This window comes from Centropristis striata, chromosome 2, assembly GCF_030273125.1.
Source record: "Centropristis striata isolate RG_2023a ecotype Rhode Island chromosome 2, C.striata_1.0, whole genome shotgun sequence".
Lineage (NCBI taxonomy): Eukaryota > Metazoa > Chordata > Actinopteri > Perciformes > Serranidae > Centropristis > Centropristis striata.
In genome coordinates, this window is record NC_081518.1 from 28,828,239 (window position 1) to 28,972,417 (window position 144,179).

At 39.0% G+C, this 144,179-nt stretch overlaps 3 protein-coding genes across 4 annotated transcripts in view; all 3 read right to left on the reverse strand.

Annotated features, from left to right (window-relative positions):
• Positions 1 to 12,159, reverse strand: part of LOC131983400 (ankyrin repeat and BTB/POZ domain-containing protein 2-like) — a 22,318-nt gene extending 10,159 nt beyond the window's left edge. The window contains exon 1 of the mRNA XM_059348123.1: positions 11,061 to 12,159. Coding sequence (XP_059204106.1) covers positions 11,061 to 11,943 — 883 coding nt within the window. The 5' untranslated portion in view covers positions 11,944 to 12,159. The remainder of the gene's footprint in view (positions 1 to 11,060) is intronic.
• A 10,326-nt stretch (positions 12,160 to 22,485) lies between these two features.
• On the reverse strand, positions 22,486 to 54,288 carry LOC131983443 (USP6 N-terminal-like protein). The gene is made up of 14 exons (XM_059348154.1): positions 53,922 to 54,288; positions 46,551 to 46,624; positions 39,726 to 39,811; positions 39,603 to 39,642; positions 39,407 to 39,487; positions 37,456 to 37,563; positions 35,986 to 36,095; positions 32,906 to 32,954; positions 29,791 to 29,911; positions 29,524 to 29,618; positions 29,312 to 29,377; positions 27,165 to 27,264; positions 25,410 to 25,562; positions 22,486 to 24,832 (listed from the first exon to the last, which is right to left on the reverse strand). The coding sequence occupies exons 2-14, from the start codon at positions 46,614 to 46,616 to the stop codon at positions 24,177 to 24,179; spliced, it is 1,731 nt and encodes a 576-aa protein (XP_059204137.1). The 5' UTR covers positions 46,617 to 46,624; positions 53,922 to 54,288; the 3' UTR covers positions 22,486 to 24,176.
• Positions 54,289 to 55,090: 802 nt separating this feature from the next.
• On the reverse strand, positions 55,091 to 94,660 carry si:ch211-71n6.4 (para-nitrobenzyl esterase). Of its 2 annotated transcripts, none has more exons than XM_059348138.1 (10): positions 94,565 to 94,660; positions 86,678 to 86,948; positions 84,349 to 84,766; positions 80,860 to 80,967; positions 71,337 to 71,533; positions 69,780 to 69,979; positions 62,289 to 62,347; positions 59,357 to 59,524; positions 57,329 to 57,556; positions 55,091 to 57,236 (listed from the first exon to the last, which is right to left on the reverse strand). In XM_059348138.1, exons 2-10 carry the CDS (start codon positions 86,939 to 86,941, stop codon positions 57,094 to 57,096), a joined length of 1,785 nt encoding a protein of 594 aa, XP_059204121.1. In that variant the 5' UTR covers positions 86,942 to 86,948; positions 94,565 to 94,660; the 3' UTR covers positions 55,091 to 57,093. The 2 variants fall into 2 exon arrangements, with proteins under 2 accessions (XP_059204121.1, XP_059204127.1); XM_059348144.1 differs by lacking the exon at positions 94,565 to 94,660 and adding an exon at positions 90,328 to 90,346.
• Positions 94,661 to 144,179: the final 49,519 nt, after the last annotated feature.

The window sequence follows — 144,179 nt, forward strand, 5'->3', positions numbered from 1 at the left end:
CTAAAGTAAATCATTGAAAAGATAAAAAAAAAATGTGTAAATATACAGTTTTCAATTAAGTTTAAGTCACAAAAATTAGAAAATGACCTGTTTTATTTATATTTTGTGCAATATCTAAACTTTTTGGTAACAGGGTCGTACACAGCTTTCATCTGTCATCAGTGCAGATAGTTCTTGGTTTGTATTTGGTAATATTGATCAAACGACAGCTGTGTATTCAGCCTCACTTTCTGAAACACACTGAGTATAAAGAGGCACAATAGAGAACATTTTTAAGCGGTTTAAAACATTCTATGGATGTTTCAGTATTTTATTTCTGTTGTAAAACTGTCCACTGGAATTTAATTTGTGAATCTGAGAGAACAAAAACAGACCCAGCTGTATCTCAGTGAACTCAGAGGACTCTTCCTCACACAACGAACCACATCACAGAGACTTTCTCCGTATTTTCTGCATGATGAACTTCAGCCTCTGCTCCGTGTGACGTGAAGCCCGCCCTCCAAACCACAGAGCTGGGTTTTAAACCGCACACACACATGAGATCCCGTCCTTTGTGTCCTGCTGAGTCGGGGATTTGCTGACTCCAGATCTTCCACACAATGGAAACAGCTTCAGTGAGGACAAACTGCCAAAAACTGCAGCAGCCGACACTCATCCAGCTGGACCTCAAACAGCCACAGTAATTATGTGAGGAGAAACACTATGATCATCTTCATCATGATGAGGGAGCAGCTGGAGACAACATGCTCTGATCCTCACAGGGACAAACTCACTGTCAGCTCACTTCATCAAGATAAAACTGAGAGAAGGAAGAGGGAAAGCTGCTTTCTGTGGACATTTTAACCACCAGATAAGGAAAATTTTCCTGATAAAACCGTCAAATTTGTAGTGACTCAAACTTAACTTAAAAAAACATTTCTAGCCATGGAAATTTAAACTAAATATATGACTCAAAGTGAGAGAAAACATCAGGGTCCGACAACAAAGAATCAAGATTTTGATCCAGAATCCCAACAACTGCTAACCAAATTAATAAGACATTTTTTCCTGGATAATGGTCATTATAATAATAATAATAATAATTTTCCTGTTTATAACGACTTCCCTAACCTTTCAACTTGTGTCACCTTGAAGCTAAAATGTCAACTTTCCACAGAACATGAACCTGATCTTTCTTCTTGCACTTTCATCAGGACAAACTTTACATTTTGTTGAGTGAACGGGTTACTTGGAGGAGAAAGTGGAAGATTGAAACAGATATAATAGTTAAGGCAGTATATTCATTTTAAGGACATATATTTCACCCGTTAGTGACATTGGTATGGGTGTCCACATATCCAGTGATTTTGAGATTTCTTGCGTCAATGGTTCATAGTTACTATCAATCTATAATATGTTTAAGTTGAAGCAATCCACAGTTTTAAATTGAGTGGCTATTTGTACTTTCTAATTGATTTAGGAACATTTTTGATGAGTTTTAATACTTCTGGAATGGAGATTTCCATCTTTTTTAGAGAGATTATTATGTAATCCGCAAAGAGGCAGACAGTGCTCCTGTTGTCCAACTAATATACCTGTTATGTTTTTGTGAGTTCTTATAGCTATTGCCAATGGTTCTATAGCCATAATAAACAGCAAAGAGGATACGGGATCTCCTTTCCAACATCCTCTTTGTATATTTAATAGTATTATATATTTTAAACTTTACATTTCACTACGTAAGTAGTCGTAGCAGTAGGTCATGGACCTAGATACCGAGCCAAGTCGGGTTGATGTAGAGCATGTGAGTATACACTGCAAAAAAGCGGTTTCTAAAAACAAGATAAAAACACTAAGTCTGAGGGAAATTATCTTGCTGCATGGACAGATAATTTCACTTGACAAAATTTCTTAAATTAAGATCGTTAAATCTAGAAATAAGCATGTTGGACGCTTAAAATTAGAAATTAACTCTTAAAACAAGATAAATTATGTAACACTTCTAAATCTAAAGTTTTTTTTTAATTTTGGTAAGAAACAAAATCATTTGCAGTGCACTCTGCTCGGGCCAGTTCATCGCTGCTTGCAGCTTTAATTTATCTTGTTTTAAGAGTTCATTTCTTATTTTAAGAGTACAACATGCTCATATCTAGATTTAATAATCTTAATTTAAGAAATCTTGTAAAGTGAAGTTATCTGTCCATGCAGTAAGATCATTTCCCTCAGATTTAGTGTTTTTAGACACACCTTTTTTGCAGTGTACTGCTGTTGCTAAAGAGAATTGGGACACAGCATGCCATAGTTGCATTGAAAAAATATATATTGCATCTAGGAAAATATCAGATTACGTCTAATCATTGTAAAATATTTGATTTGATCATGATTAAGCCCAAAGTCCCTCAATTTTCACATTGTCATGTTCAGTTCAGAAATGTGATGCTCTTATTCAAAGAAACAAAATCAGAAGGGCGCCCCGGTGGCACACCTGGTAGAGCGCGTACCATAGAGGCACCGTCCTCGTGAGCGGGCGGCCCGGGTTTGAATCCGACTCGGAGCCCTTTCCCTCTGTCTCCCCCTTTCACTCTGTTCCTCACTATCAATAGAGCCTTGAAAATGGCCAAAAAAATATCTTAAAAGAAACAAAATCAGATCACATAAACAAGCAACAAGGAGGAAACTTTTGCACCAAACTCCAACTGTCTGGAACGAATTTATTTCTAATAGACAACGGACTTTTTCAAAGGCTTCATTCTTTGTATAACATGCAGGACACAAGGTTGCATCACTAGAGAGTAAAGTTGCTCTCCTGCACAAATCCAGCTCCATAAAGACATTATTTTCCTCCTGACCTCCGCCCCTTCAACACCTCTGGGATGAGGTGAAGGCAAACAGTGTTTAACAGCAAAGTGAATACTGATTGAACAGATTCATCACCCTGACCTGGAAAACACACCACAGCTTTGTAAAAGTCGGCTCTTGTTTGGGAGAAAGAGGTGAGTGTGTGTGTGTGTGTGTGTGTGTGTGTGTGGTGGATAATTGTAGCTGATTGGCTGCTGTGTTTACAGACACACAGAGTGGACAGAAGTCTATTCATGGGAGCACAACAGGAGACCAGTCTGACTGGGACAAAGCACAAACCACTGTTTTCTAATCCTTACCTGTGTAGTCCTGACCCCCAACACACACACACACACACACACACACACACACACACACACACCTCTGTCCCTGTGTCCAACACTGCCTGCTTACATACAGAATCATGAGTGATTAAGTCATTTCCCTCTACTCTCTCTGTGTGTACGTGTGGCTGAATAAAAACAGAAGTCTGCAACCGCATCCTCACAGAAAGAGTGTGTGTCCTGTAGGTCTGTGTGTGTGTGTGTGTGTGTATGTGTGTGTGTGTGTGTGTGTGTCCAATGGAAACAGAGGCACAGTCACCGCTCCTGAAAACAACAGAGCTCTTTTCTGCTGCGTGATATAATGCTGCAAGTGTTTGACTTGGACAACAGAAGCACAGAGGGGAGAAGGTGTGTGTGTGTGTGTGTGTGTAAGCTGAGTACAAGAAGCAAACAGAAACTGGATCAAAATCAAAACTGTCATCTTGTGCATGAACGGAGCTCTACAGGATGGTGAAGCTGAAGCTCAACATCCAATTAAAAAGGTTTGATTGTTGGTGGTTTATTAAGTCAAGTTGATCTCTAGAACACATTTTAAATTAAGAAAAGATGGAGGATACATTCTAGGACAAAATAAGTAGAAATGCAGAAGCAACCACTAAACTGGCTGCAGAAGGAGTACCTTTTAAAACCGCTATATAAATCAGATTTATTATTATTATTATTAAAGATAACAAGTTCCTCGAAAGATTCTTGCTCCCTGGAGAAAGTTCCTGCAATCACTAAGGGGCTTTAGTTCTACATTTATCTAGAAGCATCCAGGTAAAATAGCAACACTAAATTGGGGACAAAAACAGAAACAAGCACAGAGGAGAACTCATGCTTCTGACTGAAACTGAAGTAGACAAGACAGATTACCACATGTCAGTCTCTGAAATCATCAGTTCTTTCATTCTTTCACAGTCCAATTCTTAACTTCAAAACCAGACTTTTTGTAGGTGTTTCAGGTCCAAGAAACATCAAATAATCCCTATAAACATATCAGCATCAGTGCAAATAAATTAATAAAAATGGTCATGCAAATAGTTGTCAACATCAGCCACTGGATTCCAAGACTGCATTTATTTTATTCTAATTTAATTTGCATTTTTTAGCTTTATGAGACAGTGACAGGGGACCTCGGGCCAGACTTGAACCCGCGAGTCTGCTGCAGCAAGGACTCAACCTTAGTGGTCCATGATCTACCAGTGATCCACCAAGACTGCATTTCTGATGCACTCAGGCTTTAAATGAACACCGGAACACTTCTGATAACAAATCCTGTCCTGTTACCTGCAGATTGTACATGCAAATATCTGTTTATAGAGATTAATCACAGGCTACAGAGTGATGATGAGGATAGTTAACTTTAACAAAAGCAAAGCCTACTCTGCAAAACAAAGAACAGTTAACATGAATATCTTCAGGCTGACTGGATGAAGTGACCACATGTAATCTATGCAAAACATGCCCAAAACACTAGGGGTGGGCGATATCGCCCTAAGATATTTCAGGGTATTTTTGCGATAAAGATATTCTTGATGATATTACAAAATACTGAAAAATATATAGAAAATATGATTTGTCCGTATTAAATAAATAAAAAACATTCAACAAAATAAAAATCACTCATAAATCTAAAATGTAGTGTGAAGTGCAAATCTCAACAGTTCACATCACATCACAACACAAAATACTTTTTACTTTTGAATATTAGCGAATAATTAAAAAATAACCATGTAGAGGGAATTTTTTTATATATTTTTAAGTACAATGCATAAATCTCATCCACTTTGAGAGCTAAATGTGAGCAAACACCTCACATAACATTTTTCACAGTCAACAGGGCTTTCCACTAGGACATGGAGCAACCAGACAGTGTTGAAAAATAGCTGGCTAGGGGGTCCAGGGGCATGGAGATCTTTTTTTTCCACGCAAAATAACTTTAGATTATGAATAGTGTATATATACTTTCAGTAGCTTGAAATATGATTATGTTAGCGCAGCACATGAGACTCTGTCGGGCCGCCACAGTCTAGGTAAATAATGGGAATGGTGACTTATGTCACTACGTTAAGAAGTAGGAATGTTGCCAATATCATGATATGCATTTTTTTTACCCATAAAAAAAATATACCGGCATAATCATGAGCTCACACAGTCGTGCCGGAGTAAACAAACTGACAGCGGTCATGTCAAACACGCAGGCAGAATTGGCGGGAAGACGTTGTTTTGCTTGTGTAATCTGGTTTGTCTGGAGCCGGCGTGTTGGAGCGCTGCAGCTCGCGCTCTCACACGGTTGACACAAGGATTTACAGACGTGAACACAGAGCTGGGAGTCAGCAGCCATGAGCCAGATTATGTCTCGTTAAAGCACCCTGAACAGGCCTCTGAGAGACTCCGGTCCCTGCTGGTCATTAGAGCAGCTCACCACAGAGGCATCAACCTGAGATTCACCATTAGTCCTGATTGTTTCATCATCAGACGCTGCTGTCGGTTCTGTCCTTCAGGAGAACAACAGAGGAAGAACTCTGGTTGTATTAGCAGGGGGAGAAACTGTAGCCAGACCAGGAAACCACTTCTTCCTTCTGTTTTACAGTTTAACATGAAGCCAGATGGAGATAACATTAAGAGACGTTTGGTTGCTCGGTGAGTGTTGGATTACTCCCCGCGCTCTGTAATCTGACTCAATATCAGACAGTTTCTCCAGCTGTCTGTCTCCACTTCCTGTTCAATCTGAGCTGCAGCAGCCTGAAGAATCAAACTAACAACCACAGACACTGTACACAGGACAGTTACCTCCTGATTCCACATTAAAGTTACTGCAGAAGACAATTTGTCCCTCTGAAGGGCAAAAAAACACCCACAAACAGTATGAAACATCACCATCAGTGTGCCAGAAAAGCAGCAATTTTATAATAAAAACACCATAATGCAGAATAATTTTACTCCTCATTTCCAAGCAGGCCCTCAGAAGTCTATTAATCAGTTACTCAGTTAAAAGAAACTTAATCAGCATCACTCCTGATACTTGATGGTCAGAACTGACATTGATGCTTTGCAGTTCTCCTCTTTTTATATTGTTGTCACTCTAATGTCTCTGTGTGTTTTGAACTGTCGGCTGCAGAAATCAAACAATCTGAAGACGTCAAATTGTGGCTCTAAGAAATATCCATGAGCATACTCACTATTTAACATTTTATAGACAAAACTATACGTCTGTCGCAAATAGTTTGGAGCTTCATTCATAATGTTGATATTCAATTTCAACTCCTTTTGTGTATTTGTTTCAAACTCAATTTGATCTAAACATTTGCAATAACTGTAAAGCGTTGAAATGTTAAAAAATGAAAAAAGCATTGAAAAAAAGATGGATGTAATCATTCCCACACGGTCACAGCATGTTTTTATCTCAGGAATATTCTGCATCAATTGATATTTGTTGACGTTTAGGCTCCTAGAACATTTTTACTGCTGACAAAAATTGTGTTTGATCTACTGCTTGTTGTATTAACGAGGCAGTCTGCAGCAATCTGAGAAAAATGGCCAGTTATTAGTTGATTTATTAAATAAAAATGACACCTTTTTAATCAGATGAATCACTTATTCAAATTGAGTGGATTTATTATTATTGTTGGGTGATGACATAAAATATCATGACAGATATTTGAAGCTTCATTCAAAAACCTCAATAAAAGCTTTAAATGAGAAAAAAACCCGACTCAGTGCAGCCCACAAGACAATTTATGGATTATTCACAAAATATTCAGCATATTAAATCAATAAATCATGTATGTAATACACTTTATATGTTTAATGTGACGGAACAGAAACTGACTGAATGTGCAGACCGTAAAGAAGCAGGAATAATAATAAAATGAAGGTCAGTGACGAGTTCAGAGTGAATCTGATGATGATAATACAAGCTGCAGCTTCTCTCATTTCACTGCTGGATTTATTTTATCATCAGATCAGGCAGCAAGTCGGCTGTTTGGTCCTGAAACAATGTCTGTATTAAACGAGGTACCAGAGAGAGAGAAAGAGAGAGAGAGAGTGTGTGTGTGTGTGTGTGTGTGTGTGTGTGTGTGTGTGTGTGTGTGTGTGTGTGTGTGTGTGTGTGTGTGTGTGTTTGTTTAGCCCAGCAGACGGCCCTGGGAGCGGTGCACCTCGTGGCCCTGCAGCCTGAGCGGGAGAGAGAGCTCCTTTGTGTCGTCTGTGAGGGTCAGAGGCTAACAACACTCACTCGTTTACGCTCCCCGCTCCTTCCTGCTTGCTCTCATGGGACAGGTTTCAAATCTGTATCCCAGCATGCACTGGGCTGCAGGCAGAGGAACAAGGTGCCTTCATTGGGCGGTCGACTTTAACATGTTCCCAGTGTCAGAATAAAGACAGGAGAATAGTTTCACATCCCAGAGGCAGGTATTAATGAGTGTTAACTTACTTTAACTTACTTACTTTATATGTTTTCAAATGCCAATTAAATCTCATGCATTTATTGGTTTATTTTGCTGTGTTTTGGCCTCCAGTTGTTTAACAATTCATCATCATCATCATCATCATCTCTCAAAGTGTTTAAAGGAGCAATATCGCAGGTTCTTGATACCTGCAGCAGTCACACTCTACAACCAAACTCACCAAAACTGACAATAACTGCATTGTAATCTGTAATCTGTCATTTCGCACTATGCAATATTTATTCAGGTGAATTTTAACGTAAATGTGCAATACTTCTCAATGAGTGCAACGGTCTGTCTATATACTGTTCTGAATTTTTTGGTTAAAATTCTTACTACTTTTTTTTAAAAATTCTTCTGGTTTATGTTGCTTTTTTACTATATATTGTTTATTGATGCTTCTTCCAGTGTTATAGTCAAGACCACCTAAACCGACACCAAATCAGTACCAAGACAACAGTGTATCGAGACCAAGACAAGACCAAGACTTTGAGGGGTCGAGATCCAGACAAAACCAAGACCAGTCCCAGCCATCTCTGTTAGCGTTGCTTTGCAGAATTTACATGTTGCGCTGTGTTTTATTTTTTTGGAGTTGTGCACACAGGGCCGGTTCTAGCCCATTGGCTGCCCTAGGCGATATTGAGATTTTGCGCCCCCCGAACCACATCCATTCCATGTATTCATTCTGATATAGGTACACTATGTTATATGTATTATGCTGTACACTAATATTTGATACATGAACTACAAGCAAGGTAATGGTCTCAGAACATTTTTATTTTTAGAAACTTTGGAACTTTACCAACAACAACTGAATTGAAAATACGAATAAATAAGTGACGACACCCATGCACGTATCATATTTTATATAATATAATATTACATTTTCATTCGAAACATGGGTTGGGGCATGTTCATTTAATTCAATGAGGGTTTTATTGCCCATGCTTTTAAAAAAATGTTTCGTTAATCAATGTTGTTAAAACAAAGATGTATGCTTAAGGGCGCCCCCTTGTGGCGCCCCCTGCCAATTTGGCGCCCTAGGCAGCCGCCTTGGTGGCCTGTAGGAATAACCGGCCCTGTGTGCACAAAAAATCTTTGTGGTTCAGGTCACCAAATTTTATTACAGACGAGTTGGCTGACATCTTCCCACGGTCTCTTCTCCTGTCACTCACATGACTTTTTGTGGGGGGCGTGTGAAAAAAGGCATGAGGGGTGACAGCCGTTAACGGTGACAACAATTTCAAATGATACGAGTCATGTTATTGGTTGTACTCGAAGCAATACGATTTATGCAAAATAACACTAATGATATCAACAAGTTAATCTAAAAATGCACAGTTGTGGTCTTGACTGGTCTTGAAATAGAGTCCGTTTTGTCCGAGACCGAGACAAGACCGAGTAGAAATGCAGTCGATTCCGAGACGAGACAGAGACCTTAAAAAAGTGGTCTTGAAACCGGTCTTGAGTACTACAACACTGGCTTCTTCTACTTGCTGCTGTAATGTGGGACTCATAAAGGAATATCGTATGTTATCTTTTGACTGTCTTATTAGTTTTTCAGTCACATGAACTATGAAGCTTTTTTAACTGACAGGTGGTGATGATGAAGATGATGCAGCGTCTGTCCTGCTGCACAGTTTTGATATTTGCAGATCTCTCAGTATTGAGCCTCTGGGGCTAAAGGACAATATTAACGGGGTAACCAGCAGATATCTGGGCCATTGATTCCTCTTTTATGTGCTGGTGATCATTTACAGTCTGATTATCAAGTTGAGACGTGAGAATGGAGTTTGAGAGACGACATCTATGACCCGTTTGTTTTTCTGCATATGAATGCAGATAAATATTTTGTTAAAAAAGCTAAATTGTCTTCAGACGATAGCTGAGGTGTTCTGAAATTACATTTCAGCCAACATGTTCCACCTCATTCGCTCTTAGAAACAGAAACCAGAACACTTTCACCACCAAAATCTTGTCCCAACTTCTAAAAATGTTGTATTCATGTGCACATATCTGTTTATAGAGATCAGTTATTTTCTGACTCAGTGAAGAGGAACAAGAGATTGAGTGATTTCTCTGTGGATGGAGATCTTCATGAAAGCTAACATGCATGAACAGTGTAATCAGATTCCTCTTGCTCAGAGCAGACAGTCTGGAACTCTCCATCTCTACAAGTGAGCCATCAACGGACTGAAATCTCGTGTTCGAGACGTTTATCAGAGACAATCTCCCTCTTCCATATCCGTTATTACCCAAAATGCCTGTTTCCTGTCTGAGGGGGTTTTCCCATCAGTCTCCACGCTGCTGCTAGACTTCTTAAACTGCCGGAAATTATCTATTATTTCTATCTAAACTTTCCTCTGAGTAATTCTGTGCCACCTTTGACTCTTCTGCTCTGTGATACCACCCAGCTCTAACATGCTGCAGTGGTAAGCAGAACGGGGTCAGCTCAGTCTGTAAACACACTATAATAATAGAGCTAGTTGTTGTTTGAGGACAAGTTATGTAATTATTCTTTCTTTGCTTAAAAGCAACGTGTTCATGTTTTGTTGTCCTGTATAGCAGCAGTGAGTCATTTCTCTTAGTTTCATGTTTCACTGATGAAAGGAACATATCTGTTTTTATTGCATCATCTTTTCTCATGAACATAAGTTATTTTCTGGCAGGATAATAGAGAAACAAGACATCAGAGGGACAATAGCACCCAGAGGCCTCTCCTGTTGATCCTGATCAAGTCACATGTGAAAACAGACGTGTGAATTCAAAACACACGTGCTTTCTGAGCAATGGAGCATAACTGTTTTCATTGGTGAACATGTGACACTTCATATTCTGTCATATCTGCCCTGAAGAAGTTTTTTTTTTTCAATCAAATGTGATATTTCGCCATTGGAGTCAAAATCATGTCATATAAGCGAAGAGAGAAAAAGATTGCGCGTTAAAGAAATTGTCATGTGCAAGTTTACATTTTCACAACTGAAATCAAACTTTAAAACCAACAGGTGTCTGAAATGTTGGAAATACATGACACTCTTTCACATATTCCTCCAAACCTGTCAATCTATAAAATGTCCTAAAAGCAGGAAAATACCCTTTACAACCCAGAAGTAAAGTCTGCTGGCTATAAACAGATGTGAGCAAATAGTCACACCATCAATAGCATTTAAGATGTTTCTGATAAATTACTTCAAAATTGATCAGCAGAATCATGTCCCATCAGTTTCACAAGCATATACAGTCATGGAAAAAAATATTAGACCATTGTTTTCTTCAATTTCTTGTTCATTGTAATGCCTGGTACAACTAAAGGTACATTCGTTTGGACAAATATAATGATAAACATAAAAAATAGCTGATTAGAGTTTAATTTAAGAGCTGATATCTAGACATTTTCCATGGTTTTCTTGATAATAACCAAAATCATTATCAAGAAAAGTGTCATGTTTCATGAGGTACTTAAACTCACCATTGGCATTTTTGCCGCAGATGAGATGCTCGTAGACCTGCAGCAGTCCCCACAGCTCAGAGTCGTTGTTCACGGCTCCCTCCAGCAGCTCGGCGGTCACCGGGCTGCAGCTGACCCCTCCGCCCCGCTCCTCCTCCTCCTCTGCGGGCAGCCTTGCAGCCAGCAGCGCCCGTCCCACCACCTCCTCCATCAAACTCTCCATGCAGGCTGTCAGGCAGACGGCGGCGTACTCGTGCACGCGCACCGACACACGTGTCTCCACCATCCACCTGAAGAAGCGGCCCACGGGGAGTGTCAACCCGCCGCGCGCGGACTTGCCCCGCTGACGCGCGGTGTCCCCGGAGCTCATGCAGTGTATGGACACGGCCTTCACCGCGGAGGAGATGCACCTCTCGGCCAGACCCCAGCTCAGCACCAGCCTCACCGCGCTCTGCACCTCCAGGCGTGTGCACCGCCTGTGGAGCTCACTCAGCCGCTGCGCCTCCCGGGAGATCCGCACCAGAGCCCTCCGGAGCAGGACGGACAGCCGGTGGACTGCGTCTCTGGTCAGCGCCGCATCCGAACCGGCGACATTACGCACGACTTCCCGCAGCTCCTGCTCTGTCCAGGGGTACTCCTCCAGCTCGGGCAGGCAGGGGCACTTGACCAGGATGTCCGCGGCGTCCTCCGGCAGCGTGCTCACCGTGTCCCAGCTGCCGTTCCTGCTGTACAGAGAGCCGGTGCGCTGCCACCAGGCACCCCGGTGAGGAGTGCTGGTGTGCGGCTGAGACTGCCTCGACCTGCCGGAGGAGGACAGGCTGAGGGACGGGCAGGGGTCCCCGGTGACATAGCCCGGATCCAGGCTCAGGTCCTCCAGGGTTTTCACCAAATGACTGCTGGACATGATGCAAAGTAGGGTTCAGATTTAGTAAATGTTCACTTTACGCAGAGTGCAGAACAGACCAAAAGTTTTCCATGAAGTCCAAGTTTCAGTCCCAGTTTGAAAAAGTTCAACCTCCCAGTACAGACAGCTGCACGAGACTGTCCTGCTGAGCCACAACGAACCAAAACATGAAGGGGCTGAAGCGTTTTACTCATAACCACTTGGACCAATCAAACTGCAACTGAACTCATAACTCAGGTGTGTTTACCACTAATCTACAGCGCCTCCCTGTGGCCACAGTAAAGATTACAACCACAGAACTGCAGCTGAGCAGCAACAACAGAAACATTCATAAAGTCGACACCATAGAAATGGGAAAAAGTTTGTATTACTAATTTGCAGGGACAAACCAGATATAGAGTTATGATATCACAAGATAAAACGACAATATATTGGTTTATTTAGATGCTTTCCCAGTTTTTCAGTAAAGCAGATGTCCAGGATATTTCCAAATATTCTCATCTAACCAAAGCCTGTTTTACTCTGTGAAGGAAATTTGGTGTTTCCTGCATGGTGGGACAGTTCCCACATGGTGGGAAGTAGGCGGCGACCTACTTGATATTCAAGACACAAGGCATTGTGGGAACTGACTCTGTGAACTTAACAATTCTAACACCATGACTGAGGGGAACGTGTTGACGAGTGGGCTCTGTCCTGATGTGCTGTTTAGGACAGGAAGATAGGGCCGCATTGAGTCTTGATGAAGGATCAATGTTGGGAAATACAACATATATAAGTCAAGTGGTGTATGGGACTTTGTTGTACTGTAAAAGAGTAATTTGGAATTGTGTGGTGTATGGAATACGAATGTGCTAATAAAACCTGCTGAACAGAGTATTGAGTGCTCTGTGTTTGGCCAGATCACCCATTAACTTAGTGCAGTTGTCAATAGTGATGTTCGATACCACCAATTTCCTTTCCGATCCGCTACTGAGTGAGATTCAGGCTGGTATCGGCAATACCGATCCGATACCGATACTTTGTGCAAAAACACCTAATGTGCCTGGTTAATCTAAAAAAAGGAGTGTGTTTCAAATAGTTTAAGAATACAAGACATCAGAGTCACTTATTTAGCTATTTATTTTAAACTCAGAAGTATACTGAGGTAGCAGCCTCATTCACAATATATATAAGGGGAATAAGGGGATACAAACACTTGCTTTTTTATAATCCCGGGTCACTCAAAAAGTGCCAGTAAAATATTTAATTAAATAGATGCCACAATGTTTGCACAAGTTGGTAAATACCAACATTTTAAAATATTTATTTAACAGTTAAACCAAATTAGACTCATTGTAAATAATAATATATTACATTGATAAAATGTTATTTTTTTATCCATCTTTTCCAGTAGGCTATATATTTTATTAAGTTCACCATGGCTGTTTTATCACAATTGCTCTGTATAATTTAATGACACCTAGTCTATATAATCCACTTTAAATGATCGATATTTTAGGAAACCTTACCTGAATAAATCTAGGCTTTCGATGTGAGATTATCTCAGTGATACACATATTAGGCTATTACTCCAAACTGAACTCATGCAACTATTTGTTGAAACATGTATTCATTTTTGTTACTTGTCTCATAATCCTATAACAACGCAAACAGCAACAGGGCTTCGCGGCGCTGAAAGCCCCGCATTTTCTCTCTCTTTACCTGGGTAATGTCTGGCTGCAGCACCGAAGGACTCCGCCAGAGAAGTCTGCCTTGCCCTAACATCTGTCATAACCGGTCATAACCTGCGGCTGCTCTTCTGTCCGCCTCTGCGCAAATGCCTCATATTCAGTGTTGTGGTTTGTTCTTAAGTGTTTAACCAGGTTTGTTGTGTTACCACAACTCTTAACACTTTTCCAACAGATGTCATACACTGCATCCTGGCTGTTTGTGGAGCTAAAATAGCTCCACACACAACTTCTTTTCCGCTCCGCCATTCATTTACACACACACGGAGAGAGAGAAGAGTGAGCAGCAGCGTGCCACAGTGCCACTGCGCTTACGTATTAGGCACTTACCCAGGCGGAAGAAAAAGTAGTTCCTACCAGCAGCGTGTCATTTAGACAAGATCTGAATAGTTTAGTTACTTTCCACCGTATTCCTGTTAATAATATACATTACCACAAATGACTGAAGTATCAAAAGTATCGATATTTTCATTTGAGAATCGATTTTAGAGCATACAGATCTGGTATCGGAAGTATCGATATTTAAGTATCGATCCGCACATCACTAGTTGTCAAAACTGCTACGACAGTTTGGGGGCTCGTCCGGGATCACCACTTGAGTTGGACCAGGATAATTCTGCAGGTGAGGAACTGACCCTGAAACTCATTTACCTCCCCCCAGGGAAAAGCTTTTGGACGCAGAAGGGGGCGAGACGCATGAGCCTGCTGGATGACCTGGAACTACTCAATGCGTGATTGGACTGAAGGGTGAGCCAATACTCTATTCAACTAAAGCAATTTGATATATGTATAGTTGGGAATTATGCATCTAAGAAGCTGTTGTTTCTATCAAGCCGCCGCAAATGACTCATAAAATATTGAAGTTGTGCTGACTTAGTGCATGGGAAAAACCCCAGGGCGTTTAGTTGTGTTCCTTTTGTTGTTTATTTGGCTTTCATAGTTTATCTATTTATTTTTTCATAATTCATGGTAGAGGGCTGGAGTGGAACTCATGATTAAGTTAAATACTCATGATTAAGTTAAAATTAGCCACAATTGAATAAACTGTGACTCAATCATTGTCACTTTATACAATAGAACGAGGTGAAGCAGACTGAAAGGGAGGTGTCAACAGTTCACAATTGTTCTCAATCTTAGATGTGAAAGCTATTGCCATTGATCCTGTGTTCTCACCATTCCTTTTATTAGTGATCCTTTGTTATTTCCTTTCCTTTAAGTTAACATTTATCCTTTTTTAGTGAGTTTTAACTTAATACTTTATAAACATGGGTTGTGCTTTGGCAAAAAAGACAACCCCATCACTTCCACTCACAAGACCGGTACAAATCATGATTGAAAAAAATGGTGAGCGGTCTTGTAAGTAGATTAACCTGTGGGAATATTTAGGATTTCCAACTGAAGGTAGTTTCAGTACCAATCAGCTGGCAATTCTAAAATTCCGACTACAAAAATATGAAAGGAAACATAAAAGGGCTATAATTGACTGGGAGGCTTTTGAGTTGTGGGAAAATGAAGCAGAGATGAGGGATGAACAGAAAAAGAAAGAGAGAACATCTAATGTTGTCCAAGCTGTTACAGCTGTTCCAGTGACGACGAGCCTGGAGACAGACCTAGACCGTCTCCCGAGCAGTCGTACAGCTGCAACCCCTGACCCAGAAGGCCCGCCACCATACAACAGCCAGGCTGACCAGAAGGATACAACCTCACCAAAATCTGTCCTAATGCGTGACCTCAACACACCTCCACCGACTGCACCAGCCCACAGCACCCGCAGCCACACACAAAAGGATTTATTTGCAACTCCCCCCACATCTACTCTTTGCTGTGAACCACTGCTGCCACAGGCACAAAACACAACCCTTGATGGATGCACTTCATGCGAGCAGCCTAACGACGACATGGGAATTACAGTACAAGCACCCATGATACAGGTGCTGAACCATGAAGGCCAACCGGCATATGTGTTCAGACCATGGAGTCCGGAAGAACGGCATGGAATTATTGCAGACCTCCCTGATCCAGCCAGAGAGGGGGGGCAAAAGTTTTCAAAAGCCCTGCTCCAACTGGTTGAACAATACCGGCCCAATACCCAAGAATTAGAAAACATAATTCGAGGGAAACTGCACCTGAAATGGGGGATGATCAGGGGTGACTGGAGAGGTAACAAAGTGGAATACAACTGGACTGTTGGTCACCCCTACAGGATTGCCATCACTGAGCTGACAGATCGCATCTCTACCCATTTCCAAAAGAAAATGGATACACGACAGCAACCAGATGAGAGTACACATTACATTCAGTATTCCCATACCTTATTGATGAATTTCATTGTGTTATTTAGAAGTTTTTTTTTTCTTTAATGCACTTTTGAGATTTTCTTATGTACACTGTTTTTTGAATTTTATATTCTATGTTTTTGAAAATGTAACATTGTCGCACAGTTTCCACTCAGTCATGTTGTAACCAGGTTAACAATCAGTGATATAGTACTCCCTTGGCCTGCAACCAAATTTTTAGTTTTTGAAATTGACTATGTTAGTCAAAAGGAGGGAAGTGTGAAGGAAATTTGATGTTTCCTGCATGGTGCGACAGTTCCCACATGGTGGGAAGTAGGCTGCGACCTACTTGGTATTCAAGACACAAGGCATTGTCGGAACAATTCTAACACCATGACTGAGGGGAACGTGTTGACGAGTGGGCTCTGTCCCGATGTGATGTTTAGGGCAGGAAGATGGGGCTGCATTGAGTCTTGATGAAGAATCAATGTTGGGAAATACAACAGATATAAGTCAAGCGGTGTACGGGACTTTGTTGTACTGTAAAAGAGTCATTCGGAATTGCGTGGTATATGGAATACGAATGTGCTAATAAAACCTGCTGAACAAGAGTATTGAGTGCCTTGTGTTTGGCCAGCTCTCCCATTAACTTAGTGCAGTTGTCAAAACTGCCACGACAACTCAAAGCAACTACAAGGGACTCAGTTTTAATACTGGTGCAGGACTGTTGACTGCACATGTACAATCAGGGATGTACTGGGACAAAAAACAGCCCTGACTTTTTTACCCTGACCGGCCCACTACAACCATCCCAGTGCTCCCCTGTACCAGGGCGTTCCTCTCAGACACGGAGCAGCCAGCTCGGGGGTCTGGGGGCCAGTGCTGTGCTGCTACAGCTGCAGAGAAAGATCAACATGTCATTCAGTCTATGTTTCTTCTGATTTCTTATTTTCTGTCTGTAGCATGACTGATTGATTGATTGATTGGCATTGTGCTAAGCCAACGACAATTATGTTTTTTTAATTTATTTTTTAAAAAAAATATAAAAAAAATAGTCCAGCACTGTGTACAATACACATTAAGGGCTGCTATAATTCTTTAATGAAAACATGAATGAAGGTGGTAGTTTACATCGATCAGTGATATTAGAGAAGTAATGCACACTAATACTTCTAACAACTGTTTGCGAATCCTTGCTATTTGAGTAGCCAGAAAAAAATATTAATTTCATTCAGCATTTTTCATAATGAAAGATGAATTACTTCATGTTAGGAATATACAGGTGCATCCCAGTAAATTAGGATATGATGGAAAAGTCCATTTCCAGTAGTTCAAGTCAACCAAGTATTGAGTCATAAAGTCGCCAACATTTCCATATTAAACATTCTTTTTAAATTGGTCTTTTGTAATACTAAACATTTTTTGAGACTCTGAATTTTAGGTCTTCATTAAATGTAAGCCATAATCATTATAGTTAGAAGGAATTAAATAAATTAAGACATGAAATGTTTCATTCTGTGTGTAATGGATCTATAAAATGTGTTATTTCCACTTTTTAAATTGAATTACTGACATAACTAAACTTTTCTATGATATTCTAATTAATTGAGATGCATGATGTATTGTATTTAAATCCACTCTGTGGCCCGTACCACTACACTTGCTGTCTTTGGAGTGTCTGCCCCCTTCCTTCTTTCACATAATGGTATGATCCCAGTCAGTCCATTTGTGTAAACAAACTCTAAGCATTTCTGTTTCATGTTTCTGTTGACTGTAACTGAGATAAAACAGGCTACAGACTCATCAGTCAGGACACTATACAGTATATATGTGTATCTATCTGAATCACAGTTTAACAGTAATATTACATGTACTTATTCTATATTCGTGATATATAGATATTGGAATGTTTTGCTCCCTTTACAGCTTCACCTCTATGACCTGATCATTATTTATCACTTTGACTCACTAGATAAACATTTAACCTTCCTCTTGTGTTAGGGTCGCCACAATCCGTTTTAGGTTTTAAATGCTTTTGCTTATCTTTAGGCTTTTTGACTCTGTCAGGAACCTCTATTTAAATAAAATGAAATAAAAAATAAATTTCACTAAATTACGAAATTCCCTGGCAAAATTTATAACGTTTATGTTGTTTCAGTTAGAATATAAGATTATAAAACAATATTTAGTGAAATATATCCAGGTCAAAATTGACCCATAATACCATATATGTTACTATAGTTAATATTAAAATAAAACATTAATTTGAGTTGTCTTCTAATCCCCTCAGTAATAGTCAAATTACATAACAACCTTTAATTTTATATAATTCTCTTGAGGTTCATTTTATGATTTTTTAAAAAAAAATTGAAAACGAGGGGTATGCTGTCAAAAAGGCCCACAAAAATATAAAACTAATCTTTTAATGTATAAGGAAGCCTGTCAAGGTCACCAAGAGGTAAGAAACGAATTGGATGATAAATAATTGTTTTAAAGGAATTTTATGGATCATTTAAGAGTCAAAACCGACCCATTAACAATAAGAGATAGTAACAGAAAGCTAACAGAAGAGGAAGGTTAAAACACAAAAAAAACATAAAAATCATTTTTTTTAAACTTTCAGTGAAGAATTATAAATGTTGGTTCCAAATCCAATGAGGAGAACATTTATTTTATTCTAAATATATTTGACTCTGTTGATACATATTAGAGCATAATAATACGTCAAAATTGACACACCCAGGATGCTGTGTGACTCCTTATTGGCTACACTGTGATTTACTGCATGTACCAAATAATGAGATTCTGCATATGACTTCTCTGTTGTGTCATCACATGAAAGCAACATTGAAATAAATCTGTGAAGCATTCAGAAAATAATGTTTTATCCCTCTGATTCACCACTTTGTTCTCACTAAAGGTTCCTCTCCTCATTCACTGTCTACCTCTACCTCTTCTGTGTGTTCAGACACCAGAGGGGAACCCTCCTTCAGAGGAGCCCTGCCACATCAGCTTTCTAAATATAATATTTCATCTGAAATATAGTCATTATTGTTATTTTAGCCTCAATTTAAATCAAGTGTGCTACAGAAATGAAAGGGTTACTGTCCTGAAACCTGTTATCCAATCAGATGTTTTTGCTGTTGTCTCTAGGCAGTTTGCCACTGGTTATGCATATTAGAGCATAGTTTGTCCAGAAATGACAGAAAAACACCATATTATGGGATGTCCAAAAAATTTGACAGAAAAAAATTCATATATGCCAAAAATGGTCATATTTTAAAATGCCTAAGAATTCTTCAGATGGGTCAATTATAGTATGTTGATACATATAAGAGGATAATATGGCCAGAAATTACAGAAAAACACCATATTATGGGATGTCCAATAACTGAAAAATGTCGATTTTTGTCAAAAATGGTCATATTTTAAAATGCCCAAAAATGTTAGAAATTAGTCTTTTATACTCTGTTGATACATGTGGTAGTATAGTTTGTCTAAAAATTGCAAAGAAACCCCACACATTATTATGGGATGTCCAAAAACTGAAAAATGTCGATTTTTGTCAAAAACGGTCTAATTTTAAAATGCCTAAAAATGCTAGAAATTACTTTATTATAGTCTACTGATACATATTAGAGCATAATATGACCAGCAATGACAGAAAAACACAATATTATAGGATGTCCAAAAATGCCCCCCAATAATATAGCATGTTGATTTTAGTCAAAAAATGTATCTATATAGAGTATAATCTATTATACTCTTTTGATATATGTAGTAGTTTAGTTCGTCCAAAATAGTGGAAAAAAAACATATTATGGGATGTAAAAAAAAGTACCCCTAAAAAAAGTCATACATCACATGTCGATTTTTGTCAAAAATTGTCAAATTTTAAAATGCCTAAAAATGCTAGAAATGGGTCAATTATACTTTGTTGATACATATTAGAGCATATGTCCAGAAAAGACAGAAACACACCATATTATGGGATGTCCAAAAACAAAAAAAGTCATACTATATAGTATGTTGATTTTTGTCAAAGATTGTCAAATTTTAAAATGCCTAAAAATACTCAAAATGGGTCCATGATAGTCTTAATACATATTAGAGCATAATATGTCCAGAAATAACAGAAAAACACCACATTATTGGTTTTTCAAAAATGAGCCCCTCAAAAATAAAGTCATGTTATAGTATTTTGTATTATTTTTTGTCAAAAATGGTCAAATGTTTTCTCAAAACTCTGACAGACAAAGACAAGAAACAGAAAATCAAGGAAGATAAACGTTTTATTGTCTCAGCTCCAGGGTTTAATTAAGTTCTTCAAACAAAAAGGTGCTGTAAGTTTCAATGTACAACAAATCTGTAGCCAAGAATGAATGAAAACACTCCACAATCTGACGTGCTCCACAATGTCAAACTACTATAACTTCATCTCCTTGAGGAAAGAGTAAAACTACCTGCAAATTGGTTCAACTGTGGCTACTTTGATGCACAATTATTCAAAAACATGTTTACAGTAGCTGGAGTTTACAGTCAAATGTCATTACAAATCAGAATATATTCACATCATTCAAATAATGGCATTAAATTGCAAGACTTCTAATCTGATTTGTTGTCGTTTGGATGAATTCTAAATTCAAAACTACATTTCTACTCCTCTGGGCTAAATCTAGAGAGTCATGCTTAACCTAAAGCAACCACAAGATGTCAGCCTTTCAATATTTCTAAGCACAGAGCTGGAGAAATGGGTTTCTACCCCTTAGATGGGAAACTGGTTCTAACTTTTCTTACCTACTGGTTCTACAATACTGTACAAACACATTGCTATTAAAGTCTGACACAAAGTCTAACTCCAGATCCTCCTCTGCAGGATTAAAAAAAAGGAAAAAAAGCTATTTCAACCGTTCAAGGAGCTCAGTGGAAATGCAGCAAATATTCCAGTTCTTGAAGAAAAAGTGAGCACGAGAGCGGAGAAATGACCTGGATGCCTTTCTAAGAAGATAAAACAATAAATTACTGAGCTAGAAAACCACTTATTTAAAATGAGCTCAATAGGTTTCAATGTGTACAATCAATAACAGTGAGCCAGCTCACCATGTCAGAGGTTTCATGTTCAAGTCCAACTCCTGGAAGTTGCTTTTATTTTGTGTCCTCATGTTGAGTCGAATGACCTCACTTCCTCTGTTGTTCAACATCAACAACGTCCACAGAAGAACTGAAGCTGATCCAAATAAGGCATCAAGACATTGGTACAAAAAATAAAACTGTAACTCTGCTAGCAAACATTTTACAAAGGCCGACTGAGCAACATTTGTTCTCTGACGAAACGTTACAAAACTACAAAAAAGTTCATTTTGCTGTAAAGGGTGATGCCTCGGAGACCTCTGTACGCTTTCTGGTTCCTTCTCTCTGCAGGAAAACTCCCATCAAAGTGACTTTCCAGATGATTTTTCAGCCAAACAGGAAACAGTGGATGTGATATTGAATGCTCCAGAGTCCTGTAAGGTGTCCTGACAGCCAGTCAGTGTGGCTGCGTCTCCTCATCATCCTACAGCTCCGGTGAGAGCCAACAGCTCGCTCACATTCTGGGAAATGAGCAGTTTCTCAAAATGCAAATAACATGCGGTGTGCACACAGAGTGGAGAGGAGAGTGACTTTAACAGGGTTCAGTCATGAAGTATTTGTGATGTGAGGTACATTTGTTCTGCACAAATTAGTTTCACCTGCTGTTAAAGTAATTAGATAATAAATCATTTTAATTGGATCCAAAACCAATATTTGAAATGTGTTTGAACTGTGGATTATTCCACCTTCAAGCTGGGGGACAAATTAAAGGATTCTGTTGGATTTATTATTGTAAGTGGTTTTATGGGCTGCTTCTCCAGTCAGAAGATTAACAATGTGCTGCTGTAGACAGGGGCAGCAGATAAATGTACTTTAGGGTCAAATTTTAAAATGCCTAAAAGTGCAAATGGGTCAATTGTAGTCTGTTGATACATATTAGAGTATAATATGGTCAGAAATAACAGAAAAACAAAATATTATGGGACGTCCAAAAATGACCCCCTCAAAAGAAGTCATACTATAGTATGTCGATTTTTGTGGGGGACAAATTCAAGGATTCAGTTCTGATTTATTGTTCTAAGTGTGGTCGTATGAGGTTCTTACAGTCAGAAGCTTAACAATGTGCTGCTGTGGACGGGGGCAGCAGTTAAATGTACTTTAGACACCTAAAAAAGATCATTATCAGTTTAGTTGTACGCTATATTTAGAATAATCTCACGGTTTATCTATGCTCTCACCAGACTCCATTGACAAAAACAGTAATTTAACCTCACAGAACACAGGAGCTGCTGGTCTACTGCTGCCTCGATTGGTTAGTTTGTTTGTGTTATTGTGTGACTCTGGTGAATCTGAACAAAACCTTTGAAACATCAGAGTCACACAATAACACAAACAAACTAACCGATGGAGGCAGCAGTGAACCAGCAGCTCCTGTGTTCTGTGAGGTTAAATTACTGTTTTTGTCAATGGAGTCTGGTGGTTTTGAAGAGAGTAAGGTAACAGATTCAGTTTCAAGTCATAAACTGACTCTGGTGAAGAACATCATACAACCACACTTCAAAACATCTGGACTGTCCTTTCCCGAATGGCTACATTTCAGTCCCTAGTATGAGTCAAGTTTCAAAATCACTTGTTTCTTGTTCCTACACTTCCCTGGAAAACACCCACATTGTTTACACACCAAACCCACAACTGGTAACTCAGAAGTTCCACTAAAGATCTTTAGTCTCCAAACCCAATTTGAGACATTTGTGATGACATAAGCATGACGTCATCAGTGTTTTTTAGACCTGACAAAGCTGCAGAGCAACTGCAGTCAAACAGGGTCTGTATTTATTGAGAGTCTCAGAGTAAATAAATCCATGGAAGTATCTCAAAATAATGAGAGGCTTTTACTCAAAACATTAACTAAGAACGTTCTGAGAAGTTTCTCATTATTTTGGGATATTAAGTCATACTTTCAAGAAAGTTTTTTCATCATAATGACTCACAGGATCAATTTTTCATCAAGTTTTTATCCTTTTTTCTTTTTTTACTGGCAGAAAAGGCGTCCATAGATATCCGTCTTAATTGGCCAAGGTGTAAAAGCCTTTTATCATATTTTTTAAAGTAAGGAAATTCCCCCCATCCTGTCGGGAGCTGAGGGAGACGACATTCAGACAGAGACGTCCTGTGTGAGGAGAGATTATCTGCCAACAGTTCATTAAAAGATAACACTTTGTTAGAACGGATTCATTTTGATGCAGAACTGATGAAAGAACACATGCTGTCCTGCCAGAAACCTGTGTGGCTTTGCAACATTATTACATATTATTTACTTACAGTCTAATATGCAAATGGCCTATTGGTTAATTATATTATTAAGCAATGAATATCTGCAGTTTTGGCTCCCTATTTTGCACACAGGACCTTACAAATAAATCCTACTCAGAGGGATCTCTGGTTTTAGACCCAATTTAACTTCCAGGAGTGATTCTTAATAAGATGCTCAATAAATACAGACCAAACAGTGAGTCCATTTGATTTCTGCAACTGATAATGTGATGACCTGGACCTCACATAAAAACATGTTTAAATACTTAAAATGCTAGAAATGGGGCAACATCTGTTGATACATGTGGTAGTATAGTTTGTCCAAAAATAGTGAAAAAACACCATATTATGGGATGTCCAAAAACTGAAAAAAGTCATACAAAAGGCATGTTGATTTTTGTCAAAAATGGTCAAATTTAAAATGCCTAAACATACTTAAAATGGGTCAATTATAGTCTGACCAGAAATTAACTGAAAAACACTATATTATGGGATGTCCAAAAATGACCCCCTTCAAAAAAAGTAATTCTATAGTATAGCAGTATAGTATAGTATTGATTTTTTCTTAAAGGGGCAAATTTGCTTCTTTAAAACTTTTTTTTAGAAAGTTAGTTACTTTGTCGCTCAAAATTGGACAAATCAAACCAAAACTAATATTGTTTCTCAAACTGCTGAACACATTTTTAAGCAATTATTGCTTGACATTGATAATCTGACTGATTATTAACAGTGACCTTGTCCACCAAACTGTCCAAACTTGACCTGTACAGAACATTTTTATGTACCAAACAGGTGAGACACTAAATGAACGGAGAGAGGGAACATGATCCATAAACTGGTGCTCATTTCAGGACGTGTCCGGAGCCTGTGTGTCCTCTGGCGAGTCCTGATTCAGGTTCCTGTTGGTGGGCAGAGCGGCGGCCTGCTCCAGCAGCTGGACCAGGTAACTGTCCTCATCTCTCCCTGCTGCAGAGAGACTCTCAGACTGAGACAGACTTGCAGCCGGTGAGGCCAGCAGGGCTACGGGAGCCGAGAGAGTCCGCGGGACCCTGCAGGAGGCCTGCTCGGTGCTGACGGCAGAGCGAGGGGCCACAGAGGAGTCATCTGTGGAGACCGGCGAGGGTGGATCCGCGATCTGTGGTGCCGTTTCATCTCGGCCCTGATCCGGCGGTGAGGGGAGACCTGCTGGGATTTCGCTCCCCGGCGGCTGGTAAGGCGGAGGCCCCGTCAGCGGGGAGCCGTCAGGGGTGAGCGGGGCCCGGCTGTGGATGATGATGGGGTCTGGGGAAGGCAGCGGGGCCTCCTCCTCGTCCACGGCGTCCAGATCCCTGGGATCCTTGGAGGGGCTCTGGTCCGGGGAGATGGAGTCGGGCTGGTGGGAGATGATGTGAAGGCTCAGGCCGGCTCGGGCTGAGGACGGCTTCCCTCTGGAGGGCTGGACCGGACTCAGCAGCACCGGCAGCTCCTGGCCCAGAGGCTTACGAGGCAACTCATCTGGCTTCCCTGAGGACATAAATTCAAATCGTCATGACTTTTCTACGGTGGCCCTGAGAGCTCATAGCACTGCAACTTAAAAAAACAAAATTCACAAAACACAAGCAAATTGAGAAAACATCTTCATCAATTTGACAACACAAGCGCAGCTTTTAGAAAACACGCTGCAAAGACCACAACACAACAGAAGTGTTTCCAGAGGACACTTAAAAGTGATGCACACGTCCGGACACGCTTGTGATATTATCATGTTATTTCAAGATAATGATATTTTCATGTCATAACGTGATATATAGCGATAGCCCGCTAACCTGTATCAATCACATTGCAGTTAAACAAGTCAAATAAATAAATGATACACGTTTTAGTTGGTCTCTCTCAACAGCACCAAGTTGGTCTTGGTCTTGCTAGCACGCTATCGATCACCGGCTAACGTTATAATGTGAAATTATCATTATCTTTGTGTATTTGCATGTGTTTTCTTAAGTTGCAGTTGCTGTGAACTCTCAGGGCCACCATACTTTTCCGAGTGCGTATTGAGATTCTCTGTACTCTAAGCTGAGGTGGTCTCAGTGCAGCGGTGTACCTGGAGGAGGGAGGTCCAGCTTCATCTTCCTCAGCTCAGTCATGGAGGCCTGAAGCTGCTCGATGATCACGTCGTCGCTGTAGTAGAAAGTGTGAACGATCCGCTCCTGCAGGAACTCTCTGAGATCCTCCAGAGACATCTTCAGCATACGCTCTGCACACACACACACACACACACACACACACACACACACACACTTATATGCTAAAGCCATATATTTCTAATTTCTCTCCTCCTTTCTGTAAAGAAGACTTTTATCTCCTTATACTGTTAAGGCTTGTTCTGTCCTGGGAGTGGAACTGGAGTCTGTTGTGGAAGTGTCAGAGAGGAAACTGCTCAACATCATGGACAACACCTCTCACCCTCTGCACCCTCTGCTATTTTTCTATTGTTATATTTATAGTCATAGTTATATTATATATTGTTATTGTTACCTATTTTGTTCATTGTTTTTCTTATATTATCCTATATTGTGGTTGTTTTTGTGATTGTTTTTGTAACTTGGAGCAATCTGGAACAAGAATTTCCTGTTGTTCAATAAAGTCAATATCTTATCTTATCTTTAGTACAAACTGAAATGTGTCAGGGTGTGTTTCTCTGTGATTTATCTGTGTGGATGGATCAAAAAGATGCTGAAATAACTACAACATGATGCCGATGTGTATAAAATCTGATTCATGCTTTGTCAGGTCTGTCTGCAGGATGACAGACAAACAACCCTTAAAATGCCTGTTTCCTTTTTTTGACACTGATGGCATGGAGGCTAATTCTTATGCAGTGGAAGTCAGTAAAACCACCCTCATTTAAACACTGGGTTAAGGAGGTGCTTTCTATGATTCCATTAAAGAAGCTGAAATATAGTCGTGGTGGCAGAAAGGACAGATTTGTTCAAACCTGGACTCCCTTCATAGAATTCATTGAGAACGCATCTCTTCCTTAACTACCTACTTACTTAACACCATCTTAGTACACTAACCTGATGCGATCAGCTGGACCTGTGCGTGTGATATAGGAAGTCCCTGTCATACCTTTATATAAGAGTATAAGTGCTTGTGTGTTTGTGTGTCTGTACATAAAAGTATAAATTGTTTTTTTTATTTTTTATTTATTAAATACATTTTATTATTTCATATTCATTTTATTTTACTTATTTTATTAATTATTTATTTCGGCCTTGTGAGGGGTGGGTGGGTGGGATTGATTTGTCGTTTAATGTTACTGTTCCGTAACTTGAAAAATGAATAAATAATGTGCTTAAAAAAAAAAAGCCTGTTTTCTGAATGTAGTTCAGAGCTTTACTGTGCAGAAGATTCTCAGTGTCTGGTGGAGATTTGCACTCTACTGAGTGACCTTTTTCTAGTTTTTCACACTTTTTAATCAGGCAATTTGTGATTTAAATCTAAATTTTGACTGTAATTAATAAAATGTTTTTTTTCTGGCTTGGTTTCTTGTGATAGACAGCAATTATCATTTGAGAACTTTGGCTTGTTTTTGATTAAAAAAGTGAAATCTCTGGGTTAAAAAGTGCATGGTTCAGTGAAATACTATTGATATAAAAACATGAGGTTGTGTAGTCCAGCTCAAACCTGTGAAAAGCTAAATTTTGATTTCTGAAAATGTTGAATATCACTTTAAAAGAAAACAACTGGAAATCATCAAAACCACTTAATTTCAATAGTTATTAACAGACTGAAATAGACCTTGTGTTTGGTGATTCAGCTCATGTAGAGAAGTATCTGTCAGTGTTTTTCTTACTCTTGTGAATCTTCAGGATGGTGTAGGACATGGCGGTGAGGAGTCTCTCTCCCTCCAGGATGAAGATGTCCCACAGGCGGAGGGTCAGCGTGAACGGCGTCTGCAGGGACACGAACACAACAACCGGTCAACACGTCACATCCGGGACTGACTAAACGTGTTGTTTGTGTGGGACTTTCACATCTCTCAGCTCTGAATCCTCCTGGCCAGAGTCAGGAGGTTTGTTTGGGTGCCTCCCAGACCTCAGAGGCCCGCAGGCCCCTCGGAGCTGAGCGACTCAGCGGGACAGAGAAGTGCTGACAGCGGACGGATCCTGCCAGACCACCACCACAGGATTGTGGGCAAGCACGGAGGAGACTAATAGCAGTTTAGCTTAACAGCTCTTAATGCTCCCTTATAATGCAACGTCCCCGAGCTCAAATATCACCCCGAGGATTTATGCTGAAATCATGTAAAATTACCTTTAAAAGGGCAATCTGACACATTCTTTTTAGTGATTATTGGTAATAACTCTGACAGCACCGCTAATGTTAACTACCGACACAGCTCTTCTGTTATTCAAACTATTTGAAAACTGAAACTGATTCTTTTTAAGGAAATCTGTTTCAGAGTTTTCATGAGCAGCAACCTCCTGAGGGTTGGTCTTAGGAGTGAAGTAAATGCAGAAGTGTCTTAAAACTGCATTCTTTCTAACGTCCAGCAGGGGGAGACTCCAACAGCTGCAAGAAGTCTGATAGTATAGAAGTCTATGAGAAAATGAGCCAACTTCTGACTTCAGTAAACATTCTCATAATTAGGTTATGGTCTCAATCGTTAGTTTCAAGTCTTCTTCAACACAGAATGATGTTTATTTAGGGGAGGGGAGCATTTATGGCAGGACTATACTGTGATGGACAAGTTGCTTCTAAGACAACCTGTCAATCAGGATAGAGGTAAAGTATAATAACCAAAATCATTATCATGAAAACCATGGAAAATGGCTATATATCAGCAAATGTACCTTTAGTTGTACCAGGCATTAAAATGAACAAGACATTCAGTCATTTTTCCATGACTGTATGTATGCACCTTGATAAAAAAACTAGCTATCTCTAGTGTTGGCAGGTAACTTAGCATTTAGTGTCCACTAAGTGTCCAAATATAGGCAGTTCTGGCTCCAAAAATAAATAATAGTTTGATGTATCCAGACAAATCTGTGAGCTCGTGTTTTATTTGCTACGGTTGCTGAGCCTGGCATCACTCTTGTGCAGACACATTTCCAGCCGTCCTGACCCTGAACGGGCCAATCACAACTGTTTATCTGATATGGGGCGGGTTTAATACGATGCAATCTAAAGTCTAAAGTAAACTACAGGCAGCACTCATCGAATATAAATCAAGATTCTGACACTGTGTCCGCTTTTTCTCTTCTCAAATGTTTAAAACTTTAGTGACTGTTTAGCTGCAATTTGAGAAAGTTTGTGACCCCACTGCAATCTTTTTCTGCTTTAAAACGGACTAAGCACCGCCCCAAATTGCATGTGTCCCTCAGAGCCATGTCACAAGTTTCATTACTCTTATTGGTTGTAGGTCTTTACAGAGGCATTTCTGCACTCAGTCTGCACTCGTTGAAAGTTAGCGCAAATACCTTAATTAAGATCCTATTACTGATTGCAAATTCTCAGCACTGCCTGTTTGAAAAGCTTTGATGCATTTAAAGCATTTTTGCATCATTTTTTCATCATGCCCCTGGTGTGTAAATACTTCTTAGTCGGTCTAAATAAGGTGATTCATGATACACATGGAACAAAGTTAACCTGTGATCTTAGCCCAATTTATACAAGCACATTCCCATGCAAACATTGCTATAGTTATTGGATTCCCCTGGAAAAGAGTGATCCGGATAATAATGTTAAACTCACAGAAAACCCTTCAACCTGGCAGACAGAGAAGCAGTCTTGTAGCTCTCACTATAGAAGTAATGTGTTTATAAGTAAAGAATTGTTATCTGCACATCATGAAGAAGATGAAAGCCTGACAGGCTGCTCTGGGCTTCTGTCCAGTCGTTACATTAAATGTGATGTCAGTGTTATAAACTGGAGGTGAGACGGAGAGTGAGGGATGGGAAGAGGATGAAGAGGAAACAATCAGTCAGTCAGGTTCCTCACCCTGTCAATGAAGCACTGCAGGAACCATTTAGTGCAGTAAATCCCTGCAGACATCTGCTCCCTGTCCTACAGAGGCACACAGAGACAGAGACAATCAGTCAGTAAACATCTAAAACTGCAAGAAAATCACATTTAATGTCACAGAACATGTGAATTCTTGCAACAGGGTTACTTCTTCCTCTTCATTCTGTGTTGTGTAACTGTGATCTCACCAGATGTTTCTTCAGTTTGGGGATGAGTTTGGAAATAATCTGATCATGATGTGCCTGGAATCTCTGAAGTTTGGGGAACCCAGGAACAAAAAATCCTGCAGAAGAGAAAAAGGAAAAGAGCAGAGAGGCCCATTTTAATCCCACTTAATACGAGCCTGTAATCAGTTACAGCCCCCCGAGAGGAAAATCACTTCAACATTTATTTCCTTTTCTTATAGCACTTCCTGAGAACATGTTTTCATGTTTCAGTCTGCCGTGACGTCTCACCGTGCATGCCGTGCTTCTGGTCGGTCAGCAGCTGCGACAGCGCCCAGAAGGCGTCCTCCTCGTTCATGTACATGAGTAGCAGGGCGGCAATCTGACTCATCCCCTGGCAGTAGCTCACCTCCTGCAGGAAGCAGAACAAAATGAAAGCTAATCACATTTCAGCTTCCACACTGCTGCAGAGCATTTTTTCTCCTGAGTGGACCGGCTGTGGTTTGGCACTGAACGGGAAAAGGATCAGGATCCTTTAGTTATCTCATGGAAATAAAATGTACAGAGTGGACATCCCCATTCACTGCAAAGCTCAGACTCTCTCTGTCCTCCACAAAAGAGTTTAATGCACACTGTGCAGGTCCTGAACCAGCATGCACCTAGCATAAAGTGATGGGCTTCTGAATTTTATAAAATTTGGAAGATATTTCTGGAAGTGTTGAGGTTGTAGATATGGAGGATGCAGTGGGAGAATAAGAAAATTAAAAATGTCCGATTTGTTGTTGGGAATGTACACTGTAACCTACGCTAAGATTATTATTTTATTATTAATTATATTTTATTTTATGATTTTATGATTTTTCAAATTGTATTTATTTATTTGTCTTGTTTTTTTTTTACTATCTACATTTATTTAGTCATTCATTTATTTTGATTCTGTCAGTATTATCAATATTTTAAATATTATTTCCATTACTGCCATATGTTCTTGATGTTTTAAGTGTTGGATGTATTAAGAAAAACAAAAAACAATAAATATATGTTTAAAAAATAAAAATAAAGTGATGCTAATGTTTGCTGCAGGCAGGAAGTATTGTTTTGTGTCATTAGGTTTAAATATACTAACATTTTAAATTGTTTAACGCCTTTAAATAAAACGATCGTGTCACCTTTGTGGACAAAAATGTAAAAATAAAAATGTATTTTAAAAAATGGCATAAAATGATAAAATAATATTATTTTTCCATTTAATTTTTTTAATCTTTTTAACAACATCAGTCTAAATACTAAATATTCAATCTTTCCTTTTCTTTTTTCTTTTTTTTTTTTTACAAAAATAAAGCTTTGAATATCAATTTGTTAACTTAATGCCACTGTTGTTGTTGTTTATTGAGAAAAATAGACAAAATGTAATTACAGTATGAGATATGTCAGTGATTAGAAAACAACATATATTCTGCTGCATGTCATAAAACCTTGCAAAGCTCCAAAAACAGCAGCAATAACTCAGAAGAAATGCATGTACTCACTCCAAAGTGCAAACATGAGAAACATGAGGCTAAATCTGGTGGAAAATATTAAAAATAGTTTGAAAAACAGGGCTCTAAATTAAAAATAGAATACATGTTTTATGGTGTAATGGCTGTGAGATGAAAAAAATGAGGTTTCAATGGGACATTTTCATCCTTAAAGTCTCCCTCCAGAATCAAGTATGTAAAACTACTCTGCTGATGATTAATATTTTAGAAAAAGAAAAGAAAAAAACTTTCCAAATGGGCTGGAAGCACTTCTACTCTTCCTTCCTCACTGAGAAATTCTGTATCTGGCCCAAAGATGTTCTCGTCAGTCAACATCTGTTGACTGACGGAGAGCAGGAGCTCTGTGCAGTTCAGGCAGTTCAGGTTTCTTTTAACTGCTTTTGATTGGCTTTAGAAGTTGTGATGTAACTAATGTAGCTTACTTAATTTTTGGTATATGCAGAGACATCTCCCTTTCAGTAGAGGAATGTGAAAACACCTCTCAAGTGACAATCTTTACACAGATACACGTCAGTAAAGTCAAGGTCAGATAATTTAGGGGACATAAACATAAAAAAGCAACACTTTTTTGTGGTTTGAGTGGAGGGGGTCTTTAAGTGTATATTACTGGTTTTAACAGACGGCAGCACATTACTCTGATTTTAGTTTCTCTTCACTGGCTCCATGTTCGTTTAAGAAATATTTTAAGATTTCACTGATCACTTTTAAAGCGCGTCATGGGGCTGGCTCCAAGTTACATTTCAGAGTTATTGACACCTTATGAGCCAGCCTTAGGTCCTCGGGCGGGTCCCTTCTGGCTGTTCCAGAGTCCAGGCTCAAAACTAAAGGCGTTTGCCATCAGGGCCCCTCGACTCTGGAACGCCCTGCCTGAGGACCCAAGGCTCGCTGAATCAGTGAATTCTTTTAAGTCACTTCTCAGAACACATTTTTTCAGACTTGCATTCACGTGATGTTGGTCTTTTTAACTTGTGTGGTATATTTTCTTCTTTATTGTTGGTTTCTTATTTTTGCATGAGATTTATTCATGCTTGTTCTGTCAAAGCACTTTGTGAACGCTGTTTTTAAAGGTGCTATATAAATAAAGGTATTATATTATTTTGGACATGCATCTGATTAAAGACTTAGTATAGGAGCTTTATAGGAGGTTACACTTCCAGATCACACCCTCCAAAATGTATGCAATGTGCATTAACACAGCCAAAGTAATCAAGAAAAACAAGTTAAAAAACAATACAAAAGTAAGTACATATCTTGTTTTCCCTGCAATTGTTTTTTTTTTAGCCAAGAAACACAAGCAACATTAACATTCAGGGAAAACAGCAGAGATGCAACAAAAGCTAAACATTTCTAATATGTGTGGTTTTGTTGAGGCTGTCATAAACTAACTATTGATCCCAGGATGAGATCTGTGACTCACAGCCTCTGCTGCTCAGTCTGTCTTTTTATCTTCTGTAGCTGCATTTCAGGCTGAAAAACTGACTCAAAGTAGAAGTTTTTATAAACCACTTAACCCTCAGCCTGAGCCACACCTTGAACCAATATTACTGATGATGCATGATGGTATAACTTTGTGGTTTTCAGCTAAAAACTTGAAAAGAATGAGACTTAAACCTCACAACATGTTCTTAATATCCTCTGTGTTACAGAGAAACTCTACACTTTGATTCTGTTTGTTTCCACCAGCTGTGGATATAAAAGTGGCGTGATAATAAAGTCCAGACATATAATCAGATACATGAGAGCGACTGTAGGAGCAGCATGCAGCACTGTGGAAAACAAGCCTCTGCTCTGCTCGGGGAAACGGAAACGAGAGAGATTTCTATCTGTTAAATCAAGTTTAACTGGTGTTTTAAAAAACAGCCACTTACTGTGTTGTACGCTGAATATGCAGAGAGAACATGGAAGAGAGACTGCTGCCTACAGAGAGAGAGAGAGAGGGAGAGAGGGAGGAAGGGAGGGAGAGAGAGAGAGAGAGAGAGAGAGAGAGAGAGAGAGAGAGAGACAAAACAAGATGGAAAATTAAGGATAAGTTATATAACTCATGTGACTTAATTTCTGATTGATGTGACCCTGATTTGTGTCCTAAAAATGTTTATTTTCTCTGCTTTCTATGGAAAGTGTCTCAAGATAATGATTAAACATCCTGTAATAAAAAAAAAATGGTTAATGGCTTAATGGTCTTGAATGTTAAATTACAATGAATTCTGTGTAAACATTTTTTTAAAACATACACATCATATGGATGAATGTAAAATTAAAGCAACTTTGTTTTCTTACAGTAAAAATTTTGATTCACTGTAAAAAATGAAAATAAACAAAAAAACTGTAAAAAGTCTGTTATCCATATTTTAAAGAAGTTATCTGGAAAATAACTCACGGTTGTTTGCCTTTGGCAGACTTTTTTAATGTTTTTTAAAATATTTTTTTGACGAAGCACAGTGTATATAATGGATTTTATAGTTGGACTTTAACCCAGTGCAAAGTAAAAAAAAGTCATGCAAAATGGTCACAAGGAGCTTACAACTATTATGTAATGCGAAATAGTCAGAAAATGTGATTCTCTGTTTAGTGAATGTTAAGAAGTGAAGTTAAAGTGAACAGTTTGACACACAAGCAGAGTTGAGATTGTGCTGACGTCTACAGGAGGTCTCACTCTGTTCTGTTTAAACCAGACTGAGTTACAGACAAACTCTCTGAAGAACAGAGAGTCTGAGAGTCCTCACAGAGGAGATGAGACAACAGGACACAGAACAAAACATGGAGAACAAGAAAACACAGAAACACAGAACAAAGTGGAACACTATTGTAGAAAAGGAAAGAACACTAAATAAAATCATCTTTTACAGCTGGTTAAAGATAGCTATGTGCCTTAATTCTGAGCTGAATGGATCTCTGTGTGAAAGGAACATCTGGCATGGTGGGAATACAATTTCACACGGATATTTTTTTTTTAAAATCACACAGTGAGCCAGCGTTTTTGGTTCATTGTAAAAATAAAAAAAAAAGTTAGCTCTAACTAAAGAACAAATATACAGCTGCACAACTAATAAGCATTTTAGCAAAATCACAATATGGAGGAAGGCTCAATATCTGTATAAGGCAAAATTAATGAGTGTTGTGGTGCTGCAGAGATGTCCCGACCTTCAGATTGTTTTCCACAGAACTAAGAAGAAATCTTTGTGGTACAGATCTTTGCAATAAAATTAAATCATGATCATTTTAACCACTTGAACCCAAAAACCCAGAGGCAGGTTTGAACCCCTTCGTTTAAAAGTTGTACTATTAAGCACAGCCAGAATCTGTAAAAACAGAAATCATCATCATCATATTTTCAATTTCCCGACAGTTCTTGAATGAATCATGTAACAAATGCTTTGGTCTCACAGATTTTTTTCAGGGCGGCTGAACTCTAAACTGTTGAATATTGAATCATTTTGCTGCTTCAGACTTTTCCACTGCCGCTCCTGAACGGGCCTGCGGTCTATTAAACTGTCGGTGACATCACTCTGACAGGATCAGGTTCCACTCAGACCGCCTCGCTCAGCCAGGTCGCTCTGAGGTCACAATCAGGCTACGGTAAAGATGTGGAGCGGTTTGTTTGTCTCCAGGTTGCAGAGTTCATCAGTTTAAAATTAAAACACGAAGCAGCAACATGCACCGTGTGGACAAAAGTATGCGGACATGATTCTTATTACAAGCAGCTTAATGCATGTAGTTTTCTGCCACTAGGGGGTTCCTCGATCAAAACAATAACAAGAGAGGGTTTTCTGTCATTGTGAAGCAGCGTGGGCTCATGGGATTAGTGGCGTCATTACAGTGAGTTTCTCCCTGTTATGATTCTTTCAGCGTTCTTCATTCAGCAGCAGAATCCTCCTCAGAGGTCTCCTCCTTTCCAAAACACACAGACCTGCTGACTCAAACCTGTAAAAACACTGATTTAAGCAGTTTTAGGTTAAAAATCTGTGTTTTTTTCAATGCAGTTTGGTGCACACAGGATGTCCTGGAGCTGCTGCTAACATATGCTCAGCTCGTTTCTCTGATAACTTCAGATTCAGACATCCAATGACTCAAATCCTTCAAATAGAGTTAAAAACTACAGGATCTTGAAGTGCATTTAAAAAATGTGGATTAAAACTAGATAAAATGTCAGTTTATGGAGCTTCTGTCTATGACGGCATATTAGGGCCATGTATGAAAAATATATATATACATATGAATCTGTGGGAGGGTGGTAATATTTCTAGAAAAAAATGGCAAATCTATGATACAAAAATCGCAGATTTACAAGATTTAAAGTGGCAAATGTGGAATAAAAAAAGTCGCAGATTTATGATATTTAAAGTGGCAAATGTACGATAAAAAAGTTGCAGATTAACGAGATTTAAAGTGGCAAATCAATTAGAAAAAAAGTCGCAGATTTACAAGATTTAAAGTGGCAAATCTATGAGGAAAAAAAGTTGCAGATTTATGAAATTTAAAGTGGCAAATTTTCGAGTAAAAGTTGCAGACTTATGAGGAAAAAATGTGGCAAATCTACCACAAATTTGCCACTTTAAATCTTGTAAAAGTGCAACTTTTTTTTCTTGTAGATTTGCCACTTAAATCTCGTAAACTTTTTCCTCCAAATATTACCCCCTCCACCGGGTCCATATTATTCTAGTTTTTTTCATACTTGTCCCTAATATGCCGTCGTATCTGTCAGACAAACACAAAAGGCGACCAAATGAAACACATTGTTACCTTCATTAAAATGACACATTTTGCTGGTTTGAACTTTGTTGGAAACATTTGGGTAAGACGATAACTCAACAACATATACAAAATAGAAGTTGTCTAGTAATTTCTTGAAATTTCAGTGTGTAAAAGTTACATTAGAGGAAACATGTTTTCAGTGAGAACTTTGATGAAAATCAGCTTCAGATGGAATCAGTTCTGGATGTGAACTCACTTGACTCCGAAGCGATCCAGAAACATGATGTGGTTTCGAAACGTCCTGTTGATGTCCAGGTCGATCTGTTTGATCTCTGCCGAGTACAGCTGGGCCTGCTCTTTCATCCTCTGTGCGGGAAAAACAAAGAGATCAGTCAATAAGGCTCACAACAGGCAGCTCTGACTGAGTGAAGAGGAGAAAATGAAAGAAAACTGATCCAAATTTAATAACAATCTTGAGCTAAAGAGTTTTCAAATGGAGGCAAGACCCCAGAGAAGTGAAAAGTGATACAGTGAAGGTTGATACATCAGAAGAAACTTTTTTTTTTCATGCATATCTGAGATCAGTTTCCAGTAATGTATTGATGTTTTGTTTCACAATCTGCATCTTTAAGCTTGATATGACTTCAAGTAATTTCATTATTTAGTGATACTGGGTAGTAAACTGATTTCACTCTGGAGATTTTAAATAAAAACAGAGGAATTAATGTGCTTAAATATGTATGAAATGCAGTTATTTAATAATTTCCAAATCTCCATTAGATCCATCTGCCTGTTTTGCTCTCACTCCTTTAATACACTGTGATAAAAAGCTGTAGTCAATTCTAGAGTGTGTGTGTGTGTGTGTGTGATGTTCTATTTCATTCTTACTGACCGCCAGAGGCGATGCTTTAAGCACTGGATATTCCATCTTGTAAGCGTAGGTCGAGTAGTTATACCGACAAAGTCACCTGTGACCCCTGGATGACCCGGGAACATCTATAAGTTCCGGTGTCACCAGAGGATCTGTTCCTTCTATCTTCTCGCGATTGCAGATTGTATGATTACAGGTCATACACATATTCTAATAATCTATAATCGGCTCATCACTGGTAGCTTCGTAACCCAAGGGTTGGTGCTTCGGACGTTATCCGTCCACCAGAGGCTGCACATATACATATTATCATTTTATGTCTTTTTCGGACATTTTGTGTTTGTTTGTGTTTTTTGTATTTTTTTCAGGGTTTTTTGTACAATATTTCAGGACACTTGTGGGCACTTGGAAAAGTGTTTATATATAAATCAATTTTATTCCAATTTTTAAAGCAACTTGCATTATTTCTTTTTTCTGATTTCTGTCATTCTAACTATGTTATTCTGTGCAAAGACATGTTTCAATTGTTCTGATTGTGCTGAATCCACAGAGCTGCAGGACTTATAGATTTATAGAGATTTCATATATTACAATGAAATACAAGGACACAGAGAGCAAAAAACACCCTGAAACGGCTTGTTGAGTTCAGAGGGTTAATGCAGAAGTATAAGTTAGTTTGGCTGTTTCGTAGCACATTCCACATTTATTCACAGACTCTTAATGCTTCAAATGAAAAGTTAAAAAGCGGGTTACAGTGTGCCTCATTGCAGCACAGATTTTTATGCATGATCTGTATGTTTCCCTCCTCTCACAGCCTCCCTGCAGGCTGGATGACGTGCCTGTGAGCACACACACCTCATACTTGCCCTCGTTCTCCTTCTTGGCCCTCTCCACGTCCAGCATGAGCGCCCAGGCGCGGCCCCGCAGCTGCAGGGGGATGCCCTTGTACACCCGTTTCACCATCTGACAGCAGCGGAGCAGAGCGGGAGGAAACATAAACATAAACTGGGTGAATAAAAAGCCAGGAGGTTTAAGAGAGCTGATGCTGTGTGAGTGTGAGTCAGTGGAAAGTTGAATCCGCCTACGGTTCGCTTCGCCTACGACAACATTCACAGGAACAAAGAGAAAACTTTCTCACATTTGAAACAGATTCAGTGAGCATACAGAGGAGCAGGTTAGTGTGTGTGTGTGTGTGTGTGTGTGTGTGTGTGTGTGTGTGTGTGTGTGTGTGTGTGTGTGTGTGTGTATATGTGTGTGTGTAACATGGATTGAGTAACTGCTCAGAATAATAACAGTTATTTGGTTTTAAACTCCCAAATGTAACATTAACATTTTGGCTGCTGCTTCTGGCAGCCAGGGTGGAAATGTTCAACTTAAATACTCAGAAAATACCCAAATTAGAACTTTTATTGGGTGCTGTTAGTCGCTCTTTCCACCCAAACATCTCAGGACAGAGAAGCAGATTTTATGTTTTCTTTTTGTATCTTTCTTAAAGCAGAGAAATGCATAAACACAACAGCACAGTTTAATTTGGACAATAAGGTTATTAATAGGGTTACAGGTCACATTCACACAAACTAACGCTGCATTTATCTGATCCTCGGGAGATTTTGAGCTTTAAAAAAAAATTAATAGCAGTAATTATTCAGAGAAACATTTGTTTAGGCTATATATGACATTAAGGGTTCCCATGGTCAGGGAAAAGAACTAAAACACACTATAAGATATCCATATAAATGTGAGAGAACTACTTATTTTTGCTATTTTAATTTCTTATTATATTTGTTTTTGTTGTAAATTGTATAAAATGTGATGTGATATGTTTATTAAATGACTTGTCTTGCTTTTGTGACGACCCAAGGAAGAATAGTTGCAGCTGAGGTAATAAAACCTAAATACAGAAACAAAGTTTTAAATAATAATGTTGAAACAACATGAACACTTATTATCATCACTTATTATCAGAGTATAAAAAACAGAATTTCAAAATTTCAAAATTTCTTACAGATGTAAATCACTGTAAATGGAAAGCATGTAACAGTTACAACCAAATACCAAATTACAAATACTACATGTGAAAAAAATTGGTCTTTAATATGTGATTTAACAAAAATATTTACTTTAGTCTGCCAACATCAAATCACAAAGTCAAAATTTAGGCTAATTACTACTAACTAATAAACTAATAAATAACTACTTTTTATTGGAAAATATATACGGTCCCAAAATAATTGTGATAATTAATATTATTGTCATTTTTAAACCATTCATATGGTCAATATAACAACATAATAATACAAGTACTGTACGTTCTTTCAAAGAACAATTCATTTTTAATTTTTAAGAATATCCTTAACATGAAAAAGAATATTAAAATAATTAAAAAAAAAATAAAAAAATTAAATAAAACTACAGAACCAAAACAATAACAACAGTGACACTCTGGCTCTGTTACCTAAAATTGTACTTTAATAAATATTAAACTTTTTTTTTTCTGCAACAGAACAAGCTGACAACTGTTAAAATGTTTGTTTTCTGAATGGAGTTTGGTTCATCAGAGCTCTTTTCTAGTTTATGGGAAGAAAAAGGGTTAAATGTGCACGATAAGAACAATGTTTTAGTGAGAAAAGTGTTCAGAGTGGGTGGAGGTTTTCCTTGACTCATATTTTGGGGATTATGTGAAAATGAGTGAGCATGTAGGAATCCAGTAAACTGTAACTGCACCGACCACACGGAAACCAGCATCCACTTCACACACTCATCAGCAGTGAAGTCAGCTCAAATGAAAATGTTTTCTGTGTCTCACCCGGTCACTGTTCTTGTATTTGTCCCACTTCTTCACCATCTTCAGCCACTTCTCTGCCCGCTCGATCTCCAGTTGCTTCCTCTGTGAGGAGACATGAGACAATTATTATTATTATTATTATTATTGTTATTATTAAGCTGCTGCTGAGGAGCGTCTACTCACATCAACAACAAACACACAACATTTCTTTCTTTACCTTTTCCTCGTGTGCAGTCGGGGCCGGCAGCTCGTCCTCACTGGAAGACAAAATAAACACAAAAATAAGATAAACGACCTCACAGACTCTACTGTCACCAGCTGAAGACGAGGAGAGACTTACTGCATGAAGCCGAAGCGGTCGATGACTTTGTAGATGCTGTAGTCAGCATCTTCCCAGGGGTCGATCTCCACCCCGCCCTGCCTGCCCTGCACACACACACACACACACACACAAATACAGAGTCAATAATATTACATTACATTACATGTCATTACATGCAATAATATGGATATACAGGTACTGTGTTTGACTAAACTATCCACTTAATGTAAAACAAAAATATAGACTTGATGGAGTCAATGCCATCTGCCTTAAAAACGACTTATTTTAAGGCTTTTTATAACACGACTGAAATTCTACATTAATATGAAAACAACACTGTTTGACGAGCTGACAGAAGGCTCCAGTGTTCTTGCTCTGTGGTCCCACAGATGCAGAGGAGCCATAGAGGATCTGGGTATTTTTATGCATGAAGTTCAAATTTTTTTGCCGTCATGCACCACCGAGCAATTTTCATAGGAATGAATGGGAGCCTGCCTTCAAGTTCTCTAAGTAAAACCATGGTTTATTCTCTGTATGGCGCTGAGTTTAGGGCATCTCAAGTTCATCTTCCAGCCATCAGCTTGTCAAGCTGAAAGCCTTAATATATTTAGTACATTGAGTACTTGCTGTGTATTTAGCATCAAAACTATTTAGAAAGATTAATCTTGTTCGGAAGAAAGAAAATTAACCTCACGTTTTCACCATGTAATGTTTGTGTTCTGTGTGAAGATACTGATGAAAAAACAGTTAAAATTAAATTTATAGATGTAAGAACTTTAGATTAAATCACTTAAAAGCATGCATGAGAGATAAGTTTGCATGTTGCATGTAAACACAAACAATATAAATGTTAATGCATATATTAGCATTACTGAAGAAATATAACTATACTATATGCTAAGTATTTATATTGCATGCAGTTTGCATTTGTGCATGCTGATGTGATCCTTTTATTAGTCTCACATAGTCACAATAATGCCTCATGTTGGTCGCTTGCTAAAATCATTAGTTTTAGAGCTATTTTGTCATTAGTTGCAGTAAAAAGTGTAACTGTTGGCCTGTTGGTGGCAATAAATGAAAAGTGAAAGAATCACCAACATTATTAGAATCTTTCCTTTGAGCAACATGAACATCTGCACGAAATTTTGTGGCAATCCATCCAATAATTGTCAAACTATCTGAGCCACAGAGGGGACGGACCTCCAAAAGATTTAAATAACCTTTGGCACACGTGCATTTTCATGCTCACACACTTTGATTGCATCTCTGCAGACTCACACACAGTTTGACAGTGAAAAGGTGCACATGCACACACTGAACGTGTCCTTTCACACAGCAGAGACAGTTGGACTAAAAGGTTTCAACACAAACATCTTTAATAAGTCAAACTGAATCAGCAAGCAGCTCTCCACACTGAAACTGTCCAACACAAACAGAATCTGCATTAACAGCACAAAGTTTATCTGTAATGTTTGTATCATGGAAAATCCATTTAGGCTACAATCTGGTCCCAGTGTTGACTCAACAGAGAGGGAGCTAATCCTGCGACAGCCTACCGGAGAGGCTCCGAACAACAACACTGCTGCGTGTCTGGAAGGCAGCCAATCAGCCTCCTGCTCCCAGCGAGGAGGTCACACACTGTACGGCTGCTTCGCGGTTCAGTCGGCACACTGAGCCCCAGAGGCACCGCGAGTGATGTCAGCGGCATGAAAGTGAGACGACTAAAAATATCTCCTCGCTGTTCAGAGCCACAGAGAGTGTTACAAGAGATCAGAGCCGCAGAAATACAAATCTGTCAGGATGAGTTAGTACTATTGAGTTCAGAAATAGATTCCAATCAGAGAATTAATCAGAATGTAAGAAACAAGACTGGATGACGGCTGTCTGGGTATCAAGCCTCCATACTTTACTGGTATCAAACCTTAGTATTTGGGCTGTCACAATTTCAGCTTTAAATCAGAAAATCGACTGAAATGAGCTTTCAGTTTCAATTATAAAAATCAAAAAGCAGGATAGGCAAGATTGACAATTTAACCAAATGACCTTATTGACCTCAGTGTGGTACAATCCAGAAAAATATGGCTCTTAATAACATGCAGCCACGTATGTTTTTAAAGGAGAATTAGAAAATATAGGCCTTCGTTCGTCGTTGGGTTATAGAACAAGTGATCTCATGATCTGAATGAATCAAGACTCAATACTTTAACAATGGCAGTGAGTCTAAATGACTCTTTAGTGCTGAAAAAACAACAACTTTAAAATCAAAAATGTTTGAATGTTCAAATTCTGAGAAGGCCTATCACAATAATTATAATACAGGCTTGTAATGTTTACCATTTGTTATTGTTGATTGTCTGTAGTATTTGCTGACGTCTGTATGTACAGTGCTGTGAAAATGAATTTCCCCCCTGGGGACAATAAAATGTAATCTAAAGCATCTAAAGCACCTAGACTTGCTGAGTAAAAGTTATTAAAGTCATAGCTATATATATCATACATTATCGCCTTTTGTGTGCGTTTGTTTACATACTTAATATTGTAGCATTAGCCTTTTTTTATGTGCAATTAACTTACTTGAATTCTGTGTTGACTGTGTATGCTGTGTTAACAGTTTTTAACATTGTCTACATTGCTGCTCTAAGTGCCTTTAATTGCCCCCCGGGAATAAATAAAGTTGTTTTGTATTTGAATAAAACCCACAGGGTTCATTCACTGATCATTTTAGGCCTTTTTCACAGTATCTAAGGTGGAAGGAATGAACAGAAAAAAAGACATGCTGACACCCTTTTTTCCTGTCTTTTTTGGTCGTACTGCTTCTGTCCTCTCCTCTGCTCTCTGTCAGAGTTTCTCCGTGGGTGGGGCTCAGGCAGCTCCTCTACACAAACACAATTAAAAATCTATTGGTCTTTAAAAGGGGTTTACTTCTGTCATATTTTGATCCCAGTGACATTTCTTGGACAATATATCAGCCTACAAAATGTGGTTATCTTGACCTTAAAGATTTATCCTCCTGGATCAGCACATTCCTGCTACTTCTTCTTCTGTCTGTATGACACATTTGCTCTCAAATGAAGCAACAAATAACATGTACTGCACTTAATTTTTTAAAACGGACATTTCCAGGGTCAATATTGATCATTCAAGTTCAAATCTTTGTCAGTTTTAGGCTGTTTGTTATTTAGTCAAAGATATTGTATATCAATATTGTTTAACAACATTTAGCTTTTGAGAAGTTTGGATTCTTTTGCTAAAATAGAAAAAGGGGTTTTCAGAAAATGATGCTCAAACATCTCAAAGTAAAGTGTTAAAAAGTAACCCTGCTGTCTGTATCAGACTAGTGCAAAACATCTCAAAGAATACACAGATTTGAGAAAACTTTTGTGAGTGATGCATATTATCTTGTGCCAAAAATGAAATTGTAGCTTGCTGAACCTAATTTTTTCATGCATCGAGATCCTATCTGCAGTTTCACTTCAGATCTGATGACACTTTCTGTGATGCAACAAGAAAATCTCAAGAAAAGTGAAGATTCAAAGATCCAGAAACTCAGTAATAACTAAGGAAATGGATTCATTTTCAAGCCTGACTCTCATATTTAACGTTTAAACTATTTTATCGCAGAATGTATTCCTTTTCTATTCGTGCTTGACTGAATCACAGTTCAAACATAATATCTGTCGGCCTTGAATCAAGAGAATAAGAAGGAGCCGGAGATCAGGGTGAGAGAGGGGAAGCAGCTTTAGCTCCATGAAAGACCTGAACCTGCATGTATCTGTGGCAGCTTTAACCCAGAGTCCTCCTGGGATAAACCGTGGTCCTCCTCTCTGCTCTGTGGCCGGAAACCAGCATCCAGACACAGAAAACACGGTGACCGGGACCGCAGCCAGTGCCCGGAGGTCCGTGTCAAGTCAATCGCTGCACACTGTGTCACAGCTGTTGCTATGGCTAGACAGAGCAGCCCCCCCCCCCACACACACACACACCCCATCCTCTGCCCCGAGCTGCTGAGCTAAATTTAACCTCTGGCTGCCACCCCCCCCCCCCCCCCCCCCCCCCCTTGTTCGTCTCTGCATCAGCACGTTCACCACTCTGAGCTGAAGATTCACAGCTCCTACATGCTTTTTATTTTGACATGTGATAACATTTGTTTCTGTCATGTGGATGCTCAGCAACACCTGGAAATTATTAATATCACACCATATTTTCACACAAACAGTATGTTCCCATATATGTTGTAATATTTATCTTGAATATGATCAAATAAACGCCTGAGTGATCCATAAATGATCCATTAATCATCCATAAATGTGATGAAGAGATCCTCCAAACCAGACGACAACACAAGCTTGTTTATTTCTACCCTCTAACATGACCCACAGGAGACATGTGACCTCATACCTAAACGTAACGTTTTAAACACGTTAACGTTGTTTTGTTGGTCACACTTTGATCAGGTTTAGGCAAGTACTTGCTGAAGGTTAGGAAAAAAAGTACAAGAGTGGGCATAACAAAACAAGACTGTCCTTCTCCAAAATGTGCAAACATCCCCATGTTTCGTGACGTTCAGATTTTTGAAAGCAAAGGTGGGAATCAAAAAAATGGAGTATACATCTCAAAAAAGTTGCTCTTAAGTAGCGAGGGGAGGTGGGTGGGGCAAACAAACCAGGACTTTCGCCCAGGAGACCATCGTTTGAATCCTGTATGGAAAGTTAACAATGTTATTTGAAATAACTCGACTTCAGCACATCATGTTTTTTTACACAACCAACATAACTATGTCACGTCCGGCAGCCACTTCTGGTATTTATGTGCTTTTATTTACTGTTTAAACTGTCTTTTCTAACACCTAAACAGAACATCTTTTATGCCCTAACCATATAGAAATTTTCTGAAATGTCTTGTTCATTTTAATGCCTAGTACAATTTGGACAAATATAATGATAACAACAAAAATAGCTGATAAGACTTTAATTTAAGAGCTGGTATCTAGACATTTTCAATTTATCAAGAAAATTATTGGAAAATGTCTAGATATCAGCTCTTAAATTAAACTCTTATCAGCTATTTTTGTTGTTATCATTATATTTGTCCAAACAAATGTACCTTTAGTTGTACCAGGCATTAAAATGAACAACAAATTGAAGAAAACAATGGTCTAATAATTTTTTTTCATGACTGTATGTATGACGGCGTGTTGAACCCTTGCGTCTGGTAGAGGAGCCCTTTTTTCAAAAAAAGAAGCTCATTGGGGGTCATATTTGAGAGCAATCAACATCTGAGGTTGTTTGGTCTGAAGGAAAATGTACATCTAATCTAAGTCAGTTAGTTTTGTTAGTGACACTATTACGCAAAAAAATTGATTGACATAACTTCAAATAACGTTGACTTTTGGTTTCAAACGTACAAAAACGCTGGTCTCCTGAGTCAAAGTTCTGGGTTTGTTTGACCCACCCACCATAAATGGACCTTGTTGTTTTTTACACTGTGTATGCATAAAAACAGAAAAGTTACAACATTTAAACATAGTCATTATGAACAATTAAATACAAATACAGCCATCACAACAACACTGGGTGAGCCTCAGTAGTGACTTATAAGGAGCAGTCACACTGACCAAGGGAAGACATTTCTTTGTCCTTTAGAATTGATTTAAATTCACCGATTGTGATCAGTTCAGAAAGTTTCAACTCCTTTTGTCCAAATTATTCCATGATAAAGGGGCTTAACGAAAATCTTTCTTACCTAACTCAGTTCTCTCTTTTGGCACCAACATCTGTACAGTATTCTGAGAGAATAACCCATGTTGAGTTTTGTTTCCACACATGTATGACACAGGTATGAGGGGAGCAGCCCAAGAATAGCTTAATAGATAAAAACTAACCAATGAGAGATAGAAACTAACCAATGAGAGATAGAAACTAACCAATGAGAGATAGAAACTAACCAATGAGAGATAGAAACTAACCAATGAGAGATAGAAACTAACCAATGAGACTGCCTGCGAACATACAAAGACAGCATTTGAGCCATCTGGGTGTCCTTCATATTTATCACGGCTACTATAATTAAGCTGCTGCACAAACGATATATCGGGCCGTTTTTTGGTTAGGACAGTCTTTAAAACCAGAGAGATGTTTTTGGCTCAACATGAGTATCAGGTACTGATAACTATTGATCTTTGACTCCAGTCCATCCAAGACTCACTGGAGCGTCTGGCTCAAGACTAAAACTGAGCGGAAAGGAGGCCGACTTCAGTTTTAGTTTTTGACCAAGTTTTAGTTTCCTGATGGTTTGAATGTTAGTTTCATTTTCAGTCAGATTTAATACTGATAATGCTCCAGTAGTCATTCTCCAATCACATCAAACCACAGGCACAAACATATTATTACACAACGTGTTATTAATGCACGAGTATTGTCCTCCACACATGCAGAAATGTACTGCACACAAACACACATTTGAGTTTACGCTCTCGTCCTCCTCAGCGTGTCTTTTAAGAACAAAACCAACCCAGCGTGAACTCTTTTCCCTACAGAAGATTAACACATAACACAGCAGATAGTGTAGCAACATGTTTGGCACAATTTCCTCAAATCATCCTCAAACTGTAGTACTGTAAAAAAAAAAAAAAAAACAACTGCTAACAGGAGCTGGACACTTTATGCAAACTTGAAACATGATAAAAAGAAACATCACAGTTCCTTTAATTGAATATATTACATGTATGCAACAAAGTCAGATACATCTGTGTCCTGGTGAGAATCTAAAAAATACTCTATAAAACTAGCTGATCCATCTGGACTAAATAAAATAAAAACTGTTTGTGTGGCAGCAGAAACTCACCGTAGCATATTTCAAGATGATATCAGCACGTTCCTCTGCTATTAGAGTCTCAATGTCTTTCTTCATGTCAATATCTGCAGAGAAGGGAGAAGAAAGTCTGTGAGCTGCAGGAAAATAACAACAACAACAACAAGTGAAGATGGCTCAGGAAAGGGAAAAAGCACACAGCTGATCGATGTGGGCGAGCAGCAGGATGAGCTGGCAGCGCTGACACACTGAAGCTTGTAATGACTTCATCATGTAGAAAAAACATAATTACAGCTGGCTGCATTTTTATCAGTTGAATTAAAAGGCATTTAAGATATCGCTACATAAAACTGAGCAGCAGGATAACAAAACAAATGGAAATTCAGTTTTTATCTGCTGAAACCTTAAAATAAAATCTGATTTCTTTTAAAACTCAACAGTAAAAAATGCCAGGTTAAATTAATCCACAGCAATTTTCTTTAGGGACAATTTCTTCAGTGGTTTCAGTGTACCAATTATTATTATCAACTATACTGTAAAGTCCTGTTTTCACCTTGATTTTCTCTCCTTTCTATACTTTTCTCTAAAGAAATCTCAATATATCTTGTATAACACCATTGTTTCGATGTGTCACTCTTCCAACAGCCCAACAGTCGACTGGAGTCGTTGGAGGTCATTTATATCCTCCAAACTCCATTAACATTTTGCTTATTTTAACAAATCTGAGCTCCCTGTTACACATTTAATAGAGTCATGGAAAACATATAAGACCACCCTTGTTTTCTTCAATTTATTGTTCATTTTAATGCCTAGTACAACTAAAGGTAGATTTGTTTGGACAAATATAATGATAACAACAAAAATAGCTGAATCTAGACATTTTCCAAGGTTTTCTTAAAAGTGATTTTGGTCATTATCAAGAAAACCAAGGAAAATGTCTATTGATCAGCTCTTAAATTAAACTCTTATCAGCTATTTTTTGGTCATTAGAATGAACAAGAAATTGCAGAAAACAATGGGTGGTCTAATAATTTTTTTCATGACTGTAAATATTTCTGCATCATGAAAAAGGCTGCAGTTTCGTTACACAACCACTTCTCTAAGGTTAGGGCATAAAAAACGTTCCGTTTGGGTGTTAGAAAAGAACAAGAAACTGAAGGGTGGTCTAATATTTTTTTACAGTACTCTACTTGTGAATCATAAAGTATGAGTTTGTACGACTCGTAAAAAAAAGACGTTTGTGTTAATTTTGGTGGAGCCTGTGAACAAAAAGTGAGTGTTTCCACCATGACCACCAGACTGCCGTTAGAAAACCTCTAATTTTACTGGGTCTCCAGCAGGTTTTTTAAGCAGCGGGACGAAGCTCTGCAGCTGGCCGGCGGAGAGTCAGCATTTTGAGTTAGAAACATGACAAATTCATCAGAAGAACTACATCAATTGTGAGAAGTCTGTTTAATAAGTTAAATTACATTACATATTCAGTTTCCTCCTGCTGGAGGAGCCAATATTCTTACTGATGGTGAAGTTACAGTTTGACATCCTGAAACACCAGACAGACCCCCTCGTGTTTCTCATTTGTCTTCAATCTTTCACCTTCTTCCTCCTCCTCAAAAAAGTTGCAACTCAGTGCTCCGCGACAGTTTCTTTACCTTTTTCCTGGAATTCTTTACCATTTTACCTGTAAATATTATTGGATCTTTACATCGTTGGACTGAGCTGTTAGAACCAACCCGCCACAAGCAACATTTCAACAACAGTAAATAACTAAAAAAGGATTACCCTGTTTACAGTTTACTGTGAATGTAAAGTCAAACCGTAGTTTCACCCACAAAAGCTTTGATTGCTTCTGAATCAACCAGTGGTCATTAGTCCAGAGGTCTGTGAGCAGTTCTGAGTGGGCAGCGTGCTGCAGGTTTGTCCATCAGTCAGCTGGAGACGAGTAACATGAGAGAGCTGTGACTGTTGCAGGCTGCAGTAATATAAGCAGCCTGGGAACTGAACCTCCACCTCCACCCACCAGTCCCATGACATCTGCCTCACACCTACACCAGGTGCTCTGACAGGACACAGACTCTCTGCTGTCAGAGACCTCGAATGACTCGTCTGATTAACAAACAAACCCCTGACTTCACAGAAGAGGCATTAATCTGTTTTATAGAGTTCTCCACCAGTTAAACAGCTGCACACTGCTGTACAGTTAACAGTATGGTGTGCTGTGACAGGACATGGTGGGATAAGACATCCTAACATTGATCCGAGCCACTCATGTCTTTTAAAACAATGCTCACAATCCCAGCTGGAGCCAGAGGGTTGCTGCTAAACCGTCCCCAAACAAAGCAGCGAGGGTATTAATCCTGCTTCATGTGCACCCTGCGTACGGATAACATGACGGCGGGACCCGGGTGGTAATCTGGACACGCAACAGCACACGTAAACCATCTGGATTAGGAATATCTGCAAATCGGGATTATGCAACGAAAGTCTGTTGTTTCCAAACAAGAACAAAGAGGAGCAGAGGATATGCAGCGGCACCAGCAAACAGCAGGAGACAAGAGATGGGTTCATTTCTTATTAGAATTGTCTGTTATATAAATAAAGTCTAGCAGTGTGGTCCCAGAAAGTTATAGAGATGTTTCCTTTGTTGGTTTAACTCCAGAAAGCCCCTATGGCTTTGGAGCTGCAGCTCTGACTTGCACATGTGCACTGATACTCAATACGCTTTAATTTATCAACGCTAAAATTCTGCATCTCTAACGTCAGAAATCATCATCAAATGACAGTCGATCTGGTGCAGGAAGTTTTCCCCACTCCTGAAATCAAAGTGTCTCCAGGCTGTGAGATAACATCTTTTTTTCATAGTTTTCACTCACAATCTGTGTGAAATTGCATGAAATCCATTTTAAACCGTGTCCAATTGTGCGATGAATACCTGGTATATCATATCATGATGACGGTAATACAAGAAAATAGATAAACAAATAAAGAAAATGCAAACAGAGATATCTCATCAACTCCTTCCTCAGTTTGCTCCGCTCTCATAGTTATGTCTGAGACTAAGTGTCTGAGTGTCTGAATTTGGGTTAACCAGGTTGAATAATTCATAAAGACTGTAGATGGAGGTCTTGTCTGGTCAGTGACACAGTTACAGTAGAGTGAGGACTCGAGTCTGCTGACTGATTCATCAGGGAGACAGATATGATCTGTTCAAGTACTCCAGCTCATCCATTACTTTTCTGACTATTTTTCGGTAAACTGCAATCTATGAGCAGCTTTATAGCTCGCTCCTTTGGTTGGTTGGTCCTGTGTTTGTTTGACCCTGAACTCCTTAAATAATAGACTTTAAAACATGTTTACAAAGCCCTGAATGGTCTCCGGCCCAGATATTTCTTGTTACTTGTCCGTTATGAAGCATCCAGACCCCTCAGGTCATCTCAGATGTTCACTCAGTGCTCTCAGGATCAAAACCAAGTGAGGTGAAGCTGTATTTAGTGTCTGTGCTCCTCACCAATTGAACCAGAGATCTGCTGAAAACATCACTGTTTACTTCAGCTTTCTCTCTTTTAATGCAGCTTCTCGTGCTTTTAATGTCTTTTTAATGTCTTTGTGAAGAACTCTGAATGACCCTGTGTATAAATGGTGCTATACAAATAAATCTGCCTTTTCCCCCTCTCTGTGCGGACTTTGTCACTCTTTATCGTCACCGTTGTTAAGTTGCTTTTATAAACAACCTATTGGATCATGTGTTTTGGGGAAGGAGAGTCTAAGAAATCACAAATTCCATCAAATCAGATCAAGAATCTCAAGTTGTTTTCACTGTGGGAGGCTGCAGGTTGGCGGAGGTGAAGTGAAGTGATCCATGATGATCCAAAAACTCCTGTATTTCAGAGATTTGAGGTTGTAATGATTTTCTCTCTATAAACTCCTGACTCAGGATGCCTCTGAGTCACATTTGGATCTTGACATTTCAGATATTCACACAGATACTCAAGATGCTTCAAATAGTGTATTTAAATTCTGTCAGCCGAGATTTACTGGATCATAAGTCTGTTAAAACAGCACAAAGTAAACTCCAGCAGTGATTCAGATCAGCTGCGGAGGTTCATACAAAAAGGTCGGAGCTTACAGGAGCTTTAAATATGAGCTGTCATCTGAAGCATATGGCAGCGGCTGCATGTGGTCAGCGCACTAAATCACAGAGCGGCTCTGGCTGCAGGCCCAGGGAGCAGGGTGGAGGCCCAAACTGGGGGAGAACGGAGAGACTGGACTCTGGTTCTTCACTCCACCTGACTGAGTTGCTCTGGTTGGCACACAGGTCCTGAGACTCAATGTCCCTAAAACCACAAGCTGCATCACAGAGAGAGGACCTGGGAGCTGGACTCCAGTCAAACATTTGGTTTCTGTTCAGAGGTGGAATGATTAAAAACAGGAAATGCGTCATTTTCTTTTACCTCTGTGAATTCAAGCTGCTCAGGTTGGAAAAACACGGACTGGGCTTTAAAGTGTTACCAGATACTTTTAAACTGTCTAGAAACCACGACATGTTCAATTAAAGCTTACAGTCCTGTTAAAGGAATATGAAGTGTGACAGCAGCTGTGTTCATTTAACGTCACGTCATCAGTCGGAGCTGAGAATTTAAAAAAAGTTCATTTTTTACAACACATTCGACCACACAGGTTTGTTCCTGCCCTTGTTATAGAACCAAGGAGAGCTTCTTAAATCAGCTCTCCCAACCTGTAGCAGGAGATAAACACATCTTCATATCTAAACATAAAAAGTCACAGTTAAGTAAGTTGGCATCAAAACTATTTGGTTAGGTTTAGGAAAAGAACATGGTTTGGGTTAATGTAAGCATGTTTCTCACATGAATTAAGTTAGATACAAAATGTAACCTATAATTAAGGTGGAATTTCGTATTATTCAAAAAAGAGGGAATCTGCTGGGACTGAACCATGTCAACACTCTTGGAAACACAGAATCATATGTAGGTCTTACTTTTATTTTCAGTTGCTGAACCATAAAGTTGCAAACTGCTGCACAGCTAACAGTTCAGACAGAGTTACTGGATATAAGGACGACCGTGCATTACAAGCTTCAGTAATGCAATGAAATCCTACACACACATGTCTTCTCAGTGGGTCTCCTCCCCAACCAGTCATTTGGAAATATATAAATGTATTTTCTTTTGCTAACATTAGATATTTACACAGTGAACAGACACTTTTAGCATCATGAAAATTAGTTATTTTGAACAGTTGTAAATGGATTTGACACGGTATTGTAAGATTTTAGGTAATGCTAAAGGATGGAGCTGGGGCTAGCTGGTTGACTTATTTCAGTAGATGTCTCTGCAACATAACACAAAGTCGTCTTTAACATAACGTCAACACTCTCACTTCTTCACACTTTGTTGAAAATATTCATTTTGACTATGTTTTAAACTAAGAAACTGGCCAAATCTTACAAATTGCAAGATTAAAAGCAGTCAATTACTGTGCACGGACGTTGGTTTCACACAGGATAGAAACAACGATCTCCCGGGTCAAAGTCCATTAAGTATGTTAAATACTTTATGGATGTTAGTTCGTCTACATTCAGCATGTGACATAAATTAAGTAGATTACGTCCAAAATAAGTCAAATTATGATTTTTGTTTCTCACAGGACACAAACATTGATCTACTGGGTCAAAGTCCTGTGTTTGTTTGACCCCGATCTCCTCTCTATGCGGACTTTGTCGCTCTTTATCAGCACCTGACCTTCTCCTTTGCTCCTGTAATAATTACTGTGGCCACTAGAGGGCGTCTCCTATCAATGATCATAAACATAAGCTGCTTGTAAGACTTCTATGGTCGTTTTGGGGGGCAGGACAGCCTCATCTTTTTTTTTTTAAATCATAAATTCTGAACTGAACTTTTGGTTAAGTTCACTCTTGACTGTCTGTCTTGACTCCTGTGTACTTGATCAGATTTCTATATACAGTTTAAACCCTTTAAAGACTTTGAAGAACTGGAATGAATTAAAACTTGACTTGGAAAAACTTCAGGCCACTGTGTTTGTTCACACCACCAAAATACAAATCACAGCACTAGAATCTTAAGAATTTCACCACAATGAGAACATAATTCATCTTCTGGAGTTAAAAGACATAGTTCATTATTCAATTAGTCAGTTCTCTGAGTCCAGTCTTTTGAATGTGAATATTTATGGTTTGTCATCTTCTATAACAGTAAACAAAAAAATATCTGAACTGATGGAAGACGTCACTTCACGCTCTGAGAACGTGTGAAGAAGGTTCTTTGTTGTTTTTGTATTGATTAATGGAGATTAATTTAATAATCAGAGGTGGAAGAAGTATCCAGTCCTGCATTTGAAACCTTACTGAAGTAAAAGTATAAAAGTATCAGAATCAAAATGTACTTAAAGTATCAAAAGTAAAAGTACTCGTTATGCAGATTGTTTTATATATTCTAAGTGTATTACTGGATTATTATTATTTGTGTTATCAGCACTTTTCTGGCTCATTTTAACTATTGAATTTAGTGTTTTGTGCTTTAATTTATAATAATGTATACTCACTTTCAAGTTTTTTTTTTATGATAAATCTCGACCTGAAAAGTAAATAAAGCTGTAATGGAGTAAAATGTATAATATTTATTTCTCAAATGTAGTGAAGTAGAACTATAAAGTTACATAAAATGTTAATATTCAAGTAAAGAAAGAAAAATTGCACTTAAGTACAGCAGAGTAAATGTACTTGTCACATTCCATCACTTGTGATAATTAAAAAAATATATGTCTTTTTTTATTTTTTATTTGAATACAAGAAAAATAACCCAATAAGTTTTACTATGATTATTTCTATATTTTTTTTTTCTATAGCTCCACTATTGCACGATTGCATGTTTAACCATTTGTACACTCATAAAACGTGCACATATCCCTTTCATATATAATTAAAGCGACCATGGCCTCATGCACCAGCATCAGTATGTGCTCTCAGCTCACCTCTGCTGCTATAAATTACATTTTAATTGTTAGAAATAATGTTAAATGAACTTCAGTGTATGTGCAGCTGCAGCTGTGAGCTCCAGCAGGCCTGAGAGCTGCTGCTGCCTCCTCTGCTGCCTCTCAGGGACTCACACAGCCGGCTGCTGGCGGCTGGAGGATGCTGCTGCAGCCTGCTGACAGCACACAGCAAATTTCAGTCAGATCCGGAGCTTATTGACGCCTCAAAGTGTCGTTTTGTGATGGTAAACAAACCCACAGCGTCCTGTGGGACGAGCCGCGGTGCCGTGATTTGAGACGGCGCTACAGCCTCACGCGAGATCCGTTTATTCTAATGAGAATAATAAACAAAAGCAGGAAAATGCGCATATAAATGAGGATAAATGAGAGTGTGGTTACCGTGTTTCTCGGTTGTATTTCTGCGCTATCCGTGCAGGAACACAGCTCCGGATCCTCTGGGCATTCTCCGCTGAAAGTGCAGCTCCAGCAGAACAAACCACCGGGCTGACAACAATAGGCTCCCTCCGTCAATCCATAGGTTACTATCAGACAGCACACACACACACATACACTCACACAAACTCTCTCATACACACACACACGCGCGCGCGCAGGCAGAGAGTAGGAGACGTACGGACAGAGAAGAGCTCCTGGTCCAGGATCCGAGCAGCAGCGACGGAGACGCACTGAGCAGGCGCCGCAGCGTGGCACCAGGCAGCCGGGAGGGAGCGCAGAGACCCGGCCTTAAAGACACAGCAGCTGCCGACACACACACACACACACACACACACACACACACACACACACACACACACACACACACACACACTCGCTGCCGCTCAGCAGAGCTCTCCTCTGCCGCCATCTGCTGGACACACCGTGGCACTGCCGCTCCACACACTGAACCCTGCGGAAGATCATTTATTGATAAGCTCTGTCATGGAAAGTAATATGGAAGCCCATCTCCGCAAGAAAAAAAGAAAAAAAAAGAAAAAACCCAAGACGAAAAATAATGAGATAAAAAGTCATAATTGAGAGAAAAAAAGTAATATCTCATAATTTCGACTTTTTATCTCATAATTCTGACTTTTTTTATCTCATAATTGCGACTTATCTCATAATTGTGACTTTTTATGTCATTATTATGACTTTTTATCTCATAATTTCGACTTACTTTGAGAATATCTTTATTATCAAGGCTAAATTATATCTTTTTACCTGGCGGAAATGGGCTTACACAAAAATATGATCCTGCAAGTCATTACTCAAATATCTAAAAATTGTACCTTATATTTATTTCGTATCTTTGTTCTATTTCATTCATTTTTATTATTCTATTCTATTTTTATTGCCTTAAACTGTTTTTACTCGGTACTTGTGCTGCTGCAACACCTCTTTTATTGACTCCCCCATGGGGAATCAATAAAAGAATATCTTATTGACAACTACATCTCATGTTAAATGTGGACATTAAATGTAGACATTTAAAAGATATGCATGATTTTTTTAACAGACATAAAGAAAAACAGTACAGTCAGTGTGCAGAGCAAACAAAAAAAAAATATATGAGATTATTATTGTTGTGCATTGTGAATTTATTGAGCATATGAGATAATATCACTGCAACAACACACAGCAAAGCACGATGCTGCAAGCATATTAACAATTACTGTTTACAAACCATAAAAAAATAATAATACAGAGCGATTAAAAACAACCACACAGTATGAAAGTGATTTAAAATGTGAAAATGTGTGAATTTAAACTCACTGTTAGCTAATCTGATTCACGTCATAAACATCTGGAACAAAATGCTGAAATCAACAGATCAACTCGATCATGAGCGCAACGAAATATTCATGTAATAAAACAATTTCACAGCATAGTGCAAAGACTTAGTGGCCAAGCGTGATGAATCAGTGCAAACAGCAGGACTTCAACAACACAAACGACACGTTCACAGGTTAAAAAAGCAGTCTTTCAGTTCTAACATTCCCTTTTCATCTCAATCATATCCCTGAATTTATACCAACTATACGTTTGTAGCGTGGTTATACAAGGTTCAGTAGATGGAGGTCTACAGTTTGTAGAGGCAGGAGACTGCTGCTGTGGACACACAAAAATCAATATCAGTTTAAGTGAACTCTATATTTGCAATATTTTCACTGCTTTACCTTGCTGTCAGACTGCAAGTTTACACTGTTATCTTTGCTCTTTTCAAAACCACCAGACTCCTTTGAGAAAAACAGTAATTTTAGCTTGCAGGACACCGGAGTTGCTGGTCTATTGCTGCCTTTATTAATTATTTTGTTTGTGTTTTTCTTTGACTTTGGTGTATAAAAACTAACCATTTAAATCACCAACGTCACAAAATAACACAAACAAACTAACCAGTCAAGGCAGGAATAGACCAGCAACTCCTGTGTCCTGCAAGCTAAAAATACTTTTTTTGTCAATGGAGTCTGGTTAAACAGCTTCAGTTCCCGTCAGAAAGGTAAAGCAATGAAAATATTCTGAATAAAGCATAAACTTAAACTCTTTTAGGTGGCTAAAATATGTTTAGCTGCTGCCCCTGTCCACAGCAGTAAAATCAAGGCCTTGATAGTTAGTTTTTGAAAATTGGCATAAATAGACATAGATCATTTTTATTTAATTTATATATTATTTTGCAAGAATAAAACGTGGTGTGACAGTAAAAAAAAAAAAAAGCTGGATCTGTGTTTGCTCCTTGAATTTGAGTGAATTGGGCCTGCAAAATTCCTTAAAAGTGTTAAGAAAGTTAAGAAAGTGTGTGGACCCTGCTGCTTCTGCAAACTCCTGACCATCATCTGCTGCAGATAATACACAACCTAAATACCTCAAACAACCACACTTCAATTAATCTGACTTCTCTCTGTGTTCAGTGGTCATATTGACTTTAACCACATTTTCTCTCAAAGACAGTAATGTGATGCATTATATGGACACTATATGGTCACTTCACACTGAACTGACACAAAAATATATCTGTGTTTCTTTTTCCCTCAAAGATTCTGATTGTTCAGCTCGCTGTCAGTCACCTTCACTCCTCACAGACTCTTCAGCTCTGTGCAGTCTGACCTCCAGCTCTCTAAAGGCTCAGTTCACCCAAATTTAAACAAAAACTCTCATTTACCTCTGGAGGCATGTGGACAAACAGATACTCAGTTCTAATGAAAGCTGTCCACTGTGAGGTCTGTGGAAGAAAAGCCAGGACATTTCTGATTTTCCAGTAATTAAATTTTTTTGTAGAATTTACATCAACTTTCTCTTTATTGTTGTGAAAACAGTTATCTGAAATAAGAAGTTGTGTTTTTTGTCGTTTTGGTGAACTAATCCTTGAAGTCCACAGAGTTCTGGAGACATTTAAACACAGATATGGCTCTTATCAATACTTCACAATAATAAAATGAAGCTACAGAGAACTTAAAGGCAACTTTCAATCCAACAACATGTGTGTTTTCCCTCTCTGGGTGGAGGTCTGGCTGCAGGAGCTCACCTCGCTGTAACGGAGAAGTGACTCTAATAAAGTCTGGTGATGGATATCTGAATGTCAGTTGGTCCAGGCATACGCAAACATCCCGTTCTCCTCCCACAGCCGACATTGAGCCACCGAGTGGTTCTGAGACGACGTCAGCTTGTGGGACAGCAGAGCAGTGGCTGCTGGGTATTCTGGCCACTCTGCCTCCATTCTACCTGCAGGACAGAAGACGAGTTTTACCTGCGATTAGTTACCAGACGAGACACAGATGTTGTTTTCATCAACACCGACCACGGATTGTCCTCACCTGTCTTGGCGAAGTGGACGAGGTGGCGTGTGATGAGCTGCTGGAAGCTCTTGTCCTCGTCAGAGAGACGTTTCCCCAGGACGGACTCCAGCGCGCCGAAGAAGGTCATGATGTCCAGGCAGTGGAAGGAGAAGCGGCTGGGGAAGGTCAGGAGGTCGCTGGACACGTTGACGGGTCCTGACGGCGTATGAGTCACCAGGTATCGATACACAGGACTGTCGAGGGCCGCTGCACACACGAGGAGGGATTATCAAAGTTACATTAACAGGCAGAGTGAGGGAAAATAACTGGAACATATCTGTAGGATCAGGGGTTTTTAACTGATTATGAAACAGTCTCCCATTTTATTAAGCTGAACTCCCAGCGCTGATGATGAAAATCCAGCTCTGAAAACATTCCGTATAATTCACCTAAAAACGACTGTAAAAGACATACCCAAAGTAAATTGAAAGCTGTTATTGAATAGGTTAGAGTAAATCTGTGGTTTTGGTCACATTTGAAAGGTAACACTCTGCAGTTTATTCCCAAAGAGTCAGAATAATTGTAAGTAATACTGTTATTGAGTGATGGAAGTTGAAACACAGTGAAAAATTTGTTTTTTTATTGTCCGCCTGAATATTTTTGGTAAATACAGGCCTGCAGATCATTATAGCTGGGACTTATGGCCTGGAAAACACAATGGGGTCAAAGAATAAACTATTACCTACTCCCAGTTCAAATTTGATGAAGATATCTCAAAAAAATACTATTTCACACAGGTTTTTATAATTATCATCATAATAATTATGATTATTTATTTATGGAGACTCCAATAGCATCCTTGGTAACCATGGTGACATACCAAATGTCCATACATTTTGAACCCAGCAACCTACAGTCATCATTCTAGGCTCTAATGAAAGGTGACAATTTGAGGAATTTATTCAAATTTACGGTCAGCATTACTGACACAGAGTTATTGTTCAAAAAGTGCTAACTGGTTAATGCGCTGAGCTTCTTATGGAAACACTACCACTTTTGTCCACAGGGGGCGCCAAAATCAACAACAAAATGAAACCACAGAAACCTTCCTGAACTGCTCCACATATTGCTTAAATTCTTGGCCAAAAGTTGCATAAAATAAAATGTAGTCCATAAATCTGTCAGAGAAGAAAACAAACTTTCATGAGCTGCACATGAATCACATCTTCTTTCAATATTTCTAAAGAAACAGATGAATGATGTGCGAAGTTCTTAAAATAAAAGTCTTTTGTTATTCTAGATATTTCTCTGCTGGGAAATGAATCCTGAGAAAGACAAAAACTACAATGTGGTATTAAAAAAAACACCTCATTGAAGTTTTTATTTTATTTATTTTTTAATAGTTTTTAACAACAATGGAGCTCTGTGGCTCAGAGGAAGAAGATATCTCTGGCTTTGATGTGCTCACAATACCGGTTAGTAGATACATTCACTGAGTCTCATTCATGAGATATTCAAATAAAAATATAAAACATTTCCATCCTTTATATGCTGCTTTAGGGAATTTATATTTCTATTAAATATTGGAATGAAAAGTTGCTTTTGTGCTGAGAATTATTCTGTTATGAGGCTTAAAATCCCTTTTTCATCATCAGCCCAGATCAGGCATTATTCTGCAGCAGAGTAAAGAAAAAAGAAAAGCGGGCTGTGCAACATAAAAAAGTCAATGAAGCGTGCAGAACAATCACCCAGGATGCCTTGCAGTTGCCTCTCACAACAGCTAAATGTCAGTTTAGTCAGAGCTTCACCACTGAGTGAGTCAACAAACCTGCAGGAAGCAGTGAAACTCCTGCAGCAGCTCCAAATTTCAGATCCTCCATTTATTTTAGAAAACACTGCCAGCTTCCCTCAGAGCAGCATACAGTGAGTTATTAGAAATGATTTTAATCAAGGGTTAAAGTGTCATAAGATGCACAGATTGCAGTTTCAAGTTTTTGATTTGGGGCGATACAAATAAAATGAGCTTGAGTTAAATCTGGACCTTCTCCGCATGTTCTGAGAGTTTACCTGCAGCTCTGGAGGCGAGGTCGTTGCAGGGGCAGGTGGTCCTGAGGTCGGACACCATGGTGGTGTAGGCTCTCTCCGGGCAGCGGTCTCTGGTGGGACACAGGGCCGACTTCGGGTACAGCTTCAACGCTTCTTTAGGGAGACTCTCTCTGAAGGTCCGAAGGTTTTCTGTGAGGAGCAGATGAGACGAAGACACTCAGGACGGAGATGCATGAAGATAAAAATAAATAACCAAAGGCAGCATAGTTTTAGTTCAACAGAAATATCCAATAAATGTCTTTAAAGTGAAACTTCAGCATTTCCTTCATGTGTTTGTGTCAGTGGTGGAAAAATAATTCAGATTTCTTACTTCACACTGCAAAAAAGGTGTGTCAAAAAACAAGATAAAAACACTAAATCTGAGAGAAATTATCTTGCTGCATGTACAGATAATTTCACTTGACAAGATTTCTTAAATTAAGATAATTAAATAGAGAAAAGAAAGAAATAAGCATGTTGTACGCTTAAAATAAGAAATTAACTCTTAAAACAAGATAAATTAAAGCCGCAAGCAGCGATGAACTGGCCCGAGCAGAGGGCACTGCAAATTATTATTATTATTATTATTATTATTATTATTATTAATAAACCTTTAGATTAAGAAGTGTTAGATAATTCATCTTGTTTTAAGAGTTAATTTCTTATTTTAAGCGTACAACATGCTTATTTCTAGATTTAATAATCTTAATTTAAGAAATCTTGTCAAGTGAAATTATCGGTCCATCCAGCAAGATAATTTCCCTCAGACTTAGTGTTTTTTATCTTGTTTTATAGACACCCCTTTTTTGCAGTGCAGTAAAAGTACTAATATCACACTGTGAAATTACTCCACTACAAGTAAAAGTCCTGCATCCAAAACTTACTGAAGTCAAAGTACAAAAGTACATTTATTAGTCTTCCCTGGACTCTGATAACTGTATATATCAATATATTATATTGCGTGTCTATATTGTATATATTTTGTATACAAATTGTATATTTGTTTTAGTTCTTTATTCTTATTTTATTTTATTTATTGTATCTCATAATTCTTAATATTTTCTCACTGGAATCTCTGTAATGAAAGCAATTTTCCACAGGGGATTATTAAAGTAATTTTGATTCTTATTCTGATAATAACTTTAAATTAATCATGTTTTTATGTTAAATCTCGACCTTAAAAGTAACTACAGCTGTCAGCTAAATGTAGTGGAGTAGAAGTATAAAGTTACATCAAATTTAAATACTCAAGTGAATTACAAGTACCTCAAAATTGTGCTTAAGTACAGTACTTGAGTAAATGCACTTATTACATTCCACCACTGGTTTGTGTGTCAGGACTCTGCAGCTGCAAAATAATCGTCCAGTGTGATTTTGCACCGACGATTTACATCCAGGAAAGTGTTGGTGTTGCTGCTGACAGGCTCAGATTGTTATTTATTGAGTCTCATTCTGAAATCTCATGAGAGGAGATGTGTTGCAGGAAGATGATGATGGAGATGTGACAGAGGAGTGCATGATCTGAGGAGGAGACGTCTCCTTAAAGTGAGACTTTGGACACAATAACAAACAGGCCGGATCAAGTAAAACATAAAGAAACATTTGCATAATCAGATACTTATAATAATCTGAGGCTCTATCTGCATTACAGGCTGCAGCTCAATACTGGATCTATTCAAAAATATCTCTACCTGAAAAATACTAAAGTTTCCCTTCAAATACAGCTGTGAATCTGAAAACAAACACTGTGACTTTTTACATCCTTATCCAGAAATAATACCTTCTGCTTCACATCAATGAAAGCGTGAGTCTTTGTTGAGTAAAGTTTTAAATGAAACCACTCTTCAGACCTTCAGAACTGTTCCCACGGCTGAAGGCATCGTCAAACTAGACCAGAGCAACAGCTCTCATTAAATATTCAGCAGCTCTCTGACATGTTCAACACAAACAGCTGAGTGCTGGAGTGATTTTCAGATTTCATGCAAAAATCCAGAGATTTATAATCCACAGTTCCAAAAGTGTCAAACTAATTATAGACAGTTTTATTATTAGAACACACATGTTTAACCTACTCAGACTTTATAAAAGTTTAGTTAAACATTTTAAACATTAGAAATCTAATGCTCTAAATGTTTTTTTTTCTTGTTAATTTTTATCTCAACATATTATAGGTTTTTTTTAAGTTAGTTTTTAAAGTTGTTGTTTTTTTTTTTTACTGATGAATGTTTGAAGGAGTGGAGTGATTGATTTATTGACCCCATATTTTCTTTATTTAAATAAATAGCCAAAATTACACCATTTACCACACCCAAAAAATGTAAAAACAGCAATTATTATTGGATTTTTATCATTTCTAAAGGTCTTAGAGTGTCTCATGTGTGATGAATGTTTCTGTCAGAAAAAAATACCAAATCAATTAAAATTTTGATATTTTCATCAGAATTTCATACTTTATTTTACCAGTCTCATTTAAATTGTGTCCAAAACTAAAGTTATCAATAACCAGAGGGTGTAAAGAAACATTAAACAGTGTGCTGCTCAGCAGACAAGAGAGGTTGGAGCAAACTTTTTGTTACAAATTTGCAACACTTGAAAATGTTGTTCATTCAGATTATTTATTTTTTAAGACAATCAAAGAAAATCCCACTCTATGTTATGATTTATGGCATTATAACTGTGTTATTCTGCAGAAAATAATTATTTTAGTTCTCCCTTCTTCTAGCCATGACTTTTATCCACACAGCTGCAGAACTTAAAGCTTTTATATACATTTTATATATGTTGCAGTGAAAAACGAGGTCACAGTGAGTAAAATTTGACAGCAGCAGATCCTGCTTCAGAGGTTGGAAACATAATTCATGCATCAGCACTATTTTACACCCATTAATAATAATGTTACTGCAGCAGCTGTTACCTGTTACAAACCACTCGTAGTCACCCCAGGTCCAAGTGGAAATGTTAGCAGCCGCCGGGCTGCAGAGAAGACAGAGAGGACTGAGTGCATCATACTTAGGGTTTTTCGCCCGGGAGCTGGTGCCCAGCCGGTTCGGAGCTGGTGCTTGTGTGGTTCACATAGCCAACCAGCTCTGAACCTGTTTGCTCTAGAGCCACGTCATTGCATAACTGCTAACGTCTGTATGTCTCTGCCCTCTCAGCAAGTATAATAACAACAGCAGACTACATGTCTCTACAACACATCTGTGCTGCTCATCTTGATCATTATCGACGCCGAATACATTCTTATTAACAGTGAACCTAAAATGTTAATGTTGGACTCGAAAGTTAACGCTAGTGGGCTAGCTCTGGCTCAATAGCCCGCTAGCGTTAGCCGTTAGCCTGTATTAATCACATTGCAGTTAAACAAATCAAATAATTGAATGATACACATTTCAGTTGGTCTTTCTCAACAGCAGAGTTGGTCTTGGTAGCACGATATCGATCACCGGCTAACGTTAGCACGCTATGATCGGCCACTAACGTTAGCACGCTATTGATCGGCCACTAACGTTAGCACGCTATGCTCAGCCACTAACGTTAGCACGCTATGATCGGCCACTAACGTTAGCACGCTATGATCGGCCACTAACGTTAGCACACTATGATCGGCCACTTACGTTGACACGCTATGATCGGCAACTAATGTTAGCACGCTATGATCGGCCACTGACGTTAGCACGCTATGATCGGCCACTAACGTTAGCACGCTATGATCGGCCACTTCATTTCATTTCATTCACCTTTATTTAACCAGGCAGGTCATTAAGAACAAATTCTTATTTACAATGGCGGCCTGACAAGCGACAAGGGCCACTTGAGGGAAGGGGAGGTGGGCTAGGGAGTAAAACACAGTAAGGATCGTAAAAACGCAACAACAACAGTAACAACAATAACAGATAACAAAATATATATATATATATATATATATATATATATATATATATACACACACACACACATATATATGAAATTACAACAATAACACAGACAGACAGACAGACAGACAGACAGACAGACGAACAGCAGTCAATAAAAGAAATATGGAGAAAAAATGGTGAGGTGGTATTACATGGTAGAAAAACAATTGCAGGAGTCAGTGAGAATGTCTGAGAGAGCAGCTTTGAAGGCAGGGATGGAGATGAGCTGGTCCAGTTTGAGGGTTTTTTGCAGAGCGTTCCAGTCAAGGGCAGCAGCCGATTGAAAGGATGTGAGACCAATGGAGGTGGAGGTTTTTGGTATCTTTAATTTGATGTAGAGTGAGGACCGGGTATTGTGTGTGACAGACAAAGGGTGCAATAGGTGATGCAGATAGGGGGGTGTAAGACCAAGAAGGGTTTTGTAAATAAAAGTAAACCAGTGCATGTTTCGACGGGTGTGAAGTGAAGACCAGTGGACCAGAGAGTATAGCGTGCAGTGATGTGTGTTGAAGGGAGCGTTTGTGGCAAACCGGATGGCGGAATGGTAGAGGGTGTCAAGTTTGGAAAGTGTACCTTTGCATGCAGACCTGTATATGATGTCACCATAATCAATCATGGGGAGAATTGTCATTTTGATGAGGGTGAGTTTGGCAGAGGAGGTGAAGGTGAAACGGTTTCTGTAGAGCAGGGATGTCAAAGTCAAATACACCGAGGGCCAAAAAAACAAATTTGCTACAAGCCGAGGGCCGGACTGGTTCAATGTTTATTAAAACATATTGAAATGATTGCACATAGCCTATTGAACCAAGACATAACACAGTGTATATTATTTAATGATTAAATGAATAAAGCAATATTTATAACAGGCAAAAAGACAAAAACGAACTTCCTTCAAAGAAAAATCTCATGTCCTGTACATTTAATGAATAAAGCAATATTTTGTTATGGCTCTGTCAGTAACTTCAAGGGAAACATTTTCAACAGGCAAACAGCAAAAAAGTAAAAGCCCTTTAAAAACAAAATATGTTTCTTAATATTAAGATAAATGCATAAATAAAAGTGCATGCATTATAAACTGAAAATGCATCATTGTGCTATGATCCTACTGATCACTGCTTTCAAATAGTAAAATGAGTAAATAAAAAAAATAAATCAAATCAGTTGTATTCTTCCTCATAGCTCTTATCTGCAATTTTCCCTGAGTCCATTCAACTGAAAAATAAATATAAATAAATAAAATATAAATAAATAGAATACAATAAAATAAAATAAAAAAATCTATGGCACACAGACAAAACTATACTTCCTTCAAAGAAAAATCTCATGTCCTGTACATTTAATGAATAAAGCAATATTTTGTTATGGCTCTGTCAGTAACTTCAAGGGAAACATTTTCAACAGGCAAACAGCAAAAAAGTAAATGTCCTTTAAAAACAAAATATGTTTCTTAATATTAAGATAAATGCATAAATAAAAGTGCATGCATTATAAACTGAAAATGCATCATTGTGCTATGATCCTACTGATCACTGCTTTCAAATAGTAAAATGAGTAAATAAAAAAAAAAAATCAAATCAGTTGTTTTCTTCCTCATAGCTCTTATCTGCAATTTTCCAGTCCATTCAACTGAAAAATAAATATAAATAAATAAAATATAAATAAATAAAATACAATAAAATAAAATAAAAAAATCTATGGCACACAGACAAAACTATACTTCCTTCAAAGAAAAATCACGTCTTGTAGAAACAAATGTAAAAATGTAACTGAATTAAAAACTGAAAATACGTGACTGCTCTGTGATGCTCACTTGCCTGAAGCTGAGCCTGACACTTGGTGGTGTCTCATCTTTTGTACAAGTTCATCAATGTTCGGGGTTAGGCTCTGAGCTGAGGAAATCCTCAGGATTGAGTGGAGGTGATTATCAGTCAGACGGCTCCTGTGTGATGTTTTGTTGAGCTTCATCAGAGAGAACAGTTGTTCACACAGGTATGTGCTGCCAAACATAGAGAGCGTCCGAGCAGCTTGGATGCGCAACTGCGGCATTGTGTCGGGGATGAAACGTGCAAACTCCGCAGCACCCACTCTCTCATATTTTGCCTTCAGTGCGTCATTGCACTGGAGCTCAATCAACTCCATTTGCAGATTTGGTGGTGCGCTTTCTACATCCACTGCAAAAGGATTGCTGAGCAGTTCAAACCTGCTTTTTTGGGCTTCAAAGTCAGCAAATCGGCGTCGGAAGTCGGCGGCAAGTATGCTGAGTTTATCAGCAAACTGTGCACTCGGGAACACAGCAGTAGAGAGCTTCTCTTTCATGGTCTGGCAGTTGGAAAAGTGGCTTAAGTTTTCTTTCCGCATCTGCGTCTCCCACAGACTCAGCTTGGTTTTAAAGGCCTTCACTGTACTGTACATATCAGAGATGACACGTCCCCGTCCCTGCAGCTGCAGATTCATCACATTCAGATGGCTCGTGATGTCGCAGAGAAACGCCATTTCACACAGGAAAGTTTCATCTCGGAGCTCTGTTGTGTCTTTCCCCTTGTTTTCCATGAACAGACAGATCTCCTCACGCAGCTCGAAACATCTTTGCAGCACCTTTCCCTGGCTTAGCCATCGCACCTCAGTGTGATACGGCAAGTCACCATACTCTGTATCTAACTCGCCCAGAAATGCCTTGAACTGGCGGTGATTTAAACCTCTGGCTCTGATGAAGTTCACTGCTCGCGTTATGGTGCTCATTACATTTTCCATTTTCAATGCTTTGCCACACAACGACTCCTGATGTATGATACAGTGATAAGCTGTCAACTCATCTGTGACGTTTTCCTCCAGCATCCTCTCACGCATCCGTGCCACCAATCCACTCCTGTGCCCACACATTGCGGGTGCTCCGTCTGTGGTTAATCCCACGAGTTTTTCCCAAGGCAGCCCCATCTCATCTACACATCTGGATACCTCTTCATACAGATCTTGTCCTGTAGTTGTGCCATGCATAGGACGTAATGCCAAAAACTCTTCTGTTACGCTCAGGCTGGAGTCTACTCCACGGACGAAAATTGACAGCTGGGCAATGTCAGATGTGTCCGTGCTCTCATCCACAGCAAGAGAATATGCCATGAACTCTTTTCCCTTTCTCACAAGCTGTTCTTTTATGTTGGTGGAAAGCTGGTCTACACGTTCAGCAACGGTGTTTCTGCTCAGGCTCACGTTTGAGAAGAGTTGTCTTTTGTCTGGGCACACTGCGTCACAAACTTCAAGCATACATTTTTTTATAAACTCTCCTTCTGTAAAGGGCCGGGCTGATTTTGCGACCTCTTTTGCCACAATAAAGCTAGCCTTGACAGAAGCCTCACTTTGTGATTTGACATATGTGAACATAGCCTGCCTGGACTTAAGGCCTCGCATTAATTCTTCCACCTTCTGTAGCCTTTGTTCCGTGTCCATATTCTTGTCTTTGTCTGTGTGTTTCTGAGATGTTTGATAGTGCCTCCTAAGATTATATTCTTTCATTACAGCCACACTTTCTCCACACAGAAGACACACAGGTTTGCCTTTTACCTCCGTGAACATGTACTCTGCCTCCCACCTGGCTTGAAACCCCCTGTTCTCATCATCCACCTTACGTTTGGCCATTTTTGAGGAGGGTTCAAAGTATTTATAAGTATTAATAGTATTCCGTATTATTATTAAGTATAGTATAGTATTATTATTAGGGCCCGAGCAGGCAACGACCTGCGAGGTCCCTATTGTATTTCGAATGTTTATTTATTATTTTTATTATTATTCTTCTTCCCAAATGATCTCATATTTCACTGCCTGAACATACCCCAAAACTCATGAAACTTTAAATATAAGTCAGACATGGTGAAAAATTTTATAATCTATTGTCATCCTGAATTTTCACCACTAGGTGGCGCTATAATAAAGGAAAGTGCGTTTAGGCTAATAACTTCCACATACTTTATCACACATTCAAAAAAACCTTATATCCACGCGTTCACTGAGTTGTGCTGAATCTCGTGATATAGGCCACTCCCATTTTCGCCTACCGTTTTTTTTCGCAAATTCGCGAAATGTCGCAAACCTACTTTTTCGAACTCCTCCTAGGCAATTTCATCGTTTTGCACCAAACTTTGCACACAGCATCTATAGACCCTCATGACAAAAAGTTATTAAAAGAATTTTGATTACCCAAAGGATACTCAAGTTATTAAATAACAACTTCCTGCAGGTGGCGCTATTTTCAACACAAAACACAAAGTGTTGCATATCTCCACATTGGTGTGTCTGAATGACATGAAACTCAGGTTACTACTTCCCTATGAGCCCCTGAGGATCTCTGCAAAATTTTAGGCGATGACCACTAGGTGGCGCTCTTTAAATTGAAGTATTTTATATCTCCAAATCGGTTGGTCGGATTAACACCAAACCTGGTATACTTATTGTCAATGCCCTCTTGAGAATAACCCTTGAAGGTTTTATTGATCGGCCCCTAGGTGGCGCTCTGGCGGCAGTTTAATTTAATAAGTGCCACTTTGCCCAGACCATAAGACTTAAGGCAATGAAATTCATAGGGGTCGTATAGACTGGCCCCTGTAACGCACAAACCCCGACGGCTGCATGCCCCGACACGCGTGTACTGCGAGGGCCCGTTCAGTACTGCGCGCAGTCCTAGTTATTATAGTATTCCGACAAAATTTCAAAGTTGACCTCTGCTCTGACTGCTGATGAATAGAGAAGCCGCTCGTGCGCTCTGCAGCGACTTCGCGGGCCACCGTTGCATTGTGGGGAATGTAGTGTTGGTGCGTGCAAAACACTAGCGGGCGGCTGTGGCCTGCGGGCCGGTTCTAATAGTAATTAAATATCATCCAGGGGGCCATAGATAATTAATTCGCGGGCCGGATCTGGCCCGCGGGCCTTGACTTTGACATATGTGCTGTAGAGGAACCCGAGTTTGGCCTTTACTCTGGATTGGATGTTTGAGATGTGGTCGGAAAAGGATAGTGTGCTGTCTAACCAAATGCCCAAGTACTTATAGACAGTGACCTGGTCCAGGGAAGTACCCTCGCTGGTGGTGATATTGAGGACAGGGGGGGGTTTAGCACCCTTACGACAGAACCACATGACCTTGGTTTTTGAGGTGTTTAGAGACAGTTTAAGGTGAGTGAAAGCCTGTTGGATGTGGAGGAAGCTATCTTGAAGTGTTTTGATTACAGTGTTGGAGGAAGGACCAGTGGCGTAAAGGATTGTGTCATCAGCATATAGGTGAATAAGTGAGTTACCAGAAGACAGAGGTATGTTATTAATGTATATGGAGAACAGTGTAGGACCGAGTATGGAGCCTTGGGGGACACCCTTGGATACTGGAAGAGGATGAGAGAGAAGGTTTTCAAACCTCACCCGCTGAACCCGATGTGAAAGATAGTGAGAAAACCAGGACAGTGAGTGATTAGTGACCCCAATACTGCTCAGTCTATCTAAGAGGATGTTATGATCAACAGTATCAAAAGCTTTGGCAAGGTCAATGAATATTGCAGCACAGTGTTGTTTAGCGTCTAGCGCAGATGTGATGTCATTGAGAACCTAACGTTAGCACGCTATGATCGGCCACTAAAGTCAGCATGCAATCGATCGGCCACTTACGTTAGCACGCTATGATGAGCCACTTACGTTAGCACGCTATGATCGGCCACTAACTTGAGCACGCTATCGATCGGCCACTAACATTAGCACGCTATGATCGGCCACTAACGTTAGCACGCTATGATCGGCCACTAACGTTAGCACACTATGATCGGCCACTAACGTTAGCACGCTATGATCGGCCACTAACGTTAGCACGCTATGATCGGCCACTAACGTTAGCATACTATGATCAGCCACTAACGTTAGCAAGCAATCGATCGGCCACTAAGGTTAGCACGCTATGAATGGCCACTAACGTTAGCATGCTATGATCAGCCACTAACGTTAACAAGCAATCGATCGCCCACTAACGTTAGCACACTATGATTGGCCACCAACTTTAGCACACTATGGATCGGCCACTAACGTTAGCAGGCTATGATCAGCCACTAATGTTAGCACGCTATGATCGGCCACTAACGTTAGCATGCTATGATCGGCCACTAACGTTAGCAGGCTATGATCAGCCACTAACATTAGCATAGGCTGTATCAATCACATTGCAGTTAAACAAATCAAATAAATGAATGACAGGCCTACACGTTTTAGTTGGTCTCTTTTAACGGCACTGAGTTGGTCTTGTTTGTCCGATAGACCCGCCCCCAGCCCCTGGCGTATTGTTTCGCAGTTCAAGACCAGCAAAGACTTGGTGCCGCTTAACAACCAGTTTTCCCATCCGGGAGCCAGTTCTTTGACGGTAGAAAACCAAAGAACTGTTCGCAATTGAGCACCGGCCGAGAATCGCCTCCGGTGGAAAAACCCTAACTGACAGCTGACTGAGACAGGTGAAGCAGACGAGCTCTCACCTGAAGTCGGCCTCCTGCTCCGTCGTCCCGATAACGAAGGGAACGTCGCTGTGCTCTCCTTTCTTCTCCCACACCTCGAAGGGCGGAGCTTCCAGCACGTATCCGTCCACCACGGCGACGGGGCCGATGAAGTGTCCTCTGACGGGGAGGTCCGTCAACTCGTCTGCTGCCCAGGACGGGTACTCCTGCCATGGGATGGCCTGAGGGGGACAGGCTGACTTTTAGAGGGTTGTTATGAATATTCTTGGATGAAAAAAATGCTGAAATAAGAAAATAAAGCTGCTAATTTAATTGATTTGATGTTTAAAGTGAAAGTCCAGATGCAGATATGCATCTACACCACATAAAATAAAAAACAGGCCAGCAGGGGGCGACTCCACTGGCTGCTAAAGAAGTGAGACTGTGCCAAAGGTTTTTAAACAGTAATAAGGTTAAAATATAATAACAGACTTGTTATAAAAAGGTAACGCTCCTCGTCTAACTTTAACAATCTGTCTTTCTCAGTGTAATTTATTATTCATGTTTTTTTGGGGTGAGTCACAGGTTACATTAACAAATAATACTGTCTGTTAAATGATTAAAATAGAGTGTAAAAAGAAAGATAAAGATTTTTATTGGTATTATTGTTGTAAAAATGTTGTATAGAGATTCAATTTTATTCAAATTTTTGTAAAATAAATTACCTACTTGCATTTTCATTTTTTCATGATTTCTATCATTCTAACGGTGTTAACTGCAGCCACAATTGTGCTGATTCCTTTGAGCTGCAAGATTTAATTTTATTTTATAGATTTTATATGTTGCAGTGAAATGGGACACAGAGAGGAAAAATGTATAATACAATTGATTTAACTTATATTTTTTTTAATGTTATACAAAAAGGAAAACATGTGCAGCATCTTGTGCAAATCTTACAAAAAATAAATAAATATATATTGAAATAAAAACAAAAGAAAGTAAAAAATAAAAGATACTGTTTTCTCTGAGTGGCAGCCAGAAAACTTTAATGTGACATTTTAAAAAGCTCATAACAGTAAAAACAGTCTGACAACTGCTACACTTATTAAAGTTCAGTCCTTTTTACCGACTGGGCTCATATGTTATTTTATTATTTCATAAAATGCATTATTCATAATTCATCCTGAGGTGATGGTGGGACATGTTAAATAGAAGCTGAGGATCTTTTATTGAATGAATCTCGATGAGCTTCAGAGTGAACGTGTGGAACACTTCGCTGCACATTTCAGCTTAAAAAAAAGTTAAAAATTAAAAACTTTCCATTAAGTTTAGTGTCTGACTCCTTCATTAATTCTCACCGTAAAATTAGAAACTTTCATTCAGGTGCTTTAATACCTGGATGTGACTTTATAATCTCATTACATCGTAAAGATGAGCTATGAATCGGATATCTTATGAAATCCTCAAATATTAAAGGGAATATTAAAGTAGAGAATGAGTGCTTATTTCTGTTATTAGATTTTTTTAATGACTTTAAGAGTTGAGAGACAGTGTGGAGACAGTGCGGAGACAGTGCGAGGACAGCGGGACGTGTCTCACCTTGAGGACCTGTCTGATGGACAGACGTCTGAGGCAGTTCTGGTCTCTGCAGCCGGTCCGGTTCAGGAACAGCAGGTTGTCAAACTCGGCTTGCTCCAGTGTGGCGTTGAGGACGTACGAGCCGCTCATGTCCACCGCCGCACGGAACAGACCCTTCGCCAGCGGAGACGTCATCATCGCCCACACAGAGGTCCCACCTTTCCATGGGGAAAAAAAGAAAAGTTTTGGTCTGTTTTGGACTCCTATTCATTCTGCCTGTATATAAACTTAAAAAATGTTTACCATGACATGTTGGTGTCATTTTCTTCAGCATAGCCTCACCTATAGCGACTACTATCCAAAAAAAAGTTAGGCTAAGTGGGCTCTTTACTAGAGGTGTGAATCAGCGTATCAGCCCCATGCTACGATTTTATCCCGATATTTGAGTCACTATACAATATTATGGCGATTTTAAGCATGGTGAGTATTGCGATACAATATATTTTGATTTAACTGTTTAACTGCATTCTGTCTTTTTATTTCTCCACAATGAGAGTCAAACCCACAGACTGACCAACAAAGTATTCAGTCAAACTGAACTGAACTGATATCAAACATGTATGGACGACACCAACTGCAGCATTTTATTAAACTTTCACAAACAACAAGTTTCACCGCTCTCAATGTTTCTGAATGAAACAACATTTTTTTCGAACTTTGCAGCATTATTTCCACAACTTCTAGACACGATATCCTGGCCACATGGTGCCTATGGATTAGTTTCATATGATCCCAGGATCTCCAGTATATTCATAACAGTGAGCTGCTACGGCTTCTGGAAATAAAGGTGACTGCTAAATATTGATACTTGGCAGCCATGAATCGATATAATATTGCCACGCAAAATATCGCAATACTATGCTGTATCGACCCCCCCCCACCTCTAATCTTTAATGTGACACGTTCGATCAAATCCATACTGAAGTCCAGAGATGCTTCTTTCAAACTGTTTTATTATAAGAACAAAAAAATGAACTCACAAGCAGTTGAATAAAAAATTAAAACAAACGTAACAGAAAAACTTGATGGCAAAAGACCGCCAGTACCGTTTATACCTCCATATTTAATTTTTAATCTCCACATTTGTATTTGTGCTCAACAATCTCATGAGGACAGGCATTAATCTGGGTGTTTTGTTTCTCTCTGTGCATTAAAAAAAGCTCAAGGATTTTTGCCCTCTTCAAGTATGTACACAGTTTTTTGCTTGTTTTTATTCTTTTTTTTATATATACCTATCCTACTTACCCTACAGCTTTTGTTTCTGTCAACAGCCAAATGTTGTTGTTCAAAACGACGCTGCCTTAAAGAATTGTGGGAAGGCATCATCTCCTTTCCTTGGTTTTTTGCATGCCCCATGTTCTTTCAAGCTTCCTAACAAGTCATGCAGCTACAGAAGCTTTTTTTTTTTTTTTATTTTTTCTTTATTGAGGCCAACAGGTTATATACAACATAGGATATTTTCCCTTCTTAAAAAAACAAACAAAAAAAAAACATAATTTCTCTTATATGTACAGGTTCCTGATACATAGGAAAAGAAAGGAAAACAAAACTAAATCATAGAAAAGATAACCATCAGGATTTTCATTCTGTACCCATAGATATACATCAACATCAGTTTTCTTCCCAGGCCCAATTTTTTAACATTTTTATGTATTAACATTATGAACAGTTCGAACATAAGAGGGAGTTTCACTTTAATTCTCTGAAAGAAAATAAATAAAGAAAAAGGGACATGCATACACATAGATAATTACAACAAGACAAAAACAAAAAATACTCAAACAAAATCTGATCTTAAGCCTATATGATCAACATACCCAGTCCATTTAGACCATATTCTAGAAAATTTGTCAGTCTGGATTTTGAGGGAGTAGGATAACTTTTCCATTATATATATATCATGGACCACATCTAGCCATTCTCCTATTGTAGGTGGGTCTTGTTTTAACCACCTTCTTGAGACTGCTTTTTTGCTTGCCACCAGAAGTATAAGTAACAACTTTTTATCTCTATGATCCCATAAGTCAAAAGAGATGTTTCCTATGTATAAGGTGTCAAACCTACATGGGATGTTTACTTTGAAAGTCGCTTCCAGGTGGAAGTGTATTTCTTGCCAGTATGGAGTTAGTACTGGGCAATCCCAGAAGACATGAAAGTGATTGGCCTCATTTGCTCCACAGGACCTCCTAGGCTGTGCTAGGTATTTGTGTTCTTTGTTGCAATGGTGTTATAAAAAATCTGGACAAATTTTTCCAGCTATATTCTCGCCATGCATTGGAACATGTTGTCCCCCATTGTAGTCTACATATGCTTTCCCACTCTTCTTCAGATATTGAAATACTACCTTCCTTTTCCCATTTCTCCTTAATATATAGAGTGTTGTCTGGACTTGCTTGGCGTAACACATGGTATAATCTAGATACAACCTTTTTGCAAATTGATGAATTGATTGCTCCTTTGAACACTTCCAAAATACCTGTCTTTTGCCCTTCTATTGCCTTAGCTATATTTTCCTGAAAGTAGTGTCTAACCTGGAGATACCTATAGAAATCTTGACGTTGTAGTCCATGCTCTTGCTGTAACAATTCAAAGCTCTTAAGTGTTCCTTTATTTACAAAGGTGTCGTAAGTAATAAGCCCCCCTTTGATCCAAGTCTTAAATCTGAAGTCCAGTCTATTAGGAGAGAAATCTGTGTCAAAAGCACACCATCTTAATATTTTTAGAGTATGTTCCAAATCACAGAGTTTTATTGTCTTCTGCCATGTTTTCAATGTGGTATTAATCCAGGGGTTGTTTTTCTCTATCATGTTGTTCATTAGTCTATTGTCTGCCATTACAGCTGCTAAAGGAATCGGATGGGTCATATTGCTCTCTATATCTTTCCATCTTGCGGAATATGTTGGGTTGCACCAGCCCACTAGAGGTCTTAATTGGGCTGCGTAGTGATAGTCGCGCAGGCAAGGGAGGCCAAGTCCTCCACCATCTTTGTGTAACTGGAGAGTTTTATACCTAATCCTAGGTTTTTTACCTTGCCACAGAAATCTTGATATGATTTTATCCCATTCCATAAACTGTTTCATGGGTATTTCCACAGGGAGGCTCTGGAAAAGGTATAGCAACCTCGGAAGCACATTCATTCTTATAGATTCTACCCTGGAATTAAGACTTAAGAATGGTATGAGACTCCATCTCTGTATATCAGATTTGATGTTATTGTTTAGCGGCCCATAATTCAAGGTGGATAGATTTGAGATATCTTTTGGGAGATTAACACCCAGATAACGTATATGGTCTGCCTCCCATCTTAGTTGATACTTCTCAACCAAGGAACTCGGTGGATCATAATTAAAAGTAAGCACTTGTGTTTTTTGAACATTTAGTTTATATCCTGATAGAGCACCATATTTTTCCAAAACAGTCATTAGCTTAGGGAATGTCAGAGTAGGCTGTGTTAAGTAGACTAATACATCATCAGCAAATAATGCTAGTTTATGTTCCTCAAAGTGTATACTTATCCCTTTAATTTCACAATTCTGTCTTATCCATTGACTCAATGGTTCAATAAATAACGCAAAAAGCAGGGGTGAGGCTGGACACCCCTGTCTTGTTCCACGTTCCAGGGTGAATGCCTTTGAAAGGGCACCATTAACTTTAATCCTGGCAGAAGGGCTGTCGTATAGAGCTTGGAATGTGTCAATGATCGAATTATGAAAGCCAAATTTTGCTAATACTTTATAAAGAAAAGACCACCTAACAGAGTCAAAAGCCTTTTCTGCATCCAGGCTTATAAGCATCGCCTCTGTGTCATTTTGTGTGATGTAATTAATAATGTGAAGGGTTCTTCTCAAGTTGTCTTGTGTTTGCCTTTGCCTTATAAAACCAGTCTGGTCTTTGTGGATTAAATCAGGTAGAAGCTTGTCTATTCTATGTGCCAGTATTGATGTAAATAATTTATAGTCTACGTTTAGTACGCTAATAGGACGATAACTACCACACTCAAGCTTGTCTTTCCCTTCCTTGGGAATCATTGAGATTGTTGCTTCTTTCCAGGAGGGCGGGATTTTATTTTCCTTTAGTACCCAGTTAAATGTCTCCAGTAATCTTGGGACTAACTGCTCTCGCAGAGATTTGTACCATTCCGCAGTAAAGCCATCTGGGCCTGGTGACTTATTCGCTTTCAACCTAGAGCGGCGTTTAATTCCTCAGTTGTTATTTCTGATGCTAATCGTTCGTTCTGTTCTTCAGAAATGGAGGGTAAGTCAAGTGAGGCAAAAAATGCATCAATGTGAGAATCATTGTCGATATATTGCTGAGAATAGAGTGTCTTGTAGAACTTTTCAAAGCTTTGCTGGATTTTTCCCAGTCTGTGTTCAACTTCCCCAGATTCTGGATTTTGAATCTTAGAAATTGTATTGTCTGCTTGCTCCTTTTTTAGTTTGTATGCCAGAAGCTTCACTGCTTTACCTCCAACTTCATAATAACGTTGTTTTAGAAATATAAATTTCCTTTGAATTTCCTGTGTGCTCATTTCCTCTATCTCATTCCTTATCTCTTTTATTTCTTGTTTCTCCCTTTCATCTAAGGTAACACAATGAACGCTTTGTAAATGTTTTAATTTGGTCTCAAGGTCTTGTAACTTTTGTCTTCTAAGTTTTTTCATCGAAGAGGTAATGGCAATAATTTTGCCCCTCATAACTGCTTTGAGTGTATCCCAGAGGATACCCGGTGTCACCTCCCCATTATCATTTAGATCAAAAAAGGTGTTAATTTCTGCCATAAGATACTCCTTGGTGTCTGGGTTGTTCAATATATTTGAATTAAGTCTCCATAGTGTAGATATTTGTTCTCTATTCAAAGACAGAGAAATAAATACAGGGCTATGGTCTGAAAGAGTGATCGGGCCTATGTCACACCTCTCAATTTTGTGTAGGTCTCTACTAAAAGTAAAAAAGTAATCTATCCGAGTGTATACTGCATGTGGTGAGGAGTATTAAGTGTAATCTCGGCTAGTGGGATATAATTCTCTCCATATATCTACGATACCCAATTCTTTCATCAAGGCAATCATTCTCCTACTTATAAGTTTTGTCTCAGACTTACCACTTGAAATATCTAATTTTGGGTTTAGATGTATGTTAAAGTCCCCACCGCAGATAACAACCCCTTGTGCTTTTGTTGTCATCAAATCAAGTATTTTTCTATAAAACATCCATCCACTGCCTGGAGGTGCATAAACATTTAGGAGACTTACAAGGGTCCCTTCTAATTTACCTATTATCATTACATATCTGCCTTCTGTATCAGTGAGTTCTGACATATGTTCATAGTTCACTCCTCTTGCTAGCAATATGGCTACTCCTCTTTTATGTCCAGATTTATCAGATGATGAAAATACATATTTAATACCCATTCGGTTTAGTTTGGCATGTTCAATGGCATTGAGATGAGTTTCTTGGAGATAGGCTATTTGGACCTTGTCTTTCTTGAGTTTTGACAAAATTTTCCCTCTTTTGACTGGGTTATTTAATCCATTTACATTATATGTGGCTAATCTTATGCTTTGCATTAAGGCTTACATCTATAGTCATGTCCTGCATTTGAGTGAAAAAAAAAAAAAAACTTCCCCTTAACAGTATAGAACAACTGTAACAAAGTAAAGTGTGAACATTTAACAAAGTAGAAAAATAAAAAAATAAAGACGTCTTCCACAATATGGGTCTTACTTGTGACCCTCCACCAGGTGGTGATAGGTGGCTTTGGGGGAAAACCTCCCTCTCTAAAAGTGGGAGGGCCCTCAGAGGTGTCCGCGTAGCAAAGTTCCGTGTCCATTTGTTGTCCGGATTATTAGAAATATAGCTTAGTCGCTAGGTCATCTGTAAAGTCACATCTTTATAATGTGGGCTATACACAGTCACATAATCAAACTCACCATTCCGGGGCGGGGGACTGAAATAATTGAAAAATATGTTTACATCAGGCTACTAACCACTGTCCACGGTTTGGGGTGTATCATCTCTTCGGAAGGCTTGCAGCCGCTCTTTGAAATGCGGAGTACGGGAGCCGCTTTCCACTTGTCGGGCTCGTCCGCTTCTCTGCCAGCTCAGTTTTTGAAGGCGCTCCATCATTGTCTCAGGTTGTTTGACAGGTACGATGTTGAATCCTTTCCTAGCCAAGTCTTTCGTTGCCTCTTCCACTGTGTCATAGATCTTGTCTCCTTCATGGTATTTCACTTTTAGCCGGGCGGGGAACAACGTTTGAAACTTGATGTCTCGCTCCTTGAGAGCTTTTCGAACTTCTGCATATTCTTTTCGCCGTTGCAGAATACGCGGCGGGTAATCATTGTCAACATTTATCCGGTTTGCTTCCCACATCAAGCCCTTCTTTCGCCATGCTTTGCTAAGTATCATCTCTTTGGTACGGAAGCTGGCGAATTTGACAATGATAGATCTTGGCTGCGCATGTGGCGGTGGCTTAGGTCCGAGTGAGCGATGGGCTCTTTCAATTTGTAGAGTCGCTGTATCAGCTATGTCGAGATTATCCCCCAGCAGTTGTTCTATAAACTCAATCACTGTTGCACTGTCCTTTTCGGCCCCTTCTGGAATCCCATATAAGCGGATATTTTCTCTCCGTGAGCGGCTCTCCTGCTCGGTTAGCTTTGCCTCCATTTGAGCATGAAGTTTAAGCATTTCTGACAGAACACCCTCGACATTTTGTATTCTTTCTTCTGCCTTCTCGATTCGGTCTTCGGCCTCCTCCAGTCTAGTGTTGGTCTTTGTTATTTCTCCTTTGATTTCCTCTAATTGAGATTTATTGTCTTGTCGAAAATCTCTTAATTCTTGGAGGATCAGACCTAGATTAGCCGTGGTTTCTCCGTCAGGGCTAGCCGCGTTAGCATTTCCATTTTGAGTCCCTGTTTGCCCTGTTTTTTTTATTTCTTTGCCGTCTTTTTTACCCCTAGCTGACATCCTTGCCCCTCTTACTCAATATTTTCAGTTCGTCAACGTAATTCGATGTTCAAGGGGCACGAAAAAAGTTCAATACTCGGGAGCTGTTCCTCTACGCTGCCATCGCGTCCGTGTCTCCACCGGAAGCCCCAGCTACAGAAGCTTTAAAGTAGAATATATAACATTTCTGCATTTAAATGTCAAAAAACAACCAGACAAATGTTATATATTTAGTTGTGCGCAACAATGTTTAAACCAGAGAAATCTGTGTTTCGCCTGGTCACAAAACAATTTGTCTTTGTGCATGTGTCAGATTGCGTTGGTCTGTCATTTATTGTCCAGTTTTAAGCCACATTTTTACAATTAACTATTAAGATATCGGTGGTTTTTAACACTATATTTGAACTGGATGAAGGACTTGAGTCATCAGAGAAACAATCTGAGCAGCTCGGCTCACAGAGCATCCAGTGTGCACCAAACTGCATCAGAAAAACACAGATTTTTAACCTGAAACTGCTTTATTCAGTGTTTTTACTGGTTTTAAATCAGCAGGTTTTTGTGTTGTGGAGAGGAGGAGACATCTGAGGAGAATTCTGCTGCAGAACCATCAACACTGAAGGAATCCTGACAGATAAACTGACCCTTCCACAAAACTGTTGAAGTCTTAAAAGTAAAAAACAAACAAAAAAACACACATCTCCGCAAGGTGAAAATAAAAAGGTGCTACTGAGTTGCATTATGGCAAAATGTAGGGTCCAGCTTTTTCAAGATTGACCAGCCTTTACTGCTTCGATTTAAGTGATTTAAAAGGTATAATATGCAACGTTCCCACATTAAAATGACCAAAAACCTCTTAGTTCAGTTGTCAAAGTTCAAACCAGAGAAATATGTCACTTTAACCCATTAAGGCCTAAAGCGCCTGGAAAAAAATGCCTGGAAAACCTATGGGCGATTTTCAAATCACCCCGTAAAACCTAAAGTTTTTCTGGAAATTCAACACCTACTAAATAAAAGATTTTTCAGCCTCTGTAGTAGATAAAAATGAAATTCAAAAAGTATTTGAGAGCTTATACCCGTGGCTTTCATACGAAGTTGAGTTTATTTGTCCAAACCCTCAATAACGTTTTTTAAAAAAATCAACAAACTCAGCAAATGTTACATTTGACTGAATAAAAAATCCTATGCATAATACTAATACATGCCCATTAGCAAGATGCAAACATGATATGACCACTGGAAGAACAAGACATAGTTCTCATTAGCCTACTGTATTAAAAAAATCAAAAAAATCATAATAATAATAATAATAATAAATAATAATACATTTTATATATTGCACTTTTCAGGGTACTCAACGACGCATAAAGTAATATAAGACATTAACAGTCATGATTTCTTATGTCATCATCACAATGAATTAGTCTATTATTATTATTATTATTATTATTAATATTAATATATTATTAATAATATTATTATTATCTCCAGATGGCCACAAATCTGTCTGTTCTTCGGTGAAAATATGTCGTCTAAAAACATATTCCTCATCCATAAATGCCGGTCGATTGGTTCCGAGGGTTCAAAGTCCAGATCAGCAATAAAATGATCGGCGCTGTTTTCATCAGATCGCTTCCGTCACTTACTTCTGAGCTCCCTCCGCTATAGTCGTCTTCCTCCATGATTTCAAAGTTCTGGAAAAGTCCAATGTTGCATTGCGACACTCCCGCATGTATTCTGATCATGATTCTGATGCATTTCATTGGCCAAGAGACCGAAAATAGGTGGAAAAAAATACTAATACTACAAAATGACATATCCGCTGTCCCGGCCTTAATGGTAGAGTGACGCAACAGCGCTCCCGGTTTTAATGGTAGAAATGCGGTAATGCTTTCCCGGCGTCAATGGGTTAATGAAGGTAACGATGTGTTTTATTTGGTCACCTGTTGCGTTTCTCTGATAGAAGCTTCATAAACATTTTTCTAGTTTTGATCCCCATTTTTATGATCCACTTTTTAGATCTTGTGGTTTTTAGCTCTAGATTTGAACTGGATGAAGGATTTTAGTCATCCTGTGTGCACCAAACTGCATCTGAGAAACACTGATTTTTAACCTGAAACTGCTTTATTTTAATCAGCAGGTGTGTGTGTTGTGGAGAGGAGGAGACCTCTGAGGACGATTCTGCTGCTGAACCACAAACGCTGAAGAAATCCTGACAGAGAAACTGACTGTAATGACGCCGCAGCTCCCATGATCCCACATTGCTTCACCACTTCACAAACTTCTCCTGATTTCCTTCATGATTCAGAAAATTACACATTTAAGAACCAAGTGTTAACATGAAGGAACAATGCACTTCACTCTGAGTCCTTCAGAGTGTGCAGCAGGTTTTGAAAATGTAAAATTGTTCGTTTGATCACATCCAACCTTTGTAAGAACTAGTCACTATTGCTTCTGGTGCAAAATTATTTATCAGACTATATTTCTCACAGCAGGACCCCATGACACATTTTATGTATTTTTTTTCTTAACAGTTTTCTTACCTGAGCTATGGCCAAATATGGTGACTTTCCCAGGATCTCCTCCAAACACGTGGATGTTCCTCTGGACCCACTTCAGAGCTGCGATCTGGTCCATGAAGCCGTAGTTCCCTGTGGAGGAGGAGGAGGGATCGATTAGCGAAGAGAACCTGCTCTGATGTGGCCTTGTTTCCGGTGTCCCATTTTTTCTCTGTCGGAAACAAAACCAGCTCGCTGTCGCTCTCCGGCAGCTTGGACTAAATTTAACAGTTTTCAAGCTGAGGGAGCGAGGAAATGGGCCACGGAATCAGGAGGATTCACAATTAGAAATGTGAGCGTGCACCCCGCCGTCACGCCATCGTGTCATGCGAGGCTCTCGCTCATTTAACGGGTCATCTCACATCAAGGTCACAGCGGGCGATATTTGGATTATGTAACAGAAATTACCCGACTTGACTTGAGCGCGCACACACACAACTCGTTAATTTGTGTCCCACAGTGTGTGAAGCAGGAGAATGAGCTGCATTTATCCAGCTCACATTAACAGTCATTAAGTATTCACACGCTGATGGAAAGGTAAAGACTTTCAGCATGCAGTCGGACTGTAAACAGCATCAATATTTCAGTGGGGAAAAAAACCTCCATTAGAACTTCTTTAACAAAAAACAGTTCACTGTAACGATCCATTAAGAGCTATTAGAAACTTTTTACTGCCTCTTTAAATTCATCATCAGGACTCATCATCATCTGAGCATCTAAACAAACTGTTTGTTGTTAAAATGCTGCTATTTGACCCCTGGTGACCCGAAACACTGACACCTGAAAATGAGTCTGATGAGCTGTGGATCAATTACACACATTGGCCCTCATTTATTAAACGAGCGTATGACAGAAAGTGAGCGTAAAGTGGGCGTAAGATCATTTATACACAAGGTTTGGCATTTATCAGTTTGGAAAACCAGTTTGTTGTGTTGCAGCTGTTGGACGTCTGCGGTTCACTTTCTGCCTCGGAGAAATTCCTCTTCTTTTGGGATAAAAACTTTAAACTTTAAAACATTGTTTCCCCTTCTTCAACCAAAAAGTCTGTGCTCCAAATGTAAAATATGCACCAAACTTGTTTGAGAATATAACTATAAGTACTTTTATTTCCTAAACCTCTGTCGCTGCGTATTTCTGTAAAATGTTTATTTCGCCCCTGTTGTTATTTGTAACGGTGCACTTTTTTTAAAGCTGACTCATCTTTTTGGCCATATTGTGTCATATTCAGTGTCGTAAACTCTCGAGGTGAGCCAACTGAATAGGGTACATATAATATATATATATATACATATATATACATATACATATACATATATATATATATATATATATATATATATATATATATATTTTTTTTTTTTTTTTTTTTTTTAGGGCGTGGTATTTAAATGACGCTTTTAACAACAGCCGATCATTCTTACACTGTGATTGGCGAGATATGAACATTTCATAAATCCTACATGAACCCTGTTGTAAGATGAAATATGCTCAGATCTGCGCTTGTTTGATAAATGAGGGCCAAAATCCACAGCATACAGTCAATATGAGACTTGTGCAACATTTGCTTTCTTCAAAGATGAAGTCCTTTTCCGGCCCCAACTGGCACCTTGACCTTTGACCCTCCAGCTCATATATCATCATTGCTTCTGTCGATGAACTGTCATCCATCTGTCATCTCTGTACTGCATTTAACATACTGCGTATTGACACACTAAATCTTTTTCTGGCATAAATAGAAATACTTCAGTGGTGTGAGTATTACAACTCTGCATTAGCATTTCCACTGGGCCTAAAAACAACTTTGGGGATTTTTATGAACCTTACAAATTACTACCAGGGGCAGATGCAAATGAACAAAGCTGCAGATCGAATTTCATAAAATACAGCTAAATAAGACGTGAAGTTTGGCAGTTTCATGTGTAAGTGGAGAGTCCTCCACTGTGCAGTTTATCTTCCACTTTACTGATGCAAAACCTTTTAATTTGACCGTGAATGGCCTCAAACAGTGTCACAAATCCTCAGTATTCCCCTCAGTCCTGTTAAAGTACTGATTCATTAGAGAGGTAAGGTGGCTCAGGGGGGTGTCTGCTTGGGGGCTCGTCAGCCACTCATATCAATTACTGAAGCTTTATCCAACTTAAACTCCACTTCACAAAACCAGTTAGATGATGAGGCTCCAACGTAACTGACGAAGACTTCAGCAAGCAGTGAAACCAAACTCCTGACCTGAGAAATAATCAGTAAAATATACTGTATGAGAACATACATTACCCCAGTTAAGTTAAACCGATAGTCTCCTTATGTGCCAGACACGTGAATCAAGTGCTCGGAAGGAAAGGGTACTCTGTACCACTGCGTATGGGATTGCCCAAAAATTAAAAAAATATTCGAAAGAAGTTGCTCTGACTTTATCAGAGATTGTTGGAGTGAAGGTACCTCACCAGGCAGAAATATGTATACTTGGTATATATCCGAAACTTTGTCAATCCTAACAAGTCAACTTTAATTGACTTCCGACTCCTGCAGGCCAGGAGGATGATCGCCCTGTTTTGGAAAAAAAATGGATGAGCCCTCAATACATGTGTGGATAAAGGAGATGGCATCTTGCATTGTGTTGGGAAGACTATGTAACCAGGGCAAGAGATTGCACTGCAAAAAAGGGGTGTCTAAAAAAAAAGATAAAAACACTAAATCTGAGGGAAATGATCTTGCTGTATGGACGGATAATTTCACTTGACAAGAGTTCTTGATTTAAGATTGTTAAATCTAGAAATAAGCATGTTGACTTTTTTTTTTATCTTGGTAAGAAACAAATAAATTGTAGTGTGTTTGGAAACCTTTTATATTTAAAAAAAAAAAAAGATATTTTTGGCCATGTTCAAGGCTTTATTGATAGTGCCTTATATATATATATATATATATATATATATATATATATATATATATATATATATATATATATATATATATATATATATATATATATATAAGGCACTATCAATAAAGCCTTGAACATGGCCAAAAATATACATATATTTTTTTAATATATATATATATATATATATATATATATATTTCCCCTTTAGACCTCAGACCTGAACAGCATGAAAGGAAAGGTGTGTTTGTTTGTGTTTGAGCACTGGTATGTGTCACTGTATGTGTGTTTATCTTTCAGAACTTCCTTCTGATAAATGAGCTCATGAGGACGATGCCTCTATGGTATGCGCTCTACCAGGTGTGCCACCGGAACTTTTGACATGTGTAGTTGAGTGTTAGTGTTTCATTTAGTTTATTTAATTTGTTTAAATTTGTCAAGTATGTGAAGTGTTTATCTTATGGATGTTATTGATTTCATTGTTGTCTACCTGTATATGTGAAATCTATATAAAAGTTCAATAAAAATATTGCTGAAAAAAAAAAATATATATATTTACTGTATGGATATAACCTGTGTGTGTTTACTCTTAGACCGACCTGAGGTGTTCTTTGGAGAATCTCTCAGGATCTGCAGCGCCATGAAGCCGAAGGCGTTCAGTCTGTAGTTGAAGCTGACGTAGACGATCTCCGTGTCGCGGGCAAGCTCCTCCGTGGGCGAGTAGTTGGGCTCACCTCCACTGAGCATGTGCAGGAATCCCCCGTGGATCCAGACCATGACGGGCAGTGCGGCAGCCGGCCGCAGCGAGGGTGTCCACACGTTGATGAAGAGGCAGTCCTCCTGGCCCAGCAGCTTCCCCGAGCTCGTCATGGGACGCAACTGAGGGCACACGCTGCGGAAACGGCCCGCGTCCGTCACCGAGCTCCTGCACGCCGCGGGGGCCGGGGGCGCCCAGCGCAGGTCACCGACCGGGGGGGCAGCGTACGGCATGCCCTTAAAGGAGAAGGCGCCATTTTTCTGAGAGAGAAGGATGAAATCAGTCAGAACAGGAATTTAACCCTCTGGGACCACTAGGGACATTTTCAGCCACATTTGTCATTTTTTACTTTTGTTTTGGCAATAATTTTGGCTGCAAATGGCATGATTTTTGGAAGAAGGTTTTTATTCTTGATATATTTTGAAATTCAAATTTAAATTTTTCTAATGGGTCTATTATACACTGTGTACAAATGTACTACCCTTTCAGGCCCTTAAGGCTGAAAATGTCCACTTCCAAAAAAATGCTATAAAAACTATAAAAATTAATATTTTTTTCTATTTTTTAGGATTTTAACCCTTTAAATGCCAGTATGATTACACAATGTCACTATTTTCCAAAGAAAAAACACACAAAAATGTAGTTATTTTCATTAAAAAAACATAAGCGACATTGTGTAATCAAACTGGCATTTAAAGGGTTAAACATTTGGTAGTTTTAAGCAGGGAAGAAGCTGAAGTGGACATTTTTGGCTTTGATGACCTTAAAGGGTAATAAAGTTTAAATTTGACACTACATTAAAAACTAAAAATGCATCAAAATCTATTTTTTTTCTTAATCATTGACATATCCAAGATTGTGATAAAAACCAATAACCCAGCCAAAAATGATTTATTATATGGAAAATAACTAGTAATAATTAATATTTACTAATTACTAATAATTTTCTGTGCTTTTTTAATCAAAAAAACATCAGTGACATCATGCAATCAAACTGGTATTTAAAGGGTTAAAATGCCAAAAATGTTTAAACATGTGGTAGTTTTGAGCAGGGCTGAAGTTGTTTAACAGGTCTATGCAGAAAAAAACTGAAAAAAAATATTAATCTGTAAAGTTTTTATCATGTTTTTTTGAAAGTGGACATTTTCAGCCTTAAGGGCCTGAAAAGGTCATATAATAAAGTAATCACACAGGGTTAACACACAAATCTGTTTATTTTCTAACATGCTGCACATTAAAATGATCCAGTAATCTCATTATTTATTTTACCATGAAAATAAAAACTCAGAAATATCAGTGAGATGTCTTTAAATGTCTGTTTTTGGAGCGTTGGATGACAAAATAAATGATATTTAGCTTCCAAACCAGAGAAACCAGAATTCTTTTAATTTTCTGATGAATTATTTCAGCTCTCCTGCAGACACAGGAGACACAGATGCATCAACTCCTCAAATATCCACCTCACTTACACCCGCGAAGGTTAGAATTAATCAATAAGATGAATCATTTCAAACATTTATTGTATTTTAGATCAAACACTGCTGCAGAGTCATTCAATCTGTGATGGATGAATTCTTTTCTTTACTGAGAGGAGTGAGCTTTGAGATTAACATCCAACTTTCCTTTAAAGGAAACATTTTGGGGATATTTAAAGGAACTTAATGTAAAAGTGATGCATGAATTTCCTTTAAACTAATAATAGTAGCAAAATACAGCAGATATTTCATGCTGAATTCTGCTCTAGTTGAAACACAGAGCGTCTCAAAGAAATTAAATATCCACCAGAAATTATTGTCATTAAAAAAGGGTCCACTTTGATGCCATTTCTGCACAATAAAGACACTAAAATTGTTCGTTGACTTGCTAGAAAAGTGAAGTTAAAAGGGAACATTTGTGTAAAAAAACATGTTTTGGGTTTGATGTTTATTATGATGTCTCTTATTACAAGTCCTATGTCAGGAAAGGTTTGTTTAAAAATGTTTATGTCTGTAAAATGATTAAAATGCTAAATTAAAACGTTTTTAATTATTTTTTTTATTTTTTTAAGAAAATGAGTTTAAGGGTTAGTATTAGGGTTATTAAGGGTTATTAAGGGTTGTATTGTGCAGCTGTAATATTGTATTATATCAATATAAGCTCTTGTATAAGCAGGAGACGGCATCTGAACTCACGTGTCTCCCTCTGAACTCTCCGCAGTCTGTGGTCACCGTGGCGACGCCGGGCGGCAGCGTCTGTGCCACGTACCCGAGGTAGGTGGCGAGCGCGAGCAGGGCGAGCACGGCGAGGCAGATGAGCACGATGCAGCGGCGGGACAACACCAGCAGCGGGCTGATGTAGTGTCGGTGGCGCACATACTGCACCTCCTCCTCATCCTCCTCCTGCACCAGGTAGCGGTACTCGGTCCTCTCCGGGACCTCGAACGCATCTTCATTCATCCTCACTCTGAGGCACAAAACAAGGAAAACTGAAGGTCACCTGAGATCAGACCAGGGTGGTTTATCAAACATTATCTAGTTGTTTTTATGCATGTATTTAACCTATGTATTTAATTAAATAAATTACAGGTGCATCTCAATAAATTAGAATATCATAGAAAAGTTTATTATCGGTAATTCAATTCAAAAAGTGGAAATAACACATTATATAGATCCATTATACATAGAATGAAACATTTCATGTCTTAATTTATTTAATTTCTTGTAATTATAATGATTATGGCTTACATTTAATGAAGACCTAAAATTCAGTGTCTCAAAAAATGTTTAAGACCAAAAGACCAATTTTAAAAAGTATGTACTTTTCCATCATATTCTAATTTATTGAGATGACCCTGTAATTTCAGAGCTTAAAGTTGCATATTTACAAGAAAACGACATTCGATATGTCGACATTCAAACGATATTCTCTGTGATTATAAAGTCGTATATTTGCAAGGAAACATTTAGAAATTCTCTGAGATTAATGCCACACATTTATGAGAAAGAAATTCACATATTTTGAGGTTAAAAAGTCATAAATTTGTGTACAAAAAACAGAAATTCACTGGGGATAAAACTTTTAAAGAATGGTAAATGGAGTGCACTTACATAGCGCTTTTATCCAAAGACCTTTACAGACTTCGCTCATTCACCCGTTCACACACACATTCATACTGGTGACCGAGGCTACCAGGGCACACTGGTGCCACCTGCCACCATTGGGAATTCATTCACACACTGATGAATGCAGCATCGGGAGCAATTTGGGGTTCAGTATCTTGCCCAAGGATACTTCGACATGTAGGCTGCCACGGTCAGGGATCGAACCACCAACTTCCACAAGGTGACCACTCTACCAACTGAGCCACAGCCGCAGAAATAATATTATAACATAGTCCAGCAGGAAACTGCTACTGGAGAGTGAAGAGAAGTGCTTTATAAGTGCAAGTTAATGTAAATTATTGAACTTGTTGACTAGATTTTTGATGGCTGCTTGGACAAATTTTAAAAGCATGTGTGTTCTGACTTATCCAGGACTGCAGATAGTTGTATTCTTCCAGTTTTTAGTTTATCTCTCTGAGATTTGTCTTCATTAGATACAATGGAGATAAAATTACATTTTTGTTGCTCACAACACTAAAAAAAATTCAGCAGCAGCATCTGTTTCCACAAACACCATTTCCATAACTTTATTATTAAGATGTTAATTAGTGACAAAGAAAAGATCTCCACAAAACACACACAGAATTTTTTTTTTTTTTTTTTTCCTTCATGAATTTTTAGTTTGATCTCAGAGAAGTTCTAGATTTTTCCTTACAAATATATGTCTTTATGATCATGGAAAATATCAGTTATTTTCTTGTAAATTTTGGGGATTTTTTTCTTGCTAAATTATGACTATAATATCGCATAAGAATTTATTTTTCTTCTTATAAATTAGTGATTTCCTGCTGTTAAATTATAACTTTAATCTCTGAGAATACCCCAGTTATTTCCTCGTAAATTTATGACTTTAATTTTAGAAAAACTGTGCTTGTACTTTAATGTTATGTATATATATATATATATATATATATGTGTGTATATATATATATATATATATATATATATATATATATATATATATATATATTTCCCCTTTAAAATGTAATCTCTGGTCCGATCTGTGCATGTTAAAGCAGTCAGACCTGAACAGCATGAAAGGAAAGGTGTGTTTGTTTGTGTTTGAGCACTGGTATGTGTCACTGTATGTGTGTTTATCTTTCAGAACTTCCTTCTGATAAATGAGACGCAGATTTTTTTTCACATGGACGTTAAAGTCAACGACGGCTGCTTATGAGTCATTCAAGTCTTTGACTGCGGGGTCAAAAGGTTGACGGTCTTCATGACAAATTTCTTCGATAAGTTCCATAAATATATATTATAAAGCATTAAATGTAAATTTAAAATGTTACGAGCATGAGCTGCAGAATTTTTTTTTGGGTAAGACATAACAGCTCGGCAAACATTCATACAAACAAGCAAACATCTGCTTCTAACATTAAATCTACCTGTATTGACATTAATGCACTTTTAATTTATTGCCATTCGCCTTTTTCGTGGCATTTGTATCAATAAAAATCGTATTAACTCTCCTCTAATCTCTAATTATTAGGGGTGTGACGATACTCTTAGCTCACGAGACGAGACACGATATTGGGTTCACGAGAACGAGACAAGATTTTAAGAAAACTACAATGACAAAATATATGACTGTACCAACAGACTTTTATTTAGTTGCACATGCATTTTGAAATGTTTTATTATCACTCTTTACATGCATGATGTAGGCATGGGCTTTTAATAAACTTCTTCTTCCACAAATTGAAACTAAAACTAAAATTTATAAAAGTTAAAATAGGATAAAATAAAAAAATAAAATCCCCCAGAGGGATTAATGAGACCTCGGAGGTGAAGTTTGGTAATCGCTTAGCAACAATTTCAACCGTGATCCGTGATCACATACACGACGGATTAAACACGGGAGAGGCAACTGTGGCCGCCGTCGCTAACTGCACAACATCAGCAGCTGATCAAAACAAACCAGCATGGCTAATTATCATAAACACAGCGATCTTTAATTTACCAGCATCGCTAACTGTGCACAGAGTAGGCTACTTGTTGTAAACAAACAGAGATAGCTAAGTGAATGCCTCCTGCAGCAGCACATACACACTGTACTGCTACAGAGCTAACTGTTAGCCTGTTAGCAAATTGCAGACTCCGGCTCTGCAGCTGGGAGAGACTGCTGCAGGAGGACTGTGCCTCTTCCATTAGTTCTTACTCTTCTTAACGAGCCTCTGCGACGTCATTCTGGCTGTTTGCTGCTTCCCCTCCTTCTCCTCCTCCTCTTCTTTTCATTTTATTGCCCCCACAGGTCACAAATAGTTTGATAACTCACAAATCTCGCGAGACTGATTTTTAACGCGACAAGAAATATCGTCGACTTTAATCTCGCGAGATCTCGTGGCACGAGATCTCGTTACATCCCTACTAATTATGTCACAGATTGCTGATATGATGACATGCAATGGTTATAAAATAATGAAATATTCAAAGCCCTGACCACATAACCTCCACGTATTATTTAGACACTGCATGTCGTCAGTGTTTTGCTATAGAAACTTTGCGTTCTGAGTCTGTGAGTGTTTTTCTGCTCTGGTTCTGAGTCGACACTTTCTGGCAGTTCTGCTGCAGGTTGTTCAGGTCGGTTGGATGACGCTTTTTCAAACAGGGACATGAAATCACAGCTGAACCGGACTGAGATGTGACCTGTGAGCCTGCTGCTGCTGCAGAACATTTACCTGCGGGTTGTTTAATCTCTCCTGTGAGGTTTCGGCCTCGTGTGTCAGGTCATCGTCCTGATGAAAGGTTAGCTGCGTGAGGTTTGGGTGACGTGTCGGCATGAAAAACATCACGATGGATGATGAGATAATGTGAATCATTATAAAAACTATGCTGTCTGTCATCTTATCAGTCATGATGATGTTCTTTTGACAGAATTTAGTAATTTCAATAGACAGAGAAAATAAGTGTGTTGGTAAACCTTTCGTTTTGAGATTCGTTTTAACTTGATTTTGAAAGAAAAGTGACAGAAAACCAACCTATAATGTAATACTTTTCTCTGTGTAATGGTGCAATTTTAACTGTTGAGTCTGTCTATATTTGTGGGGTTTTTTAATATTTTTTACTTGTTTATTTGCTAATACCTTTCTTATATTACTAGTTTATATTGCTGTTTACTATTGCTATTTTGCTATCCACTTTGCTGCTGTAAATCTGGAAATTTCCCCGTTGTGGGACTAGTAAAGGAAATCTTAATCTTAACATATGGTTCCTAATGTTTGTATTTCTTCTTGTTTGAATTGTTAATAGTTTTATATTTCTTCTTAATATTGCTTGTTTACTATTTATTGTTATTTTATTGATGCTCTTTTATATTTTTGCTTCTGTAAGACTGAAAATCTACCCGTTGTGACTAATAAAGAAATATCTTATCTTATCTGTGCACCTTTATAAATCAGAATTGTGACTTTTTAAGCACACAGTAAACTTGAGCCGTGCTGCAGTATTTGTGTGGACAGGATGTGGTTTTTTTTAAAATCACTATGTTGGGCTCAGTGGATGATTACAGTCAGCTCAACCCTCTGCAAAAACTCTCTGTATTTTTCTTCATCAATTCTTCCTTCAGTTCTAACCTGATGTCCGGTCTCTACTGAGGAGAAACATCCTGCAGCCTGACGTTTGTTGAGTCATGGGCAGTGTTTGATATGTTTATACCACACACAGGGATTTAAATTTTGGCCATTTCCTTTTTAAATGTCATGCAAATTTTGAGCAAACGTTTTAGCCAGTGTGTCACAATTTAGACTCTGAATTGAAATGTTATAAAAGGTAAATAACAGAAACTGGTATTCTTTACTTCATCTTTTTAAATTTTAGAGGAAATGAAACTACACAAATGTTACATTCTTATTAATTCTCACTTACTGAAAATATATGAAGCAATTTATATCATTAAATACCATAATAATGTCCTAAAATAAAAGCACAACATCCCATACATATGAAGTTATGTAGTTTTTAAATGTTTAATATTGTTTTTGGGGGGTAGGGCCCCAAAATTAGCTTTGAAAACAGATCGCCCTGCAGAAGCTGAACATTTAAAGTTAGTGTTGAGCCAAAGCATGCATGCCAAATATGTACTACAATCATATCGTCACACTGTTAAAATAATCATCATTATAATCACGTCATTTTTTGTCAAAATTGTTTGTTTTTTTGCCTAAATCATCTCCTCATGACGCCGGCCACCTATGGTAAAATCACCTACATCCTCAGTTGATCAGATCATATGATTTTACCCCTTTAAGATAATGGCCTATGTCAAGTGTGTGACTTAAGCAGATTTATTATGCCTAAGTAGGGATGGGTACCGAATTCGGTACTTTTATAGGTACCGACCGAATTCCGTCGGTACTACCGAGTACCGATTCATGTAAAATCAAACGGTACCATGTTTCGGTACCTAAACGGCGTTAACTTTAAACTGATCATTGATTTCAACCCGTTTTCATTTGACGTCTTTGATTAACAAGCGTGCTGACGATCGCACTATTTTTTAAAATGTATTTACCTCCTCGTCCGGTCCTGTCTGCTCACCGCGGCCGCTAACTGCTGCCCTCTTCCACCGCGGAACAGAGACCAACAGCCGGCTCTAGGTCTTCTAGCCGCCAGCTACTATCTCTCCAATGTCTCTACCGGGCTTGGCCTTCGTCTGCCTCCAGATTAGACCTTCCTTACTCCGTTTGCTCTCTCCAATCATCCGTAGACTTTTCATTAGCAGCTAGAAGCTAGCTGCTGCATCTCTGGTCCTCCGCTAATACTCCGCTCTTCAACTCAGGAATATTACCTGCCACTTAACTCCAAACTGCCTCGCTGAAATTAAATCCCTCGGACTCCTGCGTCATCCTCGATATGTGCACAGAGCAGCCCGACTCAACTTTGTTTATTCCATCATGCTATGCCCACAATACTGTCTGACCGGTGCTGCGCCGCACAGCTACGACGTCATCACAACAAATCACACGTGCACTTGCAACTTTTTTTTTTCTCCTCCGTGCTTTGCCACCTGAGAGCGCTCCTCTGCATTCTTTGATAACACTGCAACCTTCATGTTACAAAATGTACGTTCACTCAACAATAAAGCACTGCTCATCCTGGATTTTATATTGTTTTGATATATTTTTTAAAGTTTATATTTTGAGAAATAAATATGTTACGCAAAAGTACCGAAAATTGGTACCGTTGAGTACCGGTACCGATTCCCAGGTACCGGTATCGGTACCGTATCGATTCAAATGTGAAAGGTACCCATCCCTATGCCTAAGTCAAAATAAAATGTGACTTAGGCAATTTTTGGAAAATGCCTTTGTGACTTGTCATGTCATGTTTCTGACAGGCTTGTGTGACTCTTATGTAGACACCTTCAAAATAAAGTGTTACCATATCTTGCTTAAGTCACAAAGGCATGTTCAAAAAATTGCCGAAGTCATTTCTTTCTCTTAAGTTACATAATTTACACACAGTGTTATTGCTATGCCAACAGCCATCCTTTGTTACATCCCTTTTGAGTGAAATGATCAATAAATGTCATTTGTTACACTTTTGGCGAAGTTTTTTATGTTTCCTGCAAAACTTGAAAAAATGAGTTAGGCGATTATTTTAACAGGGTGACGATATGTACAATAATCAAGTACAATTATCCATCATGGCACACATCAGCACACAGTTATCTGTATAAAGTGAATACACTACTGCATTTTTATTGTATTTTTGTTTTGGTCTGTTTTAAATCTTGCTTCTCTTTCATTTATCCCTCACTCACTATTTCTCCATTTTTTTCTGACTGCTGGAATAAGAGAATATCCTGCTGATGAATCAATAGTTTTACCTGTCTGTCTTGTTTTAATTTGGAGATGCAGTCTTTCAAAAATAAATTATTAATACCTACTTCATTTTATGGACTCTTCAGCAGAATATTCTCTTATTACAGCACTCAGAAACAGAAACAGAAACAGTGATTGAGGGATACATGAAAAAGAAGCAAGATTTAAAAATAATAATCAAAAAACAAGGAAAAAATACGATAAAAATGAAGTAGGTGTTAATATTTTATTTTGAAAGACTGCACCTTCAAATTAAAATAAGACAGACAGGTAAAAACCATCAACTCTTTAGCAGGACATTGTCTCATTCTGGCAGTTAGAAAAAAGGGAAAACAGTGAGTGAGGGATAAATGAAAAGGAAGCAATATAAAAAAATAAAAACATGATAATTTGGCGGTGCGGTCTTTCAAAATAAAACATCACAATGAAATAAATCCCATTGTAGAGTTTGTAATCCAGACAAATTTGATGTATTCCTGGGGTTTGTAATGATAACACCACGTGACATTGAAGCCTACAGTTGGAGAGGGAGTCTGTGATTTGTGGTTCAGGATACATGTACGCGCCTGAACACGCACACACTAAGAAGGAAACAGGAAAAAACCCGTGTGGAACAATAAGCGGATATAATGTGCAGAACAGCACAAAGCTTCAGTTTTTATAAGAGAGAGAATAAGTCCCGTTATTTCACAAAGCAGGTGAATCTAATGTTCAGTAATAATTTATATAAATAAATAAATAAATAAATAAAGTGACGCCCAGCAGCGGCCCAGTTTGTCTGTCTGTCGTTTTAACTGAAAACTGTCGCTGAATAAAACAGATGAAGTGAATAAAAGCTGCAGAAACCATCTCTCTCTCTCTGTCTCTCTGTCTCTCTCTCTCTCTCTCTGAGTGTGTACGTGTGTGTGTGTGTGTGTGTGTGTGTGTGTGTGTGCGCGTGTGTTTTCAGTCTTGTTTTCTGCAGGAAATCAGTTTTCCTGCTGTTCCCTATGTTTATATTAACTTCCACTGACTAACGCACTTTATTTTATTCACTCAGATACTCTGACTCTTCACCAAACTGTGCAAGTGAACAAATAGTTAGATTACTCACCATGCCCTGTAAACACGTAACACATGAAGAGTTCACTCCTAAAAACTAAAGTTGACGCATTTATTCCTCCTCTGAATTGAGCGCGCATGCGCTGAAACCTTTATCTTTTCTGTTTTTTTCTAACAGTTAAAGAGGCAGGACATATTTATTTATTATTATACTTTATTCTATTTTGTTGTAAAAAACAAAAGTCTTCTCGATTAGGTCTTCTCTTCTTAATCTATTTTATGTATTTTTGAGTCTAGCTCATTGATCTATTTAACTGTATTATTGTTGTTGTTCTTATCGTTATTGTTATTATTAATATTATTATTTTATTCATTATTTTATTATTTTCAATCGTATCATATGTATTTTTCCTCATCAATCATTTTGTTTTGTTTTGAAATTAATGATTTTAATATTATTATAATTATAATTATTATAATTAATATTTTATTTTTCTTCTTAGTGATTATTTGATTTGTCTTTGTTTTGTCTTTTCAGTCTATTCTATTTAGTTTTGAGTGTAGCTTTTATTCACTATTTCATTATTATTATCTATATAATTTATCTATTATATATTGTATTTTATTGTCATCATTGCTTGCCCATCTGAACTCCTTCTTTTGGGGCAAAAAGGTGCAGCTGTTGGGGACTATTTTCAGCAGTGGATTCATCCACATATTGTGCTCTAGTTAACTGTTAAATGACACGATTGATAAAATAATATCAGATTTAGTAACACTTCATATCATCTGCTTCTAATCCGACTGATTTATTTATCAAATCACCTGAATCATTGTTTGTTTCCTCTCAGCTGAAATAATAACAGTTTCATGATTAACAATGACAAGATTTCTGCTCAGTTCATTAAACAGAGCTGTTTCCTAACAGCTTGAAGTGTTTTCACGTCTCATTTAACCAGAGAAATAAAGCTCACCTGGCTCATTGCTCCATTATCTACCTTTAGTCTGTTGTTTACCACAATCAATGAGCGGCATCCATAACGAGCACTGAGACCTTCACAGTGTTCCTGTCACTACCAGCGCCACACAAACCACATTAGTAAGAATCAATGCGGGTCGATGGTGGGGACGGCCCCGTGTGGTCACACTTAAATGTTTTCACTAATTATTTGATCCGGGAGATCGACTGAGAGTCCTGCAGGGCCCCGTTTCTGCCCTGTCAGCCATTTCAGCCATCGACTTGCACGGAATAAGAAAAGATGCACAATGAGTCTGAGACTGTTTCTGCCACAGAGGGAATCGTTCCTTCAGCAAGAGTTTAACCAGTGAGACTACAGAAATACAGCCACTTATTTATTACATGAGTCAGCTGGAGCAACTGTGCAGATAATAACGTTGTAATCAGACAGACGAACAGCAGGGGACTCTGTCATGTTTGTTTTTCTGATTTTGCAGGTTTGAATCAGCATTTTATGGAAGTTGGGAAATGTATTTGTTTGCATGTTTGTCAGTAGAACCAGTTTACTGTAAAACCTCCTGACTGTCTGATCGTGTTGTGTCATTTTAAAAGTCTGTCTAAAACTCCAAATGCATGAAAATGTTAAGGGATGATTCAAACAGTCTTTCTGTCTTCTCTAACCTACGAAGCATGCACAGCTGAACAGCTTACTGCCTCCCGTAGTGTCCTAGCATTGCTAACAAGGCCCCTCCGCCTCCAGTCTGCAGCAGGGGGAGTGACGTCACTCTACAAAGTCTCAAAGTGTGGGGCACGCCCAAGTGGCAACCTCCAGGTCTGAGCAGGGAGGCAAACCCGGAAGTGCCTTAAACTGCATTCTACCAAAAATTCCAGCAGGGGGTGCTGATGGCAGCTGCAAAAGCATTTGGTTCCATTCATTTCAATACAAAGTGAGAAAACTTCTCACTTGATTTATTACCTCAGAAATGTTTTTTAGGACAACACTATGATCTCAATCGCTAGTAAAAACTCTTCAAGATAATTTGATGTTTTTAGTGTAAATAATTGCCCAATTTAGAAGAAAACAGAAGATAAAGAATCGTATGATTTGGGGCTAAGAGAAGAAAAGCAATGCGTATCCACAGCAACGTGTCAATAAAGTTATAAATATAAAAGGATGTTTACTGGTTTGGTCTCATAACTTTGACCCTTTCACTGTATTTTCACTTTAACAGTTTATTTGTACGTTTTGTTTATTAAATGTCTTGTTCAGCGTTTGTTTGGACTAACAGATACTCCAAGGAGTTGCTGTTCATTTTTCTGAGGTCAACAACAAACATTTAGTTTTTGTTTCACCTCCTCTTTCCAAATATGGTCTGCTCCCCGTCATCAGGGCAAAGGACACCAACAGACTAAACAAACTGGTCAGGGAGGTTGGATCTGTGGTGGACCAGGCTTGCCACTCTGGAGGACTCAAAACAGCTCACACCCTCCACAAAACACGACACACCCACAACAACACGTTCAGCAACAGACTGAGTGAACCCCAGAGAGTGAACCCCACTGAATCACAGGAGGTGGTTCCTGCCTGCAGCCAGCCTTTGGCCTGTTTCTCTGCCAGGCCGGAGGTTGATGCTCTAATGGACTAATACTGAAGAAAAGAAAACATGGTACACATCAAACTGGACTGACTTTTTGCTGCTAACAGTTGCATTTGTTACCCTTTGTGCTCTGCTCCTCCATAAACATTTAACTTCATTCTATTGTATATGTTTATATTTTTCTGATATTCGGTTGTTTGTACGATTTTGCCCAGGGTGATTGTGATTGGTTTTAAAAACAAAAAAAAGTGTTTTTCCCTGCAGCAGAATGATGACGGGTGCAGACAGAAAGACCTTTCTCCAGCACTGACTTGGCACTGTGAAGGTCTGGCTATGTGACAGTGACAGCTCTGATGATCGACAAACACAGAGCATTAATTTAATTTAAAATGACATTAATTTGATTTAAAATGACAGATTTCTCTGGGTTTAAAATAGTTGAAAAACATTGGGGTAATGTTATTGTGCAAGCAAATTAATCCTCCTGTTATGTTGCGGTTCAAATTGACTCATTTCAAAGTTAAAAAATCTTTAAATACTTAAATACTTTAATACTTTTTGTGTTAATGATTAAATATTAACAATGTTTATTGGGATTTTTTCAGTTTCTGACACTTTTAGATTAATAAACATGCCCCGGGTCAAATTGTTCCTGAGAAACGAACATAACAGGAGGGTTAAAAGAACATATTCACCAATTTGACAACACACAATTTTTTTTTTTTTAAAACATGCTGACTACAATAACTGCATAAGCTGAAGAACAAGTGTTTCCTGCTGTGTGCATCACTTTTTAATCTCCCCTGGAAACAGTTTATGTTGTTGTGTGAGCTGCTGTTGCTTGTGTTTTCTCTGTTTTCACAGCAGTCACACAAACAACTCCAGTTCCACTGAATTTCTGTTTATATTGTACAGTATCTAATGTTCCTATTTTTTATTTTTCTTCTTGTTAATATTTCTGGGTAACTATTGCTGCTGTCACACTGAAAATCCCCCAGTTGTGGGATTAATAAAGGGATATATTATCTTATCTCTTGTCTTTGAGCTCCCTGAATGAAACACCTGACCTGCAAACATCAGCTTCAAAGTTTGATTGGCTTTTAAAAAATAATATTAGTTAGTAAAAGTTGCTGTAGCTCAACATTTCTCCTGCAGGTTGTTAGTGAAATTGAAGCCAGGAAACCGCTCACAGTCTGGAAGCAGCTTCTGTGGAATATATTGAGCAATAGATAATAAATCTGGCTTCAATTTGTCCTGTTTTCCAGTAGTTGTAACATTATTTAGCTTTGTGTTGTTGAGTGTGGCAGCCTCACAGGGTCGCTGCAGAGACCACACACACACACACACACACACACACTTTTAGACTCAGTATTTATGTATTTAGCCGCTGCAGCAGCATTTCCTTCAGTGTGATGAAACAGGATCGCTGTGGAAGAGAGAGAAAAGATGAATGATTGGTTTCAGTTTCACCCAGCCGGATAATATTAACACGCTCTCACAATCTTGTTTACTTCTTCTGGTAGAAACATTCATCTGCAGCAGCAGCCGGGAGGCCCGAATTACACTGTGACTGAGAGAGAGAGAGAGTGTGTGTGTGTGTGTGTGAGGCTGATTGCAGGTCTCTCTGGCAGCACTTTCAGCCCTCCGTGTAGAAGCAGCAGCATTAGATTTTTCTTTTAGTCAGAATTTATGGAGGGATCTAAAAGATTACAGCCTTTTTCCTTTTCCTGCCATCTCTCCTCGTGCCTGAAAGGTAATTTTAGGAGTTTTGAAGGAGAATTCATGGGAGGCAAATATAACTGAACTCACACTCGGCTATAATGGGGCATCGTGAGGCAGAAACAGACTCTAAATCTTGTTTTAAACAGCTCGTTTGCTCTAGTAAAGGACACTGCTGTTTAAAGGCGGAAGGAAATGGAGAGGGAACTTTCACACTTTCACTTCACTTATTTTATCTTTTCTCACTCGGCCATCATGGAGAATGTTCTGCTTTAGTTTAAATGTGTATTTTAGGTGGATGTTAACTGCACTGTGTAAAAAAATGTTAAACACTTTATGTCAAATAGCAGTAAACAACCAACAGTAAATTTATAGATAATATATTTAAAAATATAGATCATATATAGGAAATATGTTAAACATATATATCTTCAGAATAAAGGCTTTTTCTTACAATTTCTTTAAAAAAATGTTTACGATAAATTTAAAGTTAAACTTTAAGAAAACAGATTAAAGCAATTTACAATATTAATTATTTTATTATCTTATTTGATATTAATATACATTTAGTATTTATAAAGTATATATATAATATTAATTTATATTTATATATTCATATATTTATATTTAATACTTAATAATAATAATATAATAATATATATATACATATTTTTAAACATAGAATTCGCTGTGATTCAACATTCAAGACCATCAAGCACTTGAATAATAATGTAAAAAAAAAAATCTATAATGTCCCATTATTTTAATTTACAGATTTCAGCTTCCATTTCATGGCTAATATTTGCAATAAAAATAATTTACTGTTTTTGTTTTATTATGGCATTTGCACTTAATGTGGGAAAACCCAAGTAAAACCCTGTAAAATAATACGGTACATTTTTGAAAAATGGTGCTCTTAGAGGACAGGGTGAAAAGTAAAAGAGAATAAAAAACAATGACAGTCCCATCTTATTTATGGTATCAAAACCCTGGTGTTGATTAAAGTATCTGAAGCACTCTGATTATGAATACAGTTATTAACTAAAGGGTGAAGGTGTTATGACTCAGACACACAACAAGCACTGAGGAAGTCAGAGTGACAAAACGTTCTCGTTAACTGAGTTTTAAACAGACAAAGGTCATAAAACAGGTAATCAGTCAAATCAGTCAAACTTATCCAGACAGACAGGGTCGAGGGAGAATCATTCATCTGGAACAGAGGCTGCAGAGCTGCAGATACAAACCAGACCAGGAATAATGTCTCAGTACTCCTCACTGGAGCTGGAAGTTGTTCTTGTGCATCTTTACAACCGTTTCATATAATTCTTTTGTGCTCTGAGGAGTGAGGATACTCTAGATCAGCTTTCACAGAAGTCTTTTCTCTGTCTGTCACCCTTTATCGGTTAGCAGTTATTGACTGGATGCTGTAGCTGATCGGACTGATCTGATACATCACAGCTTCACTGTGGTTTCATTCCATAGAGATTAAACTCAAGTGTGTCAGTCACAAGTTTTTATACTTTTTTATCTTCTGATTCACCATTTAGTTAAATATTTGTGTTCATTTTAGATCTGAACAGCAACATTTCCTCACATTTTGACCATCTGTCCAGTCACGTGCAGCTGAAACCGCAGTAGAAACTCATGTTTGATAGGATATTTACATTATTTACCTAAAAGATTTGGGCTCCTAAAAGTTTTTACAAATGATAAGAAAACCCTGGATTATTAGATAATGTATCTGCAGAAATAAATGAATTCAATGGTAAACTATTCATGAATTAGGTCAATTTACACACTGTGGATTGACAGATCTGCAGGAGAAGTTTTTAAGGATTGTGCAGATTTTTGTCACAAGCAATGACTTGTTTTAAGAGAGAATATGCAGAAAAGATAAAATAAAGGAAAACAATAAAACCTAATTATCTGTGCAAAAGAGAATGATGAAGCTTCGGATGACAACTGAGAGAAAATCACGTCTCATTTGTCTGAAAATGTGTTTCATTGTGATTCCTTCTCTACCTACATCCTTTTCTTGCCTCTTTCTTTGTGTCTGGGAGCTACTGAGAAGTGAGACTAAGAGAAATGTGGCTTTAGTTAGAGAAAAAGTTCAGCTCTAATCATGAAACCCCTCGGCCTTTTAACTCATTTAGAAAACTTCCAGATAAAAAAGAACAGAAAGAAAGAAAACGCATTTCCTTTGTGTGTCACAGCAGCCACACATGCTGTTTGATTGACAGGTGGGAGCGCAGCAGACACGTGTGTGTTACACCAGAGATGGAGACCTAAATAAAGATTAAAAAAAAGAACTTTTCTGAAACACAAAGCTCTGATGCAAACTGCTGAAATCACTCCAAAATCGAACAAACAAACAAACCAAAACACGTCACAGCCGCCGACAACAAAGTCTTTCTATTTCTGTCTTGTGATATCCGCCGGGCTGAGAACTAAAGTACAGCACAAACGTCTCGTTCATTAAGTTGATTTTATAAGCAAAACTTTCTTTACGGCGGCTTCAAATGGATCTGAGACGGCGAGCCAGCTGGGAGCAGACGTGACAGAAACCAGACGCATTATTATTTCAAAATAGAAAATATTTGCTAAGTCACTCTTAATAATTTAGGCTCTAATGCACAAAAGAGAGATTCCGACCAACTGTAGACTGGCCTCGGCTGCAGAAACATGAAATATTCACCAGAAGAAACACTTATTATTGGACGTTTCTGCAGCACAGTTTAAAAGTGGTGTGTGTTTTGTGTAGACAGGTGGGAAATAAAGGTGTGGAGGTCAGGCTGGTGTACAGTTAGTGTTTGTTTCTTTCTCTTCTCGATTCACGTGCACTCATAGAGTTTTTTAATGGATTTTTAACAAAGACCATGCAGATATAGATTTGAGTTCAGAAAGGTTGAATGCATACACTGCAAATTATTTGGTTCTTACCAATATAAAAAAAACCTGGAGTTAGATGTGTTAGATGATTTATCTTGTTTTAAGAGTTAATTTCTTATTTTAAGTGTTCAACATTCTTATCTATAGATTTAATCTTAGTTCAAGAAATCTTGTCAAGTGAAATTATCTGTCCATGCCGCAAGATCATTTCCCTCAGATTAAGTGTTTTTATCTTGTTATTAGATCCCCCCTTTTTTGCAGTGTAGAGTCAAGATTTTGTAGGAGGATCGAGGTCCTGGATGAAAGGATGAGGGTCGATGGGGGACGAGAAGATGAGGCAAAATCTGAGCAAGGGAGCATCTCTTTGTGCACTGATACAGATCGAGACCTCAGTGGTTTCTGTAATCAAACAGAGAGAGAGAACAGAGAGGTAAATGCAATAGATGAAGGGGATTGTGAAAACAGAGTCAGAGTACTTTTGTGCAGAAGTGGGATGTGTTTGAGGTGGTCTTTGTTCCCGAACCTTGTTTTATGAAACTAAAAGAGTGAGTTTCTCCAACAACAACAACAACAACAACAACAACAACAACAACAACAACAACACTTACGGATAGATTTTGTCAGCTAATGAGTTTCACTAAGAAAGACCATGGCAATATAGATCTGAGTTCAGAAAAGTTGAATGCATATGGAGAGCTCGGAAGATGTAGGAGGGGAGGATTTAGTACTGGATGAAAGGATGAAGGGGGACACAAAGATGAGGAGATGAAGGGATAAGGGGAGATGTCAGGTTCATGGACAGATGGATGATAGAGAGTAAAGACTAGGAGGAGACCGAAGAGAACCAGGGGAGTCGAGAATCTGAGCAGGAGATCGTCTCTTCCTGCACTGATACAGATTGTGGTCCAAGTGGTTCCTGTAATCAAACAGAGAGAAAGAGAGAATTGAGAGGTAAAAAAACAAAGAAAACGGGGATTTGTGCCGAAGTGGGATGTGTTTGAGGTGTGGTCTTTGCTCTGAATTAGTGGATTTAATCCACAGAACTGTAAAACTGAGTTTCTCCATCTGCTGCAGAACCACAAACCTCCAGCAGGTCTCCAGAGGAAGTCATTCATGTTGGATGTTTCTGCAGCACACAGAGTGTGATTTGAGTTCAGAAAAGTTAAATGCATTTGAAGAGCTGGGTTGATGTAGAAGGATGAAGGTCATGAAGGACAAAGGGATGAGGGTCAATGGGGGACGGGAAGACGAGGTGGCGATTAGCTGATTTAAGCAGCAGATCTTTAAAACTCTCAAATTCTCTCTTGAGAATCATACAAAAGCATCACTTTAGATCTTGTGTTTTCCAGACTTGAGCTCATATGTTTAGTTTTTTTAAATAAGTGGGAAAAAATTATTCAACTAACAACTAATCAACCACAGAAGTCTTAGTCTGGGACTGAGACAAAAATTGACTAAGACTGAGCAGCTCAAAAATAATGAATCAAAAATAATGAGAAACTCAAAGTAGGCCCTGAGCTGAGTCATTATTTTAAGAACGTTTTTCATTCTAATGATTTACAGGATCATTTTCTCCATCACATTTAGTTGCCTAGACTTAACAACACTTTAATCAAGTAGATATTATTGGAATATGTTGGATAAAAGAAGATATCGGAGAAAAGTAGATATTGGAAAAAGATTTTTGCAGAATCATCTTCTGTGTGATGAAAAGGCTGCAGGTTCAGACCTCAGGTACTGCTTACACACAGTGCTCATGCTAACAGGAATAAAATAGGTACCTGAACTCACACCGGTACATCACATACATGCATCAGCTGGGATGTTTTCACTGTTTCTTCTCCTTTCACTGGATATTTATATGATTTTATATTACTTTTGACTGAAAATGTCTCCAACCTAAAAGATATTTTGAAGATCTGTCAGAAAATCCTGCTTCAACAAGCTGCTTCAGGAGCCAGGCTACTGCAGAGAAAATATAATAATATCTAATAATACTCATATCTAATAATAGTGAGAGTCATTTTGCTAGGCGACCACTTGTTAAGTCAGAGCTCCTCTGCATTGGGTGATTATTTTAGTGGGATTGAAAGAAGACAGTTGTTAGAGAAATGCATTCAGGAAACCTTTACAATTAAATTATCTGACTCCAAAAGTAAATCCTCTCACCTATTTCTCTGCGCAGATCGTTTGATGGGGAATGATGAGCAGGAGGAGACGTCCAAGTTCTTAGTTTTTACATTTTATTACAATACGTCAAGAAATGTGCAGTTTACAGGGATCCCTGGGTTCAAACATCACTTCCCTGATTTACATGATTGAGGCGGATCAGTTCATGAGGTCTGACCCCCTTCTGTCCCTCGAACCCTTTTTTATATTCAAACAATGTTTTTCTAATCATGAAGGTAGATTTCTTCCAGGAAGTGCAACCCTCTTGGTCTGTTGATTCGTCAGTTTTAATCAATATAGAGACACGTCATGTCACCAAGCAGAGAAGACCGTAATCTCCCCTTCCCAGCACACTGCGTCCATGACCTGGCCTGCTTCCAAAACATTCAACACAACCTCCTCCCTTGTTATGACTTACAGAGATATAACTGGAGACACAGATGTTGCAATGTGCACATAAAATACAAAGCATACAATATATCTTTTTGTGATAATAGAATCTTACTAAGTTTAAGCAGTTGGGACACATGTATTTATAGTAATCATAGTTTCTAAACCAATATTAACACGCAATCATAATCATTGTATCAAAAGCATATTGCATGATTAATCCATAATTGCATAGAGAGAGATAGCACAGACAAGGTTAGTGAATTACGCATGCATAGACAGTGACCTTTGATACAGATAGTGACCCTCATGCACAGAGACAGACAACAGAGACAGAAAACAGAGACAGAATAACAGATTATTTCTAACACAGTTTATGTAGCTGAGTTAATCTCATGTTTGTTTAGTAATAAAAGCACCACTATCTCCAGCTGCAATGATTAATAATTAAACTCTTAGGCTGAATAATGGCTGCACTTTGATGGACATTTAAAAATATGTTGTGCATCACAAAGCGTTCGCTCTGCTCCTGTGTGGCGCTGCTCCCAGCTGGTGGCGATCCTGAACCTGTCACCGGCTGAACTCTGGGGATGTTTTGGCATTTTGCTCCTCTGGCTGAAAAACCAGGCTTTTTTCCCACATTGGAGCTGAAACATGTTTGCTGGGAGCTCTGTTGTTGCATTTGAACACCACGCTGCACGCAGGCTTGGTTCCAAAACAAAGTCCAGGACAGAAAGTGAGTTTTTAAAGCCAGAAATCTCAGTGACCGGCAAGGTCATGGACCTGATCCAACAGCACTCTCAAAGAAATATCACAGTGAGTTTGTTGCTGCGGGATCATAAAAACTCTTTATAGTGTTCAGAGACGCTAACAGCCAGTCGTCCCTCTGCGTGACGGCTCGTTTTGTGTCGGGGTGGGGGGTTGCAGGATTACAAGGGGAACACAGCTGCCGCCCTGTTTGTCTGATTGCTAAAAAATACAAAACTACAAAAATGCATCTTCAGTCGCCCGAGGGTGCACAGCAGTGTCAGATCAGTGTGTCAGCAGGAGCACGGCAGCAGCATCAGCCCACTTTACAGACACATTTCTTCACACAGGCACAACTTCTCTCCCTGTTACTGCAGAGTTTTTGATTCTTATCTGTTTTTTGACGTCTCTTCTTTTCTGTAAAAAACTGTCTGAAAAGTACATTCAGAGATTTAAAGTTAATTAACTTTAATGCCTTTTGCTGGATGAAAAATAAGATTGAGTTTATTCATTGTTTTCAGAATAAGAGTCCTCAGAGAGTCTCAGTGCAAGTGTGTTGTTTATTATTTTACAAAGTAGGACTCTTTAGACTGTATTTTGTGTGGATTTTCAGAATAAGAGTCCTCAAAGTATGTTTGCAGTGTGTTTTCAGAGTCCTCAGAGAGTGTTTGGAGCTTGTTTGACACTTCAGTGCAAGTGTGTTGTGTATTATTTGAAAAGTCCTAAGAGTTTGTTTTAGGTGGATCTTCAGAATAAGAGACCACAGAGTGTGTTTATTGTGTGTTGTTTTCAGAATAAGAGTCTTCAGATAGTGTTTGTAGTGTGTTGTTTTCAGAATAAGAGTCCTTAAATTGTGTTTAGAGTGTGTTGTTTTCAGAATAAGAGTCCTTAGAGTGTGTTTGTAGTGTGTTGTTTTCATAATAAGACTCCTCAAAGTGTGTTTGAAGCTTGTTGGTCTCTTTAGTGTGGGTGTGCTGTTTATTATTTTACAAAATAAGAGTCTTTAGACTGTATTGTGTGTGGATTTTCAGAATAAGAGCCCTCAGAGTGTGTTTGGAGTGTATTTTCAGAATAAGAGTCCTCAGAGAGTGTTTGACTTGTTGGACACTTCAGTGTGAGTGTGTTGTGTATTATTTTCAGAACAAGAGTCCTTAGAGTGTGTTTTGTGTGGATCTTCGGAATAAGAGTCCTCAGAGTGTGTTGTAGTGTGTTTTTTTCAGAATAAGAGTCCTCAGAGAATGTTTGAAGGTTGTTGGCCTCCTGAGTGTGAGTGTGTTGTTTATTATTTACAAAATAAGAGTACTTAAAGTGTGTTTTTGGTGGATGTTCAGAGTCCCATGAGAGTGTTTGTACTGTGTCATTTTCAGAATAACAGTCCTCAGCAAGTCTTTGTAACTTGTTGGACTCTTCAGTGTGTGGGCGGTATTCTTTTCAAAATAAGAGTCCACACTTTAAGGTTATTAAGGTTCAAACAAACAGGACTTTGACCCAGAAGAACAGGGGTTGTGTCCTCTGTGAAAACAAATGTAAACAATGTGATTTCAAGTAAAGTTTTGAACTGTTTGACCCTAACCTTAGAGAAGTGCTTTTGGAGCCCAAACTAAATGAACTTGAACACCTGTTAAATGAGCTGATAACCTTTTAGACCTACTGCCCTACAACCTGCATCCCAATGTTGATAAGGATTCTTTCAGACTGGATCTGGACTGAACGGATTATTGCAAATGTCAGTGATATTTTGAAGGTTTTCTTGCTACTGAAACAGAAAATATGGCTTCACTTTGGCTCTCGATGCAATAAAGTATTGATCCTCTACTTACATTGATGGTACTTAAACTAAACTACAGCTTGTGAACAGACTGTCTTTTGCAGGAACAGTCACACATACACAGTTTTACACATTGAGGCTTGGAAGTTGGCCAGTAAACGATGGACAAGGGACCGAGAGGTTGCCGATTCAATCCCTGGACCAAACTCCAGCTGCTCCAGAGGACATCAATATGTTTTCCAGATCCTTTTCATATAAAAATGTCGTCATTATGTTGATAAAAACTTCCAGTGTTGCAATTTTGTAATGCAAATTAGTTGAGAATTAATGTGATTAAACTACAAAATGTTAGCCTGGGTATACCCATACTGCCTTGCACGCTCGAATTTAATTTCGAACCTCCATCCAGTCTGGCAACCAGAGCCGTTTCTTAGCCCTGTTTTAGGGAACCAATCACAGAGCGGGGAGGGACGCAAGACGATGACGCGTACTACTCGGCACTTGGAAGCTTGTAGTTTTCTTACTGATCCAACATGGCTGCTGCAGACGCGAAACTCTCTTTAGCTGTTAGAGCGAAAGTTGAAAGGCGAAAGGTCTCTCGGCGGCTCCGCTGTCCCCCGGCTCGTAGCGAGATCACCGGCGTTACGGTATCGGGGCTACACGGCGCTAATCGCCGGCGCTACCGCAACGCCGGTGATCTGGCTACGAGCCGGGGGACAGCGGAGCCCCCAGAGACCCGCAGCAGCTTGTTTATTGCCCATAAAATCAGTGGATGTGTGTGGCTGAATGACATGAGGGGGAATAAAGCGTGAAAATAAATAATCTTGCAGAAAGCGAGAACTGGAGAAGCAAAGCAGCAGCAACACTCTCTCACAGACACACACACAACAAACATCCATTTCTGTTGCTCTACTACGTCATCTGGTATAACTGATCTGATTGGCTAAGAGCTACCTACAGACGTTTTTGATAGACATTCTAAGCGCCCAATAAACGGCTCCGGAGGATCGTAAACCACACCTCCTCTACGGAGAAAAGCATTGTCGGTTGCCAGACTAGACCTCATTTGAGAATAGTCTGGTGTTAGCCAGGCTAACAAAATGTAATGTTTAAAACTTGCATTGAAAAAAGCATAATTTCACTCAGTGATTTTATATTTAAAGTCTGTTATTATAAGTTTTCCCAGTTTATTCCTCTTACAGAGGATTTTTTTTTTATGTGAAACCTTTGTGTGTGTGTGTGTGAGTGTGTGTGAGATGTGGACTCACTCACTCTCCCTCCCTGACTTTATTACTGAAGATAAAGAAGACATCAGAGTTTCTAAAGTGGTTTAGGCGAGGAGGAGGAGACAGACTTATCCCTCAGAAGAAAACAATAAAGGCCTATCTCTCAGCAGCAGCGGACAGCGGCTGCAAGATTCGGTCAATTACAGAAGAAGAAGAAGAAGAAAAGAAGAAGTGGGGAGCGAGGCACAAAAACAGAAACAAGTTTGTCTGCAGTCAGGAGCTCCTCACAGAGACACGGAGTCCCTCGAGTGTCTCCCGTCTGTCTCCAGACTCAAATGGAGTGGAAGGACGCAGGTCAGCTTCACACTGCGTCTCTTCAGGTCTGATAAACAGACTGTGAGTGTGTGTTGGCCTGCAGATTGACGGCATGCTTCACCGCTCTGTACAGTACGCCACCTGGGACAGAGACGTCCCGCTGTCCAATCAGAGCCAACGAGTCATAAGAGGATTTAATATGAAGACAGGGCAGCTGTAATCCCCACCTTAACTGTAAAGAGAAACTGTTTACAGAAGACAATTTCACCCCTAATCTTTCTAAATCTTTCCCATCAGATTAAACTTCAGCGGGATTTAAAGGTTATCTGTGAGTCCATGTGTCTGCAGACAGGCTGAGGCCCAAATACTGAAAAATGATGGACTTAAGTTTCCATTGTGCATCCTTAGGGGAACTTTTTAGTTTTTAATCATTCGATCATTTTTACTGTGTTCACCCTTTATCAGTCGGGGGGAGACAGCAGGTCAAGTAGAAGAGGTGTTCATCATCTGGAAGCTGGAACCTGAAGATGAACTTGAGATGCAGCTCATCACTGACTGTTAAATCTCTAAACCTGAACTGTAACAGAAAAGCTAGAAAAACTCAAAATGTCAAGGTAATTTTCTGCACAAAAAGTTAGAGTTTTGAGGCCAACTTGTTCAAATAATTCAGCTACAGAAACTTAATTTTTTGAGTTTTATGTACTAAAAATGTAAAATAAAGGAAGTTCATTCATTTATTATCCTTAACTGCTTATCAGAGCTCTATAATTTTTCAGTTTTGCCACCTTGAATTATGATGTTGGACCAACTTTACACAAGAAACTTAAAAAAGATAGCTGACAGAAATATTTAGATATATTTTACACCACAAATATTGTTTAGTTGATCGAAAAATCATTGAAAGACCAGCAATTTCAAACATTTGTTTTTACAGTGTGGATTTATAAAGAGGACATGTCTGTACAGAGGAGACTTGCTGGTTTCCATAAAACTCATTTTCATTCAGATATCTTGAGGTCAGAGGTCAGAGGCTTGGTTTGAAAATCATGTGTTCGCTGAAATAGGTGAACTTTAGTGCATTATTTCATCTTTTCCTGACAAGATATCACAATATGTTGGTGCCAAATGATTCCTCAGATCTTTTGGTTTACCATATCAGTTATTTTATCAGTTATGGCCAAAACGCCTTCGGGAACACCAGTGGAAATAAAATTAATGCATAAGCCAGAATGTTTGGCAAAGGTGTGAGTTTTTTTAGTTTCAAATGTTGAAAGGGTAACCTCAGCTCCTATAATGAGTTTATAATAAACTGTATATCCAAAATACAGACTCAAAAATGTATGATTTTATGACCCAGTCATTACAGCATAAACTCATGCAGGTTTAATCTTTTCTTGGCTTAGGAGCTTACTTAAGGGCATCGTACACAATCTTAGCTAAGAAAAATACTTGAAGACATTACTGCACTGAAAGAGATTTAACTTTTATTTGAACTGGAAATTGCATGCTTACAAAATCAGTCATTTTAAATTCATCATGTCTTTATGTTAAGTCTTGACCTAAGAAGTGACTAAAGCTGTCAGCTAAATGTAGTGGAGTATAAATACAATGTTTGCCTCAAAATGTAGTGGAGTAGAAGTATAAAGTTACATAAAATGGAAATTCCCTTAGATTGTACTTTAGTACAGTACTTGAGTAAATGTACTTTGTTACATTCCACCTCTGGAAATGAGGCAAATAAACTAAACTAAATTTACTAAACTGAACTGATTGATTGGCCATGTCTCCACTTCTTAACAAATTATTTAATAAATTAGTTTGCAGGCGCTTGGATCCTGATGTGTGTAGGGAAAACTAAAAATTTGAAGTAGTGTGCTGCTATCTTATTTTGGCGGGAACAGGACACAGAGTTTAAAACTGACGACATCTCTCACCGTTGACCTCTGGACACGGAGAACCCAAGAGCATAGGTTTGGGCTCAACATCGGTAGGGACAGCATAACCTGCATGTACATTTTTTGCTGGGGACAGGTCTAGTGTCTGTGTCTGTGTGTCTGTGTGTGGATGTGGGTGGGCGTTTGTTTGGTCATCAGCCAAATGAGCCAATCAAAGGTGAGTTTGAAACGTAGACTTGAAAAAGGGTGGAAAAAAGGGTAAATGTGACTCTGAACATAATGCAAATAATTCACTCAATAATGGTAGGTTCAATTCTATCCTTGCAAAATATGGAAAGACAATCTAACTAACCTATATAACTGCACTTCAAAGATAATGCAAATAAGGTTGCTTAAAAGTTGGTAGGGACAATTTGGGCCTCCTGAAAAGTTGGTAGGGTCATGTCCCTACCGTCCCGATGCAAACTTACGCCCATGGGAGAACCTCACCTATTATTCCCATAGTGTAATATGTATTTTTCACCCAAAAAATAAAAAAACACCAACAACAGCTGCATCATGTAAAAAAAAAAAAAAAAAAGGGCATATGAACGGTTAAAATTCAGAAACTAAATGGATATTTGGCAGTTATGGTCACCCTAGAAAGATTTAACTCAACGAAAGTGCAAAAATAACATGAATATATCATTTTATGGCAGCATGATGCAGACATTTGAACCGGGGTTAGAGCTGTTTCACTGACTGATTAATAACGCTTCAGTTTATCATCAGCAGATTATTTTACTCCCCCACAGAAATTTTAACGATCAGACCTTCACAGGGATAAAAACATAAACTCTGACCTGCTCGGTGATAAAAAGAGACGCCCTCTACCTCTCTCAGAACAGAACCAGCTCCCTGCTCTAAATGAGGAGAATTTCCCATCATTTTCTGACTCTGTTAACTGTTAAATTTATGTAAATTGTATTTCCCTGAATGGAGGTCTGAACGGTTCATTCTCCACACTGCCAGGAATATAATTGTGGTGAGAAGTGCTGATGCTTTTGTTGTTGTTAAATACAATTTAAAATACTGGAATCAATTCATAAAATACCCACCATGTGTATGTTTTAAATTGTGGACTATAATTATGATTTATGGTTGATGCCTCATTGATGCCGAACAACTGTCTGACACCCAGATGCTGCTGACAGGAATTCAACTTTCTCTTTTGCATGAATTACATTTTCCATGCACCTGTCAACCAGGCATTAAAAAAAATGCTTGTTTTAATACATTTTTGCATAGATTTTAGTTTTTTTAATAGTCTGAAGTCTGAAATCAACCAAAACCCAACACATGTAGTTAGTGTGTAACTGTTACATGTTAACTCCTCTTTAGATCATTTAAATCCCAGAATATATATCAAACTGCAGCTATGAATATGAGGTTAATTCAGAGATTAAGTTTAATAATTTTCCTGTTCGATCCCTGTTTTATGTACTTCTCCTTTTGTTATAAAAATTTGTATTAATCTGGGGTTTTTCCAACGTTTTAATCATACTAAGCAAATGTGATCCTGTCTGCTGTATGTAGAGGCACTGGCCTTGAGTTACATCAGACCAGTGTTTCTGCTAAAGGCTGGCAGGCTAGATAAGGTTAACTATATGTTTAGATAAAGGGAAGTACACATGACAGGGGGAGTCAGACACGGGTCAGACATATTTCTGCTGACCATACCTTTGACTTTGGGGAACTGAGAATAACAGCATCTGTGTCAGACAGGTCAACTAGACGTTGGAAACCTCCCACTAATAGGAGGCTTATAAGCCAACAGTTTTGACTGTCATGTAAGCCTTTTTCTCTGTAACCGTACTCGCTGTGTTGCATGATTTAAACGCTCCTCTTGTACAAGACCTTAATTAAATTCAACTTAAACTTTGATACTCTAAATCCAACTGTCTTTACTGAAGGGTCACTCTGAAAAATTCTTATAACACCTTTAGTCTGCTGTTTCTTCTATTTCTAACACGTGAGTCACCATTTATTTACCATGTTTGATGAGTATTTTGACAAAGTTTGGACACATTACACCTTATTTTAGTAATTTGTATGTGTCCGTTATTTAACCCAAACAAGATGCTGACTGGATGAGGAACCAGCATTCATTACAGAGTGAACAAAAAACACAGTCGTTCTTCATAAACAACTTTTTATGTCTCTATTTCTGAGCCACCGTGGCTGATTATTATGACTGTAATGTCATCTTCAATGCAAATATGCTGCTATGAATGTGCCACAGCTGACATTTGACTGCTAAGTGGTATTTTCTCTCTCTTTATTTCGTGCATCAGTCAGAAGCATCTTTCATGCAGCTGCTTTAGGCTTTTAATGGACATTAACAAAAGGCAGCACATTACATCTGTCCGAGCATGAATGCACTGGGTTCCTCCACATTTTAGAATTAATTTAGATTTTTTTTTAATGCTCACTTTTAGAGCACAACTTGGACTGGACCCAGAGTGTATTATGGATCCTTTAACATCCGATGAGCTGTAACGTGGTCTGAGAGCAGCTGATCACTGTCAGGGATCTGAAACTCTGGTCTCTGGAGATTCAATCATCAACAACATCTGTATCAACTATTCCAAAACATTTAAAAGCATGTTTTTAGGAGAGAAAAGGTCCCAGATTTTACTTGTCTGTATATCTATATATTAGCTCATATGTGTGGTGAAGCAAGGGAATAAAAATGTTGATATTGATATATCTATCAATATTCTTGTTAGATGCATAAAGCATTACCATTACACTCATATTTTGGCTCCAATCTATCAGCAGAATGAGCTATGTTGTTGCTGTTTTATTTTCCAAACTATAAATATAACTTTTTGCAATTACAATTGTGTCTGTCACATTTCTTGACGCCACCTGCTTTAGTGACATTAAACTCATTTAACTGTAGAAAATACCAAACTTTTAACTATTCTATGATTGTCATTTTTATAAATTTTTGTTTTAGTTATAGTTAGTTTAGTTATTTTATTGATATTTATGCTATGCTTTTATTGTTTTGTGAAAACATCTGTTTCAAAGAGTGCGAGACTACATAAAAGAACATATAGATAAATAAATAAATGTATTATCAACGACAACAACAACAATAATAATAATAATAATAATAACAACAACAATCGTATAAAGTGTTATCAACTAAGATTAGGATATTATTGTATTATTTTTCAACTTCATTCATTTAGTTAGTTATATCCTTAGTATTTTTGGTTATTATTATTATTATCATTGTTATTATTATTATTATTACTTTAAATGCATTGTGTCATAGTGAAAACTGGAGGTGCAGTTCCAGTTTACACCGGTAGATGGCAGCAGTGGTTGTATGAGGCCATTGTGTGGCGCTTTAATCTTTACAAGAGCAAGTTAACACTAACGTCCATTTATTGTTGTTTTGCTGAGTTTTCGGGTCAGAAAGTGACAAAGAAATACCTTTTTTCTTAGATGTGTGTTAGTTCTTGTTGATATGTTGTGACATATTTTCTGTTAAGTTAAAATTAAAATAGCTAAATTCAGCTACCAAAGCTAAATCAGCTAACGTTATGTCTCTATGCAGCTTTGTCTCTTTATTCTTCTAATAGTTTGTGTTTGTGTTTTCAACTCACATTTAAAGTTTTGTTCGGTTTTAAAAGTGATAGTTCTTCGCAATAAACGTTTGATTTTGATTTTATTTCGATTCTTGCTGTTTGATGTTTTACTTTGAAAATGTGAAGCGGAAGCATTGAGGACTCCAGCAGCTCCAGCGGGTCTCTGAGCTCTCTATGCCCGCCCAGAGTGAGCCTCTGTCGGATCAACTGTCACACCGGAAACTGAGGTGAGTGACTCAAACACAGCAAAGCAGCAGGACTGATCTGAGCTCAGATCATGAGCTAATTAATGTGGAAGCGTTTCTGATATGTACAGCTGTAAGAACCCCACTATATTCATGAGTTTCATATGTACATGTTTTTTGTACATGCAGCTTCTAACTCCAACAAATTAACATCACTTACATGTCCGATAAGTTGACCAAGTTGACTTTGTAACTAAGAAACCTTAAATCACATCACTGCTCCTTATATGCCCGGGCTGAGTGGCCGTCCTTAGCCGCTCGCAGGTTAACTCACTGGCATTGTTTCATTTATAAGGCCATTCTAGGTTTACTCCCCACATACCTGTGTGACTACATTAACAGGACCCATAGCACCTACAGTCTTCGTTCCAACGATACATACCGGTTGACTGTTCCCAAAGTCCGCACCGTACTCGGTAAACAGGCTTTTATGTATCGGGCTCCCTCATCCTGGAATCTGCTCCAGAGCAGTCTCAATCTGCAGGACCTTATTACGGTCACATCCTTTAAAAAACTCTTGAGAGATCTGGAAGCAGACTCGTATCGCCTTTGCACTTGTTTTTTATGATGTCATGATCTTGTACTGTCCATGCCTATCTTACTGTGTTGTCTGGCTTGCTTGTATTTTACTGTACGTCCATGTTTTATTGTCTGTTCTTGTCGTGATGCACTGTCTGTCTTATTGTTGTAACTTTTAACCCTGCTGCTGTCTTGGCCAGGCTTCCCCTGAAAAATAGGTCTTTGTGTCTCAGTGGGACCGATCTGGTTTGAAGGCAAAGGGTGGTTCCAGCAAGTATTGATTTGATTTAGGTTTTTACTCTCACACTCACTTTGCATTTTGTTAATTGATAAATATAAATTATTAACATTTCCAATCCAAAAGCAATCTTATTTTACAGAATTTTTTTCACACTCGCTTAAGACTTTTGCACAATGCTGTGTATCAAATTATATAGATACAATATCAAACACTGTATACAGTACTTTCTTATGTGTTGCACGAAATACATATGCAAGAGTATTCTTGTTCTTCAATTGTTTATATATTGTAACAATATGTTGAGAATGCCCCAAAACCTGTGTTTCTGTCCGTATAGATCACAGATCAGCTAAGATTTGTTAGATTCTTCTTGTCCTATCTATGTACAGCAATGTAAGGTCATGGTCTGACTATGAAAATAACATATATAACATAACATTTGTCATCTTTCAACTCTACCTGTTTAGTGTAGCGGATCAGCTGATATATGGAAGGTATTGTGCATTTTAAGCCTAAAGCATGAAACTTTCTCCATGGTTTTAGACCATGAAGTTTATTTTCAGACGTGGAGGCATTTCAGATTTGACCCCTGGTACCAGGCAGAAGGCAACATATGTCAGGCTGTTAAATTTCAGTTTTTTTTTTAATTTATTTTTTTTAGCTTTTTGCAGTTAGTCATCTGATGTAATCCATCTTTCACAGCTGTCAGGACCTGCTGTTCCAAACATGTTAAATCTGCAAGTTGTGATGTGGCCTATAGGTTAGGAATCAGGCTTGTGACTGGAGAGTCTCCAGTTTGAATCGGAGGACTAACAGGTCAAGGACTGAAGTGCCCTTAAGCAAGGTATCCAACCCTCCTTAATCTTTTTGCTGCTATAAGGCTGTGATGTTGTGATTTGCATGTGTGGCCTGATGTGCTAATTCAGCCAGAAGTCATCAGACTCTGGGTTTGCCCTAATTAAAAAAAATCTCTTTAGGTCACTGTGTGATTTGCCAACTTAGCGTGAAACCTTTGGGAATAAATCTAAAAACTGTATTTTTTAACCATGTTATCTCCGAGACGACTACATTTAATCCAACGTTTCCAGGCGGTGCCGCTCCACTCTTCTGTCTCAGTGTGTGGAAATGTTGGACATCTGTGAAACCACCAAGATAACCTGCTGCATGATGATGTTTTAATGATAAGTCTTGATTTTTACCTTGAGATTTGAATCACTGGTTTGGTAAGGCTGTGTTTCCAGTAAGTCAGATTCCTGGCTCGTACGAGTCTCTAATGAGCTCCTGGAATGAGCTCTTTCTTTGGGACAAACAGTGGATTTGAAATCTGCAACATCTCTGTACAGTTTGAGAGAAGATCAGTGAGGATCGGTGCAGATTCTCCCAGCAGCTCTCAGGTTTCTCTCTGCAATGTGAATGTTGTCTGTGAATGAGCCTCCCTGCTGTCAGATATCAGCTCGCTGCCCAGACTCCATAAACTCTGTATCTATTAGCTGCTTTTCTCACACTATTACACAGCAGAAAGGATTTGAATCAGCAGCTTGAGGAGCTCGTGTATGTGTTTGTGTGTGTGTGCGTGCACACGCATGTCAAACAACTGTTAAATTATTACAAAGGCAGGACATGAATCCTAGATGTACAATGAATCCAGAATCACTATATTATCATAAATATCTGGACTTTGAAGAGACATTGCCGTGAATTGGGCCTATTCAGAAGAAAACACCGTACTGATTTAGATGAGGTGATAGCTTTACTCCTAGATTTGCCACTTTTTTCTCATAAATCTGTTTTTTTTCTCCTAGATTTGCCACTTTTTTTCTCCAAATATTTCTAGATTATTTCCCATTTTTTAATGAAAGACGAAAATACCTTTCGTGCCTTTGTGTACAATCGACTACTGAAACAAGTCATAGTATTTTTTTTATATTTATTTAGTTTTTTTGTATTCAGATAAACTTGTATTTCAAATATTGCTTGCATGGTATTTTTGTGAGTCGTTTTACATTGATTTAAGACTTATGATGTCAATGTTTATGAAACAGAGAAACCACAAGGCAAGAAAAACTTCTGACTCTCTTTCACTATTCAAAACCATTTTTGTTTAAACTGGCATATTATACCTGAAAATCACTTATAACATCCTCATTCTGCCACTTTTTCAAGTTGTTCAATTTTTATTGTTATTTATGTATTTGTAAACTTGACTCTGACACTGTACGGTGGCCTTGAGTGATAATAAAGGCTCCTATAAATAAAATGTATTATTACTATTATTATTATTATTATTTATTGTTACTACCCTTCCAGTAGGGGGCGCTAATCCCCCATAGAACAGCTTTCTTTTATTAGTAGGGATCTGAACCCATCAGATCAGGGACACAGAGCAGCCAAACAGAAACATCACTAACAATAGAAAAAAATACATTTTGCCACTCTGCTCCTCACCGACTCATGCAAAATGTTTTTTCCCACAAAATACATTTCAGCTCCTGCAAACACTCTGACGGTCTGTGTGTGTGACACAGAAAGCAGCAGGTTAATTCATTAACAGCAGCAGGAACTGATGTTTCTGTTCCAGGGTATGATCAAGTCAAAATAATAACAATAAGCTGCAGGACGCTGCACCTCCTCCTCCTCTGTCCTTTCCTATTCTGCTGTCTCCTCTGTTTTTTCGGTGCAGTCTTCATCACTTGATCTCTTCTCTCTCTCTCTGAGCTCCCAGAGGGGTTGAGTGGGCACATTTTCTCATCTCCATCTTTGTCCTCCTGCTGGAGGAGGACAGAGGGGCGGGGACTGAAGAGACAACATCTAAAATCCTGCAAAAAGGTTTCTGATGTGCTGATGTGGGAGATGGGCCTTAAAGGACAAAATCCAGCTTGTTTACACTGTTTGTATAGTTTTCTTTATTGATGCATGATTTAGGTCTAAGATGACTAAGATTTATTTATTAATGAGTCATATTTAATGCTTTTTTCACGCTGAATGACTCACAAGCAAATCTCTGATAAACTGAGAATTAAAATTTGTGCTTTTGCTTGATTCTGTGTTGAGAAACTCAACTTAAGAGTTAAAAACCTGTGAATGTATCCAATGCCTCCGTTGATGTGCCCGGTGAGCTCTGCGCCTGTTTCCTCAGCAGGAGAACCAGCGAGTCCATCAGACCTTTTGTGAAAGCTGAAAAAGTGTTTCCAGACAGTGAGAGTGAGACTCTGCTGCTTCCTGCTTCATTATTTCCTAAAGTGACTCGCTTTGTGACCATAGCAACAGAGGAAAATGATGCAGGAGCTAATTTTGCTGATATCTTTAAACCCTGAATTAAACACCTCCTCAGCCGCAGAGAACAAACATATCAATTAAGGAACACAGTGTGTGGATCAGCTCAAGGCTCTGATTATCCCGTCTGAGCCAATAAACTCTGTTCATAACATCAGTCAGCTAAACAGGCTATTTTAATCTGTTATTTTAAGGTGCAACCGGCTGCATTATGTCACATAATGAGACATCAGCAGGTGCAGAGCAGCAGGCTGCAGAGCATGGAGCAGAAATGCTGAGTGGCTTATTAAAAGAGTGTTTGACTGATTTATTATAATGAACGGTTTAAAACAATAGGAGTCAAAGTCGATGCAGCAGAAACAGTAACAACATCTTTTTTATTCCATCTGTTCGTCTACCTTGCTGACAGGTTGGTCAGAGATTCTGGTGTATTATCAACCTAAACAACAGAATTGTTTGTCAAAACCACCCATAACGACCGATATGATCATTTTGTGATACATAGCGGAGTAGATCGCTTCAAAAACAGTACACGTCATTATACATAATCATAAGGTTCACTGTTGTAAAAAAAAAAAGCTGCAGTTTGATTGAATTTGTGCTCTGTCAGCACTTCTTAACTTAAAGATTAAACTTAAGATTCAGGCCAAACAGTTCCTGGTACGGCTCTAAAAGACAGTTTAAAGAGGAAATAAATTATGTAAATGCTGGAAGTGAAGTAGTTAGGAGGACGACGTGACTACTGGAAGAGACATAGTTCAGTAAAAACATGATGCAGGAAGTTAAGGCCGCGTTCAGACTGCAGGCGAATCTGATTCAAATCAGATTCCTACTCAAATCTGATTTTTAGGGCTGACTGTCCACACTGTTTTTAGCAAGTGTCCAAATCGGATATGGCTTTGTTCAGACTGGGCCACATAATTGACTGATCTGACAGGTTGCTGTGGTAACGGCATCAGAGCGTCAGATGTCATATAATTGTGACGGCGACAAGAACAACAACAACAAACATGATGGAGGCAGGTCACCTCAGTATATTGGCCTTATCACTGTCCAGTAGAGGTGCAGAACATCTGAGATGCACCAGGGGAGAAACCGAGTGGATGGATGACCTCGTCGGGCCCACATGTCCGGTGGACACCTCGTCTCTGCGCTGCCCGCGCTACACGTGTTTGGAGCGGTTCAGACCGAGACACATCTGTCCAAATGCGATTTGAGACTACACTCACAGAAATATTTAACCCTAACTTTTAAGATTTATGTAAAATAATTACATGATTCCATTTGATTTTTTTTACTATTTTGGACATTATCCTATCTAATAAACTTTACATGATGCATATGCATAAGTGTAATAAAGTCTATTCATTTGAAATGCATATACACCAGGTTTATGTATTCAGTATTAATATAGTTTATTGAATTGAAATGCATATTCATCAGATTATGTATTCAGATTACATTAAGTATATTTGTTTGAATTATGCAGTATTTAGGTTACCTATTCAAGATAAATAATGTATATACGTTTGAAATACATACTAATTAAGCTTATATTCAATCAAAATGCATTAGATGTATGCATTTTTATGATTAATATCCAAGGATTTTTTTCTTAGGTTACCTATTCAAGATGATTAATATGTATGTGTTTGATATAGATAACAATTAAGCTTAAATTCAATTAAAATGCATTAGATTTATGTATTCTTATGATTCATATGAAATACATTTTTCTATTTTCCATTCAACAATATCTCAATGATGCATACAATCAGACCACCTTGTTGATTCAACAAATTTATTACCATTAAGGCAAACATCTTCTCTTCACCCAGGCACAGACAGTACTCAGCAGCTCTTCAACAAAATCATCAACTGCTATTGATGGAAAATCCATGTATCATTTTGATCGGTATCGGGTTGGGGCGGGGATGGGAGGAGGAAGTTCAGAAAGAGAATGGCCATGCATGCCGATAACCATATATAGTGTTCTTGTACGTTCAGCAGTATTGCTCCATAAGAGAGCTAACTTGCCTCTGTGTTATTGAAGTTAGAAAACATTATGTTCCATAATCCGCGTATCATTCGTCCTTAGGTTAGGAAGGCTAAACAAAGTTTTAACTCATCACTTGCAGGAACGGGTTTTCCTTGAAGTATACACTATCTCTTATGGAGCAATACTGCTGGTTTTCAGGCTGGTCAGTGTTACTCTCCTGTGTTCTGTGGGTATCAATAACTCTATTCAACACTTCAGTAGAAACAATTATCTGCTTTAACGATCGCAGTACTGGTATATATTGAAAGGACCTGCTCTTTTTTTGATCTAGAACAAACTCAACAGGCTCAACACATTCAACACTTTTGTAAGTAACTGAACAACTGCCATTTCTAGCTTTCTGTGTTTTCGATTTGTGTGAATCTCCCAGGTTGTGAACGTACAAGAACACTATATATGGTTATCGGCATGCATGGCCATTCTCTTTCTGAACTGCCTCCTCCCATCCCCGCCCCAACCCGAAAAAGAGTCACCTGAGCAATTTGAGTTTCAGTGCTCGTCCTTTGGGGGAAAGCTTGGACGATTCCAGGTCCATCAGGATCTTCTGGTAGAGTTCGAATGTACTCTTCAAGCTTTTTGGATAGCTTAGATTAAGTGCATAGATCAACCCAAAAAGCATCACGCATGCATGGTTGATACTCTGGAGGTTGTGGAGAACTTCAACCCCTTCCAGGAAAACACCGACATCTGCAAAGCGTCCACCAGGACCATCAGGATCATCACCCTCAGCTCGAACAGTGTGGATTGCCATGGTCATCTCTGCGACATCTGCCTCAGCCTCACTGCAGTCGATGTCCTGAAAGATGGAGGGAACAGAGAACAATGAGCTGTGTCACCCTAACCTTGATCTTTGACCACCAAATTCTAAGCAGCTCATCACTGAGGCCAAGTGTGTTGTTATTTGAAGAAATTCCCTTAAGGCACTTTAGATATAGTGTTCATGAGAATGAGAAGGACACAAGTTCAAGGTCACAAAGGCAAAGGCATCTTTGACTCCCTAAAAGCCTGGAAGACAAAAAAAAAAGTCAAAAAGTTACATTATGTCTAAATGGAGTTGTACATTCAATGATCATCAACTATTTAAAAATTATAAAAAGTGGTCTTTGAGCATTGTTGATCACAATGAAGGTTAAAAAACCTCATTGCCCTTTTTTACTGTGTTTGTGGGTACTCTGTGCCGTAAACAACGGCATGTAGTGTCTTATTGCTGAACAGTAATACTTTTAATCCTTTAATTTAGTGATTTCTTAATGGTGCACATGAAACATAAGATAGTAACTTACATGTTCATAGGTTAGTCCTCCTCTGAGGGTAAGGTTCCGTGCTGATTTCCGGGGAGACCAAAGAGACTGCACTTTACCCAATGAAGTCTTTGACCTGCCACAATAAAAATGGAGTCAACAAAACACAAACTTAAAACGTAAAAAAAAGAAAAAAATACAAGACCCATTTTATTCATAGATCTGTGAAGTAAACGAAAACATTAGGGGAGAAAGGCCAGTAGGAAAGAGGCCAACCTCTTCTGTCCACCCCCCACTCCTACCCTCCGCCATCTCTCTTCACCTCCTCTCTCCTAATCTCCTCTCATAGGTTAAGGTTTACTCCTCCCTCCTATCCAACCCTCTTCAAACCTCTCGTGCTGTCCCGCCTCACTCCTAACGTCCTTCTGTTTCCTGTTACGGAATTGAAGGAACTAACCTTTCCCTATCCTCACCTTCTCTCTCCTAACCCATCAACCCTTGAAAATGCCCCTTCTACTAAACAGAATCAGTCAAAGTATCCTTACGACACTGTTTTATGACTTACCTCTGGACATGTGGCTTTGGCTTTAGTGAATTCCTCAGATCCTCAGCTTCCTTTTGACAGAGAAAAAAAATTGAGAATTAACACATTTAGCCCTACTTTTACACCTTTTTAAAATCACATGCTTGATGTATGTGTGAAGTTACACTGTGGTAGGAGGCAATACACATTAAAGCTTTATGTGTGATGTCTGTGGGAGACACTGAGAGGGAGAAGACGGACAGACAGAGGAAGAAGAGAGTAAAAGCAGGATGGAGAGAGAGAGAGGAGAGGGAGACGGCCAGACACAGAAAAGAGGGAGGGAGAGGACAGAAAGGACAGAGTAGGGGAGACAGGCAAAGTGCGACCAGTTGATCAGTCTTGTGTTGGTTAGAGTTCCAGTCAACATGTCCACTTACTTGCATTAACTTCAAGGAAGACAAGAAGGCTTCCCTCTCTCTGATGTTCTCAAGGTGTTTGAGTTCATAAGCAGACAGTCCAGAACATGCATCCTAGTTAAACAGGAGAATCAAGCTGATCAGAATCAAGAATCAAAACCCACCTGACATAATCTGAAAGGCCTTTCTTACTTAATAACATTTCCAAAACAGGTGCAAATTACAACTGCTACAATTTAACTGCTGCTTTATGAGAAATATCAAGTTTCTGTGTCCTCATCTTCTTGTTTGGGGCAGAATTGTCGTCACTGGCATATTGGAGGCGCTTAGGTGCCAGGACCCGAGCCCTAACCTCAGACTCCTCCGGACCATGTGAATTTGCTTCCTACAATTGACAGCACTACCACCATTGCCTTGAAGGAATTTCTTACTCAAAACAAACAACCCATTGGACTCAATGACAAACTACTGGTGGTCAAGGTCAATGTGACCTAATGTCCATCCCATTCTCATGAACGCCACGTTATCAGGTAGACCTGGAGGGAAATGAATTACATCTGGCACAAAGGACAGAAGTATGACATACTTACAACGTATTCTTTGACCAGTGTGTCCAGGTCTTCATTGAGGTAGATGCTCAGACAGCTCAGCACACAATCACGCCTCACGTTGATGTCTTCACTCTAAAACAAACATTACATGATTCCATGCTGGTCAGTGTCAGAGACACATTAACATGCATGTGCTGAGGCAAGCCAAGCCACTGACATTTCCCTCCTTGACGATCCTGAACTCACCTGGTTTCACCCCACTCAGTTAAAGCTCACACAGGTCTGAACCCATTCACTACACAGTCATTTTGAAAGTGCCTATCCTTTTCCAAAACGTTCACAAAAGGAGCTTTTCCCATATGGCTGAGTCAAACAAACCCTATGTGTATTAGGTTAGACCAAAAAATACTTACATTATCCGTCTTTGCCATCATGGCTCTGATCTTTCTTCCTGTGGCTCCACCTTTGGTATGAAAAACCCTGATCAGGTCGTCGTTCAGGCGGTCCAGTTCTCCAAGGAATTTGGAGGTCAGAGGTACAGTCGTCAGCCGCACAAGCTCCCGCCCCACACATCCAAGCTTCTGCAAGATCAGAAATTTCAGGCCATTTGAATTTTCTGTTATCAATGAATTTATCCCATTGACTCAAAATTTTAGCTTTAATATCTTAAACAATTTTAAAATCACATGAACTGTCAGTCAACGTGTGTGTCGCGCTCCGTTGAGAAGCACACGCATGTCGTATATGTCAGTCATGGTGTTTTTATTTTGAAAATTGACCGGATTCTCCCGTTGTTTTATTGTTGACTTCCTGCCTGACTAAACATGATCACTGACTGATCACCGATCACTGCGCAAAAAAAGGCCCCTTGAACTGCCCTCGCGCCCTTTCATAGTGCAGTCCGGCGTAGCGGGACGAGGTGGAGGAGACGATAGTGACGTGCGTCAGAGCAGCAGCTGTGCCCTGTAGCAGCGCAGTGCAATAGGCTACGCAGTTAGCTCTGTAGCAATAAAGTGTTTATGTGCTGCAGCAGCATGTGTTCAGTTAGCGATCTCCGTTTGTTTACAACAAGCACCGGACACTTTGTTTACAGTTAGCATGCTGGTTTGTTTAATAAGCGGAGGACTCTGTGCACAGTTAGGACGGCAGCCGCAGTTGTGCAGCTGCTGATTTGACCACTGTCGGACCAAGTGGGAGACGTGCGTTACGGTGCGTTCAGACCGGACGCGTAGCTAATATTTCGCGCGACAAGATTACATACAAAGTCAATGCAAACACGCGAATAGACGCAAATTTTTGCCGGCGGCGCGAATCGCGGGTTTCGCGCGACGCGATTGACGCGAATGTCGCGGCGCCAATGAAACAACGCAAATTCGCGTGAGTTCAATAAATTCAACTTTGGCGAAATATTCGCGTGACGCTGTGTCGGGACAGCCTATCAGCGTTGAGATTCTGGACGACAGTGTCCGAGATACATACATGAGAGAGAGGAGAAAAGAGGCAGGAAGGAGGAGTGGGTCGGCAGGAGGGACAGGAAAAAGGTGGAAGTACTCTGCGGTCCTCTCTCCGTGCTGAGTGCGCCTCCGGATGATGTCACTCACCCAGACACGACGGCGTGTTTTCCGACGTATCTCGGACTTCCAGAGCAGGAACAGGGACGCTATGCTTGTCATGGTTGATGACAGAATGAAATGGAGGGAATTATTTGGCACTAAATAGTCTCTTGGACGAAAATTCGCGAGTTATTTACTCGCGCGAGTGACGTGAGTAAATTCAACTACGCGACGCGAAAATTCGCTACGCGTCCGGTCTGAACACACGGTTAGACTTCACGCGCGACATCAAATATCCCACTTTGCCCCAATGGCCCGTTCGCAGTTGCCCTGCTTCCAACAGTCAGTGTGACTACCTCTGGAGACGGAAAATTGGCGCGTTCATGATGCAAGACGTTACAGATCCGCAAATGTCCCGGCATTGAACGGCACTATGAAAGGAGCTAGTTTTAAAACACACCGTACACGTATAATAATAATAATACATTTTATTTGGAGGCGCCTTTCTTGGCACTCAAGGACACCGTACAAAGGATAGAAAAGAAACAGCAATAAAATACAATAAAATAATAATAGTAATAACATAATAATTTACTGTTATCAGCTGTACCAAGTTCAATGAATTGCTAGCTAACGTTAGCTAGCGAGCGCCAGTACACACGACGTAAAACTACTTATAATCATCACAAACTACGTAATATGATCATCAATGAATTGATATTAATGTTATATGAATTAAACTGCAAGAATAATACACAAATTGATGTAATTAGACAATGGATGACTTGGATTACTCACCTGCCTCTGGCACCCATAGACTGTGAAATGAAGATGGCGTCCAGCGAAAAATAAGGATGTCATTTCCTGTTTCCCGAATTCACTTCCTCTAAATTGTATGTAAACCAATCACATACATTTAATATAAAATAATCATGTTTGTTTCACAGCTTTGACTATTTAAACCATATTAATATGTATTAAGTAATTACATTTAATATATTTTAGAATTGACCGAATTATACAAATTATAATTAATTGCTTTACATAAATTAAAAAAATATGAGTATTTAAATAAAATCAAATAGATTTGTATGCTTAAAGATTAACTCCACCATGATTCATTTCTGTGAGTGTACCTCCCGAAGGTGGTTTCCATCCGGTCTGCAAAAATCGGATTTCATGTGATTTGTGACTGTTCTGAAACTTAAAAGAGCCATCCAGTTCCAATCTGGATGGGCTAAATATTGGATTTTGGCTGGCAGTCTGAACGCGGCCTTAGAGATGTTTGAATCACATGCTGCACTTTGATAAAACATGGACACCAACACTGCTCTGCTGGGGGACAGTTTGTGTCTTCTTTTTTGTTGGTAATTTTGTGTCTTTTGTTGGTAATTTCGTGTCTTTATAGGTAATTTTGTGTACATTTTTTGGTAATTTTGTCTTTTTTGGTCATTTTATATGTTTTTTTTTTGTCTCCTGGGTTTGTTTGTTGTGACCCATCCACCTCGCTGTCATTCACAATTACTACAGCCACTAGAGGGCGCCACTAAGTCCAAACGGGAGCATTGGTTGTTTTTTGCTGCTTGTAAAAACGACCTATAGGGGTGTTTTTTAAAGGGAGGTCTGTCTCTGTTGACCATGAATATTTCCGTCAAGATCAGGAGGTGGGATGAAATTTGATATTGTCATTCTCTATGCAGAAAAGACCCTGTTACAGTATGGGGATTTTTGAAAAAATCCTGGGTTTGTTTGACCCTCCCACCCTAACTGCAACGGCTGGGTTTTATACTCTGCCTCGCCGTCATTCACAATTCCTACGGCCACTAGAGGGCGGTGGAGGGAAGTCTAAAACGTAAATACTGGTCATATCTTGCTGCCTGTCCAAACGACCTATGGGGCTGGTTTTGGGGGTAGACCAGGCTCCTATTGTCATCACAAAATGCTCAAATTATATGAAAATCACAAGTGTGTTCTCGTTTGAATCAGTTTGAAGTAATTCTCTTCTACGTTAAATAAGATCAGACTTTATTTATCCTGCAGTGGGGAAATTAACTCGTCACAGCAGCTCAAGATAGATATAGAAAACAGAATAAAGAATATAAAAAAATACATACATACATGCATACATTCTGTACACCTTGTATACATAAATTACATATGTAGCTGCTATTTGGCATTTATTATTATTATATATTTTTTTGTTGATGTGACCGCACTAGTTTGCACCATCTGTTACACCCGTGAAATCAGCCTGTGCACCATTCAATAAATCAGAATTGTTACTTTCTAAGTTCTTAATAAATGCCACTGCAAAAACATGCTCAGGTGGAGGTGTGGATGGGGGGCGGGACTCTTAAATCATACTGTTGGGCTCAGTGCGCTACAGAGGTCTGTGACTGTCCCACTGCTTTCAAACTTGTAGTTTTGAAGTGACACCACTTGAGGACATTCATCAGACTTCTCACAGCTTTATATTACATTCAGAAGGGCTGTAATTGTTCTTGTATTCGTGCTTTGTGGTCACGGTTTGGTGGTCAGGGCTTGGTGCACAAAGCCGTGTGCAGGATATGATATGTATTGATGCACGTAATGTGGTTGAAGAGTTCCACCCAGAAACTTTTGGCTGGTCGTCACATACTGAGTTGTTATCTGAGAGGTGGGCTGAGGTGACCTCGTGCTGTTGGCAGAAAGCTCTGGACTGTGATGATTGAGCACCATGCATGGGAACAAATCACCATAATATAAAAAGTCTTTAGATCAGATGAGAAAGTCGCCAAGTTGGCGAGATGAAGATCTGCTGATCACTGAGATGATAAACGTCTTTGCCACAGTGAAACTAATTGAGATACTTCTCCTGATGCAGTAGGTTTAGTTTTGTGTTATTGGATTTTAGAGTGAAATATTCTATATTATCATAATGAGATTGTTTACCAAATGTTCCCTCAGCTCCCAGCAGGAGGACTGTCTGTCTCTGACACTGCAGACTGTTTAAAATGAATGAAAACAAACAAACAGATCCTGATGCTTTTCTTTGTTTTGTTTTGTGCTCCGTTCTGGACTCAAATTAAACCGTGACTCCTAAACAGTGGTACGAACCGAATCATGACTTCTGGATTCCGGTACACCCCTTATATTCACACATGCTTTACGGAGTAGAGTAAAGCACAAAAAACGAACAAACACGAAACAAAGATGCTGAGTTGGGGGAGGTTGCAGGCTGGTGAACAGAAGGAGTTTGAGCAGTTTTTTCAAACATATTCGTAGATGAAGCGTTGTAGTCACATGCAGTAAAACTCCTTAGCACCTGGAAACGTGAAACCCAGATTTAAAAGAAGTTGGGACATTGTCGAAAAATGTTAATAAAACAAACTGATGATTAGGTAATCCCTTTTGACGTATATTATATTGAAAACTGCATAAAGACTAAAAAATAATTTTAATAATAACTAATTAACGTTTTTTGTAAATATAAACTCTGTAACCCAAGAGTTGTGAATCCCCAGAGGCCACACGATACGATTTTATTCCGATACTTGTGCAATATGGTGAGTATTGATACAATATATTGAGATTTAACTGTTTAACTGCAATTTGTGTCCACAAAATTAAATTTAATCAAGAATTGTTTTGTCCAATAAGAGAAAATTCTCAGTCTATTCATCTCACTTCAGTGTTTTTATTTCTCCAGAATGAGAGTCAACTTGTGGGAACCCAGAGAGTCTGTTTTCATTGAGATCGCATGAAGTCAGAGGTCACATGACTGCTTTGAAAAAAATAGCCTAACTTTGCAGCATTATTTTAATAATTTCCCAACACGATTCCTTAGATCTTCTAGTTTCATATGATGCCAGTATCTCCATTATATTCCTAAAAGTTAGCCCTGCTACTATAAAAAAAATGGCGAAATACACTAAATATCAATACTTGGCGGCCATGAATTGATATAATATTGCCATGCAAAAAAATCACGATACTATGCTGTATCGATTTTCCCCCCACCTCTACGTTTGACAGTGTCCCAAGTTTTTTTTGAATCAGGGATGAACACTGATGTGTAAAATGACTTGAGTTTGAATGCTGAGAAAACATAACTCAGCTCTCCTGAAGGCCTAACATCATATTTTGTCAGTGGTGGAAAATAACTAAGTACACTTACTCAAGTATGGTACTTAAGTACAATTTTTAGGTACTTTAAATTTACTTGAGTACTTCCATTTTATGTGACTTTATACTTCTACTCCACTACATTTTGAGGCATATATTGTAGTTTTTACTCCACTACATTAAGCTGACAGCTTTAGTTACATTTCAGGTCAAGATTTAACCCAAAAAACGTGATTAATGATTACACATTTAAAAAAAAAACAAAAAAAACCTCATAACAGTATATTAAGTAGTTAAAATGAGCATTAATACAAGAGCTGATCTGATGTGAGACAGAGTCTCTCTGTTTCTGCATCATGAACAAAAATACTAAAGTTCAAATGCAGTTTCCACCCAGAACAGAACTCTCTTTACTCCAACAATGGAGCTGTGTGGCCCAGAGGAGCGAGAGGAATAATAAGGGAGGTGACAGATGACTGTGCCTGAGCTGCTATAATCTAATTTCCAAAGCTGTGTGTGTATGCATATGACTGGAACAAATCCAGAGGTAGTGTTGGATTCAGCGTCCTGCTCAAGGACATTTCAGCGGTTAGTTTGAGACGTGGATCCTCTGGGAGGCAGCAGAACAATCTCCCATATGCTTCTCACACACAGACATCATATCTTTTAACCAGTCTCTCTCCTCAGCCACCAGATGCGTTAATGTCTCCCGTCCTCACGGATCCTCGGCCCCGCTCGCTCCTCTGTAGTCTGCCGGCAGATTCCCGGTGACGCCCGGGTCCTCCGGGGCTCTGCTGATTGGCAGGGTCCTTAATTGTGACCACCTCTTTGTGAATAATAGATGCTCGTCTCGCTAAGTGGAGTGATAAAATATTAAGAGGCCAAGAACATGCCACGCAAGTCTATTTTGGAAGAGAACACGAGCAGGAAACAAACTGGAGGAGGAGGAAGGGAAATCAAAGGCTGAGGTCGGTGCAGCGGGGGGCTCGTGTTGTTTGTGCTCGGCTGCAGGCTGTCACATTAGCACGCTTGTCTCGCACGAGAAATCCCTGCTGGAAAACTCTTTATCTTGGCAAAGTACAATGCCCTCCCCACCTATTTCCTCATCTCTCTCTGAATCACTACAGCTGATTCATCGGGCATGACTGTCAAAAAACAGCGCTATCAGAAACCCCGTTGTCTTTTCCTGTCAGATGACTTGACTTCTCAGATGTCAGGGCTTTTATTTTACTTAAAATTATTATAATTATGAAGTGCTTAGATTAGGTGGTGTTTGCACTGGGTGGATGTGTTTCCCACAGCAGCAGACGCGGCACAAACCTTAAAAAGGTCCAGAATTAAAAAATGACTCCTGTTTGATTAATGTTGGGCCCCTGAAGCGACAGAATAATTGCATATGCTTCAGGAAAATGACATTTAAAAACTCCAGAGAAAATCTTTCTTGAGTTTTTAGGTAAGAGAAAAATACTGGCTGTGTGAAATCACAATGAACAGACAAAATCTGAGGGACCGCAGGTTATAAAATCTTTAAAATGCTGCAGGGTGAAAGTGTAGCGTCATATGCATGGTTGCATGTGTGTGTGTGTGTGTGTGTGTGTTTAAACCATTTCAAGGGTAATGAAAGTGAGGAGATTGTTCTCAGCTCTCCCACACCTGGTACAGGACAGAAATAGATGCAATGGCGACCAATACACTGAGCACATGTGACAGCCATATTCAAACAAGATCTGTGTGTGTGTGTGTGTGTGTGTGTGTGTGTGTGTGTGTGTGGTCGGTCGTATGTGGGTCACTGTAGCTCTGCAAACTAAATTGGCCGCTGAAGTGAATGCAGTTGTTTTTTATTTGGACTTGTCAGAAGAATTTAGGGAAAGAAAACATCCTTTTGTAATTAAATGACTCCTCTCTCACTGATAGTTTACTTTTCTGCTTACGGTCAAACTTTGTGTGCGGTGGGGTGGGGGGGTGTGCAGGTGGCCTAAATTATATTTTATCTTAATTGAAACTTGTAGAGAATCCTCTAAAAGTGAGCCGCTGCAGCAGCTGAAGCCCCGCTGTACCTGTTAGCTGATGAAACCAGAAAAAAACAAAACAAAGATAAGTCTGCCGTCGTGTTTTGCATCATAATGAGTCCTGTCGGAGGTGAAGCATTGATATTTGGGAAGAATAATGTTAACCCATTTACATTTTATCCACCAAAGGCAAAAGGGGACCGTTGTTATTCCTTGTGGGAGGGTGATTTTATAAAAATAACTCAGTGTGCCTGCAGAAGTCAAAGCGGAACATTAGTATGCTCCGGATGATGCTAGAGACCTTTGTGGTATTCATACAGACGGCCCATTAGAGCAAAACCTGCAGCGCACAGAACAAGAAAGACGCGGCACTCAGCGGAGCAGGCTGGAGCTAAATGACTCGAGTCCGGCAGAACCTCTTCAGTGTTCGTGTTAGTGGAGATGAAAGGGAAGCCATGATATCACTCCGTAACCTGAGGGACGCTGTGTGTTTCTGCAGCTCCGGCTCCACGGCTGAAAACCACAGATTTCTGCCAGAAGTATAATGAGAATCATGTAGATAAACTGAGAAATATGAATTATTATCACGCTTCTTTTCCCTCACACTGGCCTACATTTTCTAATATATGTGCAACAAAGGACGATCTGGCTGAGAGTGATGTTGTTACTGCTGCAGTGGCTCAAGGCAAGAAAAAAAAACAGAGTGTTTGTTGGTGTGAGACAGAATATGTTAAAGGGATAGTTTGGATTTATTGAAGTGTGGTTGCATGACATACTTCACAGTCAGCGTGTTACCTGGAGTAGATGGATGTCTATAGTTTGGAGAAACAGGCAGGAGGACTGACACAGAAGATAAACAATGTACTGCTACCAGACTTGATGGTCTGCTGCTTATTTTATCAGTTAGTTTATTTGTGGTGAATCTGAATGAACTCATTAAAAACTAACTCACACAACAACACAAAAAAACTAACAGAACAACTCCCATGTTCTTCGAGGGAAAAATACTGTTTTTATCAATGGAGTCTGGTGGTTTTGAAGAGAGCTTCAGTTTTCTCCCATCAAACTTTGTAAACTACACCAAATTTGTTCTGCAGCAGCACATTTCTTAGCTGTAATTTATCTTGATATCCTTCCTGAAGCCACCAGACTCCATTCACAAAAACAGTATTTTTTACCCTGGAAGACACAGGAGTTGCTGCTCCACCGCTGCCTTTGTCATTTAAGCCTGATTTCCACAGGGTCACCGTTGCTGATCGCTGCCACTCTATCAATGAGACCATCCCCACCAGGCGCACCGCATAACGTCTCAGCAGCGTCCCAGCCGCGGCTCTCTGCTCTGCAGCGCGATTAATCCGTAGCACTTCTATTTTTGCCGCGAGCCGCTGCTAAACCGCGTCAAGATCAACAGAGCAGATTGCACCAGACAGGAAATCCGGCACAGAATCAACGTAATACACTTTTGCCCCCTTTCAAAATAAAACACAATACAGAGTTCATGTCGCCTAAAACTACTTCACATCAACATCATGTTATGACTGACTATGACCGATTGTTGAAGTGGAACAGCATAGAATCATTTATGACATAACGCATTCTTTTTATAAGGATAGATGGTCAGATCAATAGATCTTCCACTTCGGAGAAGCAAAGTAAGCTGTTTGTTATACACAGTTTATCACAGGATCTCGTGGTCTCCCATGCGTTCAGGATTATCACGTGATCTCGCGTGTATATGGCCGGCTCGCGGCGCAGCCATTCCGCGCCCGGTGGAAATCCCCAGTAAGTTAGTTTGTGTTATTGTGTGACATTAGTGAATCTGGACTAACTAAGTAAAAATTAAGTCACACAAAACACAAATAAACTAACCGATTAAGACCAGGAACCCCCTGTTGTGCAAGGTAAAATGACTGTTTTTGTCAATGGAGTCTGTTTCTGGTTTGGAAGAGAGCTTCAGTTTTCTTTCATGTAAACTTTGTAAACTACACTAAATTAATTTAGATTTTTGTCGTCTTAAATGTATTCAGCAGCAGCACATTTCTTAGGTGCAATTAATAACTTAATAATAAGCTTTGCAAGACAAAGATCAAGTATTTTGCACACATCACCCAGTCTCTCTAATAAGCCGGCCAACCGCATTGCACCACTCAATGAAAATTTTGTTTACTTTTTCAAATACAAATAAAGTCTGTTTACACAGTGACCTTCATCAAGACAGTAAACTGCCAGTCATGTTTTTTTATTTTTATTGTAATTAGGACTAAAAACACCAGTGAATGATTTTCTTTTGGAGTATAAACTTGAAGGTTTGAATCTAAATTTTGTTTTTCCAAGGTCTGAAGGTGAAGTTAGAGTTTGTGTTTTTAATAGAAAGTTAATCTTCAGCAGTGATGTCTTCGTGGCTCTTATTTCTCCTCAATAGGTATTAAAAGCGAGTGAACACAGGCTGACATCAAATTAACTTCCACTGTAATCATCAGAGGGCAGGTGCATCTGTTGTGTCGAGGTGTAATCACAAGAGCCGAGATGAGCTGTTGATGTCGGGAAGAAAAGCTTCTATTAAAACTCCTGTGAAGCAGCATTAGAATGAGTGTGCAGTAACCTCTGCTGCACGCGGTGGGAGGACTGCGTGCTCCGGTAAACTCTGACAAATGAACAATGTGGAGTGTGAGAACAGAAGGCCTGCCGACAGCTCCTCTGGGCCCCGCTCTCTCCATCAGCGGAGCAGATTTTAATCAACAGCAGCTGCAAAGGTTGTGCTTTCCATGCTGAATGTGTTTGACGGGGTTTTGAATAATTACGTCTCCCACATCGCTGCAGTTGGTGGAATTATGTGCAGATAAATCACAAAGCAGCGGTTTCACACATTCACCTCCCTGACATTGGCCGTTCTGAGCGTGTGGGTCGGGTCTATTTATACTACAGGCTTTCAAATGTATATGATCGGCTGCTAAACTAATGTCTGAACAGCTTTTTAGACATTATGGTGAGCATTAATCCACAGATATACTGGCTGTTTAACAACATGTTGGCACAGAGCTGCTCACATACTGACCTGCTGACGACCCTGACTCCAAAGAGCTGGAAACAGAATGCATCAACTTCAGAATAAATGTATATATTTACAAACATCTAAAGTTTGGTCATAACAGTTTGAGCATGAGAAAACTTTATGCTGTATTCGTATAAATGCAGGTCACAAAGAATATACAAGTCAATGCATTTGTTTATGATTTCCAATTGTTTGGAGTTAGGGTTTTCACTGAAAGATTCTCTGTAGTAGAAATGAGTGTCCTCGGACTGTTTCTGCAACATTTTCTGCCGTTTACAGACTTAACAGTCTTGGACGTGTTTCCATTACTTTTTTTAGGTTTCCATTTAGACGTCTGAGCGATAACACCAGTGGTGGAAGAAGTATTCAGATCCCTTACTTCAGTAAAAGTACTAATGCCAAACTGCAGAAATGCATGCACTAGATGTAAAAGTTCTGCATTCCAAACTTACTGAAGTAAAAGTACAAAAGTATCAGCATCAAAATGTACTCAAAGTATCAAAAGCAAAGATACTCGTTATGCAGAATGAACCCACTCAGATATTCCAAATATATTATTGTATTATCATTAATGATGCATTTATGCAAGCATCATTTTACTGCTGTCCAGGTAAGGCAAATTTAAACTATGTCATGTGGTTTCACCATTTTAAATGTTTCATGTTTTTCATGTTAAATCTCAACCTGAAAAGTAGCTGAAGCTGTCGGCTAAATGTATAGTAGAAGTATAAAGAAGTACAAAGTTACATATGTGGAAATATTCAAGTAAAGTACAAGTACCTCAAAATTGCACTTAAGTACTTGAGTAAACGCACTTATTATACTCCACCGCTGGATAAAGCATCATACAGATGCAGTAACTGTAGACTTGTAGACTTGTGTCTACAGTGCCAACTTCACCTCAAGAGGTCAAAAATCTTCTGCTGCTCTTCACCATCTCTGCAGCAGTGCACTAAAAACGTCTTCTTCCTGTTCAGCATCCCACTAACTTGAATTTAAATAAAAGGATTTAATATTATGGCTCTTCTAGACAGTGAAACGAGTCATTTTGCAGATTGTGACGTTCTGATTTAGAGACGTTTCTCTATAGATTGAAGTCTGTGGGGAAAAGTTTTTCTGGCTAATACGTTGCGCAACCAGAAATTGTAATTCCAGCCTGACACTGGTCTGGCACTCTTCCTAGAGGCTTGTGTTGCCCCTGCTGATGTGCCCACTGACCCCTGACCCTGTCACTTCACAATGTTTCGCCTACACTATGTACACTATACACCATAGTCTCATATAGACATCCACTGTGCTGTGACTGCACCAATTATCATGCTGTTATTGGGGAAAACGCTCCGTTTTGTTTGTATTTCTTTAAACCAGTCACAGAACGTGCCTCCATTAAAGTCAAAGTGAATTTTGAAGCAAAATTTTGAAATATTGCATCAAAGAAAATGTGAATGAGTGAGTTTCCATCAGCTGGTTCAGAGCAAATATACAAAGCTGCAGTAACGTACTTTGGTCAGCAGGCGGCAGTGTGACGTGTCCCTGTAGGCTAATCCGTTAGTAAACACGAGGAAAAGAAGAGATTGAGCAAGAGAGAAAAAATAATAATAAAGAATTGTCCTAATTGGACAACTTTGGTCCCACGAGAGAAAATATGTCTTCAGGAATTAGATTCAACTGGATACCTTCTAATTGTTGTTTCATGTCAGAGGAAAAAGCTGATCAGTCATGCCAGTTAAATGTTCACTAAGTCAGAACTTAATCAGAAAAAGTTTCCATTTAGAGCATTAACTATTTTTTATAAAAAGACAAAAACACCTCAACTTTTTTTTTAAGCTTTTGTCATGAGAATCTTCAAAATGCTCAGAGAAATTAGTTGATGACAACACGACTACAGTTGTCTTGGTCAGCACAGATCCCAGGACGCAGAGAGGCGCAGAATCGTGACAAAGAAACTTTCAGATCTTTTATACTCGGTTCTGGTTTATCCTCAAAGTTTCCTCCAGGTTGGTTTTAAATGGAGCTTAATTTTGGTGTCAGCATGTTTCTGAGGTCGACTTTAAGATGTGAGAAAGTCGCTTGGGACCAGATTTAAATGAGAGGAGGCCCAGCAGAGTTATAGCAGGTAATTTTGGCTGTAATTGTTACTGGAGTTGGGCTGAAAAATGACTTAAATATGAGATCTGAATTAAAATCTCTGACCGGTGCAGGTAATGTTAGAATCAGCCCATCTTCCCTGGAGAAATAAATTCAGTGTGAATGTTTCAGTGTGTGTGTATATCATGCCAGCCTTCCCATTTCCTGTCCCACATACCTGCAGTGCACATGAGTTTACACATTATGATTTCACTGAAATTGAAAGAACTCTGTAGTCGTGATAGACAGCAGCATCCATCCTGCATGAAAAAACAAAACAAAAAAAACCCCGGCACCTACAAAAACAACATCGACTGAAACTCCAAAGAATGAAAATGTCACCCTCCCTCCCAGACGGTTTGATTGACAGCTGATCTTTAGGAATTGAAGTCCACAAATATCAGAGCAGTTGGCACCTGGCTGCAGAGATGGAGTCAGAACGAGTGTTTCTGAGAGTTTCCACTGTGCTTTGTCTCTAATTGAATACAAGTGTTTCCCTAACAAAGTAAATAATCAAATGAATGACGGGTAATTGTCACTGAAAGCCACATGTCTGTCCTCGGCTGCAGGAAAAGCTTTTGAAGGTACTTTTGAAGCCGCTCTCACCGCTCTCTAATTCAGTAATTATGTTGAGAGATCACAGGGCTGTTTCGTTATAAATACTCCACAGTGCAGCACAGAAATGCAAAAGGACTGCAGAGTACTTTGAGATTAAAATTTCTGCTCCCCATCTGTTATTCCTAACAGATATCGCAGCATTATCTCACTGTGCACGTCCCGCCGTGTCTCTGAATAATATATTATCTTTATAATTTCTCTTAATGCAGGTTTCTCTGTTACTGATCTTCTTGAAAGTCCAAACATTAGATATGCCACTGTGGATTACTTTTGTTTTATTACGTGTGATCACAGGACAAAGAGAAGTTTATTTGCATAACAGCCTTCGATAACAAAGAGTTGTGCTGCAGAGCTTTACACACTGAAAAAGGCAGAAAGGCATTAAAAGAAGAAACACAAGACAATAGAAAAGACAAAAATCAGAGAATGTCCTCAGCACAGTATTAACACCCATATCTACACACAAAATGACAAAAAAGACCTTAAAAGACACAACATCACCAATAAAAAAGACATAAAACAACCCTAGGAAAGACATAAAATGAGGTAAGGGCAATGTGGTGTCCCATGTGAAAACAAAAGTAAACCACGTGATTCAAACATGACTTTATGTAGCCACTGTTAATGTTGAACCTTGACAGCTTTCCTTATCACTTCCTGTCATACACAACAGAACTGAATTTTCACTTATGTTAAACTTAATTTGTGTCCATCACCACTATTTTAGATACTTTGATACTAGCTAACATGTAGTGCTGCACCTAATGTTTACTTTTATAACCAATTAGGAGAGTTTGTTGAATTCGACTTCATAATATTGAACCTCAGAAACAGTAAAGAGAAGTTTGTGCTCAGAACATGAAAAAGTTCTTGAGTGGTTTTCTTTCAGCTTGAAGGATGTGTGAATCCACACGGCGCTGTGCTGCAGATGTCTGCTCTCTGGGAGCTGAGGGTCTCTCTCTGATGGGCATGTTAAAGAAAGCTTTATAGTCCCTCTCCTACTCCAGGATGCAGGTCTCTTCAGACGGCTCCCAGTGCAGCACAGAGCCCAGGGGAGCTGCCAACCCTCCTTGTGTGAGAACCAGAAAGCATGAATATTAATATCATGGCTTAATGTTTAACCCCTCCACTGTAGCGCATCAGGGAGAAAGCGTAAATCTTGTATTTCATTTTTTTTTTTTTGCCGCTTCAGAGGAACGAGAAGTCGAGAGAGATCAGCGAGGAGCTTGGATGTAATTGGGTGATTTACTTTGCTCCCCGGGGATTCTATCCATGAATCGATGAAATGGCAAAAGGCTGTAAAACACTGTAAAGAGCATCTGCAGGGAGGCATCGATCATGGCGCGCGCGCTGTGGAGCGTTCAGAGAGACATCTGAAAGGGAGAAAAGCAGTGATGAAGGAGTGGTGATGGGCTTTAAAGGATCACTCTGCCTTATTTCTCATTATAAACATTAAAATAGCCTTATAACCACCAGGTTAAAGAGCCACTTAACTCTCAATCTGGACTGTTGATGGCATCTACAATCTACAGTCATTTAGCAGACGCTTTTACCCAAAGCCACATATATTTGAGAGATAATGCAACACAAGCAAGGATGATGTCAAGAAATAACACAAGAATAAGTGACATGGATAAAGTTGAGTCCTGCCATTTTATACCACATTCATGTGATATTGATTGAGCATCTAAAAAAGTGGTGACAGATGAATTAAGTTTAACATCAGTGAAATTCAGTTATGTTGTTGTATGTGACAGGAAATGATGAAGAAAGCTGTGAAGGTTCAACATTAACAATGGCAACAAAAAGGGATGTTTGAATCACATGGTTTACTTTTGTTTTTGGTCATTTAATGTTTTTTGCGGGGTACTTTGGTGTCTTTATTGGTAATTTTGTGTTTTTTGGTCTTTTTGTCATTTAATGTTTTTTTTTTGGGTCTGGGGGTAATTTGGTGTCTTTTTGCTTTTTTGGGGGCCTTTTTTTGGTCTATTGTGTCTTTCTTGGTTATATAATGATTTTTTTTTGGGGGGGGGGGGGGGGGGGGGGGGCTTGGTGTCTCTATTTCTGGTCTTTTTTAAAATATTTTTTTGTTGTTATTATGTTTCTTTGGTCTTTTTTATGTCTCCTGGTGAAAGTCCTGGTTTGTTTAACCCATCTACCTCCCGTCCCGCCCACCCTAACTGACACTTTGTGCTCTATGCCTCACCGTCATTCACAATTACTACGTCCACTAGAGGACACCCCAAACTCCAAACAGAGGCATGGGGAATGATTTTGCTGGTTGCCTTTAGCAGTTGCAGGAGATCAACTCATCCTCAAACAGCTGCTGTTTTACTTATCGTTAATGTTGTGAAACGACTGCATTTAAGGCAAAAAGTGGCCGACATGATTAAACATTATATGCAAATACATGCACGTAACTACTGTAAGTAGCTGCATTCATGATGTTAAAATGTGATGCATTGAAGTTTTATTACATAACTACAAATAAGCGTTTACTTTTGTTTTTACAGGGCACATGAGCGCCGGTCATTAGAGGCTCTGGAGACTTTCCAAACAATGTGTCCTTGATTGGTGTCTGAAATAAAGGACACATTGAATCTGCTGGCGGACATGTGCTGCTGAGGATGGACGCCATGGCGGCATATCATTAGTAACGTTGGGACTTAGTGAACAGATAATTAACCCGAATTATCCTTTAAGGGAGAGACGTGAGAAGGCGGCAGTGACCTGCAGCCCTCTCCACCTCCACACCAGACTGACTCCACACAGTGTGAGAGGGTAAAGGAGGTGTGCGGCACCGCTCGCCCGTGGCCCAGCCCGGGCGCCACGTTAATTATCTCTGTGGTTTTTCAGAAGTGGCGCCCACTGTGGGTTTGAGTGACAGCGTCAGGGCCGGGGATGACACGGAGGGAAAGGGAGCAACTCATTATTTTGTGAGCACTCGACGCTCCGAGCACTTCTTCTTCTTCTCCTTCTTCGCTGTCACTTCTGTGAGTTTCTCTCTGATTGTACTCCCGCTCTCACTCCTGCAGTCACAATGTTGTCAGGTTATTGGAAGTGCGAGCTGCTGAGGGCATCTGAGGTTATGTGAGTAAAGATTTTGTTAGCTCGCTGCACCTTCAGGAGGCAGAGATAAGCAATATGCCGTCCCTGTGAAGGTGAGAAGGGGAGATTTCTGATTTTATTTTGACATTCTTTCATGGCGCCGGCCTCTTGTCAGGTTTGTCATCTCTGAACTGCCAGAGCTGGATTTCAGGTCGGGGATTTTTCCTGCCGGTGGCTCACCGCTCTAGTCTAATGAGCCATCTGGGCTCTCCGATGTTCTCTGGCACATGAGTCACACACGTCCTGGGAGGGGTGTGCCCCGCGCTCTCAAACCCAATAAACACCCTGCTGGGTGACACGGGGTTAATAATGCTGCTGCTGCAGGATGCCGACATGAGCCTCGTCTCTGGTGCATGTTTGTTAATGAATGAATTACATTTTTCACCGTCCTGAGGGCAGACACAGCGTCATGTCTGACACAGTTTCTCCTGCAGGTTACAAGTGAGAAGATCAACACTGAGCAGCATCTCCTTGATGTGGCTCTGTCTTTTCCTTTTTACCCTTCTGCTTGCATTGGAAGTTACCCATGTTGTCAACAGAGCTCCTGGCACTGAGTCTTCTCAACCAAATAACTACACAGGTTGTTTGTCAACTGACCAAACGTAATATCATGAAGGGTTTTTGTACGATTTCCTAATAAAACTTTTGCAGTACCGTTGTACCCTCATGACTGTTGTTTTAAACCCCATGATGACTGTTTTAAAACACATTTTTAAGGCTGAATAATGTTTATGTTTAGCCAATGCAACGCAACCAATTCCTTAGGAATTTGTCACCAAAACCTCCATCCTAAGGTGAGGAAAAAAGAACAGAGCTAGGCTTTAAAAAATATACAGTTCTGTGCAAAAGTGTTAAGCAGCTATGAATAATTGATGCTGGTTTGAAGGTAAAGGGTGCTCACAACAAATATTGATTTGATTTAGATTTTTCTTCTGTTCACTCTCACTGCATTTTGTTAATTAATAAAAATATACAAGTTACATTTCTATTTTTTGAAAGCATTCTTATTTTACAGCACTTTTTTACACCTGCCTAAAACTTTTGCACAGTACAGTAGATTTCCTTTTCCAGACATAACTCCCAACAACAGGACAGGAACATTGGTCTCCTGGTTGAAGGATTGACCCATCCATCTCTCCACCCACAAACTCAATAGGCGACCTAGCTCGCTTTTAACATTACATTACTTAGTCAACGGTCACAATCTTGTGAAATACCTACAGATTTCATTGCATTACTTTTCGTACGACATCATACAAGCTGTTCATGAACCTATCATATTGTATGGTTAAGATTTAATCTTGCCATAAAACCGTTGTGACTCAGGACACTTTCACAACCCAAAGTTTATTCTGTTTCAATCAAACTCTGGTGGTTAAATCCTTGTTACGGTCCGTTTGGTCTCTTGTGAACGTTCCAATCGTACTCTAGTGCGGACCAAAACAACCGGTTCCCAGACCTTCTGTGAGATGGGGTCTCTGTTTCCAAATGGACCCTAATGCGGTTTGATTGCACCAGAATCTGAGAAAGCGAATCTGAATATGAATCCTTCAGTTTCACTCTGATTCAGAGGAACCAAACGGACTGGGGTTATGAAAGCGCCCTAAGGGTTGGAAAGGATGGTATTCAGGGTTAAATTAAACCAACTTTGACTGTGGTTGTGAAGGCTGCGTCCTTGTGCATATCAATGCTTTTAAAAAAAACTTTTGGTGGTTCTGTCCTGAGGTCACGTCTGCTCTAACCTCGGCTCCACCAGCTTCTGCAACCCAGACATGAAGTAAACATGAAGTCATAGAGACTGACAGCTGTGGTTACATCATCCTGCAGCAGCAGCTCTACATGAAGCCATGTGGGGAAATCAATCTCTGCAGTGACTGACAGCAGCCTCTAATGTGTATATTTATGTTCTGTGGTGTCACAGAGATATAACTGATCATGAGTGTTGTTATTAGACTGCAAATCCACAGTGTGTTCTGAATAATGATGGTAGATGGAGGGAGAGAGGCATCTTGTGCCACAGGATTATGGGGAGTAATAATGTGGCGTCGCTCTATCAAACAACGGACCATTTGCATAAATATTTATATTGCTTATAGATCATGTATAATGAGATGGATTTAATGGGAGTATAGCAGTTTAAATCATGCTAAAATCTCATCATATGGAGCTTTATTTTGCACACTGAATGATTTGTATTTATTGGACTTTAATGCAGCAATCAAGCAAAACTCCTTTAGACTAAATTTATAGTTTGCATAAATTTTGCAGCTGCAGAAGAAGAAGAATGTGCACCAGAAGTGCAACATTAGCTGCCTGTTAACATGTGAATGAACTTCAAACAGAAGATAATCTGGGTCTGAGCCCACCTGAGTGCCACATATTTTCTAAATTGACAACGATTTCAGGACCAAAATGGAGAGAAACGCAGTCTTTAAAATTAATTCTTCAAATTTGAGATCAGTGCAGAAAGATGCAGTTATTCATTCCATGACTTTTATCTCTTTGTTTTGCCTCATTTGGTGTTCCATTACTGTTTCCAAAGTTGCATAAAAAGGTTTGTGCAGGCGGTTTGCAGCTCTAACTGCTCCGCTCAAAGCCATAAATCTGTCTGCCGCTCGTCTCTCTGCACCATCGTTCACATCAGATTACTGTAAACACAGAGACACTGTCAGGTGATTTTTATTTCCCCTCGATGTGTTTGACTCATGCTCTGTATCCATGAGCCTTCATCACACTCTCGTTCTGTGTTTACTTAATGGAGCAATGTATTACAGCGGTTCATTCATGCAAATAACACGACCCTGCTGCGGCTCGTAGCCCGATCATTTGCATAGCAATCTCAGTAGAAGTTGTTCTGAGCTGATATTTGGTGGGCGGGTGGCTGAGCCTCCCATTAGCTACTGGAAATACAATCATTTTTTCTAGCTGATTTCACACTGTTTTGTATGTAGATGTATGCTGCGGGCTGCAGCTGCTCCGGGCTCACAGTTTGCCTTCCTTCACTGTTTATGAGGTGAACGATCATGTATGTATGTGTGTGTGTGTGTGTGTGTGTGTGTGTGTGTGCGCGGCATGTTAAAGTGATGTACTGTAGCTCATCATGGTGCACACGTTCATACCTAAACAAGACAACCAAAATACTGCAAATTACCACAACAGAAGGTGAAACATCTCATCATGTTCAGGCAGAGGGCTTATTAAATGAATTCAGGAATCCCATCACATGCTTATTACTGCACCAAGGACTCTCCGTCTGCAGTCCAGGCTGTTTGTGTGTTTGAAGGATATCTCTGTGAACAGATTTCAGTCAAATCTGGAAGAAAGTTTGGCTATGACTAAAGAAATGTGTGATTATTGTTATTGTGGTTATGTAGAGTCAGACCTAACTGTTACTTTTATTATTGATTAATGTGATTATAATCTTAACTATTATTTGTTGTTTTGGTTTGTAAAATGCTGTAAAGTAGAAAACAATGCCCCTCACAGTTTCCTAAATGTATATATGTATATAACATAGTTTATCATCACATTAGCACCTGCTAGATGTGGGTAGAATTTGGCTGTGGGGTGTAATAGTCTGTCTTCAATATCATTTATTTAACCAAGTAAAAAAGACTCATTGAGATTTAAAACCTCTTTTCCAAGAGTGACCTGGCCAAGACAGCAGCACAAAAGCACAATGGTTACGCCAAACACACAAGACACAAATAAAATGCAGTCACACACTACAAGAAAAACGAGTTGGATTATATAATTACACAGAGCAATCACAAGATCCAATTGAGAGTTACAAGATGTCAGTTTCAAGTCCTTCTGCACATCAGTCCAGATAGATGGGCCAGAAAATGTAAAAGCCTTTCTGCCCAGTTCAATTCTGACTCTCAGGACCTGCATCTGTATGAAGCTCTGAGAACGCAGGCTATTTTGTCTGAGGTTTCTACATGTGTAAACACAAGTATGTAGGCAGAAGGCCAAGAATAGATTCATAAATAAAAGTCAGCCAGTGAAAGAGTCTGTGGGCATACAAAGATGGACAGCTTACTAGCTGCTTTGGTGGCATCTATCATGTATGAAGCTTTGAACTTCATTGCTGTTTGACTGTTAACTAGGATGGACTGTCTTCAGTGGTGACTGTACTCCCCCGACAAAACGCCAACATAGGGAGTTTGTACAGGCAGTGAAATACAACTCATATTTATGTTTTAGACTTTCCTCTGCCCCGTCTTGCTGACATAGTAGCAATGATTGATGGTGATGCAGAGTTTAATTGGCGGTGTCCCAATAGTTTCCCATGTGAAAACAAAAGTTAACGACTTTTACTTCCGTGGCTCACATCTCCCTCGCAACTAATTCACCTTGCCTCGTTTATGGTTTTTCAACAAACGGTGGACTTTCACCAGGAGAATGGGGTTTGTGTCCGTTTACATAGCTTCCGTGGCTCACGTCGTCCTCGTAACTACTAAATGCTTCACTTCCAGCATCCCATAATTTGTTTCCTTAAACTGTCTTTTAGAGCTTAACCAGGAAGGTTTCTACCCTAAACCTAGCTCAGTGCTTCTGTCAAAATGCCAGCCCTCCTCTTTTATCCGGCCTCAGGACCAGCAAAACTGACCCAAAAGAGACAGACTGTAAACCAGCGGCAACTTCGCACATGCGCGATTTGCAGACTGGATGCTATGGGGTTAACATCTCCTGCTCTGACTGCAGCTGGGA

What these genes read in the sequence shown, in the direction of transcription:
- LOC131983443 (XM_059348154.1), bottom strand. Translation starts at nt 46,616, where the DNA reads ATGAAGAAAGACATTGAGACTCTAATAGCAGAGGAACGTGCTGATATC. An exon ending in TCATCTTGAAATATGCTACG is followed by an intron (nt 39,812 to 46,550) that starts GTGAGTTTCTGC and finishes GTGTGTGTGCAG; the next exon opens with GGCAGGCAGGGCGGGGTGGA. An exon ending in CTGGATCGCTTCGGAGTCAA is followed by an intron (nt 32,955 to 35,985) that starts GTGAGTTCACAT and finishes CTCTCTCTGTAG; the next exon opens with GCAGCAGTCTCTCTTCCATG.
- si:ch211-71n6.4 (XM_059348138.1), bottom strand. Translation starts at nt 86,941, where the DNA reads ATGAATGAAGATGCGTTCGAGGTCCCGGAGAGGACCGAGTACCGCTAC. An exon ending in CTACGAGTGGTTTGTAACAG is followed by an intron (nt 59,525 to 62,288) that starts GTAACAGCTGCT and finishes TGCTCCTCACAG; the next exon opens with AAAACCTTCGGACCTTCAGA. An exon ending in CGTCCACTTCGCCAAGACAG is followed by an intron (nt 57,237 to 57,328) that starts GTGAGGACAATC and finishes TCTGTCCTGCAG; the next exon opens with GTAGAATGGAGGCAGAGTGG.